This window comes from Artibeus jamaicensis, unplaced genomic scaffold (assembly GCF_021234435.1).
Source record: "Artibeus jamaicensis isolate MK-2021 breed Jamaican fruit bat unplaced genomic scaffold, CSHL_Jam_final contig_851, whole genome shotgun sequence".
Classification (NCBI taxonomy): domain Eukaryota; kingdom Metazoa; phylum Chordata; class Mammalia; order Chiroptera; family Phyllostomidae; genus Artibeus; species Artibeus jamaicensis.
The window spans coordinates 9,809,540-9,949,668 of record NW_026521986.1 but is presented as its reverse complement, the minus strand read 5'-3'; the positions used below and the strand labels follow the sequence as shown (position 1 = coordinate 9,949,668).

Below are 140,129 nucleotides of genomic sequence, written 5' to 3'. Positions count from 1 at the left end.
TGTGAAGGACTTTCAGCATTTTAACTTCTTTAAGTCTGTTTCTTCTTCTGTCTGCTGGGAACAGATGAGGAATAATTCCCACTTCCTGGGGTCACCATGAGCATCAAATAAAAAGTAAGAAGTATGTGGCCAAGTGAAACACACCTGGCATATAAACACTAGCTACGATTGTTTTTATCATCTCTCTGCCCATGTCAATGTCATCTTTGGCCACCCGGTCTACACACAAGTTACAGGTAAACCCTTGAACAGCACAGCATGCGGGGCAGCACGGTCACCAGAGATGATACCATCTGGCTACAGTCTGATCTGAAACACACTTCACCATCCCACCCGCAAATCGTACCCAGGATCTTGCCTTTGATTGTTCTGGTTGTCAGCATTCCCCTAATCTGCCAGCCTAGTAGAGAGGAGGAAGTAAAAGCAGCCTGGCTCCATTCTTGGTGAGCCTCCTTTTCCTTCTGAGGCTCACAGACCATATGATGGCTGGCCTCACCCAGGGCTGATGTCAAGTTCACTTTTGCCCTTGGTTGGGCTGGGCTGGCACCACTGCCCAGCAACAGAACACCTGTGAGTGCCCTCAGTCCCCTGGGTCGTCCTAGGCCCTGGCCTCTGCCAAAGGAGGAAGGACAGTTGCTGCTGGGCTGCTCTGGTAGGGAGAAGCTCATGGATCCTGTGACTGGGGAGAGAAGGACGAGTGCCCCGTGGGCTTGGGGCTGAAGGCTGTGCTCAGAACAGAGTCAGCAGCCATGTGTGATCCCCCCAAACACAGCCAAGAAAGTGCCTGAGAGTCTCAATGTTTAGAATTCATTCCCTACACACAGTTCCTCTGCATGCACCTGTGAGGAGAAGGCAAATGCTCCTTGAAAGGGACTCGTGGCTCAGCTGCCATCTCAGGGCGACTTCCTTGGTGAGAAGGGGACTCTATCTAGCTCCTGCAGTCAGTTGAGAAGAGGGCCAGTGGGGCTGGACTAGGACGTCTGGGAGGTGAGACAGAGAGCTCTGGGTCGGGTCCCCACATGGGGCACCCCACTAGTTGATGGGAAAGAAGATGAGCTGGGGTGGAAGGACAGAAGGGTCCTCTTCTTCCCATGCTCTTGGTCTGCTAGTTCCCATTTGTCCTTTATATCTTGGCTTCAAGGTCACTTCCTCAGGGAAGCCCTCCCATCCCCTATGGTGGGCTAGAGTCCCCCGTTATTCCTACTCATAGCCCACATTTTTCATTCATAGTCCTATCCTTGGTTGCAACATGCACCTGCATCTCCGTCCATCCACGCACAAGTGCCACAGGCCCTGCAAGGCTGTGGCTGAGTCTGCCCACCACGGAGCCCCAGCACCTAGTCCCATCCCTGCACACAGAGGGCACTCGAGAACGTGGAGTGCTGAGTGAATAGAACAAACAAGCGAATGAAAGAAGAGACACAGAGAAGTGGAAGGACACAGCACAGGGCCCCACAGCCCTTCTTGTTTCACCTTGGCCAGTCTGGCCGTGTTATCAGAAGCGGAATCTTGGCCAGTCTGGCCATGTTATCAGAAGCGGAGGGCACACACGGACGTGCCGGGAGGCTGATGCTCCGTTTCCTGTGCCCAGCAGGGAGGGCCAGTGCCTCCCAGAGACCGTGTTGTCATTGTTCCAGCTCCATAATGAATAACAGCCACTCTTCCCCACGGATGAAGTCATTTTCCTGGAACCAACATAAAACCCACAGGAAAGGAAATGAGCATTGTTGCACACCTACTATGGGCCAAGCGACTGGGCATCTTACTGAATTCTCACAACAGCTCTGCAAAGCGAACCATTTTTATTTTTACAGATGATGCAAATGAGGCTCAGAGACATTAAATAATTTGTCATGTTCATTTAATGACAGCTGAAATTTGGACAGGTTTGTGAGTGGTTCCAAAGCCCACACCAAACTTTGGTGGCAAAGGGTGTCATGGCAAGCCACACCCCGTCCTGAGTGCTGCTGGGAGTGCCCACGACTGCTCATCAAGACCGGAGGTATAAATGGAAAGACCTCCCCAAAAAGGAAGAAAGAGGGAGAAGAATGTGGATGGAGAAACAGGACCAAGCGTACTGCTACTCATTCTGCAAACCTTCATTGGGTATCTGTCAGGCACAGGGGGCAAGAGCAAAATGCCATAAAATATAGGTTCCCTCGTCACAGAAGTCACCATCTAGTGGGGGAACAGGCTGAGAAAATCAGAAATTACAGTTCCATGAGACTGACGTTATTGCATCATTTATTCTATATTTTTATGTTTGAAGCTCTCGATATAGGATGTTTAAAAGCATATACTATAGCTCCATCCGAATGAAATGCTCAGGATGCGGTGGAAACACAGAGGAGAGGCACCCGACCCCAACTAAAAGGCCAGTCAGGGAAGGCTGCACTGAGGAGGTCTCCTCTGAGCTCAGTTTTGCTAGATGAGAAGTTAGTGAGACAAAGTCCTATGGAACAAGTATTACCAGCAAACGGCACGTACAGAGAGATACAGAAGCATGAAACAGCATGGCCTGCTGAGAGAAATGTAGGGACACGTGAATTCCCACAGCCAAAATGAGGAAGGTCTTCTTCAGGTCCCCTTGTGAAACTGTGCTTCGGGTGCACTGGGCATTGCCTCAGGGCTTAGGGGACTGGGTTTGCTGTTTTCAGACCTGGTTTTTGTCATTAGAGGCTGATGCGCAGAGGAGGGCGCCACCTGCAGTGAGAATGTGGAGTGAGCACTGAGTTGCCCACTCAAAATTTACCTTCTGTAAAAAAAGTAATCCTGCCTTCTACCCAGTTCTATCAAAGAGCTGAGCACCAGGGAAATCCTTTGAGCTCCAGGAACAAAAGTAAATAGAGGGCAATGTTTCCAAGTGGAGAAGAGGAACTGAAATCCAGGTTACAGGCATGATCTATGGGAATCAACCAAAGCAAGCTTGGATTCACAATTTTATTCAAACGTAGTAATGATAACAATGACCTGCCATTGTTTTGAATGCTTACTCTGCACCATGGGTAAGCTGTGCTATGTGCTGAACATATTTTACTTAATTTAATTCTCAGCAACAACCTTGCAAGGGATATAGGCATTACCATGCCATTTTATAGTGAACAAAGGGCAGTTCAGAGAGGTTCAGTAGCTCTCCCAGGATCACACAGCGTGGACATACACAAGCTGGGATTCGAACCCAGCTCTGTAGACTCAGAAGCTCATGTTCTCAACTACTGGGTTAGATGCCTGATACACTTGGCCATTAAACAAGCCCAAAAAGGAACTCCTCATATTTGCTCAAAGCTTCTTCCTCTTTGCCCTGAGCGGTGTGGTTTGGTTGGCTGGGCACTGACCTGTGACGTGAAGGGTCACCAGTTCAGTTCCTGGTCATGAGACAGGCCGGGTTGCACACACACTGGGCCACTCCCTGGTTGGGGGTGTGTACTCCCTCCTTTCCCCTCTCTCTAAAAATAAATAAAGTCTTTTTTAAAAGCTTGCTCCTCCTCCATTCTCGCACCACCACATCGTTCTTGACGCCACACCTAACCCCTCACCTGTGGTGTCGATTCTCTCTCACAGATATCTTGAACATTTTTCTGTTCCCACTATGCTCACTGCTGTGGCCCTGGTCCAGGCCATGACTGTCTCTTGCCTGATTTGATGCTTCCCAGAAATCCCTCTCCCAGCACTGGTGCGGCTGATTTATAACCATCTCTCCCGTTGCAGACGCCGTGATGATGGGGCTCCGCCAGTGTGGTCCCTGTGCTTGGCACACGGGAGGCAGGCAGCCAGTATTTGACCAAAGATAGGCAGGAATCGTTATTTTCATTTCATCAGTGTTACAGGCTGCACTGTGGCCCCTCAAAAGTCCCATGTTGCGGTCATCACCCCCAGTACTTGGCAGTGATATCGGAGAGGGCCTTTGTTGACGTAACTAAGTTAAAGTAGGGTCGTCAGGGTGGGCCCCAGCCCAGTATGACTAGTGTCCTTGTGAGAACAGGAGGTTGGGGCATAGGAAACACAGACACGGAAATGACCTGAGCACACAGCAAGAAGGCAGCCACTGCCAAACCAGAGATCACGGAAGCCAAACCTGTGGACACTGTGACCTTGGACTTTTGGCCTCCAGAATTCTGAGACAATAAATTTTTGTTGTTTGAGCCACCCAGTCTGTGGTATTTTTTTGATGGCAGCCTGAGCAAGCTAATGCAAAAAGAAAGGAAATCAGACTCAGAGGTCAAAGGACTTACCCAACATTGGCTGGTAATTACTAATTAGCAATAATTAATTAGTAACAAACTAATTAGTGATGATTGATTAGCAATGCATTATTCACATCCACCATGCCATCACTCTTTTGTCTTGTGTATCAAATCTTGTACTGATTAATTCTTTTATCATTTAACTTCTTGAATGTTTGGGCCTCTTTCCTTCCATTGGCATTCAGGGCAAAACCCTGTCTTACCCTTCTCAGTGTTCCCAGAATTCCTAGCTCAGCTTGGTACTCTTTAACAACAAGTCCTCAGTGCGTTTGTTGTTGTTCTTGTGTGACCCCTGGGAACATTTGGAAGGGTAAAAGGAGCCTGGTGGCAGATGGCTGACCCTCCAGAAAAACATGCGAAAAAGAGGCCACCATCTCCAATATTGGGATATGGCATATCTCTGAGTCTCCAAATATAAACATACGGATGACTGGTCTAAGACATTATGGAGGGCAATGGTGTACAATGTTTGAAGTTAGAACTGCCCAGTTTTTTGGCCTGGCTGGTGTAGCTCAGTGGATTGGACGCAGGCTGCGAACCAAAGGGTCGGCAGTTCAATTCCCAGTCAGGGCACATGCCCAGGTTGCAGGCCAGGTCCCCAGTGGGGGCCACGTGAGCAGCCACCACACATTGATGTTTCTCTCCCTCCCTTTCTCCCTCCCTTCCCTGCTCTCTAAAAATAAGTAAATAAAATCTTTTTAAAAAAGAATTGCCCAATTTTTTAAAAAAAGGAGTGTGTGTGTGTGTGTGTGTGTGTGTGTGTGTGTGTGTGTGTGTTGGATAGTGGGGAACAGGAGCTGTAACCTCAGAGTGGCCCTTTGGAAAAGAGAAGGGCCCAATGTGCTGAGCGGGCAGGTGGCTTCGTGCCAGAGGCCATGATGACCCAGTAGGAGAGGCAGAGGAACTAGGAGCAAGTCTGCCTCCTGAGCAGCAGCCCACTGGTTCTAGCAGACCCACAAAGGTCTCACAGACAAATGCCTTTGGGGCAGCACCCCCAGTGCATGTTCATATTCAGGAATGAAGAAGCTTCTGCAGTATTACACACCATGGGATGGGGGCGGCCCTTACAGAAGTGACAGGAAACTCCCATTACATCAATTGTAAGAGTCTCTCTAGATTTCCTTGCTGATGCACCTCCGGTTTTCCTGCAGGTTGGTTTCTCCTGTCCCCCAAGGCAGTGCTCAAATGTAAGCTTCACCTGCATAAAACACCTAACCCTGAAGATTTTTCAAAGTGGCTTAATGGCTCAAAATACTGTGACAAGGCCAGTTTCGGGGTGCATATGGCGGGAAAAGTAGCTCTCCTTGAACCCCATTCCCTCTCGTTGATGCGTCCAGCAGGAGGACCCACGACGCGCCAGGCCCAGCAGTTGTGAGCAGGAACAGACACGGACCTGTCCTCCTGCTTCCACGTCCCTGCCACTTACGCTCCACGCTGGAGGTCTTCGGTGATTTTTCCTTCCTTCTTTTTGCCCTGTATTTTTTAATTTCTTACTGTGATGAACATACACTACTTCAATAATATGTGAAGTAAAACCCTTTATTTTGATCAAATATTACCTTTAGCTGTTGGTTTGTGTCCTAAATTCCTTCTGAAGGCTTTAGTCACAAGAATTAGGAATGGCCACACTTTATACCATGTATTATTCTGGGTCTCATCAGGAGACAGAAACCACATAGTAACTTCAGCACAGGAAGCTTAATATAAAGAGGCATTGAGCTGTGAACCCAGAGTGAATATAAAGATATAAAGAGAACTCACAAGGGTTCCCTCAGGCTGAGGGAGATCAATCAAGGAAGGACAACTTGGAAGGGGAGCCCCTTCAGAAAGGCTGGGGTTCAGACCTCATGGGAGAAGGAAGCTTTGAGTGATTGCAGCCCACAGGGGCAGCACAGAATCGTGTTGGGGCATAGTTGCTCTACAGTTGCCAGACAAGCAGGAAATAATCTTCAAGGGTAGGATGAGGCTGGTGAGAGGCAGTCAGGGCACAAGGCTTAGAGCCCATGGTATCAGCCCCACAAAGGCTCATTCGGGAAGGTGCTCACCAGGCCCGCACCTATGCTGCGAGGTCACCAAGAGACTGCTCTAGGCATACAGGTGGAACAGGAGGCCACAGGATGTGCCCGCACACCTGCACCACTCAGCACACAGCAGTAGCAATAAAAAGCAAAAAGCATGGCACACAGGAACCAGAAACAGAAGCACTTTCTCAGGCAACATCCCTCCAGCTCCCTCTACTGGCCAATCTTAACATCGTGCTCACTGTCAAGGAGAAAATGCATACATACAGTCCATTATCCCAGAGCAGGCAGTGAAGAGTGAATCTAGAGGAGCCAGGCAATAAATTGATAGCTGCCACAAGCTGTTATCATTCATTATAACAGGTATAATGACTAATATTTTTGGTAATATCAGTATTACCAAAATTATCAGTATTACCAGTATTGGGTAATATCAGATATAATGGTAATATTTTTCTGTAAATGGCCTAATAGTAAATATTTTAAGCTTTGAGAGTATGCAATCTTTGTCAAAATGATTTAATTCTTCCACAGTTTCAACGATTCAATTCTGCTTAGTTGTTTACATATTATAAATATATTGGCTGTGTTCCAATAAGGTTTGACTTACAAAACAGACAGTGGGTGTGGCCCACATGTCATAGTTTACCAACAACTCCTGATTTAGAACTTTGGAGTGAATGGTCTCTACTCTGGGAACAGAATTATGCTAAGAAGGGGAATAAACACCAGGGCACAGAACTGAGGGGAATGGTTGAGGCTGATTAGATGGAATTGAAATGATAACAATGTCTACACTGTATACAGGTTTTCGTCCAAAATAACTGTGCCACGGACTGAATGTTTGTGTCCCACCTGCTTTCCTATCCATGTGTTGGAACCCGAAACCCAGTGTAGCAGTATTTGGAGATGAGGCCCTTGGGGGTGATTAGGTCATGAGGACTCATGATGTATTAGTGCCCTTATAAGAAATAACAGGTGAGAGTTTGTTCTCTCTCTCTCTCTCTCTCTCTCTCTCTCTGTCTCTCTGGTTGCCTCCATGTGAGAGAACAACAAGAAAATGGCCACCTGCAAACCAGAAAGTGAGTCCTCACCAGACATTAGATCTGCCAGCTCCTTGGTCTTGGACTTCCCAGTCTCCAGAACTGTGAGAAATGAAGTGCTGTTTAAGCCACTCGGTGCATGACAACTTGTCACAGCAGCTCAAACTGTCAGTGGGGTATTACATTAAAGGGTCTGACAGGATATTTAATGAATTCTTTTCTCTAGGCAGTAATTATTTTCTATAGACAGTATATCTCCACCTATAGTACGCACTCCTCTTCTGAGGAAACTGCAGCTCAGAGGGGCTAAGAAACTTGTCTCAAAACACACAGCCTGACTGAGCTGGCATTTGAATGATTAGTGTGTCTTAAGCCTTTCACTGGGAAAAAGGTTGAACAGGTTTGCTAGGAGCCCCCTTGAAAAGATTGAGGTTTGCACTGGCCAGTGTGGTTCACTTGGTCGGAACCTCACCCCATAAACGGAAAAATCACAGGTTTGATTCTTGGGCACGGCACATGCCTAAGAAGCAGGTTCACCCCTCACATCAGTGGGTCTCTTCCTCTCTCCCCCTTTCCCTCTCTCTAAAATGAATAAGCATGTCCTTGGGTAAGGATAAAAATAAATAAGCAAATAGCCCTGGCTGGTGTGGCTCAGTGGATTGAGCGCCGGCCTGCAAACTGAAGGGTGGCTGGTTCTATTACCAGTCAGGGCACATGCCTGGGTTGCAGGCCAGGTCCCCAGTAGGGGGCGCTTGAGAAGCAATCACACATTGATGTTTTCCTCTCTCCCTTCCTTCCTCTCTCCCTAAAAATAAATAAATATAAATCTTTTGAATAAATAAATACACAAATAAATAAACAAACAAAAATAAAAGATTAGGGTTTACTAAGCTTAAGGTCATTCAGCTGTGACACATACCCACCGCAGGTGCAGATTCTATCTGAGCCCAGCTCTTCATTGCTCCATGGGACTTGGGGAGCGAGGTGAACCAACAAAAACATTAACCTCATACCGCCCTCTGTACCACAGGTAACAAAGTCCTGCATTTCTGACCCAAGAGTCTCATGTCTTCTGTCAGCACCTGTGACCCTATTCACATGGAACTAGTACAAAACCCCAGACCCTTCAGTCTGTAACACAGTCATCCAAATGTCAAGTCAGTAACTCACTTTCTCACCTCCCACCTCTCAGCCTCCTGTGGTTTGGCATCAGCCCCCAGTACAATGTTGCCGAAGTTTTTGCTGATGTCAGCAAAGATTCTCTCACTCCTAGTTTCAGTGGTCATTTAATTCCAGGCAAACTCTGCTGGACCTCTGTGGCCTTAACAATAGGGGACACCCTCCTTCTGAAGTGCTCTACTGTCAGCGTCCATGAGCCCATACTTTCTGCCTATCCTCCTTGATCCCTTTTCTGGGCCCCTTCTCCCTTAGCCACTCCATCAATGCCCTGCCCACCTCCCCATCGCTCCCCCGGACCTCCCTGGGGGATCTCACTCACTGTTAGTTTGGGGAACCTCAACTACTGTAACGATGCCCTAAACTCGAGGTCCAGTCCAGGCCTCCGACACAACCCAATCACCAGCTGAGCACCAACACCTTCTGCTCAAGTGGTCCAAAAGGTACCCATCCTTCCCTGGCCCTCCAAACCAACCACTTAGTCCTCCCTCTTGGACCCATGCTCTCAGTCTGTGGTATACCCAGTCACCTCATTGCTCCTACAAGTCACCCTTGACCCTCAACTGCTCCTCACACCCAGAGCCAAGCTATCTCTGAGTATTGCTTTATTCTACATTTCAGAGATCTGTGCCCCCACCTCACTGCCTGACAATGTCAAGGCTACTAACAACGTGGTTCACCATGCTTTCTAATGTTACGTCCCACCCACTCTCCAACCCCTCCCTCAAGTACTCCTCCCATCTGTCTCCCTGGGCCACCATCACTCAAAGTGGGCGCTGGGCGGGGGCGGAGGGGGGCGGTAGAGAGGAGGTGTCTCAAAATAATACTCAGTAAATGGCACTAGCTGGTTTCAATTTGTATTATCTTGAACCAGGAAGTCCTAAAATGCTGCATTACACACTAGTCGCACATCTTAGGCCTGCCTCAAACCTATCCGAATGTTCTTAGTTTGTCTTTGTAAATAACCTCATAATTTGGATCAGGAGCCGTATTTCTACCCCGTTAATCACTGTCCCCTTGAGAAACAAACCAAACTATTCCTTCTTTCTACCCACTTGAAGTATTGAAATATTATATAATACATATTACACATATATTTTATATTTTATGTATTATATATACTTACTTATTTTAAGTTTCTTTTCTGTCACCCTCTAAGCGGACAAACCAACACCCATGAGTGTCCACCAGGAGGCGCCAGGGGCGTAGAAAGACCAGCCGGACTTGCAAGGTTGGAGAGGCGGCGGTGGATGCAGCAGCGATGGAACCGCTTCCTTTTTTAAGAATCAGTGAGAGGGAAGGGAGCGGAGCTGCGTTATTTTAGGGAAACCTTGTCGCACCCCCCCTCCCGCGTGTAGGTAGCGTGTGCGGGGCCCCATGGAGAGACGCTGGCGGTGGCTGCGGTGGCCGCTGGGGCCACCATCGAGGCTGCATCCAGCGGCAACTCGACCCCGCCGGCGCGGGGACTGAAGAGGTGCAAGGGAGAGCGGCGAGCTGCTAACAAAAGCCCTCGGCGCGGGGCCCAAGCCCGGGACCTGCGGTAAGTGAGCCGGCCCGGAGCCCAGGAGCAGCGAGGCTGGATGAGACCCAGGAATCCACCTCACTGGAATAAGCTGGGGGGGACTCGAAGGGTAACTGTGGGCAGGTGTTGGAGCCTAGACCGGGGTGTATGGTGCCTTCAGCGCATCGGACTTGGAGGGGATCGGTGCGTCTGGGAGGACCTAGGCGCCTTCTCCATCCCCGGCAAACACGGGAGGGGGGTCAGGAAGGAGCCGGGCACAGCTCCTAGCAACCCCTACCCAAATGGCAGGAGCAAGATCGATCGCCTCTCCCGGAGAGGCCTTTTGGGGAGGATGGAGGCATTTCTCTCAGTTCTTCCATCACCCCTGGGCCCCATGCCTGGGTCTCCTTTGGCAGGGGGAAATCAACCATAACTTCTTCCTTAGGCAAATGGGGTCCTCGCAGCAAAGCACTGTGGGGGATGAACAGGCCTCTTCCTTTTTTGTTCTTGCAAAGCTGCATCCCTGGTCGCCCGCCTAAGCTACAAACAAATGGACTAATCCTCCCAGGAATCCTCCAGCGCCTCCCTGGCCGGCTGCTCCCCGCACCTCGATCTTTTCATTTTAATTTACAGCAGGAAGGATGCATGTAACGGGCCAGACGCCCTGGAGAACTTGGCCACGGCCTCTGCCCGAACTCCGGGGCTCAGGGAGATCGGGCTGCTCTCTCTGCACCAGCACCGAACGCCCGCCCCCACTGCCTCGGTTTTCAGTGCATCCGTGTGATGAATTACGTTCCACCCGGCCTCTGAGCCTAAATCCAAAGCGGATTAAGTTGGGACGGGGAGGGGGGGGCATGAATGGGGAGAAGGGAACTGCTCAGAAATGTGTCCTGCGATGTCCCTCCCTTGTCATCCGCAGAGACTCCGCAAAAGGACACCTTTCCGCCATGGTGGACCCGGTACCCGAAGAAGAGAAGGCAGAAGCTGAGCCCGGAGGCTCAGGAGGAAACGGAGCCACTGCGTCCGTGCCCCCTGATGCACAGGGCGCCCAGCAGCCCGCGGCCTCTTCGACCTCGGCCTCGGCCTCCGCGGCGGTGCCCCGCAAGGTTGAAGTCCAGTGCGCAACAGAAGATGGGCGGCGGGAGCAATCCCCTCTGCTGCACCTCGACCTCTTCAATTTCGACTGTCCAGAGGCCGAGGGCAGCCGCTATGTACTGACCAGCCCTCGTTCTCTCGAGGCCTGTGCCCGCTGTGCCGTCAAACCAGTGGAGCTGCTGCCACGGGCTTTGGCCGACCTGGTGCGCGAGGCCCCAGGCCGGTCCATGCGAGTGGCCACCGGCCTGTACGAGGCTTATGAGGCAGAGCGGCGCGCAAAGCTGCAGCAGTGCCGAGCCGAGCGCGAGCGCATTGTGCGCGAGGAAAAGCGGCGCCTCTTCACGCCATTGGGTCACGCAGCCGCCGCAGCCTCGGCCCCCAGCGCAGGCAGCAGCAGCAGCTGCAGCAGCACCAGCCTCCCGGCCTCACCTGCACCGCGTGCTCCCCGCAAGGCATCCTCCAGTCCGTCCCCAGCCCGACCCCAAGCTCCACCCACGAGTTCGCGGGCGGGTAGAAAGAGCCACTCACTAGACTCACTGTCCCGCCGCCGAGAAGGCACCCTCAGTTCTGAGTCCGGCGCGTCGTCATCATCCTACAGCGGGGAGAGCCTTCGGGAGCTGCGCTGGCCGCGGGCTTCAGCCCGGAGCAGCTGCCCCGCGGGGTCACTATCCTCAGCCCCCAACCCTCTGGGCCGCCCGTCTGCCCTGGCCCTAGTGCCACTCACAGCCCGCAGCTTTAGTCTCGGCGATCTGAGCCATTCACCGCAGACAACTCAGCACGTGGAGCGCATCGTGCGCCAAGTGCGCGCGGAGCGGGGACTGCGCGGGGTCCCAGAGCGCGACCGGAAGATCGCGGCGCTGATGCTGGCGCGGCACCAGGAGGAGCGAATGTTGCAGGAGCAGCGCGCCGCCGCGCACGGCCAATGGGAGCAGCAGCGCGTGCGCGCCGAGCAGCGGCGGGAGCGCGAGGAACGCGAGAAGCGGCGCTCCCTGGAGCAGGGTCGTCGAGCCTGGGCCGCGCAGGTGGAGGAGCGGCGCGGCCGCCGGGGCCGCGAGGAGCGCGAGGCGGCGCGGCGGCGGCAGCGCCAGTGGGAGCTTAGCGAGGAGCGGCGGCGGGAACTGGCTGAGCGCCAGAGCCTGCTGCGACGCGAGCGGGCAGAGCGCGCGGCCCGGGAGGACCGACTGCGCAAGCTGCAGCAAGAGCAGAACCTAAAGCAGCGGGAGGAGGGCCTGAAGCAAGGGCGCGAGCGGGCCGAGCAAGTCCTTAAAGAGCGAGCCCAGCGCGCGTCTAGTACCAAACAGCGGCAGGGGGACCAGCTGCAGCGGGAGAAGCGGGAGCTGAGCCGGGCCGAGCAGGCGCGCCACCAGGCGCTTCTTCTAGGTCGGGCCCGCCAGGAGTTCGAGGAGCGCGAGGGCCTGCGGAGCTCCCTAGAAGCCAGCATGGGTCGCGCGCAGGAGAACTACGAGCACTTGGTGGAGCAGCGCACCCGGGAGCTGCGGGAGCGGGCCCGGAAGGAGGAGCTACAGGGCCGGCGGGCCAAGGAGGCCGCCGAGCGCAAAGAGCGCGAGCATCAGGCACACCTTGAAGCGCTGGCTCGGGCAGGGGAACGGCGGCTGCAGCACGCGGCACAAGTGGCTGAGGAGGCGGTGCAGCAAAAGGCGCGGCGCGTGGGCCAAAGTAGGTTGGAGAAGGAGCGAGCCCAGCGTGCCAAAAAGGAGAAGGTGGAGAAGGACGAAGACTGCCGCCGGCGGGAGCTGCTCGAAGCCATCGGGCGCAAGCTGGAGCGCAGCGAACAGCTGTCTCGGGAGCGGCGCAGTGCGCTCGAGAGCGCCCGCTCCACAGCGCGGGCTTCCTTCCACGTGCGCGAGAAGGTGCGCGAGGAAACCAACACTCGCTCCTTCGACCGCATGGTGAGGGAGGCCCAGCTGCACGCCAGCCTGGACCGCAAATGACCGCGGTGCTTCGAGGGCCAGACTGCCACCTTCATCCCTGTGGGCCTCCCTTATACACTTTGACCAGGCCATGGGAGTCCCAAGTTGGGGCGCAGCACAAGCACCTCTCGAGGCCTCTAACCCATGAGGCAATAAGAGGTCCAACACGCCAGAACTTTCAGTACGCAGCCTCTGTTTTAAAAAACTGATATCGTATGGAAATGACAGAGCACAATCTTTGACCATACTCATCCGTGGTTGGCTCCCGCACCGGCTTTTGCCAAGCTTCCTTGTGTGTCTTTTGGGTTGAAATAGAAAAGAGCTGGGAGACAGGGGCTGGGTCGGGAAGGGGCGGGGAGGGTGCCCCTAGGAGAGAGTACAGGGGTGATTGCCCCATTCTGCAGCAGTCACCCTGGGCACCTTCTACGTATTGGGGCCTGAGACCACGGCCCTTACTGCAGCTGAGCGGGCATCTCCCAGGCTCACTTCCACCTTTTAAAACATGGCAAGTTTCTCAAAGCTTGGAGACCCCACAGAAAAGCACAGTGTTTCTAAGGTGTAAGGCCACACCCAAGTGACCTAACAAAAACTATTGATTTTTGTATGCTTGACTTTTAATCGGCCACTTGAGTGAATTCTGGTCTTAGTTCTGATAGTTGTTGGGGTTTTTTTTTCATCAATTCCCCTAGCTTTTCTAGTTAGACAATCATCTGCAAATAATGATCGATTCGTCTTTTTTCTCTCTCCTATTCTCCCAAGTGACACACACACATCAGATGGTTTGGTAATACTGTTTAGCTTTCGTGGAAGCCCCCAGCCCCTGGGGGAGGCAGGTTCCTCAGGCAACAGTGTTCCACTTCACTAAGGTTCTTGCAGGGTAGTTTCAGGGAAGGCGGGGTCTGATGCCCACCTTCCCAAAGTGGAGCTCATGCCTCACAGCAGCCATGCCTTAAGAAGCAGAGCTACCTTATGTGCCTGCCCAGGCCCATCCTGCCTAGACCTCCAGCCCTGGATGCAGCCCCAAGGGTGGGCACCAGGGAGTTCGGACAATAGGATTCCCTCTGTGAAGGAATCAGCACAATGGCTCTGAGGGCAATTAATTGACTGTGATGGCTAAAGAGCTGGAATTGCCTCTCCACTCTTGAGAGTTGTGCTCACTATTGTCAGCAGTGTGTTTCACCCTCCTCTTCCCCGTTAAATCCCCTCTCCCCTGTGACAGAGTGTTTCCTCGGCCTCTGGGCCTCACCTTCCTCATTGGCCAGATGAGGCTGTCAGTACTCCTGGTACCTTAAGGTCTCCTGCATCCAAAGCGCCACCTCAGTATTATTTGTTGGTCTTTTCTGTGCCTTTCTTGACCTGGAGTTGGGAGGCAGGAGGGCTGCTGATGACTTAGTCTGTTCCTGGGAACATGGATTCCTAGCGTTGGAAGGAGCAGGGCGTCACGGACATGCGGTCATGTAGCTTCTAGGGGAAAATACTTGTAAGGCCAGGCCAGTCCCTGGTTTGGAAAGTCCTGCTCAGTTGTCTTCAGGCAACTTTGACCCTAGAATGCTTCCCTTCTGTGAAGCTGAAATCAGCCCCCAGCAGTACCCACCCACTGACTCTGCCTTCATTGGGGAAGGTGGGAAATAAAACTACTTTTTACATTAAATCGGGATCAGGAAATAAAAGTTACCAAAAAGGCATCAGGGTAGAAAACTACTATGTTAGGCATATTTCGTGTATATTGTGCTGGACAGAATGGTCCCTAAAACATCTGGTGTCACACACACACACACACACACACACACACACACACACACACTCTTCATCAGTAATCCCCCCATCATGTGCAGGTGGGCACAGGAGTGTTGTGTAGAAAGAAGTGGTGCTTAGGTGTTATACTTAAAATGTCTTGGAGCCAGGAAAAGAGGAGTTCAAGGTTTATATCTTGAGAGGGTGAATTTTTCCCTCAATTTTTCTTCTTGTCAGTAACCAGGATGTCAGTGAGCTGTAATAATTGGCATTGTTTGTGAGTTAGGGGTATTTAACTAAAGTGTTAATGTGATACTGCTTATTACCTTGTGGCTCCTGATTTGCTAGCAGCCTTTTGAAACGTTAACTGAAAGTTCTACCTAAAACTACTTACTTCCAAAGTAGGTGCATTTATATGACAAGGACACGATCTGGTTTTTGGATAAGGCAGTGAAAGGTACATAGGGGGTCTCACCTAGCCCTTTATTCAGTTTGCTTTCTGACTTACCCAGTGACTGGGTAGATTGCATCTCTGTGGCTTGGTTTCATGGCCAAGGGCATCATGATCTCAGAATGCGGTGCTCTCAGTGCTGTGACTTTGGAACTGCAGGTGCAGTCAGACAGGAAAGAGGGTCATGTGACTGTACTATGCCTGGAGAAATGTATTGTACCGTTGTGACCTAGTGCAGAGAGGAATGGTCTGGAAAAGCATGTGCAGGTCACAGTGGCATGTGGGACGCAACAGCTCAGATCGGAATGTCACCAAATGAGAGATTTGCACTTGGAGAAAAGCATTGCGTCAAGGAAAGAAACTTGGATTCGACAAACACAAACATATAGCTAGGCAGAATTCAAGCAAACACAGAAGTCTGACTTACTAATAGTAAAGAATGGTCCTTCCACATTTCAGAGCATCCCCGGGAACCCAGACCCAGCTCTGTGTCCTAGGAGGAGCAATCTCACTGGGCTTTGAGGAGGAGCAATTTCCAAGATTCTTTGTTGGGCCCTTTATATATGTTCTTCTCTTTGAAATGGTGCCAGAACGGAGAAGTGTTTTTTATTCTAAATACAGCAAGAGGAAATTTGAGGTGTACGTGTGGCTGAGATGATGGTGGAGAATGACTTGCTTCTCCTGATGTGAACATCCTAACAAGTGCCCCGAATTCTCCTGAGAGCACCATGCTGGAAGTTCTTCTCACCTAGGACATTGCAACCTTGAAGTGGCCCAAGACCTTCACATTTGCCCTCTTGGAGCATCCTGTGAAGGGAGGTGAGGGGGAGTGGAAAGTATTGGAAGAAGCTTTAGTTTGGTTCATTGCTAAGAAAACAAGCAGGATCATCTATGGCCATACCACCCCGAACACGCCTGATCACGTCTGATCTCAGAAACTAAGCAGGGAGGGGCCTGGTTAGCACCTGGGTGGGAGAAAACAAGCAGAACATTGTCTCACATAGAATTACCCGTGAAGCTAGCCCGGCCTCCTGCACAGACAGTGACCAATGCTTCCACCACACCTGGACAGGAAGGTGGAAATATCCTTTCAGAAACACACAGACTGTGAGTCCTCAACGGGAGCAGTGAGAGTCTGTGGGTTAAAAGGCATATAGAATGCAGCTTGTGTTCGTGCCATTTTGTGACACCCACCCCTTAATCCCCCTCCTTTAAAAAATCCACTGAAACACAGGGTGACTGGCTCTTTATAAGGGGCTATATCTCATTTACCATTACTTCTCCTGTAGCCCATGGTTTAGGATAAGCACATAAATACTGGATAGAGAGAGACGATGGATGGGTGATGGACAAATGAACGGTGACCAGGGTAAATCTGTATGAAATAGATCAAGGTCTCCAGTCATCAACAGGTTTGTAGCGAGTACCTGCTGTGGGCCAGGCACTAACCACTCTTGTTGCTGAGGAGACAGCTTCTCTGGTCACTGGCCCCGGGAACCTTTCATGCTGCAATGTCATGAGCAGAGCCCTTCACTTCCCCATTGGGCTTACCTGCCTTCCCACCCTGGTATCTGTTCACGGGCAGACCTGATGGGCCTTCAAGCACGAATTTCAAGCATTTTCAGTTTCCTAAGGACACTCTACCTGCCGAACAACCATCATCAAAGCCATCGTTGTTCTCTTTCCCTCAGAGGAACCTTGATTAATCAAGTCAAATTCATAGGTCATGTACTTAATCAGCTTTAAATTACAGTAAAAAAGAGAAAGGTTAATTACCTTCACGGACATTTGATCTGTGTTGCCTTTGGCAGAGGCATCATAAATAATGACCATGGACCTAGAGAACCAGTCCCCGATCACCAAAATGGGACCAGCTCCCGCATCCAGATCCAACTGTTCTTGGTGAGCCAAGAAACTCATTGTTTCAGAGGCATTTCCAGTTTCAAGGTCCCAACAAAAGATTTCTGATCAATACTGAATCGATGAGAAAGTTTAGTGAACCAGAATACCCCACTTCTTAAGACTTCTAGATGATTGAGGTAAAGCCTGGGTTTCTGTGGAAACTTGCTTTTTTTCCCACCATGCAACTACATCTCCGCCCTGGACACATTTGGCAGCGGAACATAAGGAAACTTAGTATTTCTTGACACCAGCTGAAAGGGGCTTTCAGGTACCCAGGAGAAACTTATAGTTCAAGAAGTGTTGTTTGTGCTTTATATGTGAGACGTTTGGCATTGGGTTTCAGGTGTAGCCCTACAGTCTTACACCTGATCCCGTGCTTTGCAGAAGAGCCTCTTGTCTGCTCACGTATGTGCTGTGTCCCGCAGAGCTCTGATGCACTGTCCACGCGCGCCTCGTCCCAGCCCCATGCCCCTCCCACACGCCCCTTCCTGCTGTCCCCAGTGCCGCTTTGGCTTCACACAGGTCAGGGCTGGGACAGAGGGTGTGGTCAGTAGCAGATGTTAGGATATGGAAAGGGAGGGCAGTGTCTTTCCAAGGAACACTGGTAATCTTGTCTGCAGTGTGATTCATCAAGCATTGTCATGTCCCACCTGAGCAAGAAACATGGTCTAAAGTGCTTTTTAAATTAGGTGCCACTTTGAAGTGCTCATGCCTTTCTCCCTCTACATTAGTATGGTATCGATGGCACGCTTTTGTGTCAGGTGCTTGCACAACTCACAGGGCTGCCTGAAAGATGGCCTGCATTGACTGTATTTGAGTGTGCACAGGCATGCGCACACATGCACACACTTCCACCGACCCCAGCACCAGCATTCTTGCGGAGGGAGGGAACCTATAGGCACCTTGTTCTTCCAGGGAAGGGTAAGCTCTGGAAAACACTGAGCTGTCCCTTGGCCACGGTCCATTGATCCCACCTCCCTGCAGCCCCAAGACCAGTCCAGGCTCTGGCCTGCATGCTCTGGCATGACGTCCGTATTTCCGAGTCCCATTGTTGAGCCACGTGGGTGACTAAGGATCTTCATGCTGCCCCTACGTTTCTCCTTCCTCCTACTTAGTGTGAGAGGCTGACTGGGAAGTGGAATTTCTAAACCAAATTGTTGATATTTTGAACACAGTGTGACAGAATGCCGATATCAATAAAATTCTGAAAATCCAGTCCATGGAGTTCCCATACCTTCGAGGCGAAGCATTTGGCAAAGGAGCGAGTGTCTTGACTTACTCAAGCCATTGCCTACTGTTTCACACGCTCTCTTGTCTTCTGTAAAATGAGGACGATAAATTCTACTTGGTAGGGAGACCTTAAATGAGCTAACCTTGGAAAGCAGCACAGTCCCTGGCAGATAGCACTCAATTTGTGGGCAGCACCCTCCTGAACTTGGGGGGGTGGTGAGGGAAGGAATGGGGTAGGTTGGACGCCAGCCAGGAGTTGCTGGCGGACACCAGGCTTGGATGGCAGCCCTTCGTGGTTGTCTGTATCCCTGGCTGTGTATCGGTCCCCCAGCCCTTCTGAAGGAAGGGGCTCTGCAGTGATGGGCCCCCGGTCTGTGGCTGGCGGGGAAAGAAGGGAGTGCCTTGTTTACCAAGTGTTTGGCAATAAAACTGACATTTGATGATAAGGTTTGAAATGTTAAGACTTCCTTAAATGGTGCCTAAAGTGACAGGATGTTTTAGAATTCACACATCTTTCATGGGGGAAAGAAGGTGTGTTTCTGTCCTTGTGAGACCCAAATTCTATGGAAGCATCTTTAACACAATCAAGTAGGAGAGCTATGGGAGAACCACTGTTCTGGGGGCTCTGGTGCGGCAGGATGGAGCCCCTGGCAGGGAATCTGGGATGAGCAGCCACCTCTGCTGTGGCCACATGGGGATGAGGGAGGGGGCCAGGACAAGCCCAGTGTGGGAGAGGGCTAACACGCTCACTGCAGGAGGTGATACTGGAGCAGAAAGAGCTGGTATGCAGTAGCATCACTTCATCCTCAACAAATGACTTCCTCTGAGAAGGCTCAGAAAATGCCCAGCCTCCTTTCCTGCCCCCCTGGCCCTACAGACAGCTGCCTGGAGATTAGCTGCAGGACTTGGTTTATAGAAAGCCGTTCCCCAACCCCGGACATGTGTCAAAGCACAGAGGTGCTGATAGGCTGACAGGTTCATGCTAGCTCTCACTGTGCATCGGAAGTGAGGACACAGCATGGAGCGAGCTTCTGGGAGCTCTCCTGCTTTGTCACCTTTCTGTTGCCCTTGGATGCCCTACAGGGAGGCCCCAGGGAGCCCTAGAGGCCTCCTGAGCCCTCAGCAAAACCATAGAGTAGGCAGACTGCCCCTCGGGAACATGTGCTTGTTTGAAGAGAACCTGCAGGGTGAGCAAAACACACAACCAAAGGGAATAATTTGCTAATGCTGGGATGCAGGGCTAATGATAGCTAATGTGTACTAAGCATTTACACCGTGCAGAGGGCTGACATAAGTGAGGACTGAATCCTCACTAGATCTCTGTGAGGTAGGTACATTATTATTCCTATTTTACAGATGAGAAAATTGAAGCACCAAGTTTAAGTGGCTTCTCCAAGGCCACACACCTAGTGTTGGGCCAAACTGGACTTGGACTCAAGTTAGTCCGGCTGTACAGCAAATGCTTGTAACTAGTACGCTTGGCTTGGCCAAAAGCTCTGGCCTCACATTTCATAGTTCGCCTCCATTGCCATAGGCAGGTTGAGAATTCTGCCTGAGCTCCCACTTTCAGCAGCTGCTGTTGGCGAAAGGGCACCAGATGTTAGACCGCTGTTTGGTAACCTTGGTACTTGAGTTCTGGCTAAGAGTGCAGTCACTTGTCTGGTTTTGCTGCTTTTCTGGGCCTGGAGCTGAAACACAACAAAGGCCTAGATATCATCATTCCAGGTTAATGCTTAAGGAAGTGGTCCTGCAATGTCCCACTTGGGAGTCACACGAGGCCACTGTTTGGCCCTTCGTTCCTCCTCTAAGTGGATCTACCATATGGCTAGTGACATACAGGGGGAGGACGGGTCAGGGGAGAGTCCAAGCTGCATGACCAGCAATATGAAAGGTCAGGGGGTCTAAACCACATGGCCAGTGAGTGATATGCTAGGGGAGGAGAGGTAACCCTGGGAGCAGGTCCTTGTTTTCCCAGTTTTGTCCATTGGTAGGCACCCGGGGCTCTCTGCTGTGGTGACCCTCGGTGCCTGGCCCAGCGTCCTGGCTATGTGGCTGTCTAACTGCCCACCACACAGCCACTAAAAGAAGTGAAAACAAATGACAGGGAGGGAGGGAAGGGAGCTTCCCTGGGAAGAGAAAGGGGCGATTCAGGAGTGGTTATTAAAATAAGTAAAATCATGTTCAATGAAGGAGACAGTGCCTTGAGTGCCTAGAAATAAAGGAGGGGAATAAACAGAGAGGGGCAGAGAGAGATTAGGGAATACTAGGATGAAGCCATAGGCAGAAAACTTCAGGCAGGGTCTGTACCTTGTGAGTACAAACGAGCATGGCTGAAGGGCGCAACACCCCAGCAGAGGAGTTAGAGGCTCCTCTCCTCAGATGCCCAAGGCAGCAGGAGCAAGGTCCGGGGAGGAGAAAAGGGAGCAGGTGCCTCAGAGACTGGCAGTTGCTCTTTAGGTCCTGACGCAAAGTGCGTTCACCATCTGTAGGTGTCAGGTCTACACAGAGAACGGTAGGCAAGCTAACTCCAAGGGGCATTCTAAAAGTCACCAACACTCGTAGCATAAAAGAATGTACAAGTAACAAAAACACAGTTTCTTGTGCTTGTGATTAAACCAGTTACCAAATCCATGGAATCCATTAGAAGGTGGTTTTGAGATACCTCTTCTCTCTGTGGGCACCAAAATTGATCTAGGTCCTACCTCAGGTAGCGGAAGACACACAAAGCTCAAGGGAAAGGCAGTCTGCTTCGTAACCTTAAGGGAGCAATTAGTAGCAGGTACATCACTTGGCAGGTGACTTAAAATATGTATACAGAGTTCTGGACTTTTTAATGATTTAGGTTATATTAATCAGGCAAGAGAAAAATCTATTACTGATTTTTTTAATGTTCTTATTGTCTAATCCTGATGTAAGATGCCAGATTGACCTGCAACTTTCAATTAGGCTGAACGATATGTAATTGTTGATTTTCAACTGTTCTTTGACCTACAAAGCAGCAGGCAACAGGGTGACTGGTGCCCTAAATGGGCTGTCTGAAGCCCTTGCAGGAACTGAAGGGAGGAGACAGAGGCCCAGATGGCCGGAGCGTCCAGGTGTTATGTGGGAAGAAGAGACATCCCTGTAAGGGGTGTCTGCAAGGATCTGGTACAGGCAGGTCAAGGGCAGCCTGCTGGCATGCACAGGCAAAGGGCAGCTTTTCTGCCTGCATGAAGCATAAATTTATGCTAGTGCATCTAAATGGGAGCTCACTTGGTCCTCCCCCACAGACTGGGCTGCATGGCAGTTCATTCCCGTAGAATCTGCAACCTTTTCTGCAGAGGCAGTGGCCTCCTGTCTGACGCGCACTCCCAGGAGTCACTGGAAGCAAGTTGATTGGCAGGCTGCTGCCTGTCTGGAATACCAAACAGCGAACAGCAGCCCCCTACCCAGCAGGCACCAGCTCCGCTCTCTGAGAGCCCTTTCTCTCCCTCCATTGTGGCTTTTCTACAAACCCACTTGTTTCAAGGTGGCAGAAATAAGCCCACAATCCAACAGTATGTTTCTAAAACCGTCTCCATGACAATGCAGGGCCGCAGGCTGCCAGCTCAGAGGCAGCCAGTGAATGGTCCTGGGGGCAGGCAACGTAGAGACAAGCACAGGGTGGCGGGGGATGCCAAAACTGCCACGGCAGGGAGGCAGTCCAGGGGTGAACGTGTCCCCACTTCTGGGGAAGCACCGAGTACGCGTCTACAGATGCTCACCAATGATAATTCATAAACCCTGACTTCAGCACGGAAGCCAGAGCACAGAGCAGCTTGGGCTTCCTTTCTTCTTAGATCTTTTGCATCAGAACAATAAGTGGTGAATCACACATCCCTGGAAAGGAAAAACCCGGTTTTTAATGGGCTGCCAGTGCTTTGTGATGGACAGTTTCTTTACAAATCTCAAGTGCTGTCCAGATGGCAGGTCTCACAGATGTCGCCTCCCCCCACCTGCTCATATCACTCTCAGCCACAGCTGGCGTCACTGTAGCCAGAGCCAGGATCTCTGCTTTCCCTCCCTAATATTGAATGACAACATTACCTCGGGGCAGAATGCCAGGCACAGCAGAAATGGCTGCTCAAGACCCAGCACCCACAGAGAAGCTTCTTGGGAGACAGCTTATTGCTGGGGGTGTGTGAGGGTCACCAAGAAAAACAATAAACTGAGAAAGACAAAGGAGCAAGGTGGACACAAAGGTGAAGACTGGAGCCAAGCCAGACGGCACCAATTTTTCTTCCCAGCTCTGCCCTTTGGTTGGGCCTCTTTGTGACTCAACCAGAAGCAGGACGCACAGACCTGCGGGCAGCCTCTAGTGGGAGCCAGGGGCTCCTTCCCCTGCCTTCCTCAAACAGTCCCGTCCCCAGCCTTCACCCTGCCTGTTTAAACAGAGTCCTCTTCAATGGTTTGGGGGTTCAATTATTTGGTTTCAAAACAGGGGATACTAAAGGCCCTCAACCGCAATGGAATTAGAAAGACATAGTCACGTCAGGGTACCAAGCAAACCCAAACTCAAGGAGCCCCAAGCTACCCATGCCCATTCTCCTGGGATTTTCAAACACCGCCAGGGCTCCCTCATCTCTTTCCCTTTACTCTCCTGACAGCGTCAGTGCTGAGCACTGCTCTGACATCGACGCCAGCTCTCGCTGCAGGGTGGAGCAGTGGATGTCTCCTTTGGGCGGCTTCCCGTGGACACTGACTCTCCACGCAAAGAGGGTGAGTTGACAAGGGGTGCCACAGGCGTGTCAGTTTGGGCTCCAGGGTACCCAGTTCATGGCTGCGGCCGGCCACTCTATGTCACAGAGGGTTACTCTTGTCTGCTAAACGACAGGACCAGTTACAAAACCTGTAGCTCTAGTGCAAAGTGAAAATGCTTGGCATCTCGTCCAAATATTTTTAACAACTTCAAGACAACTACAGTAAACCAAGCACAGGACCCTTCTGAGCCAGGGCCCCTCCTACATTGCCCCCCTGCATGCCCCCCTACAAAGCTGGCTGTGCCAAATCATAGTACTTGGTAGAAGAGGCTGTAGCCAAATATCGGGAGATAAAACTTCTGGAGTTTTGAACTTGGAGAGTAATTGGGACTTTTACAGTGGCAACGCCTGACTCATATTAGACAAAAGAAATTCAGACACCTGTTCTGTTGTTTTATCTCACTCTTGTTCAGATCATGCCCTGCATATGAGCACAAGGGTTGGGGAGGGTTTCTCTACAACCACCAGACATGGGTGGTTTCAAAACAGGGGATCCAAAAGGCTCTCACCCCCAACAGAATTAAGAAGGGCACGCCCACGTCAGAGGCATTGAAATCAGATCATTTGCCATCAGTCGGGGCATCAAGCGAATTTCAGCTCTAGGAGCCTTGAGCCACTCATTCCCGTTCTCCCAGGATTCTCAGAGAGGACCAAAGTGGCTGAAACCAGAGACTCAGACAGGCCTGGCCTTGGGAGCACCTGGGGAAAATTAAATAATCCCTGTGCTTCAGTTTCCTCCTCCGTAAAGTGGGATGATAAGGATACCTACCTCACAGGCCGTTGTGAGGACTAAATAAACCACACAGAGGGAGGGAATAGCCCAGTGCCTGGACCTAACATGTGCTCAATAAACAGCTTTGATTGCTCATCTCATTTTTTTAAAGGTTTGGTTCATGTTTATTATGAAACAATTACCACAATAGGTGCAGCTAACATGTATCTTCTTGCAGAGATACAATAAAAAGAAAAGAAGAAAAAGAGGAAAAAATGTTTTTCTTGTGATGAGAACTCTTAGAATCTCCTCTTCTCACTTTCCCATACGTCGTGCAGCAGTGTTAGCTGGAGCCACCGGGTTGTGCAGAACATCCCCAGGACTCACCCACCTTGTAACCGGAAGTAAGATCCTTGTGACCACATGCCTTTGATTCCTCCTCCCCCTCCCTCCACACGTCTGGTCATGACAAATCTGGTCTGAGTTTTGTTTTGTTTTTTATATTCCTCATCCAGGCGAGACCATATAGTATTTGTCTCAGTCTGTCTGGCTTATTACACCTAGCATAATGCTTGCAAGGTCCACCCATATCGTCGCAAATAGTACAACTTCCTTCCCTTTTATGGCTGACAATACTCCACTGTGAATAGATGTACTGCAACTCCTTCATCGATTCAGCCATCAGTGGTTGCTCAGGTTGCTTCCACGTCTCAGCCACTGAGAATACTGCTGCCGTAAACATGGGGGGGGCAGGCATATTTTCAAGTTGGCGTTTTTGTTTCCTGCAGATAGTCCCAGAAGTGGAATTGCTAGACCATATGGGAGTGGGCAAAGTCGGCCTACAGCTATTCATACGGAAAAAGACACGCAGGCTATGATTATCATCATTGAAGAACAAACTCTGTGTTTCACATACTCACAACTATAAACCTGCGCTTGCCCAGCCCTGTGCGGCAGTTCCGCTTCTGGCCTCCTGAGGAGCCTTCATGCCGTTTTCCATAGTGACAGCACCGATTTTCATTCCCACCACTGGGGCATCTCCACATGCTGGCCAGCACCCATCTCTTTCTTTTTGATGATGGCCTTCTAAAAGGCGTGAGGTGATATCTCATTGTGGTTTAAACTTGCATTTTCATAATGACTAGTGAGTGATGTTCAGCATCTTTTCATGTTGGCCTTTCCTATATCTTCTTTGGAGAAATGTCAATTCAGGTCCATTGCCCATTTTTTAAGGTGGGTTATTTTGTTTTATTTGCTATTGAGTTGTAGGCTTCTTTATACCTTTTGGACATCTTGGCCCTCATCAGATACATGGTTTGCAAATATTTTTCCCCATTGTGAAGGTCTCTCACTTTGTCCATGGCTTCTTTTGCTGTGCATGATGGGGTCTGGGCAGGCAGTGGGCAGATGAGGCCGTGCAGCCAGACTAGGCTCCTAGCCTGTGCGGGAAGTGGCTGAGGCCTGGACACTGAGGCTGGCAAGGTGGCAACCTGGCTTGGTGGCATTTTAGTGGCTCGATTGCTCACTGAGGCGGTACTGGGCACCTGTGCTCCATGGTCCGTGGGGCTTCCCAGCCTGTGGCCCTCACAACATCCCTGTGGAGAGTAGGACCTGAACCCATGTTCAGAGCGTGCGCAGGAGGGTCATGACCCGGAGAAATAATACAACCCCTCAGCACAGCTGGCTGGCAGACACCACGTGCTTATCCGAAGGGTAACACCACCTCTCAGAGCATGCGCAATAGAGCGACATACGCCACAGGTGTCTATTGAGGTCACACCAAACAACATGTGACTATCACAAGTGACCTAAACATGTGCCTATCAAGACTGAGGAAAATAACCTGTGCTTATCCAAATTAAGAAAAATATGTTTATAAGAAATTGTGCAAAATCAACATGACTGCAATCAAAAGAAGCGTAACAGCAGAGGACTTGAGACCATGGATGACGCATGGGAGAGCAGGCCACTTTGACACGTCCCGCACATTCAGTGTCCCGCACATTTGCATCTGGGGAGAAAGAGCTCCGCTGCGGCCCCGCCCCTCTGACTCTGCGCAGCCGGGTTGCCTCCGCAACCGGACCTGAACTGGACTCTTGGGACTCAGGTTCATTATCCCCCAGTTTTCTTGTGTGATGTTATTACTGATTGTTTCCGAGTGATTGTTATTGATATTAGGTTAGCATTATGGTTATTAGGTTAGTGTGGATTTGGACTGAATCTGCATGAATAAAAGCTGAGTGAACAGCATGGTCACCTGTGTTGGCTCATTGTTACTCCTGGGTGCCAGCGTCACCGGTGGGACTGGTGATTGTACAGACGCTCGCGGGTCTTAAGACTTGGGCCCAGCGCCGAGCAGGGCCCAAAGGCTGGCTTATAGGAAAGGCTATGTCACAGAACTTACACTCCCAACAATCATGATACACCCCGGGTGGCCTCTTAATCTCGTTTTCAAGTAGGTGGTTGGGGAAATTGAGCTCTGCTGAAACTAAGGTAACCAACCAAGAGCTGAACTATTTCTCTTAACGGCACTCTCATAGAGAAAGTGCTGGAAGGGATGCAGAGAGCCTGGCTGGAGGTCTCCCTGTTCAACCCAAGTCACAGACTCCGACAGTCCATTAGGGTGGGATCCCTCACCCTTAACAGAGCTTCAGGGGGACCTGAGCCCCCAGTGCTAAATAAAGGCAGTTCTCTTCCTATTTCTCAGACACAATTAAGTCAAAACATAAAGCAGACAATTCTAGATTTTTCTTAAGACCTTGGTGCATGCTTCTGGATAGCTAGCTATACTAGAATATAGTGTAAAATGGCGACCACTTCAAACTAACATATACGGAGTATTTTAAAGTTTAAGATCACAAAGATTCATGACTTCCACATGCTCTGTTACCTGAACAAGTAAGATTAACGTGAACTTTGGAACAGTCATCTTGCATCATTAGCCAATGTGACCCCATGAGGAGTGAGCAGAGGGGATTAGTGGCCCCAGAGGGTGCCCTATTTGATGGCTTATTTGAGGGTAGCTGCCCTTCACACCCTCCTCCCCGTACTCCACTGGGGGAATCAGCGCGGCCCATTAGAAGCCGTGCCCAGGACACCCAGCCCTTTATATCCCTCCACAGATGGGTGGGGTTCTGGCTCAAAGACCAGGGCCAGTTAAACCACCACAATCTACTTGTCACAGAAGAGGATGTGCCTGAGACAAATGTGGGGATTGAATGCCCTGCTCTGAGGTGGTGGCCTCTTTCTTCTCAGAAGCACCAGCCTCGCTCTGCTTAGGCTAAAGGATGTAGCCCCCTTGTGCCGCAGCAAACTCAACCCGTGCACACCTGCTTATACCCCGGGCTGAGGGTCCCTGGGCCCACTGAACCCTCAGGAGAGCAGATGAGGTTTCTGAGCCTCCTGAACTGTGGCATCACAATGAGGCATGTGTGGGGGGTGGTTTTGGGTGTGGATGGTGCTGTACGTTGGGTCCCTGAAGCCAAGGCTGATGAGCGGGAGACAGTCTGCTTTTCTCAACCTTCGGGCCTCAACGGGAGCTGCCGTCTGCACAAAGAACCCTGAAGCAGGGGCTGGCGAGAGAGAAGGAAGCACTAATAAAAAGCAGCAGCCTCTAACTGCTGCCAAGGCCAGTGCTCTTGGGAAGTGTCTTCAAGGAAAGGCTGGCCTGGGGCCAGATCCCTAGTTTTCAGAGTTGGCTGCCAAGGCCTCGGTCCACTGGACGGTGTGAGTTCCCTCTGCACAGTGACCAGAGAAAATCACCAGACTGCCCATCCCAGATTTGTAAACAGACTTCTATAGCTGTATATAAATTTAAAAATTCAAAACAAATTAAAAGGAGCTTGCACACACTTTCTAGTTAAATTTGATGTATGAGTTCTCCCCTATCTCTCCTCCCAACCCACCATTTACCAAGGAATGCTATCTTTGCCCAGGTGTTCAAGGCAAAAATAATCTAGTGGGGTGACTCCTGCTACACCCCGCAGACTTCATCAGAGCACTACCTGGTCTCTCACTGGGTGGAGCCCCCAACAACAGGGGTCTTACGGCTCGGTCTGGCGTGAGGCCGTGCCTTGGCCGCAGCCAATGAGCCCCCTTGGGGAGCACTTCTTGAGGAGCCTGGCCTAGCAGACTGGATGTGGAAGAAAGCCCTGAGTGTGTTTGGAGGAAGGGAAAGAAGAATGGAAATTGTTCTCCAGTTTTTGCTTGGGATTAAGCAGGTGGAAGTGTTTAAGATCCCTTTAGGCAAGAACCAAGGCAGTTTGCAAGCGTGTGGTACTACCACTGACTTCTCCAACATTTACTGCGTGTCTGTGACACTCCATGTCCTAAGACAAGAGGGCAAGTGAGATTGTGGTCCCTGCCTCAAGGCGCCCTCAGTCTGGTGGGGGTTGGAAACCAGCCAGCACGTCTCGATAGGGCCCTGTGATGTGTGCTCCAGGGGTGCAGGCTTGCAGGCAGTGCTGGTCCTGGGAGGGTCCGGGACAGCTTCCTAGGGAAGACGGTGTCTATGTTGAGGGGAGGGAAATGAGCAGAAGGCTGGGAGGAGGCTTATTTTTTCCCCTGCATTATAGTCCACAGGCAGGCGGGAGGTCCAGGCTCAGTGGATGGTCCCACAGCACAAGGCTGTCCAGAGTCCGGCTTCACTCTAGCTTACCCTGCCTTCTTCTAGGGCGTATTCCTTATTTGCATGACCAAAGCTAACCCACCAGCACCATTTCTACATTCCAGGAGAAAAGAGGACAGGAAAGGCCAACAATACATCCCTTTTGCTGCCATCTCATTGGCCAGAATTTAGTCAGATGGCCACTTCTGGTTGCCAGCAAGACTGGAGAATATAGCCTCTGGCCAAGTAGCCATGTGTCAAGCTGAAACTAAGAGGGGAGAATGGACACTGGTGGACAATTAGAAGTCTCTGTCACAGCAAGGAGAGAATGGTCTCAGCAGGAGTGTCCAAACTTTCGATGTCTCTGGGCCACACTGGAAGAAGAAGAGTTGTCTTGGGCCACACATTAATACATTGTGACATGTAATCACAAAAAAACCTCATAATGTTTTAAGTAAGTTTATGATTTTGTGTTGGGCCACATTCATAGCCACCCTGAGCCGCATGCGGCCTTTGGGTTACAGGTTAGACACCCCTGGAGGGCAAAGACCAAAGACAGTACAATGGACTTGGGGAGAGGTATGCTACGCACTGTATGTATTAAGTACCTTATCTACATTATTTCCTTTAAACCTCATACTCCTAGAAATAAGGTGTTACTATTTTCATCTTACAAAAGAGAAAGTGGAGGTCAGAGAGGTTAGGTGATTTTTCTAAGGTCACACAGCTGTGATGGTGAAGCCACGGTATTAACTAAGTCCACTCAGCTCCTCACCTGCTGGTCTCTCCACGAGGCTATACTTCCTCTCTGTAAAGCCACCTAGAAGGTGGGCAAGGCTACAGGAGAGACTCCAGGAGTCACTAGCAGAATGGAGCCAACAGTGGGGCACCACAAGGAGTAAATAAAGATTTGGGGGCAGGGAGGGGATTGATGATATTTGGCAGATGAACCCAAAAAGCAACATCTGATAAAGCCAACCATGTTTGAGTCCAGGAGAATCAAAGTTCAGATTTTGCTTTGAGACCAAATTACTTTTTGTAGTTGAACACTAGACTCTCAAGATGCTCAGACGGGAGGATGATCTTGGTCCCCAACTGATCCACAGGATGGTTTGAAAGGTCATCCACAGACGGCTAGTCCAGGCCCCACCGAAGGAAGGAGCCCCCCCACAGCATGCCTCATGGTTGCTCATCATTGCCACCTTGAACACTTTCGGGGCTGGGGTGCTCACCACGTCCATCTGGTGTCTCTGTCAGAAAACTCTGGGTACCCTGGTCCCCTTCTCAATGGTCCAGCTAAGGAAGAGGTGGGGTCCACACAGATGTAGAGGTCGGGTGAGGCCTGCTCTCTGCTGGTGTGTTTAATTCATCCAACCACTGACTGAAGAATTCAAGGAGACCAGCGTTCCATCCGTGCGAGGCTAAGGTTGTGTGAGCCTCTGCACAGAGAATTTCTCTTCACTGTGCTTGGCCCAGGGCCTTGTCAGATGGAGAGCTTGGGCTGCCTCCGACTTCGGACAGCTTTTCTGACCTCCATGAACGTGACGTACGTTCATCAACCCTTTCATCCCATAGCCTCACAACCACGACCTTGAGGAAAAACCACTCTGAAATTTGCAGTCGATTGGGTCCATGAATAATTCAGCACGGCTCGCAACTCAGGGGAAGTATTCGGTTTCTCATGCTTTTTATCCTACTGATGACAGCAGATAGCTTGTCTCGGGGATGCATGTGCTCAGATTTGAATGGAGAAGAGGAAAGAGGGAGGGAAGGAAAGATAAAAGGAAGGAGGACAGGGAGGGAGGGGGAGGAGGGGGGCAGGAAAGTTAGATATAGAATAATTTCAAGCAGTCTTAGGTACTCCTGGGACTTTTTACTCCCGCTGGGTAACAGGCTCTGGGGGAACAGCTGTGGGCAGGGTGCAGGAGCTGCCTGGGCCCACGGGCCACGCGGACAGTGCAGGAGACTCAACAATGGGGTGGAGTTCAGGAAGGAACCCGGAGTCAGGGCACAGAGCTCCTCAAAGCTCCCCACAGAATGTTCAGAGCTGCAGGACCACTGCCCCCTCCCCTCCCCATCAGGGCTTGACATTGTCCCAGACTAGAGACAGAGACTAGGCAGAGACTAGGCAGAGACTAGGCAGAGACTTGGCTCCAAAGGCTGAATTCCATTCCGTTCCACCTTTTGTGGCGGTGGGACCACGGGCAGGTCACATGTGCGTGGTGTGAGGAGGGTGGGGACAGGGTAACAGTATTTGATCAGAGACCCTGTGTCCTCTAACCCTATCCTATCACAGGAAACAAAACAAAAAAACCCTCTTTATTTCTGAAGCTTATTTGTCCCAGTGGACTGAGCTGCCCTTTGTAAGAAACTCTTTCATGCAGGCTGAGGCCTCATTTAAGGAGCTTGGTTTTCTTCTCTTGAATCCCCAAAACTCCTTAAGGAAAAGTGAGTCCCAGGAGAAACGTGTTAAGCAGAAGTGAGTGAGAATTCCTGTCCAAGATGCAGGCAGAGCAGGCCCAGTCCACAGCATCACGCTCCCTCTGGAGGGCAGTCCTGGTGTGGAGGGGACCGGAGACCGGAGGAGGCCGCCTGCCCCACTGTGGGCCCCCAGCCATCATCGCTCCTGGCCTCGCCCTACCCCTTAGTGCCAGGCGGGGTGGGATTTCAAGCTTCTCTCAAAGCCACCCCTCTCTGACACCTATTTTCTCATCTTTAAAATGGAAACTATAAAAGCACCAGCCTCTGCTTCTCCATGAGGTGACTGGTGGATGGGGAAGGGTAAGCTGAGGCAACGGAGGTGAAAGTGTGCCATCAAAAGCCAGAAGCCTGCCCGCACTGCTGGGGCCGTTGGGTCATTTCAGGAAGCCCTCACTGGACTGCAGATGGACAGTGAGCATAATGTCCTGGCTGCAGCAGGCCCCCTGGAGGGGCGCACAGTGTGTGAAGTACAGCCCCTGCCTACAAGCTGATAAATGCCTGTGGGGAGCAAAGCACACTCCGGCGACACCCTGAACACCACCATGTGGTGGCCGACAATCTGGAACAGGCTTGCGGCTGCAGATCCATGGCTGTGTGTGCCCAGCCTGCTTGTTCCCGAAGAGTCCCGCGGCCTCCTCCAGCCAGGCACCGGCACCCCCCACACCCCGTGGAGGTGCCACAGCACCCAGCCTGGCTCCACGGTTCCAAAAACCTTTTCAGAAACCGAACCGCCCGGGGAGAGGTTCACATCAGTCAGCCCCCAGCGCAGATGCCAGTGCGTGGTTGCGTCACAACAGAAATGCATGCTCACAGCACAAAGCACACACCCTTCCGAGATGGCATAAATCCACTCGAGGGACACTGGGAGGAGCTAGAAAGTTCCCTTGTAAAAAGAATGCAAGCGGAGGGAACTGGTCAGCCTCCCGGGGCATCACCAACTGCCTCCCCTGCCCCTCTCATCTGGGCTCTTGCTCTCCAGGGGTCTCGGGAGCCCTGAGTCCTCGTTTGCATGGGAATGGTCACTCTCCCATGCTGTGCCTCTCCTTTTTCTGTCCTCCATGAACCGTTCTGCCAAGGAAACAGGCAATTTAGATGGCAGTTCACCTGGTGGTGTTCCCACGAGGGTCACTGGTCTCCTTAATAAGATTTACTGTGACCCAAACTCCAAGAACTGCCCCACCCCCATTCCCAGGCTTCCAGCCCCGGGGAGCAGCTCTTCCTGTGAGGGGCCAAGCTGTGGTCACCGTCCCAAGGACCAGCTGCATCCTTCAGGACAGACTTCATCCTCCCAAACCTAGGGACTGACAGCAAATGATCTCTTAGGCCCTGACTGTCAACATTTTAAAACTCATAGCCCACCCGCAAAGATTCCCTGAAGCTTCACCATGATTTATCTGTGGTTTGATGACAAAAATGCTGGATTCTTCTTCTTATTTTCAATTTAAATTATATTAGAATATTGGATGTATTCTCAAACTCCGCTCTACCCGGTCCACCTGCTGACACCCTACCGCCTCCCAGAAATAGGCTCCCTTCCACTCCCGCTTCGCCAGGCTTCGCGTTTGAGAGTCACTGCTGCAGACGGCCCTGCTCACTCGAGCCCTGCACAGTGAGTCCATTCTGCAAGCACTTGGAGGGCCAGGCTTTGTGCGAACATTGCCTGTCTTTTTGTGGATGCAGGGGGGTGGAAAGAGGCACAAAATTTAATAGTGATGGAATTTTTTTTCTTACTTTGTTCTTGAATTCTGAGGGTGGATTGGGGTGAGGGCTGGTGCCTCACTGAATATAGGAAGATCAGTTCAGCTTATAGATGGGAAGATGAGGACCCTCTGCAGGAAGCTCAGGGATTGCTGGGGAAGGGTGTGCGGCGCCCCCTGGCGGGCCACCGAGGGCCTCCAAGGGAGAGGTAAGGAAGGCCAGGACCTGGTGGCTGCTCCTGAGCTCCACCTCTGCAGTCTACACGGAGAGGCCAGACTCCTCCCAGGAAGGACCCTTTGCAAGTTTTCCCTCACAGGACAGATGAGAGCCTGGGATCTCAAACTAATGGTGTGCCTTTTCTGTGGCGTTGGGAGGACTGGTGGAGCATTTCTGGAAGTTTCCTCACTATTATCCTGTGAAGCCCCAAGGTTTTGTCTCTGCTCAACCCGGATGTGATGGCAGAGCTGGTGCCAGCCCTCCCTGCGATCTCAGGGAGGGACACCCAAACTCAGCCCTATGCCTGTCTACGCAGAGTCAGATGGCCCCAAACAGCTGGGCTTTGCTGTTCTTCAGCCCTTAGCAAGAAAGGACTTGTCTCATCTACAAGCAAATATCGTTCAAGTCCTGAGTGGTGTGGCTCAGTGGATTGAGTGCCAGCCTGCGAACCAAAGGGTCAACGTTCAATTCCCAGTCAGGGCACAGGCCTGGGTTGTGGGTCAGACCCCTGGCTGGGGGCATGCAAGAGGCAACCGATCAATGTTTCTCTTGCACATCAATATTTCTCTTCCTTTCTTTCTCCCCCCTTTTCCCCTCCCTAAAAATAAATAAATAAAATCTTTAGAAAATAAACCATGGAAAACATTCTAGCTTCACTCTTTTCCTTAACATCCCATCAGGCTGTTGCCACCACAGCCTTGCTCACCCGGCCGTCAGGAAGCTGCTGGAGACAAGGAAAGATGTTGTTCTGCTGCTGCTGCAGCAAGGAGCTGAGACACTGCTCACCCCATTGCTCCTCCACATTGCTCGTCCCAGTCCCGGTGGATTGCACGCCCATGCTCACGCTCCTCTGCATCCACCCTCTGCACACATTCTTCCCAGTAGTGGAGGATTGCCTGGGCAATTCCAGATCCACATCCTCCCCACCCACAACAGTGACTCAGCCAAGCAGTGGGCATAGGACCTTAGTTGCAGGACCAATTTATTCCCGGAAGGAGTACAGGGAACCTCAAGAAAGGAGCTCTCTCATTCCTCCTGGGCGCCAAGCCGGGGCTGCCCATGGCCATGACCTCTCTAGATGTTTGCAGGGGGAGAGAGCAAGGTCAACACAAAGATAAAGCAGCAAAGACAAGCAGAAAGAGAGCCAAGGTCCCAGTGGCAGTGCCCCCAGGTTCAGGCCCTCGGGTCCTGGTTCCTGTGACTAATGACACTTTTGATTCAGAGTCCTTCCCAGCCTGGTAAGCCTTGTGTTCTGTCACCACAACTACAAATGTCCTGATTGGTCCTCTACCTTTCCATCTGAATTCTTCTCAGCCACTGCCCGCCCCCCTCTTTGGTGGAAGAAACCCCTCCCCCACTCTGCGATGTAATGTGCATAGCCCTAACTTGGGGGGGGGGACGCCTCTGGTTCCCAATCTCTCTTCCCTCTAGTAACTAACTGTGAGAGGAGCAAGAGGAGACAGTATGGCTCAAAAGGCCCGGAGCTCCAGAATATGTCACAGGATTCAGGGACTGACAGAAATGGGCCATGCGAAGAAAGGTGGAGGGACAGAAAGGAGCCAACCCAAAACACTGGCCTGAGGAGGGAGACAAAGCTGCGTGCTGCTGCGCCTGGCACATGGGCTCCTCCTGGCACTGCCAGCCGCTGCTTACTGAGGCTGCATTCCGTTGTCACACAGGGTGGGAGGGCAGCCACAGCCCCCAGCTTCCTGCCCTTCCCTGAGGACTTCCCATAACGACCAGCCTCAGCCCTTGGAGGCTTCATCCTGAACAAGCTGTACTGTGCGTGTGTGTGAATGTGTGTGTCTGTCTGTGGCAGAAGAGGGAAAGGCTTTTAAACAGGTGGCTTAGAAATGACAGATCAGATGCAGTGAGTGTAAGCAAGGCCACCAGGGACTCAGGGAGGGTCCCTGGGGTCCCTCCTAGTGCAGAAGCTGTCACCATGCAGCATTTTCTAAAGGTTTACGATCCTCAACGGGTTTCTCGGGACCCTCTGGACTACCAGTGAGGCAGGATGGGTTGCATTTACTTCTGGGTGCGCATGTACAACTGGGGAATCCTGTGTATTCACCCGAGTCGCACAGCTTGTGACTGGCGAAAACCGAACTCCTTCCCGGGACTTCCGACCACCTCTGCGCCCATGTGCGTGGCTCTGCTCTGCTTCCCGGAGGCTGGGGCCCTGCATTCCCATCCAGCACACACACCCAGAGCAAGCACACTGTTCCACTAGCCCCCAGAGAGGTAGTGTGGCGGAATCGCCTGTGCTAAGTGGTGCCGCCACACAAACACTCCTTAAAAATCTCTTCTGCCCAAAATGTCTCAGGTAGAGATTCATGATTTAGGATAAACACCACAGATTCCATTTACTGCTAAAACCTGGATACCTATGTGGTTAATATTCTGTCATATACATCTTCCCAGTCAGCGATGTGCTTGATATTCAGGACAGCATCCCCAGAAACAGTGACATGAGGGTACGTTGGTGTTTTCCATGTCTTTTCTTTAGGGAGGCTCTGGGCTGCTGGGACTCCCTGCCACCTTCAGACTGATGCAGCTCATCAGCATCAATACCTACCTTTTCTCCTGAGCACTCAGCCAGACTACATTTCCCAGAATCCTCGGGAGTGGAATGTGGCCATGTGACTGAGTTTCAGCCAATTAAATGAGAGCAGAGGTGCTCCAGGCCACTTCCAGGCACAAAGAGGAGAAAGAAATTCTTCTGGGTGGCTCAAGACCATGACCCCAGGGCAACCTTGGAATCATAGGCTGGGACAGAAAACTGGCTGTCACATAGGTCCCTGAATGACATGTACAGGCCTCTCTCCACAGCCAACCTGCACAGACAACCGGGGCTCTGACTCTTCATTCACTCTCACACCCACAGCAACGGAACAGTGCTGGCACCTACCACATAATCCAACTCACGACACCCCTGAGTATAAGGCACACTGTTATTTTATGCAACAGGAGGAAATTAAAAATGCTGCCAATTAAAACTACAACACCATGCTTTCACTCAGCATTTTCATTTTGCAGTCATGGAAGGAGCTTTTATTTACACTTGGTTAGTCACAGATTTTCACCATAAATCACTCACGTGCCTAACAAGATGGGAAACAGAAGCGAAACACCTGGGGAAGAGAGTGGCCAACAGCCTGCAGAACAACGTGCCCGAGTTTCTTCGTGACCCCTGTGACGCCTACCTCACCGGCGACTCTCCGTCTGTGAGGAAGACACAGCGCAGTGGACTGGCCAGCTCTCCAGGGGAGGAGTGCTCTGGAAACTGCCAGTCGCCAAGCAGCCGAGTCTACCCCTTAAAAGCCCACACTAGAAGAGATCTCGGGGCCTGTAACACAGAGGGGCTCAACAGATTTGTGGAAGGGAGAGAAATTATTTAAAACAGTCACAAAATAATTTACATATTAACGTATAATTATGTGCATATGCTAGAAAGAACATTGGCCTTGAACTCAAATACCTGAACCCCCATGTAGAAGCCGTGTGACAGTGAGCAAATCCCTTAACCTCTATGGGTTTCATTTGTCTATACATCAAAGACAGAGCTATTGTGAGAACAAAAAAGATAAACTGAAAGCATTGGTATACAAGACTAAATAAATGATGTCTGAGGTGGCGACTTTTGTTTCATACCTTAAGGGAGAGAACAACGGGGAGATTAACACGGTAATGCAGTGTCACATCGCCATCCCCTTTCTCCAGCCGCTAGATTTTGCTGGCCCAGCTCAGAGCACGCTGCCCTCTGCTGGAGGAAGGCAGAAGGACCACCAAAGCGTCCCTTAACACTTGGCCGTCCTGGGGAACAACCTGCAACAGGGGAACCGTGGGACTCAGCTCCTCCTTGGCTGTGATTTGTATGCTGAGACGGCCCCCGCACCACTAGCTAATAGTTTGTCAGAAAAAAAATTTCAATATGTTTTTCTTTTGAAAAGTGATAGGATATTTTTTAGCCTTAAAAAAAGGAAGGAAATTCCAACACATGCTACAACATGGGTCAACCTCAAGGACACTCTGTTAAGTGAAATAAGCCAAGACAAAAAGACAAATACTGAGAATCTCACTTTGATGAGGTATCCGAAGTAGTCAAATTCGGAGAAACAGAGAGCAGAATGGAGGGGGCCAGGGGTTGGGGGGAGCGGGGAACAGGGAGTAGTTTAATGTATATAGAATTTCAGTTTTGTGAAATAAAGAGTTCAGGAAATTAGTTGTACAATGACATGACTATGCCTTACATTATTAAACTGTGCACCTAAATGGTTAAAATGCTAACTTTTATATCATGTACATTTTACTGTAATGAAAAACATCAGTAAGTGACAAGGATAAGCACACTGTAGGGCTTGACTTCACGACGCAGTCATGATGAACACGTGTTGAAGGAGGACGGAAGGACTGACGCTGGCAGATGCTCCGACACCAGTGAGAATATGCGCAGGGACACCTTTCCCCTCCCAGGAAAGCCTTCCATCCTGGGGACCAGCCTGGAAGCAGTGCCTGGTCACAGTTGCCTTGTGGTGATAAGCCAGTTCTCTTTCCTATTCTCAAAACTAAATTTTTTTCTTTTCATGTCATCTGACCACAGCACAGCGTCACAGCCGGGCTGAGCCAGACGGTTCTCCAGGGAGCCTTGTTTTCGCGCAGCGCCGGCTGTGGCAGCCAGTTTCTGTTGATTCCAGAGCTGCAAGGTCCCAGGTCACAGACCTTCAGGACTGTAAGGGCTCTGAGCGGCCCGGTGAGATTTCAGAGATTTATCTTCCACTTAATAAAATATATAAATATGTAAGACATTTTAAACAATGACTTTGCAGAAGCCACAGAGCCAGGAAGTGGCAAAGCCTTTCACCATCAGAGCCCCCAACCCCCATCCCTCTGCTCCCACTTTCTGCCTCGGCAGCAAGCAGAGTGTGGGGCAAGTTACTCCCCTCAGCGTCTAGTGGACGAGGTCACTGCTCTGCAAGGGCAAAGCTTCCCCTTGTGGTTGGTGACCCTTGAGGTCGATCAGCCATAGGATGAGAGGGCAGCTGAGTCTGTTCACAGCAGGACTCTCAGCCCTGAGGCAGGTGTCAGACTCTCCAGGGGAAGCAAGGCAGAGTGCCAAGACCTCATGAGCCCCAAAGGCAGCGCCAGCTGGCTCTGCAGCTGCCCGGATATCTCCCGGAGGCAGCTCTGAGGTCCAGCGGGGAAAACCCTGTCTCCCTGCAACTTCCTCACCTGATTGTCTTGTTTCACCCAGAGGTAAATCCAGAGGGACACAGAACGCCAGACCATACTAAAACAATTGCAGGTAGAATTCACCACAAGGGGATTTAGTTCACTGACCCACAACCCTGAAGATTTCTGGGCTTGGAGTCCCCTAAAAACCTCTAACTCAGCAGGATGAAGAGGGGGGATCATTTCTGGGTCACAGGAATTGGTTGCCATGAGTGGAAGCCCAAGTTTAGGGAAAGGAAGGGAAAGGAGGGGGAGGAAAGGGGGAAGAAGATGTACAAAGAGCTAGGACCTGAATTGGGAATGTTACATCGCACCCATCCACACCTGCTTGGAAGTTTGAACAACCAGTTTCTCCCAGCTGCTTTGGACCTCTGGGAGTGGATCTGTTTCCGTGTGTCAAGAACAAAATGGCATCTTCTCCCAAAGCCTTGCAAAAGCCATTCCTTTGCCCTCAATCACCAGGGGTGGAGCGAGGTAAGAGAAGTCAGCAGCTCCCCCTATCCACCCCGCTCCTGTGAAAGCTGCAGGGTTTCTCAGTCTGGGGAGCCCTTAGAGAGACCCCGCAGTGGCACAGGACACTCAGCAGCTTCATCCTGGCTCATGACAGAAGCATAGGTTCCCTGGTGGTCTTCCTCTGAGGGCTCCAGATCAGCTCTCTCATCTGGTGGGTTTAAATAACTACCTTCTTAGTTAAACCAAATCTGACACACCGAGACATGAGCGAGTCCCTGTTTCACCGTCACCTTTTGTTAGGGCCTCCACATTTCACGTGGATGGTGCCTGAGCACCCACAGGCTGCCCAGGTCATGTGGAGCTGGCCGGGGTAGGATGGGTGGTGGGTGAGAATTACATCCTCCAGAAACAAGCACAGGGAGTGGATCCTTCTGGGGCAGAACCCAGGGTTTTACAGATCTCAGGCTTCATCCATTAATGTATCATTGGGGAAAAGCAGGTAACCACAGAACTATCATCCAAACTGGGACACTCATGACAGCAAATGAACCGCACAAACCAGGACAGTCCTGGATGAGGACAGATCTGTTTGATCAGAAAATAAACCAAATGGGAGAAGCCAGTTATTATTATGTCTTGCTCTCCCTTATCTGACTATGAAACCAAAGAATACACCTGTCCTCATCAGGGCAGGTAAAACTGTCAGGTTTTGGTGGGGATACCAAAACTAGAAGGCCATAAAATGAGGTTTGAAACTTTGCCTCCCTGAGGCTATTCTCACTGGCAAGGTTTGCTCTGTCCCTTTGTTCAAGCTCAGATCAGAAGAAAACCCAACTGACAGCCCTTGCTAAATGAGAACATCCAGGACCTCAAGGCAAGAACACAGATTTTTCAGTTAATTATTAACAAGCCAGTCCCGAGAGGTGCACCTGTAGGAAGTACTTCTTTAGGGGTAGAGAAACTTTCCTGAATGTTCAAGAACAAGCAAGCAATTCTGTAATTCTACATTTGACCTGCAGGGGGCAACATCTCCTCAGCAATAACCAACAGCCGGCAATATTGCAGGAAACATTTAATTGGCCAAGGAATAAAGGTTTTGTTTAAAACAAACAAACAAACAAACAAAAAAAACCCAGATCAATATATTTCCAGTAAGCAATTTCCACCTTTACATATTCTCACATAGGAATATTGTTCTTTTTCTATTTACAGTAATAGGTACAGAGTGAGTTTTTTAACAAATAAATACTTGTGAATTGACCGGTTTGTTGAAGATAACCCAGATTGGCCTGAGGCATGGTAAGTACGGGGTGAAACAGGAGGAAAGACACTAGGGATTGGTGAACGTGCACGGAAAAACACTTTGCTTTCTGGCTAATAGCTAGCCCAGAAAAAAGAAATGCATTTGAAAATGTCCAAAAGATCTTTCTCCAAAAGCAAACCAGTATTAATCTACTGCTTTAAAAACAAAGATGCAAAGAATAAAACTGTAACCTTGGCTTTATAAACCTTCCCCCACATTTCAAAGTCCATCCTACATACACACTGCATAAGTTATTTCCGGGACGATGCGGGTTTCTACAGGTGTGAAGGTTTGAAATTTAGATTCCAATTTAGAGGCACTGATTCTGAAGCACCTCCACCTCCATCTCCACCTAGACACGGAAGAGATTGGCTGAAGCCATCAAAGTCCACCCACCACGGAGGAGGGGCTGCTGAGATTAGTTTCACCAGGCAGCTCTGAGCACAGAGCAGGGGCTGCTCCTCCTCCCACAGAATGGTCCCACACAAGTCCCCAGGGACCTGTGCCTCTGCAGGGACTGACCCTGCAGACATCTGTCCATCTCAGACTGAGCTCCTCACTCAGTTTTCCAAGCAGCAGATGCAGCACTTTTCATGCCACCAGTGTCCCAGAGCACCCTGATCCCAGATAGAGTCCCTTTCTGGAGAGACCCACAGAAAGGGAGGCTTTGGAGGGCGGGCCTAGAGGGAGAGGGGCTGGGTGAGGGACACACCCCACAGCCTTAGGTGTTTCAGCTTCACCCCTGCTGACACGGGGCCCAGCAATGGCTACTGGCCATTTCGCAGGCCCAGGCCCCCATCTTCCAGGATTCATGGTCACACTGCTTCACCAGGTAGAGCCTCTGCAGGGAGAGGAGGGAGCAGGGCGACCAAAGCAGGGGCAGCTGGGAGGGAGTCATCTGGGACACCATGGACCAACAGGGCCACCGTAGCCAGAGGGAGCAGCCTCCCTGTCCAACCAAGAGAAGATACTGCAGGAGCCAGGGCCACCTCTATCAGATGCCACCTCTATCAGAACCCTCTGGGGGAGCTCTCAGTGTCGCTGCCACCCAGCTCCCAGCCAGGGGCCAGGGCCCTAGGCACCTATGCAGGTGGGATGCAGGGGGTGGGGGGCATTACATCACCCTCATAGGGTGCTGAGGCTGTAGGTGGATGAGCTCGCCTGCAGAGGGGAGCGAGCAGGTGATCCCACAGCCAGGGCCCAACCTCAGGAAAGGCAATACTGTGGCGGTGTGGTATGCCACAAACCCAGATGTGGCCAAAGTAAGGGACCTCAACTAAGGGATGTCTATAGGTCGCTGAAGCAGAGAGCATTGGAAAGGCCCTCAGGGGAGGTGAGTGTCAAGGTGAAGAGGAGAGGCCTGCACACACCATGATGGGCAGGGTGGCAGAGTCACAGAGAGGTAGAGCGAGCGTGACAGAGAGCTGTGGGGCCTGCCCACCACACTCCCCACCCCCCAAAAAAGTCTCTACATGCAACCAGGCCTCTTCCTGGCCTCATTGTGACAACCACAGCCAGGCAGCACCTGGCTGGGCCCTGCATGGGCCTGGTACAGACCCAAGGGTAGAGTCTGGGGTGGGGGTGGTGAGGGAGGCAGCGTCCCTGTCCTTTGAGGGTGAGGCTGTCCCCAGGTGCAGCCGTGGCCCAGAGGAGAGCTGAGAGAAGCCTGGCGGAGTCGGCCCCCCAATGCTGCCCCATCCCAGTCCCCACCCAGGAAAAACCTAGAAGTTGGGGAGGAAAGCCCTTCACTTCCCACCCTTGGGGAGCGCCGAGGGTGGTCCAGGCTGAGTCACCATGATGTGGTAGATGGATTCCCGGAAGCGCTGGTCTCGGCTCAGCCGCTTAGCCACCTCCTTCAGCTCTTCTATGTTGTTGGCTTCCAGCTGGGAGGTCATGAAGGACTGGGAGGGCTTCACTGGGGAGATGATGGCCCCACCAGCTTGTGAACAGCCCTTCCTCCACCAAGGCTTGGCCCTGTCCCCAGCCCCAGCCCACCTTCCTCACTCACTGCCTAACGTGGTAGTGCTGGGAAAACCCAGCCTCTTCCCATGCATGGGCTCCCCTAGTCCTGGGAAAAAACCCAAGGCTGGCAGACCAGGTTCAAGGCCACACTGGCTGGCCTCAGAGCTGGGCCGGCCCTCCCCACTCTGCCGTCTGTACTCTGCCCTCTTCCTGCCTTGTCACTGATGGCCTATGACTATCGCCATCCCATCAGGGCACACAGACGCCCACACTCACTGTCATTCCAGGTGGTGCTGGACCGGCGCCGGTGGAAACGGCAGCTCTTGATGCGGCGAGTGGCTGCCTTGTGGATGTACACGGCGTTCTTCATGATGACTGGCATCTTGGCCTCCAGCTCTGCGTTCCGGATGCACTCCTCGAAGAACCCTGCGTGGAAGTTCCATTGCACCCTCCACTCCCACCCCGTTCCACCCCGCCCCTCCCAGGTTCCCAGGTGCCAGGAGAGTGAGAAACTCACTGACCCCATCCCTTGGGAAGCCAGCGCCACCTGCTGGGCAGAGCAGAACTGCAGGCTTTTCCCTCCCGCCCCTATAGGAGGTCCAACAGCCAAAAAGGAAGCAGCGCCAAGGAAGGAGATGCCTGCAGGCAGGATTCTGGAGAAACTCCATCAATATATAGAACATCCAATGCACAGCAGGCTCTGTGTGGGGCTCTAGGCTCTGTTCCAGGTTCCATGGGACTGGACTTGGCTGCGGCCGAGCTCCAGGGCTGAGGGGCCGGGCACTAGAGGGCAGGGCTTACTTTTCAGATGGCTCACGTCAGCCCGCATCCTCTCCTCCTTCTCCTTGTTCCGCACCTTGGAGTTGAGCCCTTGCTCCAGGCTCCTCAGGGCCGCCTCGGCCTCCCGCAGACGTCTCTCCAGGTCCATACGGACCTTCACCTCGGCCTGAAGGGAGAGGGAAGGAGAGAGATATGGGGTCCTGGGCAGCAGTTGCCACCTGCCCTGGAAGCCTTCCCTGATCACCCCCAGTTAAAGTGGGCTCTCTCGTCTTTGCATGTGGATGGAAGCTACCACCTCCGGCCTTGTGTCTTAAACCCTTGACCAGATGGCCTGGACTCGGCTGTACATGGGGCAATGATGCCCCACAGAAGCAGCAGGCCCGCTGCTTCTCCTCAGGGTGGCCTGCCCCTGGCTGCTCAGGTCAGCAGAGAGCATTCAGGTAGCTGCCAGGTGATGTGCAGGGCTGTGAGGGAAGTCTCCAGGTGAGAGAAGGCACCTTGAGCTCCTGCTCAGCCTGCTGCTTCTGTGCCGTCAGCTCCTGCAGCGAGTTCTGCAGCGCCTGGGACTGGCTGGAATAGAATTCACGCTCCTCCTCCAGGGCCCGTGAGCGCTCCTCGTTCTCCTTCATCCTGCCCGGGGGGAAAAGGCCCTCGGTCAGGCCCTCACCCAGGATTTCCAGGGGCAATTTGCCCCTCATAGGCAGGCCTGGCTAGAGAAGCCCTGAGACCCAGGCTTCAGGAGCCCCTGAACGTTTGGGGTCCTGTCACCCAGCTGAGGAGAGGAGTACAGTCTTAGAGTCAGAAGATCTGAGTCCTGCACTGAGGCCTCGTTGGTTCTGTGACCTTAGGAAAGTGCTATAACCCCTCCATGGCTCAGTTTCCTCCTCGCTAAAAAGGGGCTAAGAGGGCCTTCCCAGCAGGCCACAAAGCAGAGCTAGACGGACCTAGTGACTGTCAGGATGGCACGCACCATCCCAAGAGACAACAATGCAGTCGGTTCTGGGTAGTGAAAGTTCTATTTCCATTTGCCTGGTGGGAAAACTGAGTCCCAGGCAAAAGAAAGCGAGTGACCTATCTGGGCAATGGCAACTAGAACCCAAAAGTCCAGGTGCCCAGTTCAAGGACAAGTACTGCTCACCAAAGTCAATCATGACCTCGAGGGCCCCGGGCTCCTCACCGCTTCTCTGCCAGGAGCTTCTCCTCCAGGAGCTGCTGCATCTTCTCCTCGATCTGCCTCAGGTTGCTATGGAGACCCTCATCGGGAGAGGGCTGCTCACTCTGACTGGCCAGCGTCTGCAGTTGGTTCTCATTCTCCTCCAGCATTTGCAGGGTCTTCTTCTTCTCTATGGAGAGCTCCTGGCATGGAGGGAGGGAGAGAAGAGAAAGAGCCTAATTTAGGTTCTGCACCGTGGCTGCCTCAGCTGCCTCCCAACTCCAGGAGTGAGACTCTCCACTGGGATGCCCTCTGTGAGGCCCACCTGCCATATCTTCATTCTTCCCTTGAGTTCAAAGGCCAACCAAGATCTTGCTCACAACAAGGCAAGGTTACCCCTCCATCAAGGGAATCAAAGAGGAGCCCAGTGAGGCTTCCCAGGGAGGCGGCACCTACTACAGCCAGGGCCCAAGACACAAGGGCACCATGACCTTCTGGGGTTCTTGTCCCTCCAGGGGCAAGTGTGTTGGGGTCACGTGATAAACCCCAACAGGACCAGACTGGAGACAGTTTGTGTTGTCCCCGCTTATCAGACTGGGATCTTGCACTACACAGGAATTCTGGGGCTGAAATATCCATGGAAACCCCTCCCACGATGTGAACTGGAAAAAGATAAACAAGTAAAGGCACCACAAACAAAGCCCCAGTCAGTCAAGCAAGAACAGAATCCCTTGCGCTCTGCCAGGCAGTTCATGAACGCAATAAACACTACGCTCTCCAGGACACGCCAAGCTCACTTTAAGTGCTGAGCTTGGAAAAACCTTAGGACTCAGCCTAGTGAAGTTCACAGTTTGGAAAACACAACCTAGTGGTGTGTTAAGTGCCATAACAGATGTACAAAATGCCAGGGGAGCCCAGAGTGCAGGCCAAATTTCTGCTGTGAAAAGTCAGGGAAGCTTGACCACAGTAACATCTAAGCTAAGCCTTAGAAGGATGACAGAGTTCTCAAGGCAGAAGAGAGGTGAAAGACATTCGGAGTAGAAGGGACAGGCCAAGCAAAGGTGTGGAGGATGAGAGAGCTTGGCTTCCTCAGGGCATGTGAGCTCAGTGGTTTGGAGTAGGGGATGGGGTGTCTTTGTTCAGGGTGTGGAAGGGCAGCAGAGGGCAACAGGAGAAGAGAGGCTGGCGCCAGAGTTTGCCCTTGCGTGCCATGCTGCAGAGTTGGCACTTTGTCCTTGCCACGTGCCTTATCATCCCCTTCCCAGTTTCTGTGGTATCACATGGAGGTGACCCGAGAGTTGATTTCCCTTTGTGCTCAATTTTGCCCTGGAGTAGCTAAGTGAATGAGCCACAAGAAGGAAGTGGTGAGAGGCCCTGCTACCCACCCTAATCGATCCTCCATCTGGTGTAAAAATATAAGCACTGAAGAAGGTGGATTTCCTGAGGCTACGGTCATAGCAAGGGCAAACTTGAATTTGCCCTTCTGAGTCCTGCTATGGGCCTCATAAGTCGGCTGAAATTCCCAGTGGTCCACAGAGAGGAGACCCTTAGATCAGCACCACTTTGTGCCCTGTTTAGCTTTGCAGATGGCTCAGTAACTGGAGAAATACTGTTGGAAAAAAGACAGTACCATGTGGCCCAGCCAAGCAGCCAGCCCCCTGGTCAGCCAGCCCCACCAGTGGGCCCTCACCTCCAGCGTCTGCTGCAAGGACTCTGTGAGGTGCCTCAGCTCCTTCTTCTCTTGCTCCACCCCCTTGAGGCATCTTGCAGTCAGTTCTAGCTCCCTGCAGGGACAGAGGGCATGGATAAGGCAGTGCCCACCCTTCCCAGTTCCCTTCATACCAGGATAGCTTGTTTCGCCTCCCAGTACAGGTCGGTGGGGTCCTTGGAAGGCCAGCCCCTCTGCATGGCTGGTCAGGGACCTCGGGCTAAAGGAGGTCCCAGCTGAGTAAAGCTGAAGTCACGCACTTGTCAGTGGGGAGAAACCTAGGGCCACCCCACAGGCAGAGAAGTGCTGGGGGACCACAGGGGTCCTGGTCTCACCCCATCTTCCCTGGACAGTCCTTGCTAGAACCCACACTCACTCGGACATGGGACACAGCCGAGACCTTTCTCTGCAATGACAAACTCCTTGCTGTTTTGTTTGTTTGTTTGTTTTTCTCTTTTCCTTGCTGCTTTCTCAACAAGCCCGGGCCATCTCACACTTCCACATCTGGTTTCCCCTCCTCCTGCTTGGAGTGCCTTTCCCTGCTCTGGGCCAACTTTCCAAATCCATCTCCAAGGCCCAGCTCAGTCCAATCTCTGAGCCCATGAGGATTGTGCGTCTATTTTAATTCCTATAGCACAGGGAGTTTGCCCCACACCTCCTAGCACTCGGTCACATGTTATCATGTTGAGGTTTCCTGGGTGTGAGTCTGGTCTTCCCAGCCAAATCCTCAGGACAAGGACGAGTCTTCTATTCGGGGTTTGGCATAATCCTGGATGTGAGCGGGTGTTTGGGCTATTTATTTGGTAAGATTTCCTGAGCTTCTCCCTCCCCCAGTTATATATCTAATGACTAACTTTATAAGGCTGTTGCAGAAAAATCTTTCTGGGCTATCAGTGATGATCAATAGTGACGATGATGGTGACAACGATGCTGACCATTGATAACCACACCACCACCACCAACAGCACCCAGAGCGAGAGCCTCCAAATTCCTGGATAAGCTACATCAGCATGATCAAGGGAGCTTTTTAAAAATACAGACTTCTGGGATCTACCTGTAGGAGATTCTAATTCTGTGTAATTATAATGTGCCACTGGTTTGCAAGCCACACACAGGACTAAAGATCCCAAGGGACATCACTAGCCAGAACATGAAGGGACTGCGCAAGAAAGATGGGGTGTTGGGGATCTTGGCTAATGGAGCCTCCAGACCAGCTTGGTCCTGTCTGCCCTGGGGGAGCAGGGTTGGGTGGAGGCAGGAGGGCGTGTTGCTTAGGGCACGCCTGTCTGTCCCTGCCCCGGCCCCAGTGGCCAGAGGTGGCCCATCTGTTTGGGGTCTTAGCTTCTTCTTGGGCACACCCCAAGGCCTGGAGCATTGGGAAGAGAGACCAAACCAAGTCATCAGGTAGTGACGGTCCCCTGGGCGTGGTTTGTAGGTGCCCTCGCCCAGCTGCACCCTCCCCCCGGTCCCCTCCAGGGCACCACCACCACCTCTTGATCTGCTCCTGCTCCACTCTCAGCTCCTGCACCACCTCCTCGAACTGCTGCTTCTCAGCCTCCAGCACCTGGTTAAGGCGCTCGAGCTCCTGAAGAGAACGGAGAGGAGAGTCACGGGCACAAAGGGAACCTCCGCTGTGACCCAGGGGCCCTCCGGGATTCAGCAGGGTCTGGGGCCCACACTGGACCAAACTTGAAACTGAGTCCTGCGGGCACCTGGTCCCCTCAGTGACACACAGTGTCCACCAAACTGACATCTGTGGTGACCTGGGCTCACTTAAAACACACTTAGCAAGCTGAAGGCAGGGCTCAGGAACCATCCCAACATCACTTCCTGCGATCCATTATTCTGGACACCACTCACAGCCTAAAGCACGCTGGCTGACCCTCAAGCCCTGGAGGATAAAGTGGTAAGTGCATTTCCATTAGAGATCCCTGGAGCAACATTTACTGGAAGTGGCAAAAAAAAAAAAAAAGCCATTTTCAACCCCAAAGTCAGAGCATAAGAATTCTTTTTTCTCAAGGCATCTGCAAAGCAATGAGAGGAGGCGCGACAGCTTCCCCTACACTGAGCCCCCAGGCAACGGGGCAGCCAGAAAGTGCAGAGCAAGCTGGCCCAGGGGGCCAGGCCCCCCCCCCCCGGACTGCAGGCAAATGTGTGGGCCCCTTCGCCTGCGCCCTCCAGGGGTCCTGCTGTCCTGGGTTTCAACAGGGCAGGCGGTGGTGGGGGTATACATCCAGGGAAGCTCGGCTAGGAGCATTTTTGTGATGACTGCTTTGCCCCTCCGCATTTCACACTGTGGAAGGATACTACTTCTAGACCCACTTTCTTTCTCTTCTCCTAGTTCCAGATTAGATTCTCACTTTTTACCCGGGGGCTGTGCTCTCAGGGTTCATGGAAACCCCACCAAGAGGTGGGGCTGCCTGGAGGGAGGAGTCACCATTGGCTTGGAGGAGACAAAATACAAAAAAAGGGAAGAGATCCATTCCAAACCCCTCGTCCTCCTTTCCCGAACTTCTTACCCCCCAAAGTTGCTCCTTCTGTTTTGTTCTAAAGTTGCTCTTCCTTTCCCTTCAGGTCATTATTGGCACACTTGGTGTGGCTCACTAGTGGCCGCCACGAGGGCCACTCACTGGCATTCTGATACCCCTGCGGGCACAATGCAGGGGACAGGCTAAGGCCAATGGAACGTGAGCAGAAGTGTGTCACTTCCAGGCAGAGGCCTCCAAGAGGCAGGGCGTGACACCTGTGCTCCCTTGCCCCTGCCATGGCAGGTGCTGCGCGTGACGGGGGCTTCACTGGCCGGAATCCCTGAGAGGTCAGGTGGAGCTGAGCCCCCAGCTGACCCATGTCGCCACGTGAGAAAGGGACGTTTGCTGTTCAGAGCTACTAACATGTTGGAGTTACGCATTACTGCAGTAGACACAGCCATGTATGGACAGAATAGAAACTAAATGCAAATGTTATTCCTGTCTACCCTCCCCCTTTTAACTGACAGAAGAGTTGAGTTTCAAAAAGTTTGAAAACCTGGATTGTAATACATTCTCCAAAGCTGACACTTGGTGTTGCTAGTGATGATAACTTCCCTGTGGACTTCAATGAAAAAAACCGACTTATTTCCTCTCTCTGATGGCCTTTGCCTGCTTGGCAGGGCTGTTCAGGCGGCTGGGGAAGTTACGGGCTACAAGCAACCCTGAGCTTGGACTTGAAAAATCACACGGGCAGCTTGGCTCTCATAGGCACCTGGCTTCTGCTGCTTCAGGACAGATCGCCCCGGACCCAGACGGAGGATGCCACCCACGCCCCAGGGTCTCCTCCCTGAACAGTCCCTTTCTCCAGAACTCCAACTTACAAATGTTTCTCTGTACTTACCACGACACTGGGATGTCTTTTTGTAATTGAAAATAGGAGAAAGTAAATTATTAAAATGCCATGGAAATGTCCATACATTCCTGGTAAGAGTGTAAATTAGGTACAAATTTTCTGAAAAGCAAGTTGACAACAGGCATCAGGAGTCTTGAAGCCTATTGCCCTTTAAGTCAGTAATTCACCTACAGGATTCTCTACAGAAATATTTAGAAAAGTAGACCAGGACTGACATACAAGTCACCTCTTGCACACCCCCAACTGGGGCCCTGGCCCGCAACCCAGGCATGTGCCTTGACGGAATTGAACTGGTGACCTTTCAGTTCGTAGGCCAGCACCCAATCCACTGAGCCACACCAGTCAGGACAGAATAACGCATTTTTAAAAACACTGAAATTAAACACAGAAGTTGACAATAGCTGTCAACTGTCAACTGCAATTAAGGATAAGCTTGTTTTCCAAGTTTTCTACAAAGATCATGATTTCTACCATTAGGAAAAGGTTACATATTAGAGAAGAAAAAGAAAGACAATCTCCTTCCTGGTTGCTCGCTTCTTTTGCACCTTTCACTTCCCCTCTATGGCTCTTAAATGAAGCTGATGTCCAAGTACAGCTGATTAGAGTGAAACCCTCAACCTATAAACATGGAGCAGCCAGAACCTCCTGTTCCTGCAGCTCAGGATAGTCCGAGTGTTTGCGGTGACCTTGCCACAGACTGAGGACAACCAAGACCTCTTCAGCTAAAGCCTTTCTTCCCACACAGCATTGTTCTCCTGACTAGTGGGCTTGACTAAAGTTGCAGGAGCATGAGGTTGGAAAAGAGACACTAGACGGCAATTTTCAGCTCAGTGAAAGGAAGAACTTTCAAATAATGCAGCAATAATGCAAAGGCAACCTCTGGAGGGAGTGAGTTGTACATCACAGAATCAGGATCAACATCCACCAGAAAGGTCAGCAAAGAGCCCTACTTTGAAGTGGGAGGTACTTTCCGACTCCAAGAGTCCGTGTTCCAGCTGGAGCACCTGGGTGGCCAGAACCCTGCCTGACTGGCCCTGGGCATTTCTGATTTCCCATGTGGCTGCCTATGCGCGAGGCTGTGCCCTCACAGTTTGGCCAGAAAAGAAAATAATGGCAGGCTGCCCTCCTCCAGGGAGTGAGGGAAATGAGGCCACAGGGAGCCAGGGACACCAGAGGGACCTGGAATGAAAAAGCACATGGTCTTCTGGCCTCGGGCAGAGGAGCCCAGGATGGCTGCCCCCGCACTCTCTGCCCATGCCCCGGAGTCCTGGCCCTGTCTGCCCGCGGGGGCTGTCACGGCTGCACCATCACACAGCACACGTCTGCATGGAACTTGCCAGTCCACTGAGTGCTCCCCTGCTTTCTATTTCACTAAGCCTCACAGCAGCTGGGAGCTAGGTGGGCACAGCCATTACTCTTATCGGAGCAGCACAGGTGGAGAACCTGAAGGTCCGGGAGGCTTACTCGTCCAAGGCCACACAGGCAGCAGTAGAGTTGACACGCCAACCTGGGGCTCCTGACCGCAGACCCTGAGTCTGCCTTTAGGCCCAGCAGCTTCTGGAGACCAGAGAATCTCCATCTCATCACTGGGCCATTGTCCCAAATGCCCTTTTAAGTTGCACAAGGCACACCCAGACAATCTCCATGACCTGAAGTGGGGAGGGTTAAAGTGCAGGGGACAGGCAGACCCCTTATACGAATGATTAAGTTGAGTAAGGAAAAACCTGGACGGAATGACTCAGTGAGTTCTATTCCTGATCTGGAGCAGCTGGCACGGGCCGAGGGCCTGGGCACAGTCCCCTCCCTCCTGCCAGCCCAGGGCAGCCTTCACCTCGGCAACCAGCTGGGCCCCAGTGAGTCTCACTCACATTTTATACCAACCCCCCCTCAAAGAGGGAGTTCAAGCTGACAGGCACCCCTCCTTCCGAGTGCTACGGCTTTCGGTGAGGCCTGTGTGCGGTGGGTCTCCACTGTCCTCATTTCTGGCTAAAGACCTAGATAGAGTGTCTAAATTTTCCTCCGGCGGACTGCTGCCCCAGATTCAGCCTCTCTGATGGATAAGGCTGTCTGTCTTCCTGCCCGTGGCTGTCTGTCACTCCATCCCACCCCCTGGCTTCCTGAGTTACCTGTCTTTAAGTCACTGATAATGCACTGGAAGTCTCACTTCTCAAAATGTGCAGAACTGTAGAAAAACTGACCGAAACGCTAGAACGAGAACCCGGAGACACAGGGGCTCGAACGCTGCCGACGCCAAGCCCGTCCTCAGACCCACGCGGTCCTAACGCAAAACCGCTCCACAGGCTTGGTTTGGGAGCTCTGTCTGTTTGGGTTTAGACTTTTAAATTGTTAACTGGAAAAATGATTCCGAAGTCCGCCAGGAGAATAAATGAGCAAGAATATCTGATAAAAATTTGGAAGAAGAAAAATGAGGGTAAATTGTCCTACTGAATTAAAGTCAAGATGTAATGCAAAATTATAAGAATCAAAAATGTTCATTCCAAACTTCTGGCCAAGATGGAGGCGAAGGTGGAAACACTGTACCTCCTCGCACAACCAAGTTTAAAGACAACAAAGATTTCGTAATAATAACACAACCAAAACAGACAGAAAATTGAACTGTACCGAAGTCTGACAACAACTAACTGTTCAGACCAGTAAGAGGGGTGGAGTCAGCAGCTGGCGGAGCGGGGTCACTCAGGAAAAAGCACCCTGACCAACCCAGGCACACAGGTGGCAGTTGGCAGATCCCAGGCGTGGGGTGGCAATGGGCAGACCCAGTGAGGGTGCAAGGCTGCTGACTGACCCCGGTCACACATTCACGTGCAGATAAACCAGGCAAAGGAGCGAGCAGTGAGACAGACCACACAACCCAGGGCCCCAGCAAGGAGAATTAAAGCCTAAAAGCACCAATTAGAAAAACTTTTGGGGGTCAAGGTGCTGGGAGAGGATCCCAGGCTCACAGACAGTTCGTTGGAGAGACCCTCAGGGACCTGGAGGGTGCACAAGCCCACACACCCAAGAAACAGCACCAGAAGGGCTTAGTTTGTTTGTGGGAAATGGCAGAGGGGACTGAAATCCAAGAGAGAGCGAAACAAACGCCATTGGCTCTGACCCCGCCCCCACATACAGCGTCACAACCCGGTGAGCTGGGTTGCCCCGCCCTGGTGAACATCTAAGGATCCTCAACTCATACATAACAGGCACAAACAGACCAAAACATTATGCTCAAGAAGAAGAACAGTTCAAAGCCCCAGAGCCAATACTTCTAAGCGACCAAGAGATAGCCAACCTATCAGATGCACAGTTCAAAACACTGGTGATCAGGATGCGCACAGAACTAGTTGATTTTAGTCACAAATTAGATTAAAAAAATGAAGGCTACACTAAGTGAAATGAAGGGAAATGCACAGGAATAGAGATGGGAAGGAAACTGGAACTAAAATCAAGGGAGTGGACCAGAAGGAGGAAAAAAAATGACCAAACAGAAAACGACGAAGAAACAAGAATTCAAAGAAATGAGAAGAGGCTTAGGAACCTCCAGGACATCTTTAAACGTTCCAACATCTGAATTATAGGGGTACCAGAAGGGGAAGAGGAACAGCCACCAGTGGAAAACTTATTTGAACAAATAATAAAGGAGAACTTCCTCAATCTGGCAAAGGTAATAGACTTCCAGGAAGTCTAGGAAGATCAGAGAGTCCCAGTGAAGTTGGACCCAAGAAGGAACACACCAAGGCACGTCATAATTACATTAGCCAAGAGTAAAATGAAGGAGAGAATCCTAGAAGCAGCAATAGATAAGGGGGCAGTCATCTACAAAGGAGTGCCCATAAGACTGTCAGAGGATTTCTCAAAAGAGACCTCGCAGGCAAGAAGGGGCTGGAAAGAAGTATTCCAAGTCATGAAATCCAAAGACCTACATCCAAGATTGCTCTGTCCAGCAAAGCTTTCATTTAGAATGGAAGGGCAGATAAAGTGCTTCTCAGACAAGGTCAAATTCAAGAAGTTCATCATCACCAAGCCCTTACCTATTATATGAAATGTTAAAGGGACTTATCTAAAAAAAGGAAGATAAAAAATATGAATAGTAAAAGGACAGCAAACTCACAGTTATTAACAACCACACCTAAAACAAAAGCAAACTAAGCAGACAGCTAGATCAGGAGCAGAACCATAGAAATGGAGATCACACAGAGGGTTAGCAACAGGGGAGTGGGAGGAGAAGAAGTGGGGAGAAGGTACAGAGAATAAGTAGCACAGACGGTAGGCAGAAAATAGACGGGGGGAGGGCAAGAATAGTAGGGGAAATATAGAATCTAAAGAACTTGTGACACATGGACATAAATAAAGGGGGGGAATTGTGGGGGAGGGGTGTGCAGGATCAAAGGGAATGAAGGGGGGAATGGGGCAACTGTAATGGCATAATCAATAAAATATACTTTAAAAAATAAAATAAAATAAAAACGTTGGCTCAAAAAACAGAAGTGCATTCCACCCTGACTGGTGCAGCTCAGTGGATTGAGTGCTAGTCTGCAAACTGAAAGGTCACTGGTTCAATTCCCAGTTGGGGCACATGCCTGAGTTGTGGGCCAGGTCCCCAGCTGGGGGGTGCAAAAGGTAACCAATCGATGTATCTCTCGCACATTAATGTTTCTCTCCTCTTTCTCCCTCCCTTTCCCTCTTTCTAAAAATAAACAAATAAAATCTCTTTTAAAAATGTCCATTCATTGTTAAAGGGTCTTATCCAAGAAGAAAAAAAGATTAAAAATACCAACAATAAAAATGGGAACAAATACACATCTATCAACAATTACTTCAAATGCAAATGGATGAAATGTCCCAGTGAAAAGACACATGGAGGCCGAATGGATAACAAAGCAATATCCTCATATCCACTGTCTACAAGGGACTCACTTCCGAGCGAAAGACACGCACAGGCTAAAAGTAAAGGGACAGAAACAGATGCGTCCTGCAAATGGAAACAGACAAACAAAAATCGGGGGTAGCAATAATTATACCAGACAAAAATAGACTTTAAAACAAAGAGACGAAGGAGGACCTAGCAATTCCATTTCTGGGTATTTATCCAAAGCAACCCAAGGCACTAAATCAAAAAGACAACCATATGTTCACTGTAGTATTCTTTACAGTAGCCAAGATATGGACGCCACCTAAGTGTCCGCGAATAGATGAACGGATAAAGAAGTGGCGCATGCGCACAACAGACTATGACTCAGCCACGAAAAAGGATGAACTCTTGCCACCTGCAACAGCATGGTGGACCTAGAGGGGCTGTGCTGCGTGAGATGAGTCAGGAAGAGGAAGACAAGGGCCAGATGAATTCACTTATACGTGGAATCTAAAAAATGAAATAAATGAGCAAGCAGAACACAAACAGACTTGTAGATACAGAGAACATTTTAATAACTGCCAGATTTGGCAGGGGAGGGAGTCGGGGAGTGGGTGAAAAAGGTGAAGGGATGAAGGAGTGAAGATTGGTAGTTACAGACAGTCTGGGTACGTAAAGCACAGCACAGGGAATGTACTTAGTACTATAATAAGTATGTACGGTGTCAGATGGGCACAGGATTTATTGGGATGATCACCTAGTAAGTTATATAATGTCTAGTCACCGGGTTGTATACCTGAAACTAATATATTATTGTCCATCAACTACAACTGAAAAATTAAAAGATATTTCAACTGAAAAAAAGTCCATTCATAGAGTCATTCCACAAACATGTACGAAGTGCCAGACCTGGGCCAGGGGCTGTGCCGGGCCCTGCGACCATCTGGGGTGCCACGGGGACATGGCCCGAGGACCTATTTCCTAGCCCAGTAAGTGGTGGCTCGGAAGGGTGAGCAGTGAGCACGCGTCAGGTCGGGAGGCAGGCAGGAGGCAAGGCTGCTGCCCCTGCCCTGGGCCTCACCTGGGAGAGGACAGGGAAGAGCAACCAGGCAAAGGGCAGTGGCCTCCCTCTGTGGGCTTCACTGGGCAAGCCACTCTGCAGCTTTGGGCCTCAGGCGGGTCACGTGCAAGATGGGCCCATAATTAGTTACGACATTGACTGTGATACTAACAAACACAGATATCCACTAAGCGTGTGTTCCATGCCAAGCGTTTTACATTTAACATTAATCCCCACAACACCCCTAGTTAGACGGGTTCAGTTATTATCCCCATTGTTCATGTGACAATGTTGGTGTTCAGAGAGGTCACACGACCACAGTGCAGCTCCCGGGCTGTACTGCAAACCACCACCCTCATCTGCCACCTGGGGGATGCCATGACAGAACAGGCAAGGCCCAGCGCTGCGTGGACAGTCCAAAGAAAGTGGACTTCAGTGACTCCCCACCGCCAATGCTCGGCCCCCCTGCGACTTGTACTATCGACATTTACAGAAGGGACCTGGAAGATAAACCAACTCCCTCACCCTACAGGTGCCAGAAACCCCTCTATAAATCATTCAGGCCATCCCAGCCTCCTGTGAATATCACCAGCGGCAAGCAGCTTATTACCCACCAACACAGTTAACGCTGGGATGGTTCATTCTCTAGAAGGTGGCCACCTACCCTTTATACTTTGCTCCCTGGGGCTGGCCAGAGGAAATACACTTCTTGCCAAGAAGCTACTGCAAATCTCAAGCACTGTCATCTCACTGGCCCTCCTGCTCCACCAGCCTGACTTTCCAGCTGGTTCTCTGGGTGTTCCGCTCCCCCACATCCTTCTCTCGTGCCAGAAACCAAGCCGTACGCCTAGGCTGTCCAGGGCCCCCAGAGTGGGGGTAGGGGGTGGGCATGGGGAAGGGTGGCGATTTTGAGCAGCCTCCGTGGGCACCTACCTCTCTCTGCTCCCTCTGCAGGCAGAGTTCTTCAGTCTCTTCCATCAGCTTGTCTGCCAAAGCGAGCACACACACACTCCATGAAAAACTCACTCTAGATCCGGTCGCAAGGGGTTGGTGCCTCGGTCACCTCTGTCACCCTCAGCTTCTCCTAAGGGGAAGAGGTCAGCACGGCCGCACCAGGCCAGCCAGAGGGTGGGACCAGCGCCTGGTGATGGGAGCTGCTACCCTCCTTTCCAGTCACTGTCCCTGCTTTGTGCATGCACAAGTCAGGGATGGTCTTATCCTCCGGAGTGCAAGTGAGTCTCTGCAGCGCCAGGGGCTGCACGAGTGTCTGGCTGGTGCCGAAGGGCCATCCTGGGCAGAGAGTGGTGCCTCGAGCAGGCAGAGGGGAGCCCTGGGTATCTAAGGGGGTACAGGGAAGAGGGTCCCAGGCAAAGGACCAAACTCCAGACTCAGCTTCTTTCCAAAACAGCATGTTAACCAGCCAGTGAGGGGCACCAGGGCCTGGAACCTTGAGGTCAGGTTTAAAGCGGGCTGTGGTGTGACAGCCAGAGGCAAGCCAGGACCTGGGGGCCCAGGGCAGGCGAACAACAGAACAACATCAACTCCATTTTTGGACCCCTTACTTCATGCTTGATGCAAGGGCTCACAGGCGTTTTCTCACGTAACTCCATCCCCACGCCACCTCCAACAGCTCAGGGCTATTCCTGTCCCCAGTTTAAGGAAACTGAAGCTTAGAGAGGCTGTGCTGCCTAAAGACATACACAGCTGACAGATAAGGGACAAAACTGAGTCCAGAGCCCAGGCTCCTAACCAGCAGGCTCTCCTGCCTCCTGTCACGACGGTCAACAGGATGCTTATTAGAAAGCCCTCCAGGCTCCCAGCTGGTGTCTGGCTCCCCATAGCCTGCTAAGTCCTGCCCAGGACACCAACCTTGGTCCTCCAGCAAGCCTCTGGCCCACCAGGGCTACCACCAGGGAATCTCAGCTCCCAGCCTGCCCCTCCAGCCCACCTAAATACTCCTGCTTCTCCTTGGCCAACTGCAGCCCCTGAGCCTCCAGGCTTTTGATCATGGCTTCTCCCAGCTGGGCATTCTTCCAGGTCCTGGGGAGGGAGGGCAGATGGGACAGGATAGGAAGAAATACAGAATCGTGAAAACAGAAGGGTACGGAAGAAAGAGAATGTGAGTGTTTTGTACGTGCCTGTCCCTTCTCTCCAGAATCCCAGCTCGCATTCACCCTGGCACCCCGGGCTCTGGGCATGCCACCGGCCTTGATCGGTTACGGCCCTGGAGGCTGGCCCAGGCTGCAAAGTGGGCCATGTGGGCTGGGCCGACAGCACTTTTGGAGCAAAGAGGAGATCGCTTCCTGCTTGCTCTCTACAGCACTGAATGCTTCCCATGTGGCACATGGCCTGGCACAAGCGTGCACTCAGGGTTATTTGAACTAAAAGCACGACCCAGCTTGAGTAGGCAGGTGCCAGGACAAGGGTTTATGGGCAAATGAACTGTGTTGGGCTGGAGGTTTCTGTGATGGGCCCTGACTTACAAAGCTCTGCCTACACCAGGATTAATGGTGTGGCCTGGGGAGATGGGATGGGGCCGGGGAGGTAGCCCGGTCCTACCAGTGGGGCTGGATTCACTCTGAGGGCTGGAGACAAATGGTGTCCGTGCCTGCCACCTGTGACTTTAGACAAGCAAAGCTCGCTGTGCCTGATCAAGCTCACTTAGGAGACCTCTCCCAGATGCTCTAAGCCTGGCCTCTATCTCCTCTCGCCCAACCTAACCAACTCCCACAGCCAGGTCCTCAAAGAGGCCCAGACATTCTCGTCCCACCCTGACCTCTCCCTGCACCCTCAGTGCCCCCGGGATCCCACAAAGGGACAGGGAGATCAGGGTCAGCCCAGCCCGCACCCCTCCCCCCACCCCCTCAGGCTGCCCCCACCCCTGCTGGGAGCACTTACACCTTCCCTGACTCCTGCAGCATCTCCAGCCACTGCGTCTGCTCAAACTCAGACTCTGCCGCCAGCAAGATGTTCCCCTGCCAGGAAGAGGGGCCACGGTGCACCTGAGAGAAGGCCGTTCAGAGGACATGGAGGCCGCCCCAGGCCTCCACAGGCCCAGCCCTGCTCTCCCGGCTCACATCCTTATGCAGTGACACCCGTCGCCCCCACCCCCGCCACTGAAAGGGGTTGCCCTAGGGGCCCGGGGGTCCCAGAGAAGTTGCTCTGCCCCTGCCAAACCCAGGCTGAGACAACAGCTTTACTCACATGAAAGTCCTGGTGGGAGATTCTCATGGCGTAGGGCATGCTGGGCTCTTCCCTGGCCTCCACCAGGCAGCCGCCCAGAGGGATGACGCCCTGAGGAAGAACCAGAACAGGAGGCTCTCACCCCGCCCAGACCAGGTCACTCAAGGCCCGTGGGAGCCCTCAGCCAAAGCCCAGCGATGCTGGGGGCCCCAGGCTGAGAGCTGGACCACAGCTCTCCCAGGAGGGAGAGGCGGGGCCCCGGGGCTCCAGGGCTCCAGGGCACAGGAGGCTGGGGGCCCAGCCCAGAGGGGGCAGGGACTTTGTGCGCTAGGAAGGGTTTGTGCTCCAGACTCTTTCAGATCAGAAGACACAGCCTCCTACCCTAACAGAATACCCTCCCCCAACGTGGCCCTGGGGAGGGGCCCCCTCACCTTCGGATGTATATTGAAGTATTTATTGGTTTCAAAGCTCTTTTTTTCACTTTCCGAGTAGTAAAGAAGAAAGCTCTCTTTGATGATGAAAAACCTATAGCAGGAGGTGGACAGAGAGGGACAACAAGGAGAGAAGGGTGAGGTTCCTTGGGGGCCCTGCACTCACATGGGAAGCCCGTGGGGACACCAACTCATCCTCACCAACCCACATTCCACCTCTGAGCAAAGGCCTCAGCTGGCCAGCTGCCCACCGCCCCAGGCAGCCTGACCCTCGCACTGGTGGGCAGCTGAGGTGGGAGGCCCGCAGTAGCCCCCAGGGCTGGCTCCTCCATCCCTCTTGAGTCGCCACCCCTGGCACAGGGGGACATCTGCGCTACATCCTCCTGGATATCCTCGGCCCCTTGGGCCATTGTCTCCAGTGCCTTAGGGTCTTCCCCGGAAGGGGCGGGAAGGAAGGAGACACAAGGTTCCCAGATGAGTCCTCTGACAAGTGATCAGGAAGGCTGTCGGTCAAACGAAACATGGGAACCAGGCCCGTGGGGCCAGGCGTGCAGCCTGCGTGTGGCGTCTGCACCCCCTCTGCCCTCAGCCTGCTCCACAGCCTCCTTCTGAGACTCAGGTCGAACCTAGGACTTCTAGGCCCCTGGTGCTTTCTGACTGTTGGGGAGACAACAGCCTCAATGCCCAGACGTGGAGCACGGGGGACCCCCTGGGGACCACCTCAGGATTCATGGTCGGCATTGACGAGGATAAGATGACCCCCTTGAGCTGGGTGTCCCTTCCTCCTGGGGCCCCTGCTACTGCCACTGCTGAGCGAAGGGCCTGGGAGTGCTGGGAGCTGCAGGGAGCTGGAGCCGGCTCCGATGGGCTCCCAATAGCCACGGGGTGAGTCTCCTCTGCTCTGAGTTGGTGATATTGTGTTGGTAGCTTGCTATCAGTCACAGTGGAGTGTTTACAGCCATGAGCATCATCAGATGCCACAAAACACTGTTCCCCCTCCATGCCACCCTGAGACCCCACTGTTAACCACTGACCAGCACGCCCCTCGTGGCAGGGCTTGAAAAGCTGCTGGTCAGCAGTACTAAGTCAGCGAATCTCTGAGGGTTCCCCCAGCCCCCTGAACTTTTCTGAGGCCACAGCTGCTGCACGGATGGTCCCTGGGACTGCTGACAACTGCCATCTTGCCTCCCCCAGGAAAGCAACGCACACTTTGTCTTTTGGTGTGTGTCTCACGCCCACCCACGTTCTCCATTTACACTGACCCTCTCTGCCCAGCCAGACACCAAATGCCACTATGGACCTCAGAGGTGACATCCTGCTAAAACCAGCTCTCCCCAGGCCTTTCTGCCCACAGCGGGGAAAGAGCACAGGGACACCACCCTCGGCAGGATGGTGAGGACATTCTGGGCCCTCCAGCACCTGACCCCCACCCACCTTCTCAGCTTTCCCCCCACTTCTGCCCTTCAGCCTCTCTGCTCAGGTGAACACTGAGCTCACTGCTTCACCCCTCACTACATCCTACGGGATCCTGCAGAGACCAGGCAACACTCCCTGGAACGTCCTGCTCTCACCCCCAACCTGGCAGAACCCTTCTCAGCCCTGAGGGCCAGACCAGCCCATGATGCTGTCTGAGCTCCTTCTGCACCTGCTGACTGGGCTGGGCACTGGCACTTAGAGCCATGGCCACACCCCGTGTGCCCATCCTGTCCCAAGGATGACATCGGGGTCCTGGAGGACAGCCATGTCCACTCCATCCTGTGAGCTGAGGGAGACATCCCTGCCTATTTCAAAGAACCTCAGAGAGTCATTAGGAACACAGGCTTTGCATCCCAGAGACCTGCCATCTCTTACATGGGGGCCTTGGACAAGTGAGCTCACTCTGAGCTCAGTTCATTCGCCTGCAGAATGGGGGGCGATAACACCCACCTCAGCCGATCGTCCTGAGGATGGGAGGAGCGTGTGCTTTTCGCTCTGCCAGCCCGGCCGGAGCCGTGCATTCCCCACCCGCAGGAAAGCACGAGCCGGGCAGCTCAGGCGGCCCTGGGGCCCTGCTCCTCCCCTCCAGTGGTTTCCGACCTTCCGTTCTGGACTGAACTATGCCCCCGCACACAACTGATACGCGGAGCCCTCACTCCCAACCTGACCGTCTCCAGAGATGGGGTCTGTAAGAGGCACAGTAGGTCCTCCCTCAATGCTGTCAACAGGTTCTGCGACTTCAAACAAATTGACTTATAACAAAATTAATTTTACCATAGGCTAATTTATGTATATGAGTTAAGTACCTGTGGCCTCTCATCAACATTATAACATAGTGACATTGAACAAAACGACTTTATTCCAGGCCCTACCATGATAAGGATAGATGAGGCCCAACAGGGGGGCCGCAACCTAATGGCACTCTGGCCTTCTGCAAAAAGGGGGTGTTCCCTCTCCCTTGGACACAGAGGGACAGTGGGAAGGGGAGGGCCTGAGAGCCAGGAAGCGGATCCTTTCCAGCTGCCGACCATGCTGGCACCCTGACCTGGGACTTCCGGCCTCCAGAACAGTGAGCAAATGAACTTCTGTTGTTTGACTGAACGGTTTAACAGATGGTTACCATCTATGGTATTTTGTTATGGGAGGCTGAGCTGACCAAGACAAATACCTTCTTGCTTTCCTGACACTTCTGGAGCCTTTTCCCCTCCCAGGGCAAAGCACTGTGCCCGGGGCTTGGGGGTGGGGTGTGGCAGGCAGATGCCCACTAGGCAGGTGGGCAGGGAGAAGAGGGGCTGTGGAGTCCAGTGACCTCCATCCCTCCAGCTGCCGCCTCAGGCAAGCTCCCAGACTGGCTGAGCCTTCCCTTCCAAGTTCCTCTATAAAATGGGGGTGCGAGTATCTGTCCCTTGGGGTTGCTGTGGACATTCATTCACTGATTCAGCAAATGACCACCTCCTCCTTTCTGGGCCCTGCAGAGCTGGGCTGGCTACACAAGGGCTGGGTGGTCTCATGGGCAAGCTGGCGTGCTAAGTGCTGTATAAGTAGCAGAATATGTTATCTATGTAACTCTCTTGCAAGGTAGGGCTCTTTGATCCCATTGTACAGATGACAAAACTGAGGCTTAGAGGTGAAGTAGATTGTACAAGGTCACATAGGGCAGATGTGGAGCTGGGATTGCAACCCAGGGACAACAGTCCCAGCTCCTCCTTCCCACATGACACTGCCTAAGGGGCTGCTTCCTCTCTTGTGCTGGAACCTGGGTGGGAAGCAGATGGACCAGAGGCTGTAGGTATCAAGACGGAGGTCACTGAGGGTCAGAGCTCTGCCCCTCACCAGCAACGTGACCAGGGCAAGTCACTTCATCCCTGCAAGCCTCGGGTCCCTCGGTGTAACTTGAGGGTAATAATAGTACCTACATCTCTTAGTGTTGTCCAGATGATTAAATGAGTTTGTTCACACAAAGATTTAGAACACTGTGTGACACATGACAAATAATTCAATAAATACTTGGTTTTAGTAGTACTATTATTATTGGGCTCAGTATCCGCTGCGACCTCCCTTGACCTTTCTCATTTGTGTTTCCATGGCTCCTACCAGTGGGCGCTGCTGGCCGCTGCCCAGCTGGCGGCCTCCCTGTCCCCCAGGCACACGGCACTTTCCCTCCCTCTTGTCTGGAGCCCCTCCTTCCATCCAGGCCCAGTTCCATCCCTGCAAAGCCTGGTCCTCAGCCCAGCCCTCAAGACCCTCCTTGCCCACCCCACTGGGCAAGGCAAAGGCTGGGGAGCACGTGCGAGGTAAGGGGTCGTGTCAGTCTTGGCTGCCTCCCCTCCCCCCTCTCCACTATACACAACAGTGTTTTCACCTCTAGATTAAGGAACACTTATGAGGGGCCAGGACATCCTATCTGCCCACTGTTTTAGTGACATTACCTTATGTACATATCTCACAATAACTCCGAAGGTGGAGATACCTGTTTTTCTATTCTACAGGAGAGGAAACTGAGGCACAGGGATTAAGTGACTAGTAAGTGGCAAACTTGGAACCCAACATTGCTGACAAGGTCCACGTTCTCCACTGCGGTGCTCTGCGATGCCTGGTCCTCCTCGCCCTGTGGCACTGCCCTGTCTACGAGCTACGGGCCGGCTCAGGTCAGAGAGCTTTAAGGAGCCACCTGGTACAGCCAGTTACTATGCTGAGCCCTGGGGCTTAATGATTTCCTGCCCCTCAAGGACCTTATAGTCAAATGAGGGAAAGCAAGTACAAATCAATAATTTAAAAAGTAACTAATGTTTCTGGAGCTCTTCCTTTGTGCCAGGCTCTATTCTAGAAACATCATTATGTGTGCTAACTCATTCATTCCTCACATGAGCTAGGTGAGGTAACCAGTACAGAGAACTTAAGTAATAGGCCCCAGATCACACAGCTGGTAAGTGGGAGCTGGGACAATTAAAATGTTTACTGCAACACTGTGAAGCACCGGGGTACACGGGTACACCATGAAGCACCAGGGTACACGGGGACACCTTGAAGCACCAGGGGACACTGGGACACCTTGAAGCACCAGGGGACACTGTGAAGCACCAGGGTACACAGGGACACCTTGAAGCACCAGGGGACACGGGGACACTGCGAAGCACCAGGGTACACAGGGACACCGTGAAGCACCAGGGTACACGGGGACACCGTGAAGCACCAGGGGACACAGGGACACCTTGAAGCACCAGGGGACACTGTGAAGCACCAGGGTACACGGGGACACTGCGAAGCACCAGGGTACACAGGGACACTGCGAAGCACCAGGGGACACGGGGACACTGCGAAGCACCAGGGTACACAGGGACACCTTGAAGCACCAGGGGACACTGTGAAGCACCAGGGTACACGGGGACACCATGAAGCACCAGGGTACACGGGGACACTGTAAGTTTGTATGAGATACAGGAAGAGTGCAGACCAGGGAGGAATGAATGGTTAAGGTGTCTGGCCAGGGGAGATCTCTGAGAGGAGGGTTTTGAAGAGTGAATAGGAAGGAGTATCTTAGGAATCTGTGAGGAAGCAGAAAGGGGAGACAGATGTATTCCAGGAACAGAATGGGTGTGTGGGGGTTGGGGCTACCGGCTCCACGGGTCCCCGGGGCACTTAGTGGATTCTGTGAATCAGCTCCCTGAGGCAGGGACTCACTGGCCCCTTACACCAGGGGGGAAGGAGGCACAAGAGGGAGTGTAGCTCCCCTGCTGCAGGAGGGACTTGGCTGGGCCCTCCCCATCGGGGCTCCAGCCTTGAAGTTGTGCAGAAGAGCTTAGAGAGAGGAACCAGAATTCTGGAGACAGTATTCTGATCCCAGGGAAGAGTTCAGCCGTGTGCCAGCCCAGCCCCCCCACAGGGTTGACACTGGCCGGGGCTGAGACGCCCCACCCCCTTCCCGCCTCCATTCTGAGGGGCCCAGGTTTTTGCCAACAGCACCTGTGCCTCCACTGCTTACAGACTAAGGGGAGAAAAGCCATCGACCTTACTCTCCAAACACCTCTCCCTGGTTCTCTTATCTCTGCGAAGTGATGTTTTTTATCCCTTTCTCCTTTTGTTCCCCATGGGGGAAAGGAAAAAAAAAAAAGCTGAGCCTTTAGTTCAAGGGCACCTTCCCAGACCAGGAAGGGACAGGCTGCTTGGGCGGTAGGGGTTGGAGGCCCTGAGATGGACCCCAAGCGGAAGAGGCTTTATGAAAGCCAGCTGGTCACAGCTGGCTCCATCCTGCCCATTCCTTATTTATGCAGCACAGGAGCCTTTCCAGGACCCCTCCCCGCGGCTGCCCAGTAAGGGCATCGATCGCCCTAATGGCATGGCTCTGTGGGTGGGGCCTGAGCTGCCCACTCCCCAAGCCTTCCTGTGGCTGCTAATGAGCTGAGGTCCAGAGACTCCACTCCACAAATGGGGAACTGGTGCCCAGGGGCTCTGCTGGGAAGTGAGAGAGGCCTCCGCTCAGCATCACGCTTCTCCCACCCCCAGACGCTGGCTGGCTCTGTTGCTGACCCAAGGCTAATACACCGAGAGTGTGTGTGTGTATGTGTGTGTGTGTGTGTGTGTGTGTGTGTGTGTGTGTGGAGGTGTATTTCTACAACCGTGAACACGGACACAGGCCCGAGTGGGCAGATAGGATGTCAGTTTGTTCCCGAGGCCCAGAGGAGGCGGAGCCTTTGCACAGTGGCGGCTCTAGAATTCTGAGACTGGGTGTTTTTTTGAGTGGCTGTGGGGCTACGGAAGTAAATTCTTGGGGTGTGGGCGGTGCTACAATTCTCCACGCCCTCCCTGGCTCCATTATCGTGTCTTTAGCTGGGAGCCTTTGTCCCTGACACCTCCCAGCTCTGGGTGCAGGAGCCAGGTCCCCACAACTGTGGATGAAGAGGAGTCAGAGACATACTCTGGGGGGAGGGGTGCTGGTCACAGGTTCTTAGCATTTACAAGGGATGCAATCAGGTGAAAATGCCTGGCAGCAGAAGTCTTGGATGACCAGGCCCAGAAGCAATACCAAGTACAAGCGGCCAGGTCCAGTGGAGGGGCGTTGGCTGCCTAGAGCAACAGAGGCAGCAGAGAGAAAGGCGGGGCACACTGCTAGTGGTATGGGAACACACAAGCACTGGAGGGCCCCATAGAGACAAGGCTGTTCCCCGGCCCTCGGGGGCCACAGCTCAGTCAGCAGCACATCGCTGGACGCCCCTCACAAGATGTGCCCCATGCTGCCCCAGGCCTCCATTTAGGGGATCAAAGATAAGCTTAACTTTGGAGGAACTCCAGGAGCCAATATCCCATTAAGTCCCAGAGAGAAACCTGGCAAGACTAATAAAAGTGTGTAAGTGAAACCAGCCACATAATGTGTGAAACACCATTCACAGTTCCGTTTGTTCCGTGATTTTGTAGAAATACTAACTTATTCATGAAAACAGAACATTAGAACCAACCACTATGAACTACATCCCTGTGATCTGTGGTCCTGGAGACATCTGAGGCCCCCTAATGAGAGGCAGACTCGCCGTGTGGGATGGGAAGGGGCGTCTGGACACACTCCCAGTTTCCTGGCAGGGTCGCACCTCCAGGAAGCTGGGTCAGGGTCGGGTTCTATAAGCCATTCCAGTGTCGAATCTCAGAACTGAGATTGGCTTGAAGGTGGAAACCGTGCAGAAGATAGTCCATTGCTCCTGAAACCAGGGTTGGGGCTCCCCTTCCTCCAATACCTTTCAGACCCATTGGTAAGTGGAAAGCAGCTACTGATGTCTAGGGCGTTGCCTCTGGGTTGGGGACCAGGAAGCTATGGCTGCTCTGACCCTCCCCACCCCCCACACCTTCGGAGGGATCAGTTCTTTTGGCAGGGCCAATCCACCCCCAGCCCCACTCCCCTCAGTTTCTGCTCCATTTCCACCTCAGCTTAGTCCCTCCGCTCTGTCCCAGTTTCTTTGCCTGAAGCACTGGAATCTTTCTCTCTGCCCAGGGTGTTTTGTTGTTGGTGGTGGTGGTTTTTGTTTGTTTGTTTTTAATTACTGCAAGGGCTGGTTGGAAGGGTTGCCAACATCAGCTCTTCCAGGGCTGGGCACAGACCCTTTCTGGCCCTTCCTCCCTCCCCTGGACCGAGTCTTTTAGGAAATCCCAGAGTGTGCATCCGTGGGGGCAGGACACCCCTGGCACACCTATCCGCCCACCCTGTGGCCTGGCGGAGGGGTGTCATGAACCTAACGGAATTGGCAGTGGGGGGTCCCAGGAGGCTATCTTGGCTGCAGATGGAGCTCCCCCTTATGAAGCAGAGTCTCGCCCAACCTGACCCAGCTGGGCTCCTACCACGGCCACGATCTCTTCAGCCAACATCTATTCTCCCCACCCCCGCTTAGATCCATTCCACAGAGAACTGACCCCCGCCCCAGGCCTATAGTCCCATCCCTGCTCCACCAGCTCTCTGGCAGAGACGAACCCAGCCCAGACTGGGATCCACACTTCGCAGGGGAGGCCAAGGTCACAAAGGGAGGCAGAGGCAGGATGGTAGTGAAGGGGATACGAAGGGGTCCACAGGCCTTGGTCTCCCTCCCCAGGTAGTCCTCAGGGGGCGCGGGAAGCGCACTCACCGCCGGGACCACTTGGCGGACGGCCGCCCGAAGGGCCGCTTCCACAGCACGCCGTAGAGCTGCACTTTGGTGCTGATGTCCAGCGCGTCCGAGTCGGCCTGCTCCAAGGACGGCGAGGGCGACACCGAGTTGGACTTGGACATGAACATCCTGCCTTAGTGGGGCTGTCCGGCCCGGCCCGGCCCACCCACTCCCGGGGACTACAGGGACGCTAGGTTCCGGGCGGGAGAAGGTGTCTGCAGGCCGCTCCGGGCGCCGTCGGGGCGCGTCCCAGCCAGAGGCGACGCGGAGCGGCGGACTCCGGAGCTGCTGCATTAAGCGCGCGAGAGAGCGCGGCGCCCAGGGGGCCCGGGGCGCGCGTAGCCTACGGCTGGGGCTCGGGATTGGGGCCGGCCCGGCAGGAACTCGGCGAGGAGGGCGGCTCAGCCTCCTCCAGCAGCATCCCCCGCGCCACGCCGCCTTCCCGCGTCGGCCCCAATTCTGGTGGCCGGGATTGGCTGGGCGGGGCAGGTGAGCCAGCTGGGGGCCGGCTGCGAGCGCCAATCAGTGCTGGCGGCGACTGGAAGGCCGCTCCGCGAGTCCGGAAGGTCCCGGCGGGTCGCTGGGCCCGGGCTGCGGCCTCTGCGCTTCCCCACGTCCACCGCTCTCTGTGATCTCTTCCCCGGGCTCCTTAAGCGCAGCGCTTACATCGAAACTGGGAACCACGTCTGCTTTGTAATGAACAGGCTTGGAGTCACCCCTGCAGATCCCTGCTCGCCTCTGGGCGGGGAAGGGTAAGGAGCTAGGGTTTGGGGTCAGACATCCGGGCTTGGAATCCCAACTCAGCCCTTGCGTAGCACCACGAAGCTAAGGTGAGCCTTGGTTTTCTCACCTGAAGAGCATAGGTCCCTGTACCTCTCTCCAGGCAGGGCGGCGGCCAAGTAAGATCAAAGTTAAGTGTCCGCAGCGCCTGTCCCAGAGGGGGCTCCATCCCGGCCGGAGGCCGCTGCCTGCCCTCCCCGCCTCCTCAGGTGGGTTTCACTTTGCACCGCCTCCGCCTCTCGGGAATCAGATTTCCTTTCCCGGAGCTTGTCTGTCTGCTTCGGCATTTGGCTCTCAGCGCCAAGCCCGAACTGCCTGCGCAGTGGGCGGCTGTGATTTATCTGCGCGCCTGGCCGTGCTCCCAAGGCCGGCGCTCCATCCAGTTCCGCTGCTCCCAGCAGTTCTAGGTGACCGTCCCACTTTCGGCCGTGGCAGAGCGGTCTGTCTTGGCCCCCGGGGCCCCGCCCACGGGAAGGCTGTGTTCGCACCGCTGTCTGCCCGCACCGCTCCAACGGTAAAGTGAGTTGGCGCAGGATGAGGCTGCCAGCCAGACCGCGCGACTGTCTTCCCAGGCAGAGCAGCCGCAGGCCGCCTCGGGGCGGTCAGGACTCACGGGCGCCCCTGGGAAAACCGCTTCCCCTCTCAGGCTGTATGATTCCTCATGTGTCAAACAGTTTGCAAATGCGTAATCTGAGAGCCCAGTCAGTTTATACACAGACTTTAACTTGCCCAAGTGAAAAATTGAGGTACAATTATGACATGATAAAATGCTTAGATCTTAAGTATTTATTTGATAAAGTGTATCTGATAAATGTACACTAACCACCACCCAAAGCAAGATGCAAAACATTTCCCTTACCCCAGAAGTCCTCCCATGCTGCTCCTATCAACTCCACTGCCCCTCACTCCCTCCCAGGCAACCACTTTCTGATTAACATTTGCACGCCTTTTTTTATATTTAAAATTTTAATGACTAAAATAGCATTCTCTCGAAGAGCCACCACCCTTTGCTCAGCCCGCCTCCCTTATTTATTGCCTGGCTCCTTGCAGGAACCTGGGTTTGCATCCTCACTAGATGTATCCCAGGCCTTCCCCAGGGTAACCGGTAACGTGTCTAGTTAGGAAGGGGCCTCCCACAGGGCCCTGGTGCCCCTTCCCTAACCAACTCCTGGGCTCCCAAGCCCATGCAGCACCCCCTTGTTGCTCACTGTCCAAAGGGGTCCATCTGAACTCTTGTGTCCCTATAGAAAATCACAGGCCAAGCCTTAACTCAGGGTCCAGGGTCTGGGTTCATCAATAGGAGACAGGACTAGGAAGATGAGGAAAGCCCATTTCACATGGTTTTGGCTATTTTTTGACATGTCCTAATGCTTGGAAAATCTCCACTCTGGGAGTCCTACTTTCCCGAGATGGAAACCAGAAAACTTGTGTTGGAAGCCTATGGGGTGGAGTTTACGGGCCATGGGCACCAGGACAGGACTCTGCACTCAAAAGTTGCAGGTGACAAATGTGAGGAAAAACCATGCCCAGGTATTGGTTTTCTCAGGGGAAGGTGGTACTATGGGCATGGCTTGCTTTGGGGGTCAGCTGTGGCTGCAAGGTTGTGTTCCCAGGGCACCAAGCAGCATTGGCACTGTAGGTGGGCTCCTGGCCACACGCAAATGGCAGCAGCTTCCTCATTGAGTTGCTTTTGCAGCTCGGTCTTGGGTGGCATTCCTGGAAGGTGCACCTCTGGTTAGGTGTGGTTCTCTAGCCCTGCCAATATCCTTTTAATAAAATAATTCCTTTTCTGCTTCTTCAGGTCAGTACCAGCTAGGACTCGGGATGAGCTCTGGAGCCATAGGTAGGAGAAAGGCAGAATACTTGGAAAAATCATTCTTAAGGAAGTCCTTCCCAAACAGAAGGGCTGGGTGGAGCCCAGGTGGCTCCTGGGAAAGATTCAGTGTCTTCACGGAAGCAAGCACCGATTTCTTCGTGGTGAAGAGAAACCAACCTTGCTCATCCCCTCTGCCTGTGTCTGGAGACCTCTGACCAGACCTTAACCAAGGTAAGGCAGGTGGAGACACTCCTGAGGGAAAGTTCAGGGGACACTAGATGCTTACGTGGTTTCTGCTTTGCTCAGCTAACCAGCCCAGATCATGCCGAGGCAGCCTTGGGAGAAGCTGGTTCTGCTTCCTTTTTTTTTTTTAAGTTTATTTATTTACTTTTAGAGGGGAAGGGAAGGAGAGGAGGAGAGAAATATCAATGTATGGTTGCCTCTCATGAGTCCCCTGCTGGGAACTGACCTGCCACCCAGGCATGTGCCCTGACTGGGAATCCAACCGCGATCGTGTGGTTCGCAGGCCCGCGCTCAATCCACTGAGCTACACCAGCCAGGGCTGTTTCTGCTTCCTTTTGTGCTGTCCCTGCTGGTGGGAGTGCCACGTGCCGGGCAGATACTTCTAGGAAAAGACCAAACAAGTTGGGTGCCGATCCAGTGCCCCAGCCCTGTGGGCCAGGGCTGCGCAGTGTTACCAGAAACAGTGAACGGTCAAGGCTGGAAGCTCAGGGTCCTGAAAGCCCTTCGTGCTCAGATGCAGAGCTGATGTTCGAACATACTTTTTATATCTTACCCGTTTAATTTAATCTCTGAAACAGCCCCAGTGAGGTATGCATTACTTTTTGTTTTCCAGATGAGAAAAAATGAAGTTCAAAAGCGTTGTCTACCTGAAGTCACTCAGCCAGTCAGTCATCTCCTGGAACACGACGGGTGCTCAGATACGTGTGGCCTGAGTGAAGTGACAGGATGCGGTTACTTGGTTTGGGCTGGCTCCGAAGCCCAGGCCCATCCCACTGCTGCACAGCGCCATGTGAAGGGCCGTCTGGGAAAATTCGAGACCCCTCTTTCAGTCTTTCTCTTTTTCTCTAGTACTTTTGCTCAACTTCCAACTCATCGAAGGCTTCAAGTTCCTGCAGAACTGCAGATGCAGTTCTGTTTGCACCATGAACATCTCTCAGCCACATTTAGGGATAGACTCCTAATAACGAGCACATATTTTCTTTTCCTATCATTTTCCCTCAGCTTTATTCAGATATGATGGAAATAAAAATTGTGTATATCTAGGTTGTACAACATAATTTTAAGGTGTAAAATGTGATGATTCAACACATGTGTACACTGGGAAATGCTTACCACGATCAAGTTTGTTAACACATCCATCACCTCATATACTTACTGCTTTAGATCTACTCTTAGCAAATTTCAAGCATATGATACATTATTAACTGTACATTAGATCTTCAGAACTTATTCAGCTGAAAGTTTGTACTCTTCAACATCTTCCCATTTTCCCCGCCCCTGCCCCCATTCTACTCTCTGGGTCTGTGAGTTTGACTTTTAGGTTCCACATGTGAGATCATATGGAATTTGTCTTTCTGTGTCTGGCTTGTTTCACTTAGCTACGTGGGTAGGTCCCAGACTGAGCCCCTTGAGGACAGAGTCCAGGCATGTGCACGTAGGAGGTGCTCAATAAACACTCACTGAGTAGTTTTCACGTGGCCCCCGTTCGGGTGCTGTGTGTTCTTGTTGCCGTCTGCCTACCGGATGAACACTGCCCTCTCAGGCCCTCTACTCTCCCTCATCTACAAAATAGAATCTGCGAGGTGGCTGAGAATTCGTGTGAAAGCAATCTTTAATGGCCGACTTGCCACCTGCTTTTCATGCTAAGATGGGTCTACATCAGACTCTGCCATTAACTGTGTGAACTGAGGACAATCCCTGGACTCTGAGCCTTCCAACTTCCCTCATGTGGCCCTCTTCCCCTTTTCAAATGCCTCCACCGTCTATCCACAGCAGGGTCCCCCAAGGAATCCTCACTCCCCACCATCACTCCTGTGATCTCTGCAAGGCCCAGAGAGGATCACTGTTTAAAACCTGCAGCTGGGACTCCATTCCTTGGACCGCAGCTCCCAACTCCTGACATTTGATGGTCACACCCTCCAGTCTGGTCCTGAGCTACTGCCCCTGCTCCAGCCACACTGGATTTAATGCTCTGAGAAGCCACCATGTTCCAATGACTCTTGTTCTGTAAAGCCTTTTCTGCTGCCACTTTCTCCTCCCCTTTCTGAAGATTAAAACATCTTTTCACTGACTTCTGTTCCACTTTGGCTGCATTTCCTAAGGCCAGGCATAGGTCTTAGGCTCCACTATCTGTCACAGAGCTTGGCTGCCTGAGAAGAGGGGGTGGGGTAGATGAACCTGGCAGGGAGAGGGGGCAGGGTAAAGGGTGTCACAAGCAGGTTGGAAGCCAGTAGGCCAAAGGACTCAGAGGGTGGGCATCAAAGGAGAGCCCATCCCCTTTAATAAAGGAGACCAGAGGGTACGGGAGTGTCGGGGACTGAGAACCAGGTGACAGAAGGAAGTGGGCGCCCCTCCCTGGCCAAGTCTGGTCCTCTGTGCACAACTGTAATAAACAGATGTTCGCAAGGGGAATGATGGGAGCCCGTGGGCCCCAACCAGGAAGAGGGGGAGACAAGCAGGGATGAGGGAGGAGAAAAGTCGCCAAGCTCCCCTCGAGGTGCCAGAGCCACTGGAGTGCACAGATCTGGAAACAACTGCCACGTCCATGAGTCATCCATGTGGTGACAGGAACTGAGAGGCCAGCCAAGACCACCTGGCAAGGGGATCCACCTGGAGCTGAGGCAGGAATTACAAAGACCCTTGCTAGGCCTGACTGCCTGTATAATTTTACGTCTGGAAACCTAGACATCACCCAGGGAACTGATGTCTTGCACACCACCTCTTGCCGCCCCCCACCCCCTTCAGCCAGTGGCTCTTCATGCAGAGTCCACGTTCTGTGCGCAAGTGCTTCCAGGGCTTAGCCCATATAGGTCCTCCTGCTCAGAGAACCTTTCCTACCTCCTTCACTAGAGCATTCTGCCCAGCCTTTGAGTTCAGCTCTGGTCTCCCCTCCCTCTGGGTGTCTTCCCAGAAGTCCCCCACTCTGGGTTCCTCGCCCCCTGTTCTCTGAGCAGCCTGCACTTCCTTATTTCCCTATGTGTTACCTACTGGCCGCTGCATTTTCTTATTTGAATCCCTCAAGGAACTACAAGGTCTTTAAGGACTGGCCCTGAGTCTCACTCCCTTTGTACACTCAGCACCCAGGAGTGCCTGGTCCACAGGAAGGGCTCAGTGAACTGAATGAAGAGGTGGGTAACAACAAGCAGAGGAGAGGTGGGGCTCCGCTTACTTCCCCAGTCTGCCCCTGGAGAACACAGGATCTGTGCTCTCCTGTGCCTCACAGCCTCTGAGCATCTGGTGACGGCTGTCAAATTCTGCCCCCGAGGGCCTTCCGGACACCGGCCAGTCCCTTCCAGGCCTCCTTCGGTGTTGGGCTTTCCATCCCTTCTGCACCGGGCTACCTCCTCTGGTGACTCTCGAATCGTGTCAGGATCCCTCGATAAATGAGGTAACCAGAGTGGGACACATGCTTTCACATGCTTTCACATTCCTAGCCAATATTTTTAAAACTGAGCAGTGGCTAACACTGCAACAGACATCAGCAGTGGAGCCAGAAATGGAATCCAGATTTTCTACATCAGTCACGCAGTACCTTACTAAGGTTAGTAAGTACGGGGGACTAGTAACCTGAACCCTGTTAACTTCCCACCTGCACACCCAGGTCTTTTCTGATTACCAACCTCCCTGCTAATACTCAAGCAGCACTCACCCCTGTGTAAGACAAAGGTGGAGCTACCCTACCCTGAGGCCAGCAGCTGGTTCTGGTTCTGCCAGGGGTCTGGGAAGCAGCTGGTGGGGGTGGGGCATGGACGGGAAGAAAGTGCCCCCTCAGGGCAGACCAATTCATTTAACAACATATATTTATTAAGAACTAGCTTACCAAAGCTCATTTTATCGAGGAAGAGGGACAAAGTAAAGATATATTATAAAGCAGATTAAAAAGCCATCAGTGCCATACAAAATTAAAATAGAACAGGGCGAGGAGCACTGGGGTGGGGGTGGGGCAGATTACAATTTAAATAGGGCAGTGGGGGTGAGGGTGCCCAGTGGAAGAGGACTCTGGATCTAGACCTAAAATAAAGGAGGGGAGGAGCTGGGGGACTGGCGTTCTGAACAAAGGGACAAGATGACACAACGTCGCTTATTTACCACATTAAAAACCACACTGTCAGACACAGAGCTAGCTTAGAAGACTTGGAACAAAACTGAACAACACAGGGATTGCTGGCTATTGGGCTAAATGTATATACCATCTGCACATTTTGATCTCAAGGAAGCAGGAGGACAGGGCTGTTACTGAACAGTGCTGGCTCCCTGAGATTTCAAAGACCACTGCTGGAGGCAAAGGAGGGATGTCAGCAGTCCATGCAAAGGCCTCTGTCAGAGACAGCAGGAATCAGAAGAATGTGTCCTTTTTGCCTGTTCACAAGAAGTTTCCGGAAAACATATAACTCTGGTCACAATCTTTGTAACTTACTGTAGCACATGACATACATAAAGAAAGCCAGCACAAAGTGGACCAGTAACAACAGAATCTAATGACTAAGTATACAAATTGTATATTTAAGTGATACATCGCTGTACATGGTTCTTAACTGCATGAGTTAAAAAGTGAGCTCCAGTGCTAAAGTCCTCAGAGGAAGAAAACATTTATCAAATTTTCAAGTTGCACTTTTATATGAATCTGTTTCCAGAGCCAATTGTCCACAGCCTCTGTGTACTCATATAGCAACTTTGCCCTCTGAAATGAACCCCCTGTGATGAGGATCTGTGGCCTGCCTCTCCTTTCTGGGGGTGGATAGCTACCTTCATAAAGAGTATTTGCTAAAGAACAAAAGAAAGAAAGAAAAGGAAAGAAAGAAAAAAAGAAAGACCTGCAATGAACAGGTATCTTCTGGGGTAGACAGTGAATGGAATACTTAATACCCGCCTCCTTTTTCAAAGAACATGCACACAGTGGGTACATCTTTCCTTTGCCCTTCAAGGCTATTAATTACCTTTCCTGCTGTTCAAATGTGGGTCAAGTCTGGTCATCAAACAGAAAAAGCAAACTGCCAAGAAGAAAATTAATGAGCTAGTCACATAATGTATGCACTAATAAAAATTTAATATCATAAATCAGAAAACAGCAAAAAAATTTTTTTAACCATTCACAATTAAAGTGGAAAGAGACAAAATTATAAGGCAGACATCCATGGAATGATTCGTGTTTACAAAAGATCCAGAAAATGGGACATTTAAAATCACTGTTCGGGCTACTGAACCAAGGGAACTGCAGCATTATCTCATGAGACTTCCAACTTGCTACAAGATGCTATCAGGAAAAAGATCAAAGCCAATCTCTTTGTGTTAGGCTGAGCATATCTAGAGAATTCCCAATGGTTGTCTTGTCCTTTCCTACAGGTCACAGATTTCCCTCAGGTCTCCTGAGGCAAATCTAGATGTCCCAGGTTCAAAAGGGCCGTGTCATTGGTTTTAACTCTATAGCATCTCCAACAATGTTCCTTGGGTTATACAAACCGTTCTGTATTGAGCAGAAATTTTCTAATGCAAGGAAGGCTCCCCTGTAGGGCACCCACAGAGGGTTCTCGCCTGGCATTGTAGCAGTTTGGATGAATCTGGTCATTCTTGGTCTCCCAGGGGGCCCCAGACCCCATGGGCAAGAACATTCTTTGGGGGCTTGTGCAGTTGACATACAGTTCCCGGGTTCAGTAACTAGCTACCATGTGCTTAAGGGGCTGAATACACTCGATGCTGGTGTGTCCTCCTAGTTTTAATTCTTGAAAAGGAGAAAAACCAGGCAGGGACACTTAGTAGTAGGCTGGTAGAAAACACAATTACATTTTCTCCTTTCTACAAAGAACTGACCACTCAAAATGGTCAACTCTTTCTTTTTGTCTAAAGGTGATTCAAAATAGAGGAACAGGACTGACTCAGCTGATTTAATTAGGGAAATGAAAAGGTGATTTAGGGTCGGGTAGGAAGAGAGAACACGTAGCCTCTGCAGATGGTACCATTTCTAACTCTACACTCCAGTGCAGAACCTTTGCCTTAAAAAAAGAAATCTGGCAATAGCGTGCACAGGAAAGCCACCAGACCTGGGACATCGCTGCACTGGGGAAACAGGGACTGATTAGTAATTCGCTGGAGAACAAGTGAGGAGAATGACTCAGTAGTGTTTTTCAACTTAATTTGCCATTAAAGAGGGTATGGGGAATCAGAAGAATGTGTATCCCCACCAAGGAAAGGGAGTCAAATTGCAATTAAAATTAACTTTGGTCACGAGGAGGAAGGACTATGCTTCTCATCATCAACTGCATCTTTGGTAGCCAATAATTCCATCTGTAATCATGGCAGCCACTTAAGTACCGCAAATGTTTTCAAATGTATGAGAGCATTAAGGCATCCACATCTAAGGAGGCAGTTTTAAACAAGACAAAAATGGAACTGAAACGTGCCAATAAGTGACCATCGTGTGGCCTCTCCTGGGACACTGCCGACCACCAGCAAGTTCTTTCCCCAGGGAAGGGAGGCCTCGGCTGCGCAGCTCGGTCCCTGCTGCCTGAAGATGCATTTGAGCCCTATTAGGTTAGTATGGCTATTTCTGTCTGCTGACCAGGAGAGAAAAGAGTAGCTCCTGAGGCAACAGCTCTAAAATCTGGGAAAGCCCACAGCTTTGGAGAGCTGATAAGCCTTGAAAGGTCTGCCTGTTAATGTGAGGTCGAGAGAGGAAGGCAAATTTAGAAGTTAGATGGTTCAATCCTTGCCAGAGTTCAAGGCCCTAACCAGCAAGATATTCTAGCCAAACTTTTAAGCATGATGGCAAGGCACTGCTGAAAGAGGCTTTGGCCAGCAGAACAAATTTCTCATCATTGCACACAACAATATGATAGAAAGTGCTACTATCCAAATCAGACACTAAAATATGCTATTCATTTAACAAAGTAAAACAGCCAGGGAGAATCAAGGCAACCATGTCATTTTGAAGGACCAGGTGAAACCCCATAACTCTCAGAAGTCAGTGTTGTTATCAGGAAAGTCCCTCGGACTTGCCATACATATTGCGTCTTTCATTGGTTTTAATATTGTATGCAGTGGTTGTCAGCCACTACACAAAACCTACACCCACTCATGCTTTGGTCTACTGCCAGTAGAGGGCTCCCAAGTTCTATTTCCACAGCTGCTGACCAGTGATAACTAAGGAGGAATAAAGAAATCACAAGCATGCTGGCATATGCATCATATAAAACATTTTACAAACTCCTAAATCCACTGCCTTGAAGAAAATAGTCTTGGTTCCCTCTTTATGCCATATGTTTTGAAATGGTACCACAAATCGAAATAAATAATACAACATTATACACTTATCTGATAACATAAGGTTTACAGGGGTATTGGTAAATATGGAAAAATCATCCTAGTTTGTTAATTTAAACACTTTAACTGTCTCAACTGTTTAAGTTACCGGAATATTAGTGATTGTGTCACCTCACCTATGCGGAAGGGCTCTTTTAAGGGCTTACCAAAGCTGCATCTGACACAAAGGTAACTCCCTTGAAGGGACTAAGAACAGACACAATCTTATCTTCGTCACCACAGCTCCAGAAGTGGTTGTCCTGACGGGAACCCGACTCACATAAATATGAACATCGCCCCCAGCAGTAAGCAGCAAATTGGAGGGAGGAGGGAGCGGAGGGAGATGCGAGGAGAAAGGCAAGGAACAGATGCTGAGACAAAGACATGCTTTCAGTGAGCTTTCAATGAACAGGCAGACACTTGCCAGGTGGGACGCATCTTGACTTTCTTCACTGCCGCAGGTGCTTAGGTAACACTGACCTGGCATCTCCCAAGGGACACCATGTACTTTTGCCAGAGACACTGCTGGTCAGCTAAGATAAATACTTAAAAAGAAAAAAAGGACAACATAGGTTTTGGTAACCTTACTTTTACAAAGGCTTTTAAAAAGATGTCAGTAAGTGTCCAAATTCACTTAAAATTAAACACCACTTAATCTCCAAAGACACTTTGGGATCTGACTGTTCTCGAGGGAAAGCCTCGGCCTGAACCCACCAGCGCTTGGCTGCTCATGAGAATGTGCTGGAGGCAGGACTTGAACAGACACGCTCCTAAACACCAGTCACCTCTTCAGCAGCCAGTCCACCTCTGCTGCTCCACTTGGCGGGACGGCAGGCTGTCTTCAAGGAGGCATGAGCAGAAGGTTCAAGTCCTCCAGACATCCCTTTTCAGTCGATACCTCTCCAGTATAAAGTCAGCTTTCAGGGTGTCTTGCCATCATTTTCTTGACTCTCGCCCCAAATTAACTGCAGTTATCTTTAGCGTCTAAGACGGCAGGCATTATGACCTTCTATCAAGGCGTGTGGCACACACAGATGCTAAAGCACCGTCTTACACAGTGAGGACCATGTTAAAAATCAATGGATAAAGTGGCAGAGCCTCTAGACTAAGATTTAGCTTAATTACAGAACACTGTACTGTCTTACTATTTCATTATGAGTATGAAAAGTCCTCCACTTTTCCTTAAAACTGAATTCCATCTTCCCTGAGAATAGGGTTAAGAGAAACATCAAACTCAGAATGCCCAGGGCCCTTTAGAAGACAACACAATGGAATGTCTGTACCCACTCGCAATGTGTTGTTTCTACTCTAAAAGCTTTCCATTAACTCCAGATTGGAATCTCGCCTCCCTCCGGACGCTAGGAATACAGGTGGAGATGGGCGAGGTGACACAAGAGACTGAGAAAGTGAGAGGCTGTCATGTGCTGGCTGTCCTCGCTGGATGGCAAACGGCCACAACTGCGGCTGGAACCTGGACGTTTAATGCTGGTGCCCCACTGACAGGATGAGTGGGATGAGGCAACCCAGAACCAGGGCTGCCACCTCCAGGCGGCTGAGGCCTCTGCCTCCAGCGGGGTCGGGTCTGTGACCGTGCCCCATTCCGCCCACCTCAGGGAGGACGTGTACTGTGGCAACATAAAGAAATGTCCCGGCAGAGAAAAGCATGGCCACTCCAGTGGCATTCACCTCTGAAAGGGCTTCTTTACTGCTCTGTGAATTCAGAAAGAGAAAAAGAAGAAAAATTAAGTCAAGTATAATCCAGGGTCAGGAAGAAGTCCAAACCAAAAACACTCAGTATTCACAACTAGTGCTATCCAGGACACTGGGGACATCTTGAGATCGAAGCAATTGTATGTTATTTATGGGAAGCTTCCAAATAAGCATTTAAGACTACTGGTGATGCCCACACTGCTTCTTCAGACACTCCTCAAGCCTGGTTGACAGGTTTGGTCTGTATAATTCATAAGGTGGAACCAACAGCATTATTCATGCAGATACTGAATTTCACACATTCATGCATTTAGGCTACTGACATTTAACAAATACTGCCTATGCACCAGGCTGTCGACCAGGTGCTGGAGATATGAAGGTAATCAACATGCATACCTGCCCTCACAAAGCTTAGACGTATCTCAGTAAGCTAACTTCAGCTTTTCTACTTAAAAAGTGGACCTAGGAACTAAAATAATTAATTAAAATTTTAATAAAAGATCATGCCATAAATTAACTCCATGCTTCCAGAATTATCCTACATTCCTGTTGAAAGTTCTAAAAACTTACACCGATGAATGAAGTGATAAATAGGGTACTGTTTTTAAAGGAACGATATATTGTTCATTGACTGAAAAAAGATAAGGTGAACGGAAAGGGGTTTCATAGCACCTCATTTGTTAGCAATCCCAATAAACAAACCCTTGGTTAACAGGAACTTACCCATCCTTCAACCATCTCATTTCTCAGATGTTCCCTTTAATACAAGTTTTACTATATCAAATATGAACCAAACAACACTCAGAGGAATCAATGACCTTCAGAAACAGTATGGGGAGAAGTGGTTCTCATGCACAAGCCCTGAGTCAGTTTGGCTCTAAAATTTTCCTCCTACTGCCTGTCAGTTGACATGTAAGTAAAATTGGGAGGGTTGCCGCTAAGAACGACAGCCCTCGTGGACAGATTATAAGGCATGGGAAGGTCCACCGGGGTCTGAGCTGACGAATGACTCATGTCACTTCAGGCACGAAGCTACATTCAGTCCAGTGATAAGAACTGAATATTTATTTATTTATTTATTATTTTAGTATAGTTGGTGTACAAATTATATTAGTTTCAGAGGTAGAATATAGTGATTCAATATTTATATACCTTACAATGTGCTCACCTCACCATGCAAACTTATCACACCAGTCAGTACTGACTTTACAGTGCCCCCACTTTTTTACCCATCCCCCTCCCTCCTTCCCCTCTGACAACCATCAGCCTGAGCTCTGTTTCTGAGTCTGAATATTTAATATTCAGAGATATGAGAGGTGGGAGTAGAAGAACTTGAGTCTTGGCTGAATGCAGACATCTCTGCTCATCCCCCACTCTTCTCAAAGCTGCTGCATGCTTACCACTCAGGCTCCATGTGCCTACTTCAACATTAAATGTGTGTTGTGAGGTATGTATCTAGTGAGTAAAGTTAGCATGTCTGGTTAGGTTTAAGTTATATTACTTTAAAGATAATATTCTGTGCAAATATTTTTGGAACTGATGGGAAAAAAGTTTTTGAATTAAATAAATTAAGGAAATGCTCTAAATTTATAAAGAGGATCAACTTGGAGCCCTGGCTGGCATAGCTCAGTGGATTGAGTGTGGGCCTGCGAACCAGAGTATCGAAGTTCGATTCCCAGTCAGGGTACATGCCTGGGTTGCAGGCCAGTTCCCAGCAGGGGACGCATGAGAGGCAACCATACATTGATGTTTCTCTCCCACTCTTTCTCCTTCCCTTCCCCTCTCTTGAAAAATAAAATATTAAAAAAAAAAAAAGAGGATCAACTTGGAATTAAGACATTTACCTTGTAAAGGTTTTTAACTCTTGTTTGAGGAGGTAATTAAAAACTCAACACAAGAGACCGTACGTAGGTTCTGGCAGATCACAAAAGAACCAGGCCTTTGTCTAGATCAAGTAGGAATGAGCCAGGCTTACCTTACTTAGTCCTAAAAACGTCACCATGGACATAACTGGTGCTGCCAGAGCAAAGACCAGTAAGTGCTTTCTGATTCGATTCCGCTCTAGGCCGGCATGCATTAAGAACGAAACCAGCCCAAAAGCAGCTGGTGCCTGTAAAAGAAAAATTATCCCTTATTACTCCAGAAGTGTGAATTGCTTCTACATTAAGAAGTACCTGCCATTTAACTGAATTTTCATACCAAAAATAACAAGCATAATACCAAGACTGACTCTGCCTTTTAGGAATTAATGTTCCATGATAAGAAAATATCATATTTGTGGGTGTGTTTGTGTGCATATGTGTGTTTCCTGGATAGTAGAAAAAAAGAAATAGTCAAAAAAAAAGTATAAGAAAAAATTTTATAAACAAAAAGTACTAAAAAGTATAGAAATCTATAGAGAATTTAATAGTTTGTGCATGAACATAAAAAATAGAATCCTTTCACTCTGGCCAGCTGGCTCAGTTGGTTGAAGCGTTTTCCCATCCACTGAAAGGTTATGGATGGGTTCAATTCCTGGTCAGAGCACACTCCTAGGATGTTGGTTTGGTCCCCAGTCGGAGCATATATGGGAGGCAACCAACTGATGTTTCTGTCTCTCTCTCAAATCAATAAACAAGACTGGTCAAGGTGGCGGCATAGGCAGACATGGCTCACCTTTTCACACAACCGCATCAAAATTACAACTAAAATATAGAACAACCATCACTCAGAACTATCAGAAATCGAGGTGAAGTCTGAAAACCATGAAATTAAAGAAACCACATCTGTCCAGACTGTTAGGAGGGGTGCAGATGTGGAATGGGCTAGTCCTCACCTACATGTGGTGGACAAAAATTCAGGAGGGATCAGTAAAGAGTGAGATGTCCCAGACCCACACCAGGCCCCCCAGCCCAGTGTTCCAGTGCCAGGAAGATAAGTCCCCACAACTTCTGGCTACAAAAACCAGTGTGGATTGAGTAGGTGGGAGAAACTGCTGGAGCACCAAGCAGTTCCTCTTAAAGAACCCACACATGGACTCACCTACTCAGACTCCTTCCCTCTGAGCTCCAGCACTAGGGTAGCAGCTTGAAAGGCACCAGTGAATATAGGGAAACACTTGAAGTGTCTGGCATCAAGGCAAGCCGAGTCCATTGTCCCTTGTCTAAACCCTCCCTCCACAGAGCCTGCAGGCTAGTGCCAAATCTGAGACTCCATCAACCTGGCTAACACTGACCCACCTCGGAGATCCCTAGAGACTGTCCCACCCTACTATGGGCCCACTAAAGCTGCTTTTCCATATGAATGACTATCTTGGCTCCTGCTTCACAACTTCCTAAATCCTATCCAATAGGCAACAGCTGGCCCCAGTGAACCCCAGGCCTGGCACTAGCAGCAGCCAGCCTAGATTCCCAGCTGGGCTTCACCTGGGAATCTCCAAGCCCAGCAGAGTAGCAGCCATCTCAGATTGCCTTACAACTCAGGCAGGGTGCCCCTGGCAAAACACAGGTGGGGGCTGACCTTGGCCTGCACCACCCAGGAAACCCCAGGGCCAACACACCCAGAGAACAGCTATAGACCACGTCCAAGCACCACCACCCTGCCCCTGAACAGCTGATCCTCCATGGAAGGCAGAGACGGTGGTTACAGCCATCCTTACAGCTGATTGGCTTGGGTAAATCCCTCCCATTGATCTGCCAACTGTAACCAAGGCTTAACTACAAGAAAAGGGTGTACTCAACCCACGTGAAGGGCGCACCTTGAGTACCAGCTTGGGTAATAGGGGGGGCTGTGCCACTGGACCCTACGAGATACCTGCTGCATTATGCCACACTACCAAGACATGGAGTCAAAGATGCTCTATACAGGGATGCTGCCAAATTGAGGAGACAAAGAAACATGACCCAAATGAAAGAACAGATCAAAACTCCAAAAAAAGAGCTAAATGAAATGGAGATAAGCAATCTATCAGATGCACAGTTCAAAACACTGGTTATGAGGATGCTCAAGAAACTTAGTGAGGACCTCAGCAGCATAAAAAAGACCCAGTCAGAAACAAAGGATACACTAATTGATATAAAGAACAATTTACAGGGAAACAGCAGTAGAGTAGATAAAGCTGAGAATCAAATCAATGATCTGGAACATAAGGAAGCAAAAAACAACCACACAGAACAATAAGAAGAACAATGAATCCCCCAAAATTAGGACAGGGTAAGCAGCCTCTGGGACAACTTCAAGAGGTCCAACAGCAACATCACAGGGGTGCCAGAAGGAGAAAAGAAAGAGAAATAAATTGGAAATTTATCTGAAAAAATAATGAAAGAAAACTTCACTCATTTGGTGAAGGAAATAGACATACAAGTCCAAGAAGCACAGAGTCCCAAACATGATGGATGCAAAGAGGCCCACTCCAAGAAACATCATTATTAAAATACCAAAGGTGAAAGATAAAGAGACTCTTAAAAGCAGCAAGAGAAATGCAGATAATTACTTACAAAGGAGTTCCATAAAACTGTCAGCTGATTTCTCAAAAGAAACTTTGCAGGCTAGAAAGGATTGGCAAGAAATATTCAAAGACATGAAAAGCAGGGACCTACAGCCAAGATCGCTCTACCCAGCAAAGCTATCATTTAGAATTGAAGGGCAGATAAAGAGCTTCCCAGACAAGAAAAAACTAAAGGAGTTCATCATCACTAAACCATTATTATATGAAATATTAAAGGAACTTATTTAAGAAGAAGATCAAAAGTATAAATTTAAAAATGGCAAAAAATACAAATCTATCAACAAGCAAATCTAAGAAACAAACTAAGCAAACGAAAAGAACAGAGACAGAATCCTGGATACTGAGAGCATTTTGATGGCTGCCAGATGGGAGGGGATTGTGGTGAATGGGTGAAAAAGTGAGGGGATTAAAAAGTACAAATAGGTTGTTACAGAATAGCCATGTGGATGTAAAGTACAGTATAGGAAATGGAGTAGCCAAAGAACTTATCTGCATGACCCACTGACATGAATAATGATGGGGGGATTGCCTGCGGGAGTGGGTAGTGCTGGGTGAAGAGGGAGCAAAGGAGGAAAAGTCTGGACAACTGTAATAACATAATCAATAAAATATAATCAAATAAAATCAATAAACAAATCTTTGGAGGAAGATGAAAAAAATAACAACCCTTTCAAGTAAAAGTTTAAGAAAATGATAACAAAAAAGCAGCCATGACAGACTTATTCAATTCTCTTAAATGAACAGCAATCATGAAAATAACTAAAAAAAATTCCCATTCCAGAAAAACATTAATGATAGAAGATAAATTTTAATTATGAATATATTCAATATTAAATCTTACACCAAAATTTTGCTTACCTTATGTAGCATTATTGCCACAAACACAATTAACTGAACACTAGTCTGTGAAGTAGAAGCTGCTGCTCCCAATGCAACACCATCAGCTAAATTTGAGAAAAGCAAAACATAAAGTATTATAAATAAAAACAATTATAACAGTGTACTGTTTGACTGTGTGAACTATAGAGACAAGTAGAGCTGGGTCTGACTCTGGGAAGGCTACTTAGCCTTTGTGAACTTTTTTCAGCCTTCTCATCTCTAAAATGGATTCAATGAAGTATGTATTGTTGGGGTTTTCATGAGGGTTAACTGAGATAACATGCAAAGTGCTTAGCACCTGACCCAGAATATTTATTATGTCAGCCATTACTGTTGATGTTATTGGAAAAAGTATGATGCTCAAACAATCAAGTGATAAGCCCTGGCCGGGCAGCTCAGTCGGTTAGAGTGTCATTCCAACACACCTAGGTTGTGGGTTCAGTCCCAAGTCGGGGCACATAGAAGAATCTACCAATGAATACATAAATGAGTGGAAAAACAAATTGATGTTTTTCTCTTTGTCTCTCCCTCCCTTTTTCTAAAATCAATTCCTAAAAAGTCCACTAATAATAAAACTGTAATAACAGGAATATCAAAGAATTTCAAAGGAAGTAGCTCCACATCTTACAATACAAAAACAAAATAAACACACAGGACTCTGCATGGTTGACATATCAGTAAATGTTGTATAAATGGATGAATTTTTGGTTAGAAAAGCATGTGATACTAGAAAGGTCCAGATAATAGTGTGCCACCTTTCAGTCTTTATTTGTCACTGACAGAATCCGACTATGGGACAGGTTTTGGGTTATGATTCTAAGGCATGCCCAGTCAGCAATGCTCAGACTTCTATATTCTACAGGCCCCTTTGCCTAAACCGACACTTGGGGTACGTAGTGGGCAACTGTTCAGTACAGAAGTGCTGAGGCTTTTTTCAAGATGAAATTCTTGGATAAAGATCAGCAAACTTTTAGTAAAGGGCCAGATAGTAAATTTTTGTTTTATTTTATATTTTATTTTATTAAATCCTCACCTGATAATGCATTTATTGATTTTTCCAAGAGAGAGAGAGAGAGGGAGAGGAAGAGAGAGAGAAACATCGATATGAGAGAAACATAGACCAGCTGCCTCCCTTACACACCCTGACAGGGGACTGAATCTGCAGCCTAGGTATGTGCTCTGACTGGGGTCCAACCCACAGAGTTTTGGTGTAAGGGACGGTGTTTCAACTAAATGAGCCACCTGGCCATGGCCAGATGGGAAATATCTTAGGCTTTGTGGGCCATTTGGTCTTTTGCAACTACTCAACTCTGCAATTACTGTACGAAAGCAGCCACAGATAATATGTAAACAAGTAGGCATGGCTTCATTCCAATAAAACTGGTTTTTAAAGTATTTAATTTATTTATTCTTGGAAAGTGGGGAAGGGAAGGAAAAAGAGAGGGAGAGAAACATTGATCGGTTGCCTCTGGCACACACCCTGACTAGGGATCGAACCACAGACCTTTCACTTTGCAGGGTGATATCCAACCAACTGAGCTATAATGGTCATGGCTGTTCCAATACAACTTTATGTATAGCCCCTGAAATTTGAATTTTACGTAATTTTCATTTGCCATGAAATAACTCTTTTTTTCAACCAGTAAAAAATATAAAAACCATTCAGTACCCCAGGGCTCGTGCTTGCACTGGAGGACTTTATTAAGCACCCCTTTCCCTGAAGGCCAGCCCGAAAGTGGTTCCTGCAGATGATCCCGGTGATGGAAACACCAAGTCTCTCGCTGTGCAACAGAAAGGAGAAGGGCTCCCTACCTGCAGCATGGACGACCAGACCCAGTGTGGTGGTGATTTTGGAGTTGCTAGACCTTGCTGCTTCTGGATCTGAAGTAAAAATAAGCAAGGCAGCCATTAAGCAATGAGAAACAGAACTGTTAAGACTACGGACCCAGAGGTAGAAGCATCCTTTGAAAACTCTTAAAGTAGTTATTTTTCTCACTATTATCTTTTTCTTCTGCTTCAAATCCTTAAAAGTTTCCCCCTGACCTGAAGAGGTAGATGGGAGAAAACTCTTCATTCCATGCAGCAACCTCCCACGTGCTGACTGCTACAAGCAGTAAAAACAGGAACTCTTACACACTCACAAAAATGACTCCCTTCTGGAATTTCCCTGCTTTAGATCATTCTCCTGTGTCTTTAGGTAGTTGTTTTTAAAATTTTGTCCAGAATTTAGAGTTATCTGTAGGGAGGTTAATCTGATAGCAACTTACTTGCCCACACTGAAAGCAGAATGAACGCTAAGGCCATTAATTTGGATCATCTAGTCAAGGTACTGTCTGATTTCTTCATTTAGTTACTTCTTTTTCTAACTAATAAGCAAATCAAAATTTACCTCCTAGATTTAATAGTCATTGATGCTTTTTGCCTAAGCCAATTTTTACTATGAAGCTTGCAAAAATGATGATTTTCCAACCCCAGCATTCTCTCTACATTTACCAGTTGGTATTCAATTCTACTGTGAGCAAGTACACTCCCTTTTCCTTCTACTTGCTTTCTCCCTCCCTCCCTGCCACCTCCTACCTTACCTACTCCCACTCCTCAGATGGGCTCGCTGATTCCCATTTTGTCAATGCTTTACACTTATTACTATTCTTAATTATTTTGGTGCTCTAACTTTCTTATTATCTGGCCAGTGGGAGCCCCTTCAAGCTGGTTCATATATCCTGTGAAAAATTTCCAGATTCTTCTTTCTTGCTTTTTTGTTGCTGGGTTTTTGGGGGGGTTTTTTTGGAGCATTAGCGGTTCCAAGTTTATTCTATACCCACTTTGCCCCTGTCCAGAATTAGCCATTTCTCTGACTATGTTCATTGCTAGAGGGGTGTCTTTCCTTCTAGGCCCTCCCTACAGACAGAATTAGGAGATGCAGACATAAACACACACACATATGCCTTTACACATGTAAGTTTCAGAAATCATGAGTCCAATCGCTCCAATTCTGATCTAATCCATCCCTACAGGGGTTCTTTCTTGCCTTCCCCAATTCCGTATGTGTATGTCCCTTCTTCCTCAGGGAGAACACCGTTTCCACCAATAGCAACACATTTACTCATTTGCTTAATCCTATAATATACCTACAACAATTTTATAATGTTTTGCTCACACCATTACAAAAAGCAAACTGTGCAAAAAAAGAGTTCATTGCTTACTTATGCTTTGTCCCTAATTCCACCTGAGCTCTGATTTGCAATATTCTTATTTTAAGTGAAAGTGAACAACTTTTCATATGCTTAAAGATCATTATTATATCTTTTTATGAACTATCTGTTCATGTCTTTTGCCTGCTTTTCTCCAGTTCTCTTTAGGCCAAGGACTGTGAACCTGAGATCCACAGAGGAGAGCACATGTAGAATGCAGGGGTGACTGTGGCCTTAGCCTTGGAAAAAAATACATTTTTATTTTTACTAACCTCTTTTAAATGCTAAAAATTAGCATCTCCTTTCATTACAAATGTAGACAATAAACCGCAAATAATATCTGCACTACCTATACTTTTTTGCCCGAACCCAGATAATTTCATATTATTTTACAATTGTTGTAGATATCTTGACATTATTACTTTCATTCATCACTACTTTAACTTAACGGCTTATAGAACTGCTGCTGCATTGCCTGATTCGCCTTCCTGTCTGCAGATTCTCATGTGACAGAGCCAGGCAACTATCAGGCACCTCTGCACCTAACAGTCATTTAGCTGTCAAACCCTATGTTTTCCAATACATTGTATCTCTAGAACCCTATGTCTATTATAACTCTTTCAAATTGATTTCTATTTTGATGGCTTCAAAGTTGTATCACAGATCAAAATCCTTTTTTATTTAAGACAAACCATATCAAAGATGTTGACCTCACCAAAGATGAATTCAGTGATCTTAAGACAAAAAGTTACTATAACTGGAGTTAAATTTAAAAAGTCTTGGAGAATTCTAGTTGTCCTTGTCCTTAGATAAGTTACTTGAAAAAAGCTTAACTTTCCTTGATAAGCAAGCTACAAATGTGCTTACATATATTTATGTGAAAATATCTTTGTGAATCAGGGTTTTCTACACTAATGATCATGAAAACAAACACCAGAATGACATGGATGCTCAACCTGACACTGAGGTTGACTTGTTAGAGCCTATCTCACATTTTGAAGTTCTTAGTCAAGCTAAGCAACAGTGGCAGCTATCATACAAATACCTTGAAAAATAAAACTTAACTTTGCTTATACTTTAAATGTATTATCTCATTATTTAATGCATTGATAATGAACACATATATTACTAGATCACAAATTTGTATGAGTGCTTTGGTAACTATATTTCAATATAATTGGTTTTCTCTGTTTCCTATGCACTATGTTTTACATGTTTAAAAACATTACTCAAAAAAATGTCCATAGGCTTTATACTACCTAAGAGTCCCATGGCACAAAGAGTCAAGACTTCTGCCCCAGACTCTTAAGTAAACTTGACAGTTTTAAGATAACCAGGGTAGTATTCAATAAACACTCTGTGTCACATGTCACAACTTACTAGCTCCCACAACTGAATAAAATGTTCACAGGAACTTGAAGACAACAGTTTTAACCCTAAATCAGGCCTGTGCCACACATTAAAATATTCAATCCTTCGTGATTTTCTAAACTGCAAATTGACTGCACGCCCAGAAAGCTTTGGAATCACTTACCATCAGTAGAATGCACATGGGAGCTGCCAATCTGGTCCACCAGCAACATGAAAACAAAGCCCAGTACGAGGGAAACACCAATGTAGGCATGCAGCTGTGTGTGGTCATGGCTGTGCTCGTGTTCATGGGCAACTGGTACTTCTGCTGCTTTGTCTGATGCAATCACATTCTGTGTTTCACTCCCTTGGTGGTGTTTCCCTAGAGCAGAATGAACCATAAAGAGAAAAAATGTTTTCCTCTTCAAACATTTTCATGTAGAAGCTTCCATTCTTTGGTGTTTCAAGTTCTACTTACTTCACTGCAAAATCATCCATTTCCTATATTGTAATTCAACTATGCATAAACTCCTTCAAGTGAAAGTTTATGATGAAAAAATTCCCACATGTCTTCCGCTTTTGGCATGCAGACCTTTTAATTGCCTATTCTCTCAAAACCTAGGAAATGGAAGCAAATCACCAAGCAAGCAAGCAAGCAAGCAAACAATTGTAATCCCAAGGAATATTATCCCCAAATCCTCACTTTTGGCTAAGAAATTCATGCCCATCTCATCAGAGACCACAGTAAATTTTGCTCTGATGAAAACAAGTGAATGAAGAGAAGTAACAAGAGTAATCACAATCGAATTCATCTAGTTTTATACCTAGATTGATATTAAAACTGCAGGTAAAGAGCAAATTGAATATATAACACTTTTAGCTTTAAAAAATATCAGGGGAAAATCACTAACTAAAAACCAAAAGGGGAGAGCAGGTTAAGAGAGGTACAGCCTGCAGTCTAAATTCAGTTCTAGAATTATCATGACTATTGGGGGATTCTGAATTATAGTAAATAACACCTTGCCAAGAAATACTACTAGTTTATATTCACACATGTGACACTCAAAACATAAATGCTTCAAGGCCAGAATCCTCATAAAATGTTTTTAAAAGTTTAAATGTGAAGCAAAATGACAGAGAAAAGGCATAAGCTGGTAAGTATATGTCTCTTGCAGAAACAAGTGGGAAATCAATACTGAATCATTCCACATAACAGTAGTCTCAATGATTATCTACAAATACATCACATTTATATTTAGGTCTTTGACACAAAAGCCTGCTTTCCTAAACATGTCCTGAGGAATTATGGGGGTTTCAACTTTTAGCTCCACAGTTAACAAGTACTGCAGTACTCAATAAACTGTTTTTAAAATCTGTTTCTATAGAAAGACAGTTTTCTCACATGAATGCTGATAACTAATTCCAGTGGTTTTAGAGCTATAATTACAAAACATGTGAGAGATGCCCTTTTACATTAATTAGTATTTAATAGTGCTTATTAAAGTATCAGAGCACTTAGTTAACATGGTATACTGAGCTCTGAAAAAGATATCTGTTAATTATCATAATTACAAGGTCTATGGAAGAACTAAGCCATAGGCTGTTGTAACAAGTAAACAAACTCCTTTATTTAAATTTAGAGAAAAGTTGGTTTGATCTACAAAGAAAGAAAGAGAGGGAAAAGGTGAGGGGAGAAAAAGATAAAGTAGTAGAAACTATAACAACTGTAATTAAACTCATCAGTATGAAGAGAGGTGTGGAAAATCTGGAGACAGCTTAGTTTAAATAAGCTAGTATCACGGTTAAGCTACCTAAAAATATTTACTTTTTATAAAGAATGATGGGGACTTCCAGTGCTGGTCAAATGGACTAAATCCACTATAGTCTCAATCAAAGACCAAAACTCTGTTAAAAAAACATCTACAATAACTATCTGAAGACTATAAAAAACTGAACATCAAGAAGAGAGGGCAGCAAAAGCTTCAAAAGGACCAAAGGACCAGGAAAAGGGGCTGCTGAGAAGTACCGGTGTGCAAGGAAGTTCCCACTCCCCTTTTTCCTTTCCCCCTTTCTTCTTCCCCAGCCGAACTTGAACGCAGCACCAGTGGCAGAATGCATGGCGGTAATGCAGGCATTAAAACCCCAAGAAAAATCCCATCTTTCTGGCCACAGTAACTAGGAAGATGCTCTCAATCATCTGAAAAGTATGGAGGAAAACTGAGTCATTCTGTTCACTTCACTCCAAAAGCAGCCCAGGCTACACACAACTATGCAATGACAACACAGGCAGCTAAAACTCCTAGAGAAACTTCTTCCGGGTCCCCTGGGAGCCAGAGAGCACGAGAGAAATACTGGAAAGAGCTGGGGGTGGTGTCCCCCTAACCCTGTATATAAATGACACAAGTTCAAGACTCATCCCTGAAATCTGCAGGGACATGACATACCCAAAGCAGCACTGCAAAGGCTTTGAAAATTGAACTAAAATTGGAAATATCACCCAAAAAGGCAACGCTGAACTGGCAGTCTGAACCCAACCAGGGTAACTGCCTGCTGAAATGAAAGAAATAAACATTCTTTAGAGGATTTTGAAAAGACCCAGAATCTCAAATTCTTATATTTAAAATGTCCAGAATACAATCCAAAATTACTTGACATACAAAGAAAAAGGAAAATATAACCAATTACCAAGGGAAAAGATAACCAACTCAACCCCAATACAACTCAGACACTAGAATACGCACAAGACTTAAAACTATGCTCTCTGACCTAAGCACACTTCAAATGAATGGGTGTTGTCAGCAGAGAAACAAAGTATAAAGAGGAACCAAGTAGAAATTTTAGGATTTATCTGAAACAGTAAATTCACTGAATGGCCCAGCAGCAGAAAGAAGAAAACAGGAGAAGATCAGTCAGCTTAGCCACCAGGGTGGAGTTGAACAGGACTAACAGGGATCACATGGCTCCCAAAGTCCAAAATATTTACCATCTGACTCTTCACTGAGACAGCCTGTCAACCCCTAGACTAAACACGTCAATAAGAAGACAGAGATTGTCAAATAAATCATAAATCATAAAAAACATGATCCAACTGTATGCTATTTACAAGAAATTCACTTGAAATATAATGAATGACATAGATTAACAGTGAAAGGATGAAAGAAGATATACTATGTAAACACTGATCAAAAGAAAGCTGGAGTGACTATATTAATATCATATAAAGTAGACTTGAGAACAATGTCAATTCATCAATAAGACATAGCAATCCTAAATGTCTAGGCACCTAGCCAAAGAGGTTCAATATGCCTAAAGCAAAAACTAATAGAAATGAAAGAAGAAACAGACAAATCCACAATCGACCCTGGAGACTTCAATACTCTTATCTAGGAGTAATTAATAGAACAATTAATTAATAGAATTAGAAAATCAGCAAGGATATAGAAAACCAATATTACCAAACAACTTGACCTAATTGAAATTTATAGAACACTCTACCAAATAACAGCAGAATACATGCTCTTTCCAGTGTTCATGTAACATTCAACACAACAAACCATATTCTGGACCATTAAAAAAAGCATTTACAAATTTGTAACTATTCAAATCATACTAAATATGTTCTCTGACCATAAATAATTAAAAAATTGTTTAAGATTTTATTTATTTATTTTTAGACAGAGGGAAAGGGAGGGAAAATAGAGGGACAGAAACATCAATGTGTGGTTGCCTTCCATGCACCCCACACTGGGGACCTGACCTGCAGCCCAGGAGTGTCTCCTGACTGGGAATCAAACTGGTGACCCTTTGGTTCACAGGCCAGCATTCAATCCACTGAGCCACATCAGCCAGGGCCATAAATAATAAAATTAAACTAGAAATCAGTACTGAAAGAATCTGGGAAAAGGACCGAAAATTAAATAACACTTCCAAATAAGATATAAGCCAAAGAAGAATTTGGAAGGGAAACTGAAAACATGTTGAACTGAATAAAGATAATACTGTAACATATCAAAATTCCTGGGATGCAACTAAAGCAGTGGTTGGAGGAAAATTTATAGCATTAACTGTACTAGAAAAGAAGAGCAAGATCTCAAGTCAATATGCTTCTACCTAAATATATTTGAAAAAGAAGAGAAATAAAGCCTAAGGCAAGCAAAAAAGAATTATAAAAAGCAGAAATCAATAAAATAGAAAGCAGAAAAATCAACAAAAAAACAATGAAATCAAATGTAGTTCTTAAAAAAAAAAGACTGAAAACCCTTTAGCCAGAACAACCAAATTAAAATGAGAGAAGATAAATTATCAGCATCAGGAATAAAAGAAAAGAAATTACTATAAACATCAAAATGATAATAAGAGATTACTATGAACAACTTTATGCCCATAAATTCTTTACCTCAGAAGAAATGAATCAACTCCTTGAAAGACATAGCTTCCAAAGCACACTCGAGAAGAAACAGAGAACATGAATAGTCTTATATCTATTAAAGAAATGGAACTCAAAGCCAAAAACCTTCCACCATAGAAAGGCCCAGATGATTTCACTGGTAAACTACAGCAAACATTTAAGGAAGAAATACATTTTATTTAATTATTTTAATTGTTCAAGTACAGTTTTCTGCCTTTCACCTCATCCCAGCCCACGCCCTAATGCTCCCCACCTCCCTCCCATTTCCACCCCCCCTTGTTAGTGTCCATGTGTCCTTTATACTTGTTCCTGCAGAAGAAATATTTTTTATTATTTCATTTATTTATTTTTAGAGAGAGGGGAAGGGAAGGAGAAAGAGTGGGAGAGAAACATCAATGTGTGGTTGCCTCTCACGTGTCCCCCACTGGGAACTGGCCTGCAACCCAGGCATGTGCCCTGACTGGGAATCGAACCGTGATCTCATGATTCACAGGCCCGCGCTCAATCCACTGAGCCACACCAGCCAGGGCAGAAGAAATATATTTTTTTAATATTTTGTTTATTTATCTTTAGAGGGGAAGGGAAGGAGAGAGGGAGAGAAAATAATTATTTGCTTTGGGTATGAGCACACCAGCCAGGGCAGAAGAAATATTTTTGATTTTATATAATCTCTTCCAGAATATAGAAGAGGAGAGAACACTTCTTAATCCTAAGAAACCAGTATTATTCTGATAACAAAAACCATATAAAAACCTGGTAAGAAAGAAAAACCATAGGCCAATATTCCTCATGAACATAGACACAAAAATCCTCAACAAAATATTAGCAAACTGAATCCAGCAATACATAAAAAGGATAATACATAACAGCCAAGGGTGAGGTGAGGAGTTAGTGAGTTAGTTTGGCATTTGAAAATCACTCCATTTCACCACATTAACAGACTTTAAAAAAGCATTTGACAACATCCATTTAAGATTAAAAAAAAAAAAAAAACTGTTAGCAAAGTAAAAATAGAAAAAAGTTTCCTTAACCTGAAAAGGGATCTATAAAAAACTTACACCTGCCCTGGCTGGTGTGGCTCAGTGGACTGAGCACTGGCTTCGAACCAAAGGGTTGCCAGTTCAATCCCCAGTCAGATCACATGTCTGGGTTGCAGTCCAGGTCCCCAGTAGGGGGTGCGCTAGAGGCAACCACACACTGATGTTTCACTCTTCCTCTTTCTCCCTCCCTACCCCCCTCTTTCTCCCTTACCCTCTCTCTAAAAATAAATAAATAAAATATTTCTAAAAAAAAGAAAGGTCAGTCATATTCTGAAATACTTAAATTAATACATTATTGCAAATAAATCTTAAGTGGTACTCATAAATCTGGATATTGAATGTCCAAGATTTGAAAAGATATATTTTAAGAACTCTTCTCAGGGAAGACTCCATGGCAAACTTGAACTGAGTTCAGAAAAAAAAATTCCATGAAGCTCCTTTCAACCCTCCATGTCAATGACCCGTCTCAAGGAAGGCCTCTCTCACCCTCAAGGATATCCTCATAAAGTGCGTGTACTCCTTCAGGCACGATGACTGCCAGTGCAGTTCCGCAGAGGAGGCCAGCACCCAAAACAGTCACCAGCTTTAGTCGCTCCTGGAAAGAAAATACAAGAAACCATTGAAAAGACTGGAAACCGTCCAATGAATGGAACAAAGTTCTGAAGTATATATAATCATGACCGTGAGCTGCTCAGTTGTGAGACCAAAACCTACAATGGCCAGTGAAAATGAAAAAAAGAGTCAGCTTTCTGAATAACTAATGCCAGTTAAAACATGAAGATCACATTTAAAACTTGATTCATTTACTTATTTATTTTTAGAGAGAGGGGAAGGCAGGGAGAAAGAAAGGGAGAGAAACATCCGTGTGTGGTTGCCTCTCATGCACCCCCTCCTGGGGACCTGGCCTGCAATCCAATCATGTGTCTGAACTGGGAATCGAACGGGCAACCTTTCGGTTTGTGCACAGGCCAGCACACAATCCACTGAGCCACACCAGCCAGGACTGAAGATGACATTTTAAAATTAGCAAGCTGTAGGCAGTGATGTAGGAAAACTTGTGTACTACCCATAATAGGGAAAAATAAGCACACTTGCCTAACACTGGAAGGAATATGAATTGCTGTAATCTATTTGGACCACAATTTGGCAATCAGATTTAACATCTCAAAAATGTGAATTCTTTGATTCAGCGATTTCACTTCTAGAAATTCACCCTAAAGAAAAAGAACTATACAAAGATGACCACTGCTCTTGTTAAAAGTGCAAACCCAAAAATAACCTAAATGTCCAAGGAGATTGGCTAAATAAACTATAATACTTCATTATAGTACCATAACACCCAGCCATTAAAAATTATGATATAGGTCTACTTATGGCTATAAAAATGCATAATGTACTGCTATGAGGAGAAAGCTGGTGGCAGACAACATGGTTTTTGTTTTTTGATAATCTTGTATTTTTAACAAAAAGTAGACATGTAAGTATACTTTTTTACACTTAATTTATACACAAGTATAAATTAAGTGTTGACAAATTTCTTACTTTATAATTTATAAACACAATATACAATATATAATTTATAACACATTTTATAAAACATATATAATTTATCTAAAATAAACATGTATTGCGCTGGCTGGTGTAGCTCAGTTGATTGAGTGCGCACCTGAGAACCAAAGGATCGTGATTCAATTCCCAGTCAGGGCACATGCCTGGGTTGCAGGCCAGTTCCCAGCAGGGGATGCACGAGAGGCAACCATACATTGATATTTCTCTCCCTCTCTCCTTCCCGTCCCCTCTAAAAATAAATAAATAAAATTTAAAAAAACAATAAAATAAACATGTATTACTCATACAACAATAAATTGTGTTTACTTCAATATTAAAGTGTTCTATGGGTTTTTTAGACCACTTACTCAGGTATGATAGACATACCAAAAGCTGTAGATATTTAATGAATACAACTTGATGTGCTTGCCATAAACAGTTTTAAGCCAACTTAATCCCAATTTTTTTTTAACCCGGATTTCTTTGAGAGCTGCCTCCTGATCTATAAAATAAAAAATATTACGTTTCAAAACTTCCTGAAGCAGTGGAATACCCTCTATGGCTTCCTGCAGTATTAGTAGTGTAAAACATGATCTTAAAAACTGTACGGGGCAATTATGTATGTTCCTCATGAAAAAGTTTCAATAACTTAATAGTATATCATGTACTTCACTTTTCTACTTACTTTCCTTTATGAGGTTAGCAAAGTACAAGTGGCTGTATTAGCTCTGATGTACTAATACAGAACTTGTGTCTATGAGGATGGGGAAATAAATATATGTGTATCTCTAGAGGAAAATGAGTTCTTAGCTGAAAGACTGGTTGAAATGTTACCTCCTCCTTGTTCGGGAAAGAGGAAGTAATCTATAGCTCACCGTGTCTCCCACTTGGGAAGAAAAAAGGGATCTATAGCTCATGTGTCTCTATTGAAAATAAGGGAACCACAGTTGCAGCACCAACTAACACCTGCCATATGGCAAGAGGAGAATTCCCACAACTTGAGCACACAGGCCAGGTCAGCCCTTCAAACACTTAGGATGGTCACTATTAACAACGTATAAATTAAGAGGATTCTAAATGTGTCCAGCGGCTGGGGCACTGACTTGGGAGATACAATTGATTCCATGTTCAATGTAGTTAACAATTCAGTACCTCAACTTTTCTTCTGTAAAATAAGAATATTTCTGCATGTCTTGTGGAGATTTAGGAGGAAATAGAATAAAGTGATTAAAGCATTTCAAAAAAATGACACCAAACAACTGGTGTTACTATTTTAATATTTAATACTGAACTATTCTGAGAGTCTTTGTCTTCTCCATGTTACTAAACTCACCAATGTTGCTAATCACAGCATTCATTTGAGACAAACTGTTAGAGCATGAACAATATGGAAACCCAGCTCCATTAGGTGCAGATTGATAGGGTAATTAATATAATAATTTTTTTCATCATTCTCTCTAATCAATAAAACTATGAATAGAATACTTTTGCAATCTTGGGTTTGCAAAATTGCTTAGTGAGAACACAAAAACACAAAATTCAACATCAGAATTTAAAACGTTTGCTATCCATTAAAATATGAACACACAAGCTACATACTGGAAGAAAATGTCAGCAGCAATACATACGACCCGCGGTGGATGCTGTGGTAACAGTGTCCCCATCAGCCCCCTTCAGGTCAGAGACACTGCTCCCCCAGCTGCTGGGAGTGTTGCCTACCACTGGCTCACAGATGAATCCCTTTGAGGAACTAACCTTGGGCCAAAGGGAAGTACTTCCCCCTCCCAGGGTAGTCCATGTCTACTGACTAGTCCACTGGATTATCTGGAGGGAGGACAAAGTCTGCTCCCTTTGCCTTCATTCAGGATATCTCTGAAGGGCCATCCATCTCCAGAGCCTTGCTGTGGGGTGAGCTGAGGCTGCTACAGCAATTTAATTACAGTCTAATTTCTCCATCTGCTTAATCCAGCTCATTCTTTCACACTCCAAGAACACTCCCCAGTTAACTTCCTGCAAGCAAATCTCCTTGTCAGAGTCTGTCTTCCTGGGAACCCAACCTAAGATACAGAGGTAGGGCTTGTATTTGAAATATAAAGAATTTAGTCTACGGCCATACCATCCTGAACGTGCCTGATCTCGTCTGAAATATAAAGAATTTCTACACTAAGAGATAATAAATAAATAAATAAATAAATAAATAAATCAGAACAGCTACTTCACAAAAAATATATGAATAGCCTATAAGCCCAGGAAAAGGTGCTCAACATCATTTAGTCATCAGGAAAATGCAAAATTTAACTACAATGAAATACCTCTTCATACCTACAAGAATGTCTAAAATTATAAGACTGACAACAGTAAATGATGGCAAGGATACAGAGCATCTGGCTTTCTCATCCAATGCTGGTGGGAGCATTAAAATAGCACAACCACTTTGGAAAACTGGTAATCTTTTATAAGTTAAACCAGCAACTCCACTTTTGGGTATTTACCAAGAGAAATGAGGATGTATGTACACAATGTTTATAAAAGCTTTACCTGGAACAAATGTCCATCAACAGAAGAATGGATAAATAAATTGTGGTTAACTTATACAAAGTAAGTCTACTCAGGAACCAAAAGGAACAAACTACTGATCCATGGACATGGACAACACTGTGGTGACTGTAGTGGGGAGGGGAGTATAATGGGATAAATGGTAATGGAAAAAATACAATAAAAACAAATACAATGGATCTCTAAAAAAGATAAACATACTTTTTGAGATAATTTTTTATTATAAATGGTTGTAAGAAATAGTAGAAGGACACCAGTTTCCTTCTCTAGTAATTTTTATTAAATTAAATTTGGTTATAGTTTCACTTTAATTTTTAAAAAAATCAAATGTCCTTTCTTTTAAAATATAATGATGACAACAATTTCTATTGTTAGCATTCTTATTTGGCAAACTTAAAAACAGGCAACCCTCTATCAATTCTCCCTAATTTCAAAAATATTCTTGGCCTGTGAAACCTAAAAGCCTGGAAAACTGTGATCTGCAGTATAAGCATGAGTTCTGTTATAACACCGTAACAAACTTCAGGAACAATAAGTATAAGAATTTGTAGGAAGTGATCATGAAGATAAACCTGAGCGAACCATCTAGCTTTGTAATATTTCTTTGGAGGAAAGGCAATATGAGCTAAAATTACTGTACTGTATTATGTTTTCAACTCATTCTGAAATTAAGTAAAGCACATTTATTTACCAGATGAAATTAAACATCCACTGAACACTATGTTTGTATGTCCCTGTACTGCTTTCTCCAAATTTTAAGTTACATGAATTTTTGTTTTTAATTATTGCTGAACCTGTTTACAGAACACTATCGGGCACACAACAGAGTCTCCCTAAATATTTATCGAAAGAATAAATTCAGTGTTGAGTACCATGAAAGACACTAGGCTCCACTTCACTGGTCCTAATATCAACAAACATACGAATACAATGGAACTTCTTTAGAATATCTGTGCTGGGAAACAGGTTTAAACACGTTCCTTGCCAGTGTAACCTCATCAGGAATTTTCAGTGATTAACTGATTTGGACCTTATGCTTTGGCTCAAAGGGTATTCAAGTACTTATAATAAAGAACTATAGGATTCCATCATAGTGAATGTGAGGCAGTGTTGTCATTTGTCTCACTCATACAAATATCTTACATAACATCTATTTTTTGTCAAGAAGTGTTCAGTCACTGTTTCAATCTTCAGTAAAGTGATATAAAACTTCTATCCTACATAACTTTTTAATTTTTAATTGTATTTTATTGATTTTGATATTCCAGTTGTCCTGATTCCCGCCCCCCTTTGTCCCGCTCCATGCAGCACCCCCAACTCCCCCAGGCAATCCCCCCACCACTGTTCATGTCCATAGGTCACGTGCATAAGCTCTTTGGCTACTCCATTTCCTACATTATATTTTACATCCCCACGGCTATTCTGTAACTACCTATCTGTAGTTTTTAATCTCCTCACTTCATCCATTCTCCCCCTCTCCCCTCCCATCTGGCAACCTTCTGGTCATTAACTTCTTTTCTCTTGCTTTTAAGAGTCTCTCTATGTTTAACCTTTTGGTCTTTTAATAATGATGTGTCTTGGAGTGGACCTCTTTGCATCCATTTTGTTTGGGACTCTGTGCTTCTTGGACTTGTATGTCTATTTCCTTCACCAAATGAGTGAAGTTTTCTTTCCTTTTTTCAGATAAATTTCCAATTTCTTGCTCTTTCTCTTCTCCTTCTGGCGCCCCTATGAGGCAAAGGTTGGACCTCTTGAAGTTGTCCCAGAGGCTGTTTATACTGTCCTTTTTTAAATTTTTTTCTTGTTGTTCTGTGTGGTTTTTTGCTTCCTTATGTTTCAAATCACTGATTTGATTCTTGGCTTCATTCACTCTACTGTTGTTTTGCTGTAAATTGTTCTTTATTTCAATTAGTGTATCCTTCACTTTTGACTGGATCTTTTATACGGTACTGAGGTTCTCACTAAGTTCCTTGAGCATTCTCATAACCAGTGTTTTGAACTCTGCATCTTATGGATGCTCCATAAGCATCTACCAGATAGATGCTTATCTCCATTTCATTTAGCTCTTTCTTGAATTTTGATTTGTTCTTTCATTTAAGCCATGTTTGTCTACTTGTTTTGACAGCTTCCCCGTGTTTGTTTCTATGTATTAGGTAGAGCTGCTTTGCCTATGTATCTTGGTAGTGTGGCCTAATGTAGTAGGTGTCTTGTAGGGTCCTGTGGCACAGCCTCACCTATCTGGGTACTCAAGGTGCACCCTTTGCGTGGACTGAGTAAATCCTCCTCTTATAGCTGAGTATTGGTTGCTATTGGCAAAATCAGTGGAGAATTTTACCCAGGCTAGTCAGCTGCAAGGACTGGCTGTGACCACTTACTACCACCTCTGCCCTCCATGGAGGACTAGGTGTTCAGGGGCAGGGTGGTGGTGCTCCGCCATGGTCTGCAGCTGTCTACTGGGTGTGCTGGCCCTAGGGTTTCCCAGGTGGTGCAGGCCACGGTGAGCCCCCACCAGTGTTTTGCCCAGGGTACACTGTCTGAGATGGCTGCTACTGGAGCTGGGCTTGGAGATTCCCAGGCAAAGCCGAGCCATGACTCTAACCTGACTGCTGCTAGGGCTCACTGAAGCCAGCTGTTTCTTGTTTGATAGGATTTAGGAGCCAAGACAGCCATTCATATGGAAAAGCAGTTTGGGTGGGCCTGTAAATTGGGTGGGATAGAGCCTCTGTGGATCTCCAAGGTGGGTCACACAGTGTTAGCCAGATTAATGGAGTCTCAGATATGGCACAAGCCTACAGGCTTTGTGTGGGGAGGGCTCAGCAAAGGGACAGTGACCTCTGCTCATCCCAATGCCAGATATTCAGTCTTTGCCTGTACACCAATGTTGCCCTTCAAGCTGCCACACCATGCTGGAGCTCAGAGGGAGCTAGTCTGAGTAGGTGAGTCCATGTGTGGGTTCCCCAGAGTAACTGCTTGGTGCTCCAGCAGCCTCCTCCACCCACTCAATCCCCACTGGCTTTCACAGCCTTAAGTTGTGGGGACTTACCTTTCTGACATTAGAACCCTGGGCCGGAGGGCCTGGTATGGGTCTGGACTCTTTACTCCCAAGATATCCCTCCCTAATTTTTATCCACATGGGTGTGGAGTCAGCTTGTTCCACATCCGTGCCCCTCCTACCAGTCTGGAAGGATGTGGTTGCTTCAATTCTGCAGTTGTCAGACTTCCATTTAACTTGATTTTATAGCTGTCGCACTTCCACTCAACTTGATTTCTGACCTTCCTGAGTGATGGCTGTTTTATATTTTAGTTGTAATTTTGAAGTGGCTGTGTGAAGAGGCAAACCATGTCTGCCTACGTTGCCATCTTCACCAGAAGCTCAATTCCACATAACTTTTATTAGCTTAGTAAATGTCTACTAACCTCAGTGATCAGTACTATAGAAACAACATTCTTCATGAAAAGAACAACCAGTATTTCAGGAAATAAGCATCACTGCCATGACATGTCATTTGTTTTTATTTTTTAAATTTCTTAGCTACCTAAATTGTTTACGATGCAATCATACTTATTTTAAGCACTACAGATGTGGCTCCATGTTATTTGTATAGCTGTATTCTTTCACACAACTTCACAATCTGGGAATCAATCTCAAAATTATGTGCATGTCACAGTTAAAATGCTGAGAGTTTCTCTCCTTTGCTTATGGTAAATCACTAAAATGTGCACCATTGAAGGAAGAACTACAGATTCCAAGTATAGTTCAAGATGAAAAGTGAGTTCCCAAAGCGATCATTTCTGTCAGCAAAATAAAATATTTGCTCAAGAGAGACATGAACCGTGCAATGCATTGGTTTTACGCCATCTCATTTTACCATTTCACAGCAGTAGTTTGACTGAGCCAAAGGACTGACCAGACGTATTATTTTATTTATTTTTTTAAGTATTTAAATACTTCTTTTTTAAAAAGATTTTATTTATCTTTAGAGGAGAAGGGAAGGAGAAAGGGAGAGAAATATCAATGTATGGTTGCCTCTTGTGTACTCCCCACTGGGAACTGGCTTGCAACCAAAGCATGTGCCCTGACTGGGAATCAAACCACGATACACTGGTTTGCAGGCCCACACTCAATCCACTGAGCCACACCAGCCAGGGCCAGATGTATTATTTTAAACAACAGCAAGTACTCAATGACATTAACTATCAGTGCAAAGCTTTGAAGTCTAATTTTCTTGGCAGACACCAAGATAGGTAAATGATTTTTCTTTTCTTGCTCATAAGAAGAGTCAATAAATTGTTTGGTTACCCTACATATAAGCCAATAATTTTTAAAGGTTTTAATATTGAAAATAGTTTATTTCAACATTCCTTGTACTGTGCTCATTTTTGTACTGAAACCAACTGTAATTTCCTAAAAAATTAGAGGTGCACCTCTTCCAAGCTCTAGACACTGAAGAGATGAAATATATAGTTACTCTGTAGCCTAAAATATACAGGGTACAGAGTAACTCTTTTTAAAAAATTTTTATTTGATTTTATTGATTATATCATTACAGTTGTTCTATTCCCCTCCTTCATTCCCCTACACCCTGAGCCCCCCACCCCCACCATTCCCCCCCTTTAGTTTATGACCACGTGTCTCAAGTTTTTTAGATTCTATATTTCCCCTACTATTCTTGCCCTCCCCCTATCTATTTTCTACCTACCATCTATGCTACTTATCTTCTGTACCTTCTCCCCCCTTCTCATCCTCCCACTCCCCTGTTGCTAACCCTCCATGAGATCTTCATTCCTATGTTTCCACCACTGATCTAGCTGTCCTCTTAGTTTGCTTTTTAGGTGTGGCTGTTAATAACTGTAAGTTTGCTGTCCTTTCACTGTTCATCTTTTTTATCTTCTTTTTCTAAGTCCCTTTAACATTTCATATAATAAGGACTTGGTGATGATGAACTCCTTGAATTTGATCTTATCTGAAAAGCACTTTATCTGTCCTTCCATTCTAAATGAAAGCTTTGCTGGATAGAGCAACCTTGGTTGTAGGTCTTTGGATTTCATGACTTGGAATACCTCTTTCCAGCCCCTTCTTGCCTGTAATGTCTCTTTTGAGAAATCAGCTGACAGTCTGATGGGAACTCCTTTGTAGGTGACTGTCCCCTTATCTCTTGCTGCTTCTAGGGTTCTCTCCTTCATTTTAATCATGGCTAATGTAATGATGATGTGCCTTGGTGTGTTCCTTCTTGGGTCCAACTTCTTTGGGACTCTCTGAGCTTCCTGGATTTCCTGGAAGTCTATTACCTCTGCCAGATTGGGGAAGTTCTCCTTTATTATTTGTTCAAATAAGTTTTCCACTCGTGGCTGTTCCTCTTCCCCTTCTGGTACCCCTATAATTCGGATGTTGGAGCGTTTAAAGATGTCCTGGAGGTTCCTAAGCCTCTCCTCATTTTTTTGAATTCTTGTTTCTTCATATTTTTCTGTTTGGTCATTTGTTTCTTCCTTCTGGTCCACTCCTTTGAGTCCCAGTGTCCTTTCCATCACTATTGGTTTCCTGTGCATTTTCCTTCATTTCAATTAGTTTAGCCTTCATATGTTCCTCTAATTTGTGACTAAAATCAACCAGTTCTGTGAGCATCCTGATCACCAGTGTTTTGAACTGTGCATCTGATAGGTTGGCAATTTCTTGTTCACTTAGAGTTATGGGTTCTGGGGCTTTCAGATCTTCTTGAGCCATTTTTGGTCTGTTCATGCCCGTTAAGTATGAGGAGCAGAGCCTCAAGTGTTCAACAGGGCGGGGCAACCCAGGTCACTGGGTTGTGATGCTGTATGTGGGGGCAGGGTCAGATTCAGGCAATAGCAGCCACCTCTGCTGCTTCCTGCCACTGGGGCCTGCTCGGTCCATCTCACTGCTCACTCCTTCACAGGTCTATCTGCGCGCAAATGTGTGACCCCATCCAGCCTGCCGCCCTGCGCCCTCACTGGGTACACCGGTCGCTCACTGGGTCCGCCCGTTGCAACCCCACTCCTGGGATCCGTGCGCCTGAGTCCAACTGACCGAGTTTTCCTGTGCAACCCCGCTCCGCCAGCTGCTGGCTTTGCCCCTCTTACCAGTCTGGCTGAAGAATTTGTTGTTATTAGACTTCTGAAAAGTTCAATTTTCTATGTTTTCTGTTGCTAAAATTTTGTTGTCTCTAAACTTGGTTGTGTGAGAAGGCACAGTGTCTCCACCTATGCCTCCATCTTGGCGGAAGTCCGGGTACAGTAACTCTTGTTCAAGCAACAAAGGCTTTCTCCATATTCTTAAAAACAAGCCTGTTCAAGGAGATACCTTCTAATTTAACTACTACATTATCTGTTAAATGTCAGTAACAGGTACCGAAGAAAACTCAAATATGAACTTTGTTATTCAAGCCCTTACATCTGAGACAAGATGCCAAAAAGCTTCCTGCCTCTAGGTAGCAGCTGTGTGACCCTGAGCAAGTTCAGTGTCCTCCTCTATAAGAAGGGGCTGAGATAATGACTACTATTATCATGCAGGAGTAGCACAGAGTAACTGTCATTATTGCTTATCTTTAACAGCATCCATTGTATGCAGGGGAAGCTCCTGAGCCCCTCCTCCAATAGAACAACAAAATAAAACCCAGATCCTTAAGTTCAAGTGAACAATACTACATGATACTTGCCCTTTTGCCAGCATCATATAGGCTCCTTTTCCTAATTCATTTGACATAGAAGAAATAACAAGGAATACTTTATTATTGCCACTTCCTCCAACCTTGGAAAACAAGACTAATTTCTTTTTCTATCAGTCATTTTTAAATATAAAAGAACTAAACAAAAATTTAAATCCCATAAGACTGTTCAATGTGACCATAAAAAAAAAAAAAACATTAGGAAAGCACATGGGAAAACATTGGTAATAAATACTGTTATTAATTTATAAGATGTTTAATTTAGCCCTAGCTGGTGTAGCTCAGTGGATTGAGCACATGTATGGGAACCAAAGGGTTGCTGGTTTGATTCCCATTCAGGGCACATGCCTGGGTTAGGGTTGTCAGGCCAGGTCCCCAGCAGGGGGCACACAAGACGCAACCACACATTGATGTTTCTCTCCCTCTCTTTCTCCTTCCATTCCCCTCTCAAAAAAATAAATAAAAATAAATAAAAAAGTAAAAAATAAAATAAAATAAAATCTTTAAGAAAGATATTTAATTGAACTGAGAAAGATTAAAATAATGAACAATACTTTTTTCTCTATCAGATTAGCAAGCAAAGTTTTAAAAATTAACAATGATAGCACTCAATGTTTGTGAGACTACAGTGTCATTTGCATTTGGGGGGAATAAATGTTTTTTATAAAAGCTGGTAATACAAATTGAGAATCTTCTTAACAACATTTACACTCACTGATTTTGTCATTCTACCCCTGCAGAAATAATCTGAAATATGTTCCTAACCTCAGACACGAAAATACTCTTTCAACACTATTATGAGCCCTGGCTGGTGTGGCTCAATGGATTGAGGGTCAGACTATGAAGCCAAGGGTCGCTGGTTTGATTCCCAGTCAGGTCACATGCCTGGGTTGCAGGCCAGGTCCGCAGTGGGGGGCGTGTGCAAGGCAACCACACATTGATGTCTCTCTCCCTCTCTTTCTTCCTCCCTTCCACTCTCTAAAATAAATAAATAAATAAAATATTTTTAAAAAGACACTATTATGAAAACAAATTAAATGCATAATAGGAGTTTCTGTACATAAAATAACAGAATGTAATGAAGGCATTAAAAATGCCTAGAACACATTTATAATAATAACAGAAATACTTATGTTATACTACCAAGTAAATGAAGGGAAATGGAAAATTACACATCTACCATATAACCAACCAGGTTAAAAATGCAAACAGATAGAAAAAAAAGAATGGAAAGAAAACAAAAATGTTACTAGTAATTCTCATTGGACAGTGGGATAGAATTTTTTTTTTAATCCTCACTTGAGGACATTTTTTTCCCATTATTCTGAGAGAGAGAGAGAGAGAAACACTGATTGGTTGCCTTCTCATACACACTCAACCCAGGATTGAACCCACAATCTGGGTATGTGCCCTGACCAGAATCGAACCTGCAACCTTTTGGTCTACAGGACAACACTCCAACCAACTGAGCCACACAGGCCAGGGCTAGAAGATGATTTTATTTTCCTTTTACACATTATCACATTTTCTAAATTTTCTGCAAAGAGCCTCTACTATATAATCAGGCTTTTTTCTTTAATTAGAGGTTATGTTATTAATGGCTTTGAACTTAGTAAACTTTGAGGTTCAATTTCATCTATAAGAGAAAAACTCTTCCCTTCCAAGGTTACTGTTAAGAACTACACAGAACTTAACACTTCAGTTAACACAGTAGCTACTGTTTTTATTATTATTATTATTATTATTATTATTATTATTATTAATCATTGTAGTATTGTTGGACTAAAGAGCACAAGTTCTTAATGTACAGAGATGTTTTCCCCTTTATTAAGTGGTTCTAAGCAACTGCACTTTGAGGTTTTTGTCCTAATTTGAAATGTTTTTGAGTCTCCCCCTTTCTGTCATGCTGTGACACATGTCCTCTGTTTGCTCCCCTACCTATTCTAGTTTACTGTTTCTAAAACAAGTTTTCAAAGAGCTTAGAAATCACACAGGCTAGTACAGAGGTTCTACCCTGGAGGTCACAAACATGGGTTGTCTGGCCCACACAGTGAGTTAATAAAATTTGAATTAGTAGCCAAATGTCAAATTCAGAAGATTTCATGTAAAAATTTATATTTATAACTTCTGGAAAGTAGGAAGACTAGGCAACACCAGGGATGATGTCACCAACTGCCACATGCTCTTCAGCTGACCACAGTTCTCACTACTCCCAAATGCTCCCAGGCACTGACACTGATGGTCAGCTACCCCGTATCTTGATTAAACTTTAACTACTTTATCTTACTCGAGGCCTGATTCACTGTTCAGCCTCATGAACTTGAACTGTTTTATCTTGCTCCAGGCCTGACTCACTGTTCAGCCTCAGTAGTGATTTTATAACCCCATTACCTAGTAGGGTCCAATCAAGAAAGAGAAATCAAAAAGTAATTGAACAGGGAAGTTTAATATAAGAAATAACCACAACAGGGGAGTGAATGAGAAATCAGCTAATAAGAGAGAATTCTAAGGCATATAAGAGTAGCAAATAAAAGGACCAGCAACCACTGTAGGGCCCAGAGAGAATACTCAAAGAAGAGGTCCCACCAGGGCTGATACAAACCCTGCTGGAGAGGGCATGGCTGGGCTCAGTGAACTGGGAGTAAGGTTCTGGGACCAACTCTTGACGTGTTTGTATGAGGGAAATACTTCCCCACACCAAGCAATGCTGGGACGCCAACTGGCTGTCCTACAATTCAACTGAACTCTAACACTAACACTATCTTACCCTGTAAGACAGCATCAAATCCCACAGGGTAAGAGCTCAGTCTTACAAGGCTGCCCAAGTCCACCTACTTTAGAAGTCAGCCAGAAGTCCTTGTTACCTGGGCTTCTGACTGACTGGCTATATACTCGAAGTTCCAACAACCCCCTCTCCTTAGGTTCAATTAATCTACTAAGAACTGGGAGAAACATTTTACTTGCTAAATTACCAGTTCATCATTAAAAGATATAATTCAGGGACACACACATGATAGCGCTGATCAAGGAATGGGGAAAGGGTACAGAACTTCCATGCACCCCCCAAGAGTGAAACTCCCCAAGACCTTCATTTATGTGTTCACCAACCTGAAAGCCCTCTAAACTCCATTTAAAAAAAATTATTTATTTTTAGAAAGAGGGAAAGGGAGTGAGGAATAGAGGGAGAGAAACATCAATGTGTGGTTGCCTCTCACATGCCCCCTCCCCACCAGGGACCTGGCCTGCCACCCAGGCATATGCCCTGACTGGGAATTGAACCAGCGATCCTTTGCTTCACAGGCAGGTGCTCAACCCACTGAAACACACCAGCCAAGGTGTGAACCCCACTTTTAAATCAAGGCTTCATTACATAGGCAAGACTGATTAAATCATCAGACATTGGTGACTGAGTCAACCTCCAGCCCCTCTTGCCTCCCCAGTGGGACTGAAGTTTCAATCCTCCAATCAGCCCCCATCCTTAGGTTATCTAGTAATAACCTAAGATAAGTCACCTCATTCATATAACAAAAGTCACTCTAACTATAAAAAAATATATGTTTGGTCTCCATCCCTGATTATGGCCTGGAACTTATCTAAGACCACTGGAATTTCCTAAGTGATGAGAGATGCTACCAATATCCTTCCTTCATCTCTATTATAGTAACTCATATTTATGAAGTACTTACTGTGTCAAGCATGTTTTATTATAATCTATTAACTCAACCCTATGAGGCAGGTACTTCTACTATCCCCACTTTACAACAGAGGCACAGTAAGCTCAGAAAATTTGCTCACGTGGCTGGCGCATGGCAGAGCCAAGTAGTCCAGCTCCTCCGTGACAGACGACCCAGGTAGTCCAGCTTCAGGGTCTTTACTCTGAGGCACTACGCTAAACTACTTCTCTATAAAACCCATTTCACTGTTTCACTTTCTGCTTTTAGCACCTGTCTTCTTTCCTCAATTTGCCTTTGGCAGATACTAAAGAAGTAATGAAAAGAACATATGAGGTACAGAAGCTATAGTAAAATTTTTTGCTTAATAGAAAATTGACCTCCAGGTAAATACAGAAATTTAATAAGTAGTTTGATGTAATTATCTAGTAGTTAACCCCCAAACCCTATCACTTAAAAATCCATGTAACTGGGGTAGAAGAATTTCAATTTCCAGACCAACTGACACCTATTTCTATTTTATTTCAATAAAGTTGACATTGAATATTAGTATTCAAGGAGGATTGAGATTTTTTAAGTTCCATTATAGATTTTAAAAAATACCTATATACTTATAATTAGCATTATTACTTGTTACCTAGAATTCAAAATGAGCTATAGAGGATCTTAAACCTTATCATTCAACAAAGTCTCAACTAAATTCTCCAGTTAGAGGAAAAGTTAAGACTGTCACATACAGAAGCATTCTGAATCCATTTCAGGTCTTCTTCCTTCAAAAAAAAGTATGTTAATTCTTAAATAGCACAATTGAGAAATGGCTAACCTATGAAAATATAAAGTGTGAAATTAATCTTGGATAGTTCAAAGCAGGAACTGCTTCAGATTCCAATTTGGTAGGTGTTCATTTATAGGACATCTAAGACGTAGTTCCTTCTCATAGGTTTTAAAGGTATTTGAAGACTGTCTGCCTCTGTAATAGTAGTGCTGTTACATTGACTAGGCACGAGAGGTACTGTGAAAGGTAAAATGTGAGTGAGTCCGTAAGGTGAGATGCCACGTGGCTCAGGCTTAGCCACAGAGCTGAGTCCCTCTGCAAAAGAGCTCTGTGGCCTAGCTCCCAGGTTCCCCAACACCCATAATCGTGTGCGGAGGCCTGTGAGGGGTCGTCATTAAGATCTCCACCTGTCTACAAGCAAAAGCATGGCAGACACCCCTCCAGAGGCTCGCTGGTGCCACCCACAACTACTACCAGCACTGCCGCCTGGGCTCCACTTCCAGGAACAGCTCCTGTGGAAGTGCGGAGTACTTTGGGAACGCCATTGCCCACCACCCTAGTCGCCGTAAGGCTGACCTGGGTCACTGGTGGGCACACTTCTTTTTCAGGAAGTCTACCCTCCCTCCAGTGCATGGCCACAGTACTGGAGTCCCCAGGGCACTTGGAATCTCCCTAGGCCTCTGGCAGCACGATCACCTATGACCTGGCTCCGGAAGCCACAAGGAAAGAGCCTGGCAGCCAGACCGGCAAAGTCAACACCAGGCCCCCCATCCCGATGACCACTACCAGCCGCCAGACTTCCAGAGGCACTAGACTCTTTTGAACCCCCTTCAAATCCCTCCTCGACCTCCTTCCCCTCCTGACCCCACTCCACAGACTAGGCAGGCTGCAGCAAGCAGAAGTTGGATTCTTTTATACCAGAATAGCAAAACACCAAAAAAAATAAGTGGAGGGAGCCCCCTCTCTACTACCCATGAGCCTTGCTGTTACTCAGTAACTGTGTTCCTTGTACCAAGTGGAAATTACATGACAAGCAGCCAGAAAAAAAAAATTCCTAAATTGAGGAGTTTAAGGGGTACATTATTAGTGGTGGTAAGAAGTTCCTAATGCGAGGAGCTGATGGTGCCTATTTAGATCCACTTCATTCCTTTTTACACAGTTTTCATTGGGAAAAAATAAATCATCTAGTGGTCAAGTGCTTTGGACTGGTAATCAAACGGACTTACTTTCAAATCCATCCCTACCACTGTTTGTGACCTCTCCAAGCCTAAGCATGCTGATTTGTACAGTGAGGTTTAACAGCATCTATCTCAGTCGCAACCTGAAGCTTAAATATAATGATGCAAATCAGTGCCTGGTACACAGAAGGAGCTCAATAAGCAATGTGCACATAAGTTTCAATGATGCTTATCCATATAACATCCTAGAGAAAAGCTTTTCAGGAAAATAATATTGAATCAGATTGCACTGAGATTTTACGTGACCCAAATTTAGTTTTATCAAGCAAAGATACTTAGGAGGCAATAACCCTATAAGAAAATAACCTGAAAAACTACAAAGTTAAGGAGAGCTTTCCAGATACTGGTAAATTACAGAGAATGCAAACTTTAAAATATTAGAATTTAGAAAGTCCTAACAGATGTTAAAAAAAAAAAGTAAAATCTATCGTATGACCCTAAAAGAATAAAAGGTGAATATATCAGGCAATGCAAAAGTCTTTAAAAGTGCAACTTTGCCAAATCTATTTCAAAAAGAACCAACTGCCAGGAAAAAAAAGCATACTGAACAAATTTGTTCTTTACACACACACACAAAAACCCTTTCATTTGGTGGCAACTCAAAACCCTAACAATATTTATTATAAATGAGTCGGTTATAATTAGATAGCAAACAAAACTTCTACACATGAACAACAAAATGCAGCTTCAAATAAGTTTCAAATAAGAGAGAAATCTTAACTTCACTCATCAATCAGATCACCTGCTAAGTTGGGTTTTTACTAGGTAATGTTAAGTTGTAGGTTCTCAACCTACACATGTATTTCCATTTAGAGCCAAAGAAAACTGCTTATTAACAATTGAATAAAAAATATAAGACAGTGTTAAGCTAGTGTGTCCAACTCCCTTACCAGACAGGACCTCATCTGCATAGAGCATGTTTTGGCCTCCTTTACAAGTTTAGTTTTTCTCCTTCCCATATGCTCAGGAAGAGAGCATCTTGTTCACTAGTTATAAATGCATGAGAGTCAGAGATTTTTTCCTTCGTTTTAGAACTCATTTGGGCATGAAGGTACAGTCACCAGGCCAAAAGGCAAGGAAAAGAAGTTACAAAAAGCATCAAGAATGTTGGTTTGGGGGCAAGGAATATTGGAGAAAATGACAAAGAAATCAATGTCATGTAAATTTCTCGATGGTCAGATATGACAGGTAGACACCACTGGTGTCGTAGTTTCAGACTACCTGATTTTAACTCATTTCTAAATATCAATCCTGCCATAATTAGTGATTTTATTGATCTTTTATTTCTGCTGAGACATTCTGAAGAAAAAAGTATTGAGTGACAAAGTGGCAGCTAGATTAAGAACATAAATAAAAAGCATATTGTTTCATGTAAAGTGAACTGTATAACAAATTAGGTTTATTGGTCTTCCTATTTACAATAACTCTAGTCCTTAAGAAAAGCTAGAAGTGTGGGGAGCTATTTTCTAAGGGTAGAAGTTGTGTTTCCCAGCCCCCATGATGAAGTTTATTTTTACAAATTTATCATCTCACTATTTTCATAATACTTTGGTTGATAATAATAGTACAATTTACCTAAAAAAAATGCTCAATTCCTACAGATAAAAACACCAGTTAAATTCTAAAATGCCTTTTATTTATAATGTTCGTTTTATTCTAACAGTTCAAAATGCACTGTCCCTGCTTTAATAATAAACAGATATGACAAATGCCAGTTTATAGCATTTTAAGGTCCACAGTTGGAAAAGACCACATGACTATCAATTTAGAATGAGAGAACATACAGATTACTTTTATTAGTGGCCTACTTAATTATATCACTTGTGTACACATTTCCTTTCAGTGAAAAAAAATAGCATGTATCTGCTTATTGCAAAAATCACCCAAGATATAGAAAATACTGAAATTGGAAAAGTCCTAAGCATTCTATAGAATAACTTTTATTGATTTATTTGAATTATAATTCTTGATGTCACCTCAATAAATTTTTAAATATACGAACTAACTTAAGCTCATAAATATCAGCCCCATTAATGTCAATTCAATTCTAATGCAGTTATAAGAAAATATGGTTTATGTGAGAGGAAAAACAGCAGGCTCACAAAGCACTGGGCAGGCAGGTGACTAAACACGAGTTTGTGGGCTTCACAGCCAAGGATAAAGGGACAATCTACTGCTGCTCAGCTCTAGCTAACTATTGCCTTGAGGAAATACAAAAGAAAAACAATAATAAAATTAAACACTCCACTAACATAACAACTAAGTCTGCAGCTAAATTTGGTACATAGGCTACCAGTTGCTACCTCTGCCACAATGGACAATGGCTACAAACTGCTCTGAATCTAAAAAACTTAAGACTTAAAAAACACAGCTCTGGAAGGACACTTGCTTTGTGGTGATAAAGACAAAAATACAATGTACAGATAATGTATTATAGGACTGTACACCTGAAACCTATATAATTTTATTAACCAATGTCACCTCAATAAATTCAATTTAAAAAGTAAACAAAAAAAAACACCCAGCTCTAATTCTAACATACTTTATAATTTTATCCAAGTTCCATAACCTGAGTCTTGGATTCCTTATGTACCTCATTAGGTTTTTTAAATGAACTTAGATAGCATACGTGCTCAAAAAAATGTAGCTCAATGTTAGCATGAGATGCTGAAGATTACAGATGCAAAAAGGAAATGGGAAAGGAGCAGCATCAAATCAACCCTCCCTTCTATCTGGCTGCGGGCTTAACTGTTTTAAACTCACAGGACCTGGTCTCACTTTCTTTCTCATCCACAGGCTATCTTCGAAGCCTACCTGTCTTTACCTTTCCTTTCTATTTCAGGCACTCTTTCCTAGGAAAGCCCTTTCAGGACAGGCAGTAAAATTAGGGCCAGGCCAGACTCATGAAATCCTGTCCTCCGCAGTGTGGCTGTTTTCCTCCCTAAAGGTTTGGGAGGAAACCTTGAGCACTCTTTATGACAACCTGCAGAACCTATCTCCCTTTCCACTGAGCAATGCTTTCACCTGTCTTTCTTTCCCCTGTCAGTTAACGTCTGTATAAGTAATGACAATTAACCAAAATGTCAAAACATATTAGCAAAAGTTTCATTTCTAAGCAAACAGATTTGAAGACAGCACCAAATATCCATTCCAATGCTTTTCTTCTTTAAAAAGAAAAGTGAGTTATGAACAATCTAAGTTTTTTTATTTTGAACAAACTGTTTTTTAAAAATATTTTTTCCTCCGTTCTAATACAGGTATCAAAAAAAAACTACCTTTCAACAAAAAACTATGCTTGAGGCTCGATTCTTTCAAAAAGGTAAGTTATATGAATCTTAACTCATGAGAGAATAACATTCACTATTCATAGTTCTTGACAGCAATCACAAATCTTCATTCCTTGAAACTTCTGAAAATCAAAAGACTGTTATGGTGCCTTTCTCCTGGAAAATGCACAGAATTCCAAATTTTGTATGCAATTTCAGAGAGTTAGGAGTACTCCAGAATCTTAGTGGATCCACACCCCCAGGTTAAAAACTCTAATGCTGAATACGAGTTTGCTTCTATTGTTAAATGTTATGCATCTTTTTTAAAAACATAAGTCTACCTTAATAAGACCTTCAGCTCTTAGATTAATTCAGGGAAGCAGCCACCCTTTACAACTGTCACTACTTTCTAGCAACCATCCTGACAGCTGACAAAAAATTGCAAATTTCTTACCTCGGAGAAATTAACAGCCAAGGGAATGATTCCAGCCACGTAACATCCCACCAACATAGACAAAGACAGCAGACTAATGGAGATGAAATCATCCATTCTGCCCTCCTTTATTCACCCACCACCACCAGACTACAAAGTTTCAGTGGCTTCAAAAGGTTCTTAAATGCGTGTGGTGATTCCAGGGGAACAAGAGGGACTTTTCCAGTTCTTTGGTCCTCCCAACCAGCAGATGTATTCACCAGGCACCTTTCTATTGAACGTACCTGGAAACAGCCCCTTATGCTGATATTAGCACCAGAGAGAATTCTCAGCAATCTTAGGTCCCCAGCCCCTGGGTTTTCAGATGCCAGTCACTGGATTACGGTGGCTTAACAAAGATGGGAAAGTCAATGGGGAAAATACGCGATTTCTTCAATGGTCGGAACGAGGGTGGCACAACGGGTCCACTCTTTCACAGACAACGTTGCAAGTGGCAGCAGAAAGGAGGAAGAAAACCCAAGCGAACTTGTTCGTCCTCCCGGCAACCCTAGTAGCTCTTTGGGCCACCTAGCCAAAGGTCCCCTCAGGCTGGGACCAGCCCACCAGTCCCGGAAAACTCTCGTCCGAGTCTAGAAGGAGGAAAGTAGTCCAGTAAGTCTCTTAACGGTGGGTCTTAGGGGTTCAGCAGCGAATCCAATACAAAGCTGTCTCTGCCCTATACCCGGTGCTGTCCATATTACTCCACTCCACTGGGTTTTGACCCGGAGCTACCGATACTACAGCAGCCATGGCCGCCAAGTGGCACCCCTTCATTACATGCACTTCCGGATTGCCTCACCGCCCCTCCTCTAAAGGGTACTTCCGGGTAACAACCGACCTATGGCGGGATTCTTATACTGCCGCCATTTTTGAGTAGGGCAGATGAAACATGACTTATGTCACTGACTACATCGATGATCATTTTAACCGTATGCCTAACAACAAGAGAAGAAAGACGGAGTTTTAAAAGAAATTATTTTTTTAAAACCTTCCGAAAGTCTCCCTGAGTATTTCATCGTCCTTACTCAAGATGGCTGAAACAGAGTCGGAATCTACTCTCGCTGCCGGAAATACGTAAGCCTCTACAGTCCAAACGGCTTTTTCGCGGTGCGTTTCTGACGACTTCCGGCGGCTCCTCTCGCGGGGGTTGGCTGTTGGCGGCGTTGTGGGTAAGCTCGTGTGAAGCGGTGGTGTCGGTGGCGGCTGCAGCGAAAGAATTTGGCGCGATGGTGAGACTCGCCTCAGTGGCTTCCCGAACCCCTAGCCTTCCGGGTGACCCCATCCCGGTACCTCTTTTACTCGGCCCATCTACCGGGAGCGTGCTGCTCCCCACCCCTCCGTCTTGTGGGTCTACCATTCCCCTTCCCGCCGTGGAGATGCTGGGCCTGGCACTAGGCCCCGAAGCCCGGGTACACCCTGTGGTTGCGCGCTTTCTTGGGATGGCTGCTTGGTAGAGGCTCACGTAGGGATGCTTCTTTTCCCCTCCAAACGCCTTGGCTGACTATAGGAACAATGGCCGAGGGAATGTCAGAAAACCTGTTCCCGAAGCTAACGGTTTGAATATGTTGCACCTAGGACATGGGCCAAAAAAGGTCGTCTTGGTTTTGTAGTGTGTGTTCGCAACTATCCCCTCTTTTTTTTTTTTTCCTGTGCTCTACTTTTTGAAAAATAGAGCCTTTCCCTTTTCCAAGACCCCTAGAAGCCTAGTTTGGCATTGCTCTGAGCCCTCTCAAGCCTGATCTTAACCGGATTTACATTCTCTCGGATGTGGAGGCTGAAAAGATAGGTTTAGCTGAGGGTCCAAGTTCCTTAGAATCTGACCCGGGTAGTCGGATGCAGTGGGTGGGTAGGTTTTGGGGGGTTGGGGTTTTTTTAACCCTCAAAAAGTAGATCACTCAGAGATTAAGAGGTTACTTCAACTTTGGTCTTGTGGTTGCTGTAGTTTCTGTTAACAAGTTATGCAGCTGTTAAGAAGAGGGCACTTTTTTGGTACTTTTCTGAATTAAGCTATTTCAATATTTGATCCCTCGTAGTCTCCCAAAGAGGATTAGTAATTAGAAGATTGGGTTTCCAGTTCCCGTTTTGTCATAATCAGCTGTGTGACTTTGGGCAAGTCATTTTACAGTATCTCTACTTTCTCTACTTTCTCTGTCACTGATGCTGTGTTAAAATGCTTAGATTAAGATCTGAAAAGGTGATGGCAGTTCACGTCAACTCATTTCTCGGACAATTATCAGTAATAATTCCTTATAGAATTAAAAGTTAGAATTCATATTTGATTATTGGTTCAAAAGTCTTTTTGCTTTACTGGAGATACAGGTTTCAGTTTCTCTCAAAGCTAATGAGTAAATTGTATGTATTGTAGTATTTCTCAGAATCATTGAGAATTTAGGGTTCATGTTTGTGAGGCTTGAAAAAAGGTAACAGATTAACATTCATTGGAGTGAATCATAGCTGCTTGGTAATCAGAGAATAGAGATTTTATTAAGAATTTTGTGAAGTGTTTTCTGATTACATTTCATGATGTTTTTTATTGCGGCAAATTTTAAATATATATTTATATTTGCCTGACTGTACTTATATTTTGTGTATAGAGTGGAACCTTGGTTCTTTAATTCATTCCAGAAGGCTCTTTGAGAAGCAGTGTTCAAAAATCAAATTTTTTTCCCATTAGAAACTATGTAAATTGAATTAATCCATTCCAAACCCCCAAATGATTCCTTTTTAACCTTTCTTATATATAGTATATGTCTACTGTACTGTTTAATCTGTAAACACTTTAAAAACAAAAAGGACCTGAAATGTATTGGATAAATGAAAATTTAACAGAAAGGAAAATAAATGTACAGTTAAAAAAAGAAATCTATGTACACACTAGAACTTGCCTTTAATGTTAAGAGCTCTTGATGACTGACTATGGAGAGGAGGGGTAGAGGGATGTTACTGTTTGGAAGGGGAGTCCCCTTCCACAGAAAAGTGAGGTAGCTGGTCCTTCTTTTGTCTCTCTGCTTCATTAGAACTTGCTTCAGGCTCACTGGGCTTCTCACTAAAAACCTATCCAGGTTTTTGCCTGCCTTTTAACACTTGCCTGAAGTGAAACACTACTTGAACAAGTTTATCACATAATTTGCTACTTCTTTATCAAGGTGATTGATATTTCTCAAAAGATCTTTTGTGTTACTCTCCATTTACCAAGCATTTTCTTGATTAGCGAAGGAGGAATGTCCTCCCTTCCCTCTTCTACATCTTCAATTGCAAATTGAATGAATTAAGTTCGAGAACCCAAGTTACATTGTATCAGCATGAAAGTTTTTCCTGGAACAACCTAGACAATTTTTTCCTGTGAACAACTTGTAGAGAACTGAGGTTTGACTGTATGTATTTATATATATATATATATATATTTTTTTTTAAGTATGTATTTTCTCCCGAGAAAGAGGACCATAAGGAAATAAGGACTAAATCTGTCCCAAAAAAGGAAAAAAACTGTAAGACAAATATATTTGGATTTTTAATAAAACCAAAAGGTTCTGAAAATAGCTCCAATAAAAAATGACCTAAACTGGTTTAGAAGGTACAGGAAAGCACTGCCACTTAAAAATAATCATTGTGATTATAGTTTTGTAAATTTGGTCATTTGTTTGTTTAGTAATTTTACTTTTTGTCCTTGAGCTGTAGGAATTAAAAATAGTGGGGTTTCATGAAGAATTTTATAGCATAATTGAATTTCTCAAATATGAGTTAGAACCTTATACTGAAATCACATTTTTCCTTTGCAGTCTCACACCATTTTACTGGTACAGCCTACCAAGAGGCCAGAAGGCAGAACTTATGCTGACTATGAATCAGTGAATGAATGTATGGAAGGTGAGTTTAAACACTAATCAAGGGGTAGACATCTTTTCCCCCCTTACATTCACTATTCAAACATATGTCATTTAAGAACTGGGTTTGTTTTTTCCTCCAGATTTCTTGGATTGTTCATTTGAGCAAGGGGAGTAGATATTTAGAAAAGTTGTTAACAAATGAAAATTAGTTGACAGAATAAAGGCAAATGAAACCAAATCAGTATAATTTCTTGTTTATTTGATAAGCTGACACCACCCTGAAGGGAACTATTAGCCTTTAATGTTTCTTTACTTAGTGTACCATTAGATGAGAGCACATAAATTAGATTCTCACAAATTGCATTACTCCTTACATTGAACTGTTACATCATGTAAACCATTTGTACCTACCCTGTACCCTTTGTAGCAAATTGTCCATTCTTTTTCTATGAATATTTTTAAAGATTTTATTTATTTATCTTTAGATGGAAAGGGAAGGAGAGAGGGAGAGAAATATCAATGTAAGGTTGCTTCTCGTGCTTCCCCTGCTGGGAACTGGCCTGCAACCCAGGCATGTGCCCTAACTGGGGATCAAACCACGATCCTTTGGTTCACAGGCCCTCACTCAATCCACTGAGATACACCAGCCAGAGCTGAATATTTTTTTAATCCTCACTCAAGGATTATTGATTTGAGTGAGACAGAGACAGGCAGACACAGACATTAATCGATTGGTTACCTCCCGTATGGTTACCTCCCGTATGCACCCCAGCCAGGGATCGAACCTGCAAGCTTTTGGTGCTGAGATGAGCTACCAGGCCAGAACTCCTATAAAGGTTTTTATATTCACTGTTTTTACAGCCTGGCATGTCCCTGAATTTTTTGCTGTCCAAAGCTAACTGTATTCTCCTTAAAATCTGTTCATTTAATGCAAGCCAACAATGGGTTGACCTGTGAAAAAAAGCTACTTGTAATACTTACAGACAGCTTCTAGGTCACTGGTACCATGTCTTCCTGGTTGCCATCAAATTCTGCTCTGATTTTTTGAAGAAAAGCAAGGCTCTTTTCAGGTCCCTTTCTCTGCTGTCATTCTTGCTTGCCATCTAGGTAGATTTTTTTTGCATGCTGCCTCAGCAGATTGTTGCCTTTGCCTATATTATGTTTGGCCGTTGATTCTATAATACTCTACTAACCTTCACTGATTTTAGTGAAGCCTAATGTTTTTTTAATTAGTACACTTTATTTCTTGAGCAGTTTTAGGTTTACAGAAAAATTAAACAGGAGGTACAGAGAGTTCCCATATATTTCCTCTCCCCACACCCTACCCTACCCTACTACCACCAGTTTCCCCCTATTAATAACACCTTGCATTGGTATAGTACATTGTTTACAGTTGATGAATAAGTATTAATACAATATCATTATTAACTGAGGTCCATATTTTACATTAGGATTCATTCTTTGTGTTGTATCGTTCTGTGGGTTTTCTATTTTCATTGATTTTTGTTTGATACACTGATTTGTTACTCCACTTATTTATGCATTTATTGGTTGATTCTTGTATGTGCCCTGACCAGAGATTGAACCTGCAGCCTTGGTATATCAGGATGACATTCTGACCAGCTGAATTACCCAGCAATGGCCAGTTCTGTGGGTTTTAACAAATGTGTAATGTCATGTGTGCACCATTACAGTATCAACGGAATAATTTCACTCCCCTGGAAATCCCCTGTGATTCACCTATTCCTCTCTCTTCCCACCTCCAAAACTTCTGGCAACCACTGATCTTTTTAATGTCTTCATAGTTTTGCATTTTCCAAAATAGGGTTGGGATTATACAGTAAATGGCTTTTTATCACTGAAGTATTCTGTTGTACGGATGTACCACAGTTTGATCACATGAACTCCAACTTATGTATTTTTCTTCTGTTCCTTGTGGCTTTGGTGTCATATCTGAGAAGCCATTGCCTTATACAAAGTCACAGGGATGCTTTACAAGGGTTTTGTAGTTTTGGCTCTTATATTTAGGTCTCCTGGCCATTTTGAGTGAATATTTATGTGTGCTGTGAGGTAAGAGTCCAGCTTCACTCTCTTGTACATGAATATACAGTTTTCCAGCTCCTTTTTTTGCAAAGACATTCCTTCTCTGTTGAATTGTCTTGGTATCCTTATCAAAAAGCAATTGACCATAAGTGTAAGGGTTTGTTGGGAACTCTTATTTCTGTTCCATTGATCTGTATGTACACTGTCTTTATGCATAAACATTACCACACTGTCATGACTGCTGTAGTTTTATAACAAGTTTTAGAATTGGAAGCTTGAGTCTTCCAACTTTGTTCTTTTTCAAGATTGTTTGGCTATCCTAAGTCCCTTGTACTTCCTGTTACATTTAGGGTCAGCTTGTCAATTTCTGCAAAAATTCTGATTTTGATAGGGATTGCATTGAAGCTCTAGATCATCTTGGGGAGTATTACCATCTTGACATTAAGCCTCCCAATCCATGAACAAAAGATATTATTCCATTAAGTCTTTACTTTCAGTGACATTTTGTAGTTTTCACTGTATTTTTTTAATCCTCACCTGATGACACTTTTTTTTTTTTTATCGCTTTGAGAGACAGAAACATTGATCTGTTGCCTCCTATAATGTGTCCTGACTGGGGATCAAAACCAAAACCAGACATGTGCCCTGAGGATTGAACCTGCAACCCCTTGGTTCATGGGATGATGCTCCAGCCAGCTGAGCCACACTAGCCAGAGCTTATGCTTCTTTTATTAAATGTATGAGTGTGTGTGTGTGTGTGTGTGTGTCTGTGTGTGTCTGTGTGTGTCTGTGTGTGTCTGTCTGTCTGTCTGTAGGTGTGTTTTCATTTGGGGCAGGAGTTTGCTGTTATACACAGAACTATTTCCTTTTCAGATTGTTTATTGTTGGGGTATATAAATACAATTGATATTGACCTTACATCCTGCAGCTTGCAGCACTTGTTTAGTAGTTCTAATAGAGGAGTATGTGGTTTCCTTAAGATGTTCTATATACAAGGTCATGTTATCTGTGAATAGAGATAGTTGCACTTCTTCCTTTCCAATCTGAATGCCTGTTATTTCTTTTTCTTCCCAAACCACCCTGGCCAGCACCTCCAGTACAATGTTGTACACAAGTGGCAAGAACAGATACTGTGTTCTTCCTAATCAGTGGGAAAGCATTGAGTACTTTTCCCACTACTATCATACTCCACTATTGAGTACAATAGTAACTGTGGGTCAGTGTAAGAATAAACATACCTTGGTACTTGACAGCTTCAGAACTCATCACACCCTGTACTTGTCGCATTTTGACAAGAAAAAAACTTCAGGCTCTGGGCACTGGCTCAGGGCTTGTCGCATTTGCTAGATCTTGTATGGGTTGTGGCACTGCCCCACAAGAGAAAATGCTTCATCATTTGGTACTTGTTGGTTTCGGCACTCATCATGAGTTCCAGAACAAATTAATGAGTGTATACTTGAAGTGGGGTGGACTGAAGTGGGTTATGCTTGCTTTTGTTAGAAACAGGAGAGGCATGTGTCACTGGATTAAAAAATAATGTGCTCTGTAGATAATTAAGTTAATGTAGGCTTGCTATCAGTGACTTGGATGATTTCATTGTCTTTATTATATTTGAGTACTTATTATATGTGCTAGTGCTCTTTGTGCATTATTTCACATAAGTTTCATAACAGTTCTGAAGACACTATTATTTATCTCCATTTAACAGGGTTCAAGAGACAGAGTCAAGTCTCTGAATCCAGAGTCAATAATCTTAGATATTCTGTTAGGCTAATCTTTTTCTTGTGGCCTGTTTTGCTTTGTTTTTGTTATCAGGTTTGGTTTTTCTCTTGTATGTATGGTGGTGGTTTTTTGTATTGTATTGTATCAGAATTTGAAAGCAAAATAGGAAAGCATCCATTTGTCATCCCTCACTCCCAAGTGTGATGTTTTACTTTACTCTGAGGCATGGGAATATTCATTTATTGAAAAGCCATAAGACTCGCAATGTCCTCGCTTGTCTGAACCATCATATGACAAATTTTTAAAGTCCTTTTAGATCTAATGGTTGAAGTAATCATTAAGGCACAAAATAAGAACATTTTGGTGGGTTTATAAATTTATTTTAAAGTCCTAGTGGTAACAGTTCAAACAAATGTGACCAACTCAGTTTCTTTTCCCTGCCTGTTTATGAAAATTAGTATTGTGATATCAACATACAACATTAACATCCAGAGTATACAATGATAAAATATTGGTTTTCCCTCCTCCCCCCATTCTTTTAGGCGTTTGTAAAATGTATGAGGAACATCTGAAGAGAATGAATCCCAACAGCCCCTCTATCACATATGATATCAGCCAGTTGTTTGATTTTATTGATGATCTGGCAGATCTCAGCTGTCTCGTGTAAGTATTTACCACCAGGTGTCTTACGTTGTATTTTTCTATTGTTTGTTCATCTATTTGAGGTGATTTATGGTATTAGGAGCTTACTTTGTGCCTGACACTGATCTTATTTTAACTACTAGGTAATAATTAATATTCACTTACATATGGCTCATAAATTAAGTTGGCAACATAAGATAAAGGCATGGGAAAACCTAAAAAACTTTGCTAATTAATACAGTTAGTATGCAGAGAGGATACTAATTAAGAAGTTCAGAGTCCTGCTTCTTTGTTCCTTTACATCCATCTTTTCTCTTAGTTTTTTCTTCTCTTGTAGTCTTTGTCTCTAAAACAATTAGCTGTGGATTAAAACTTAGGTTTTTTGTCCTCGTGACACTGTTTTTTTTAAGGTAAATATATGCAGAACTGAAATGGAATTTAATTTTAATCCTACCCAGTGTTAACTATATATATTTTGGTATGTTAGAATAAGATTTTTAGACCCATATGTTTTCTATTCTCAGAAATTTTGTCAAGTTAAAATTTTTTCTGTGCCAAACACTGTGCTAGAAGTAAATATGTTTTTCAGTGGTGAAAAATATGTAGGTCCTAATTTTAATATAAAAAGCTCGGAAAACAATAAGAGGCCAACAAAGCTGCAGTTGTTGGGCTCATGAGAAAAGAGGAACTGCAGGTAGCCCGCAGGGAGGAGAGCAGAGAAGTGGGGTTAAAGCTGGAGGGAGATACCAGGGGGGAGGGATAGTTGTGAGTGTAAAGGCTGATGATACGGCATCTAGGAGAGAGGGAGGCGGTTTTAGATGGAATCTTGGATGGTTTGTTAATAGTAAAGTAGGAAGTGCAGACAGATGTGGAAGTTTGGGGAAATTGTTTTGATTGTTTTAGCTATCAGGGAAATAGGAACCATGGATACCCTTGAGAGGTAAGGGTAAGGGGCAAAGCGTTGAAGGTTTGTGAAAACAAAAAAGGAAAGAAATAATCTAGGAGGGTGAACGAATTAGTGAAATGTGTGATTTATGGGGTATCTGATAATGAATTTAAAATGAAGTAAGTCTTTGTGCTAATGGGTTTTCTCTAGTCATTCTTAACCTGATAGTTACAGGTAGGAGTTGGCAAATATAAAAAGTTAGGGGTATATGAGGTGGTCCACAAAGTATCCAGCCACATATAACAAAAGAGACATTTATTAAAGGTACAAGAAACATTGTACACAGGACAGTGACACCATACCTCAGTCTCCTTCAAAGTAGGTACCTTGAGACCTCACACAGTTCTCCCAGTCATCATCAGCTGCCCCATCGTATTTTCCTGAATCTCATCGATGGTATGAAATCTCTTCCCTTTCAAAGGCGATTTTAGTTTTCAGAAAAGGCCAAAGTCGCAGGGAGCCAAATCTGGGCTGTAGGGGCACTGAGTCACCTGGGTGATTTGATGTTTTGCCAGAAATCTCTGCATGAGACGTGATGCATGAGTGGGCTTGTAGCTACCAGTTGTCCGTAGTTATGGCCTTCTGAATCGTCCAGGTAGTTTCCACAGAGTTCAAGCTTAATGCAGATTCATTGCTCTGCTCGCTCAGGCATTTTGAATGTGATGGCCACACAGTACACATGCTGACTCAGTGATGTCTACCACCCCCACTGACTAGTATAGTGAAGTCATCGTCATTCACACGTGTGCATTCCAGTCCTCTCTTCTTGGCTGCCAGGTTACATTGATGTTGTGCAGTTATATTAACAATGGTTGGACTTTTTCCAGATAGACCTCATGTGCAAGGGAGTATTGTGCAACGGACTGAATGACCATGAAATGTAATTAGGGGTTGGGGTGGAGTCGAGACAGAGGTAGAACCAATTAATTATAGGTCCTGGGGTGGGGGAGTCAAAGGGTTGTTGAAGTTGGACTATTGGGAAGTAATAGTGATCAAAGAATGAGATGCTTGAAATTGGGACATTGAAGTTGCTGCTAATGACAAGGTAAAGGGGTCTGGCTGAGGCAGGGAAAGAGACAAGGTCACTGAAGGAGAAAAGTTCAAGGAACTGAGAGGCCCAGATGTTGGCAGAATTATCTACTGGATATGAAATCACTGATGACATACTTACTTTCTAGACTTCAGTCTGAGAACAGCAGCTTTGTTTTTATTCACTGCTGTATCTCAGTACCTAGAATCACCGCTATATTCTAGGTACTGAGAGGACCTAGAATAGTATCTGGCAGATAGTTGATACTGAGTAAATACTGGTTGTATAAATGCATGTCACCCATATAGTTGAGGCATAGCTTTTTTTTTAATTCTTGGAAGTTTCCTTTTTCCTTTGTTTACAGCTGTATTCTGAATTGGTAGCGTGGTTAAATAAAAGTGAAGAATCTGACTTATGTCGTGCTAAATTTTGCAGTGTTCGTATGCATACCCTCACTTTACTTTTTAAATGAATTACTTATTTGACTTTTTAAATTAATAGTTATTATTTTAATTTTATGAAAATCACTTATTGGGACATCTGGTATCCTGAGGCTTAGGGACATGCCACTCATTCCCAACAGGTGGGGAGTTACTTAAAGCTAAGGATCATGTTTTAGTCACCTTTTGAGAGGCTGTAGATAGAGTTAGCTGGAGTTTCAGACTTAGCCATAGCTGAGTTTGAGTGCTGACTCTGTCATTTTCTGGCTCCCTTGGTCAAGAGTGCTTAATATTGCTAATCCTAAGTTTGCTTGTTTGGAAAATTAAGATAAATTTACTTCACAGGATAGCTGAGAGGATCCAGTGCTTGTTTAGCACAGTGGATTGTCTAGATAGCAGGAACTCCATTTTTAAACACATTGGCAAAGTCAGGCCAGGCCTTTGTTTTGTTGTTTAAGATTTTATTTTTAGAGAGGGTAAAGGAAGGAGTGAAAAAAAGGGAAACAGCAATGTGTGGTTGCCTCTTGAGCGCCTCCTACTGGGGACCTGGCTGGCAACCCAGGCATGTGCCCTGACTGGGAATCAAACTGGTGACCCTCTGGTTCGCAGGCTGGTGCTCAGTCCACTAAACCACACACCTAGGGCTTCTTTTTAATTACTGTGAGTTGATTGGCTATTTAAAATTTGCCTTGACTCAAATGATAAGTTTCAAATACCACAAGTAACTTAAATTGTGCTGTTAACTAATAAAGAAGTGTTATGCTGGGTTTTTTGACATGAAAATTGCACAAAATAAAAATGGTTTTAAGAGACACTCTATATGAGTATGTCATTAACAGTGGAACATAACATTACTTTGTCACTGAACATAAACTAGAAACTACATCCGGCATGCTAAAATGATTCCTAGTATTTGCATTATTAGTCTACCTGAAAAATTATAAATTGTAGCTTATGTTTCTGTTTATAATGTTGAAACTTTTTTGGCCTCTGAAAACTTTTCAGAAGAATCCAATTTAGGATTTAGAGCCATCTTGCCCATATGACTTTGTTCTCTTTTCTTACTTGAGTATTCAGGAGAAATACAGTATTGTTTCTACAAAGTTCACCCGGTGTCATGGCACTTCTTATCATAGTTAGCAGGCACATCCTGCTCCTCTCTTTATTTAGGGATTGTGACCTGGGCTGTTTGCTCCTCAGACCAGGAATTGAATACAGATTGGTTTGTAAATGAACTGTGTACTTGTTTCTGTTAAGTGTGCTTGACAGTGACATGGGACTTTTTATAAGATGCAAATAACAGCCTTTGAATACGTAAGCTGTTTTTGTTTGTTTAGAGACAAAAGGGACAATTTTACCCCTAGTTACTATGATGAGGAGGAACTCCTAATCAGGAAGACACCACCTGCAATAAAGATGCAGGCTGGTTTCACCACTCCTACAGCTTGTTCTTTTATGAACCTGTGTTTGTTGAGCAAATATTAAGCTAAAAGATTCATCTGTGCCAAAAGCTTGGGGTTTTATAAATATACTTAACATTTAATTGTCTCATTTCCAAGCATCAGTTAATAACCATCAACATAACAGCTTTCCATAAAGAAAGCATTGTTACTTATTCTGGAGTTGGAAAATAGCCTGTAAGTTGATGGCTTTCTAAATGTTCACTGCCAAACTGGCGGGGGGGGGGGGGGAGGGGTGTCTAAATAAGACTCTCACCTAGATATAATAGTTCTGAAAAGTTCTGTTCCTTTTTTAGTTTTTTTCCTGGGTTAATATAAATATACTCTATTCTGCCATACCTTGAAGTAGACTAGATTAGTACTTAGGAAGCATGAAAAAGGGATATTCAGAGAAAATTTGTTTTACTTTTTAGAATTTTTTTATTTGGTTAAGCATTTTGTAAAAGTAGAAAGCTTGTGCATTCTTAATAAACCATTCAGGGGAATAATATGACAAAGCCTTTGCATTTTATTTCTCATGCCAAAAATTGGATATCCGCAAGGAGGACTCTGCTCAGGGGTGTTCAAGCTTCTGCTACTGAACCAAAGCACTTAGCTGATAAGCCCAAGTACTTCTTTAAGCCTTGACTTCCTTCTTTGTAAAAGGATAATTGCATCTGCTCTCACAGAATTGTTGAAAGGATTGATTTAGATAAACACTTAAAGCTGTACCCAGCAGTTGGCAACTTTTTAATAGGTACAGTATCTATGTAACTTTTTGCTAAGAATGTGAAAAATGAAACTTTGGATAAAATGAAACAATAATTGACAAATTAGATACTTTGTTTTCCTAGGGCAGCAGTTACCAACTTTTTTCATCTGGTGGCACACGTAAAATAATTACTAACATTCTGTGGCTCACCAAAAAAAAAAAAAACAACTGTATTTTTTGGCCAGTCTGACAAAAAAAAATAGGTATAATTTTGATTCATTCACTTCAGACAGCTATTGTTGTGTTGGCTGCTGCTGTTTTGTATTTGACAATTTGAAGGAAAAGAAGTCAGTGTCCCTGATTAAAATGGATATGGCATGTTTTTAAAGTTCTTGCCACGCACCGGTTGAAAAGCGCTGTCCTGGGATATCCCTGAGGTGCTGCTTTCTAGGCAGACTGCGTTTTCGCCTCTAGGGCGCCATGCAGTGTTTCCACCACATGGTGCACGTGGCTGTGAAACTGGGATCTGCTTTGTGTTTGTGCAGTCTTTTCAGGCTCTTTTACCCCAAAAATGAATTTATTGCCTGCTCAGCTGAGATTTCAGTTGTAGGTCAGATGAATGTATCTGTTTTTTTGAGTCCTCTAAAGACGCCTTGAGTGATTGGCTAGTAAGCGACACTTTGGACTCCTAAAACCCTAGAGTCCCATGGGAATTTCATTGCCGCTGTTCATCGTGACCCTTCTCTTATAAGAGCCATTTTGATCTTTTCTAATAATTATCCACTGGCCTCTAGCATTATTTATTTTGAAAAAAACCAATCCTAAAATATAGGTGAAAAGATTGCTTCTTGTTAATGCATTTTGGGAAAGAAGTCTTTGTGGCAGTAATATGTTTTTAAAGGTTTTTTAGTTAATTCAAAATAAATTTAGCAAATCTGAAATTTTGGTACCAGTGAGTGTTGGGTTTTGTTTTTTAATTACTAGAGGTACAATAAAAATAGTGACTGTGCAGGAAAACACACAGTTTCCAGAGTCATCCTCTTGTAAGAAGTAGGTGGATAAACACAATGATCATTTAACTTAAGATCTCCAGGCCTCGGTTTCTTTTCTGCTATAGGATAGTAGTACTAGGTGATCAAAAGTTCACATCGCTTAAAAATTCAAGAATTATGTAATTGGCTCTTTTACATTTTTTTAAAGTTCATGTATGAACATGTGTGTATCTATCACACCATTGGGTGGTTATAATTTGGGGTTTAGAAAAATGACAATAATTGACCATTGTAACTTTGCCTATTACTTTTTTGTTCCTCAGTTACCGAGCTGATACCCAGACATACCAGCCCTATAACAAAGACTGGATTAAAGAGAAGATCTACGTGCTCCTTCGTCGGCAGGCCCAACAGGCTGGGAAATAGTTGTGCTGGGAGAATTAGGGTTTGGGGGTGGGCTTGGAACACAGGTGTGTACAGCAATCTGTAGTGGAAGTTTTGTACTATAGTAATCCTGTTTCCATTTTGGTACACTCTAGTCAGGATTGAATGTGTTAGATGAAATGTGAGGGTCTTGTTCAATCTGAAACTCCCATCACCTCCTATTTTTTCTTTTTTTACTTAAACATTGTTATGATTTTGAAGGGTTTTTCTTTGTCGGTTAATATTCAGATCTGCTTTGTAACATTCACTGTACTAACCCTTCTTCAAGTTGGGGTGGAGGGTGGTGACACAGTTTAGTTATGTCCTAAGATGAAGTCTTAGTGCAAAATGAATAAATGTTCTTTAGTTATATTTTCCCCCCACGTGTTTTTTTTTGTCTCTGAACATTGACTGTTTTTGTGAAGCATTATGAGTTTCAAAATTGATAGAGTGCTACAGAATTTCAGTTATGCTGTGATTTGCTTGATGTGAACCTAACAAGCTTTCCCCTACTTTCCTAGCCTTCTATAAGTAGATCTCATTTGTAGAAGCAAGGTTTGTGCCTAATGTGGACACAGATGTTATGAAAGACTTTGCATTGACAGGACTCGTCTGCAGCAGCAGCCAGGTTAGTTCCTTACCATCAGTCATGTGCTCCTGTGGGAAGGTCTTGTGCCCTTTCCATAGCCTTCAGCAGCTGAGTGCGGATTACCACTCTTGGGTGGCAGTGTAAAGAGTGAAGGAAAGACCACAGCAAAGTTCAAGATCCTCTTACTTTCAATGTAGAGAGTGGTCATCAAGGATGCAGGCATTTCCTGAATCCGCTATTGCGACTGACAGCCAATAATATCTTTCTGCACTGTAAGTTTTGCAGGTTTTCTGGAGGCTTCATGAGTGTCCCTATATTCCCCTTATCCCGGACCCTACTTCTGCATTCTTTTGTTTTATGCAGAACCAAATTCTAAGTACTTGTATGTGCTCACTTTTTCTACAGAATAATTATTCTGTTAATGTCATCACTGCATCAAACTGTTATTAAAATCAGCGTGCCTGCCCTGGTTGGTGTGGCTCACTTGCTTGGAGAGTTGTCCCATAAACCAAAACCTTGTGGGTTTGATTTCTGGTCAGGGCACATGGTGGGGGCTGCAGGTTGTCCTGGTCAGGGCACAGGTGAAAGGAAACAAACCAGTGTTTCTGTTCCTCTCTTCCCCTTTAAAAGTAAGTTAAGTCTGTCTTTCTTTCTCTCTTTCTTTCTCTCTCTCTCTCTCTTTCTTAGCAGAAAGTCCTACTTTTCACTAGTCCTGTTCTATTAATACAGTTTTATTTGTGTAACAGATAAGATCTTTGCTTTTTTTTTTTTTTTTTTTAAATACTCTAGAGCAGGGGTGTTGAATGCATTTTCACCAGGGGCCACATCAGCCTCCTAGTTATATTCAATGGCCCTTTACAGTCAAAAGGCCGAATGTAATTTCAGCTCCTTAACAGTTAAGGAGCAGTTACATTTATACAATAATCCTAAAATTATTTTGGCCTTTTGAAGGTAACCATGAGACTCATGTGGCCCCCAGCAAAAAGAGTTTGACACCCCTGCTCTAGAGCAAATCTGGAGGGGATGGGATCCCTTGATTCTCAGGTACAGTAGAGTTTCTGGCACTGGGCTCACAGGAAAACAGAATTTTCTTTGGAATGTGAAAAGACATCTGGGTGCTAGATGTTGGGTGATGAGAACAAAAAGGAGGAGAACAGTATTTTAAATCTTAACTGCATAAGGCTTAAGTAAAAATATGACTGGGCTAAATATGGAGAAATACACATTTAACTGTCTGGTATTACACAGAGGAGGAGTAGCCTTTTCATTGTTAAGGTGAAGTTTGATGAAACTCAGTGGTTTGGCAGCGCTCCAGCCCCTGTTCCCATGTCAGTCAGGGTATTGATTGCATGCTTTCCCCACCCACGGGTAAAGCAGGTTTGTTTTCTGTTTATAAAGTAACATTTTATGCTGCTCTGTAAAGATCAAACCTACCAGACAAATTACAAAATTCCTGAATCTCTGATTCACTTGGTTTTATGTACCTGGAAATTTCTAAAATGTGTCCCAACAGTGCTGTGCTGCTGCTTGCGTTGTGCATTCCACCTAAGAGGTCCTGGGAGTGTAAAAGGGAGATTTTAACTCTCTCACTTCACTTGCAGTTCTCTGGCTTAAATCTGTTAGCAACTCACCAAATGTTTCGGCATTGTTTGGACAAGTTCTATATCTTACTCCTGTTGTTTGGGTGCAAATGGTGGTGAACTGTTTTACTTCCAGGGAGGGATGAGCAGACAGACTACTTTGTACTGCCCTAAAAGCAGGCCACGCTTTGGGCTGGAGGAAAGGGCAGGGCAGTTACTATAATGTCAGCTTCATGTCAGCATGGCCCATTCTCTGTCACATTGTTTTTGAGGTTTGGAATGAAAGGATATTAATATATGAGCTGTTTAATAAATACCATTTTTGTAAAGATAACTTTAGAAGAGGGAATATTAATTTATAAGCATAATTATACTGGCATTACCACTTAGACACAGCATTTAACTGCTTAAACATTTTTACATAATCACAGCAACTCTTTGAGTTAGGAAATAATTATTCCTTTATTAATGGTGAAGGAGATAAGTTCAGATTCAAGTGACCCACCCAGACCCCACAACAGTGCTGCAAAATTGCTAAATGACCTTGAGGGGTGTTGGGAGCCCCACAGAATGACTAGTGGTGAGGTAGGTTATAAATCTCTTGACGCCTGTCAGAGGAAACTTCAGATTCACAAGGTTTAGATTCACGATACCTGAATAGGTGATGTTGGTCACCAGTTGACGCAAAGCATGTAGACAGAGAGGATAGCCCACCAACCAGCATCAAGTGGTTCTCTCCCACGGGAGTGAGCAGTCCTCGTGGCAGTTTACACAGCCACCCGAGATGATGTTCTGCATGCACTAGAAATGATAGCTCCGGTGCAAGAGGTGAGGCAGGTAAGTTCAAGAAGAGGAAATATTTGAGCTGGACCTTGAAGAATGGCTAAAATTTGGAGACAGGAAAAGGACAGGAGTGATGTGGGGGGTGGTAAATAGCTGGGGGTACTTGGGGAACAGCGAGTAAGCCATCATGGATGGAGTACAGGCAGTATTTGGGAGAGGTGGTGCCTTGAACACAAAGCTACAGAGTTTAATTTCAAAAGGATGAAACTCACTGTTCTGTGTATATTAGGTCGGAAACAATATAATGTCCCAGAAGCCAAGTGTGAGAGGTAAGATGAGGAACTATAAAAAGGCAATTTGTAGGTAAAGAGCCAGGGAAATGGAATAAGTATAAGCAAGGAAGGTCAAGTTCACTGGAAACCCAGAAAGAAAAAGATTGATAATGGAATGGTAGGTTGGACAGATTTTTTTAAAATAAATACAGTGTATTTTTACGTAAGCAGAGGAAGGGTCTAAGATTTTAAAATGGAATTGGGTAATTAATGAAAAATTGCAGTGCCAGTTGAAGAGGGAAAATGTTTAGTGTACTGATGGAATAATGAAACTCAAGAGAAATGGGAAGTTGAGAGTGTTTGTGTTAGATGATCCCAATCCATTAAATGGGTAAAACGGGTCACCATCTTTGAGAAAGAAAGGAGGGAGTAGCTTTATCAGGGGCCTTGATGACAGCAGGAAACACTTGCAACAAATGTGGGATGGTTAACATTTTTAGTGGAATTAATCAGCGCATCTTGTAACTTTTCCCCAGACACCCTTAATCAATGAGTGCTTCTTATTTAGTAAAAATAATAAAATAACCACTTGATGGTGACCTGTGCTGTACCATACAGAGGTACTTTACCTGCATGCCTTATGTTTTGCATTAATTCCTGCACATCCGTTGTTATGACTGTAGAAATAGTGAGCTCAGAGCACTTACCCAGGCCTCTGGCTCCAGAGATCATTCCTACCACCACAGTAACAGATTCCAAATATTGTTCTGCCAGCTACTAGCCCGTGGTCACTTTGGAAGCTTTTAAAAATCAGATCCCCGGACCCTTCCTCTGGATCAGGGGTCAGCAAACATTTTCTGTAAAGGGTCAATAGTAAGTATTTTAGACAACAAGCCACACATGGTCTCTGTCAAAATTCTTATTTGTGCCCTGGTTGGTGTAGCTCAGTGGATTGAGCGCGGGCCTGCGAACCAGACAATCGCGGTTTGATCCCAGTCAGGGCACATACTGGGGTTGCAGACAGGTTCCCTGCAGGCCAGTTCCCAGCAGGGGACGCATGAAAGGCAACTATACACTGATGTTTCTCTCCCTCTCTCCTTCCCTTCCCCTCTAAAGATAAATAAATAAAATCTTTAAAAAAAATTCTTATTTGTGTTTTTTATAACCCTTCAAAGATTTAAAAATCATTCTTAGCCTGCCACACATACAAAAATAGACTACAGGCTGGATTGGTACTGTGGGTTGTAGTTTGCCGACTCCTGCTCTAGAGGATCTGATTTTAGTCCATCTGGATTAGGACCTGGAAACAAGAATTTTTATAAGCTCCCCAGGACCTCATCTCTATCCATAATAGAGTAGGGAGCAGACTTGGCAACTGGAAAACAACAAACTAAGCAAAGGGACTTTCTGATGTTGGACATCAGGTGGCAAAGAGATACAGAGAGAGGGGCTGAGAGACTGAAGTCATGAGGACGTGTGGGAGATGGGGGAGGTTGGAGGAAGCCAGATGGTGGTCTAAGGGGAATTTCAGCAACAGAAACCTTGGAGGGGCGTAATTTCTTAGTGATTCACTCTCTGCCTCCTTCATTACACTGTTTGACTTGCAGGCCTGATCTAAGACATTTTAACTTCAAAGGCAGTAGGGATCATCTCTTCAGCTACATTTAGTGATCCTGTGTCAACTCATCTAGCACACTCTTTTCTATTTGGTAATTATGTGTTTCAACTGAATGTTCAATTTGAGACATACTGCGAAGAGCTTGGTTTAAAAGCCTCTGCTGTGCCAAAGGTAATTTTCTTTACGCTTTTCAAGAGAGTAGGGAGAAGGCTAATGAGGACAGATTATATCACTTAACTGAGACAGGCTCTGTATCCTTGTCAACAGATGTTTGAATTTAAGTCCTGCAGACTGTAATTTAAGAGAAATAGAATCGATTATGGTGTCTTCCTTGAAAGCCTGAGGTTGGAGGGGTTGCCACGGTAGTGCTAGCTCCTGCCTTCACCCACAGCATTTGTTGGGGAGTACCTGCTCTGTTCCAGGACCCCTCGGGCTTGGCCAGCTACATTGCTCCTCTAGTCTTCGGGGAAAAAAAGGATGGTTGAGTCTGTCAGTACCTGCCCCAGGATAAACCCAGCAATGCTGGGCCACCTCTTCCCAGCGGCCCTGGCCCTTCCAGAGGTAGCTTTGTCCATGACACTGTGGGGCCAGATGCGTGTTAGAGGCCAGGTCACCCCACTTTCTTCCACCAACGAAGCAATTCCAGGAAGGATTATTGTAATGCTTTTCCCATTTATTAAATCCCAGCAAGAGGTGGCAGTTGGGAGTGAGAGGGGATTGCTTCACACCCCCTTCAGACAAGTGTCAGGAAAGGACTTGAAGGCACAGGTACTGAAAGGCTGTTGGAGGGTGAATGCGCGCTAGCAAGAGGTCCTGCTGCAGCCCTCGGGATTTAGAGTGGAAGGCCTCGACACCCCATTGATGGCTTCTCTGAGCCAGGCTCTCAAGGATTTAGTCAGTGCTTGGATTGAGAATGCCTCACTCCTTCTGTATAAAAGGCTGATGAACCCTCTTTGGTGTGGCTCAGCGGATTAAGTGCCATCCTGCAAACCAAAGGTCACTGGTTTGATTCCCAGTTAGGGCACATGCCTGGGTTGCCGGCCAGGTCCCTAATAGGGGACACATGAGAGGCAACCTCCCATGGATGTTTCTCTCCCTCTCTCCTTCCCTTCCCCTCTCTCTAAAAATAAATCTTTTTTTAAAGGCTAATGACCATTCATCTAAACAAGAGTATTTGAGGCCTATGTGACCTGTATGTGAACAGTGACCATCTCTAATACTGACCAGCTGTTTCTGCCACTGACCAGCTTACATTCTGGGATTATATGGTTTTTGTAAAAGATGCTGTATCACCACTTCAACACACCACCCAACAGTGAGTCAGTGTTGGTGCTCAGCACGGAGTGTGCTGTCCTGAGAGTCCGTGGATCACTGGGGGCCCCCACATGGGCAGCTTCCCCACCCCTCCTGGGCTCTGCAATCCTGCACCTGGCTACCCTCTGCATAGACACGTCCCCTACCTACTCCTATGACTCCCGCTCCAGGCCGCTCCACATGGGGATGCCCTCCCATCCCGCTCACCTGAGATGATTTCACATGAAACCGTTCATGTGACTGGCTGCCCTAACATTAGTTGTTCCATTTACATCTCACTTTCAGTGTTTACCTTAATTCTCGGGGCAAACATAGAGCTCAGTCAGCAATCATTATTATAAAATAAGTGTGCTTTAGAGTTTTGTGCACTTTCCTATAAATATATACTTTAATAAAACATTTCCCAGAAATATCTAATACCATTGTTAAAACAACCCTACCAGAAAGAAGTATAACAATTCCCATTTCCAGGAAATTGCCCCTGTACCTTGGTGGAGGCCTAGGACCCCGTGGCAGCCTGGCCACCCACCGATCAGAGGAGGAACCTGTTCGCTTCCCCCGACTTCGTTCTCTAATGGGTCATCCTTGCAGCACTGGGAAACGCCAGATGGTTAAAAACGGAGGGTTGCTGGGTGTTTTTTTAAAAGATTTTATTTACTTATTTTTAGAGAGAGGAGAAGGGAGGGAGAGAAACATCAATGTGTGGTCGCCTCTCACGCACTTCCTACTTAGGACCTGGCCTGCAACCCAGGCATGTGCCCTGACTGGCAATTGACCCCACGACCTCTCAGTTTTCAGGCCAGTGCTCAATCCACTGAGCCACACAAGCCAGGGCTGTTTTTTGTTTCTTGTTTTTTTTTTAACTTCTCTCTATTAGGCTACTTCAAGAAATGTTTCAGACGTATGCATATCAGTGCATCTGAGTGTGGGCATAACCTTGCCTTGGTCCTTTGCCTTTTTCAAGGCTTTTGTTTGACACATTGTTCCTGTTAGGGGTCAAGGGTAAGGTAGTGCAGGAGCCTCCTCTGCTCTCCAGTATACAATTCTGTCAGTATTAGGTGTTTTAGGTTTGACAATGGTATTGTTATTTTTAAAGAGGATGTGCTAAAATATTTACAGATAAAATGACACAATAACTGTGATTTGTTTCAAATGAAACAAGATAAGCCATAAATTGATAGTTGTTTAAACTGGGTGGTGGATATTAATCTCTATTTTTTATATGCTTGAAATTTTCCATAATGAAAAGTTTTTTTAAAACAGGGATTGCTAATGCAGTTATGCTTGTCTCTACTGCTGCATAGCTAGAGCGCTGAAGCCAATTCGATCGTTTCGGAGGCTGGTGAGGAGCACCAGTCCTTTGCCCCTTTCAGTTCTTTGCCATTCATCTGCCGCATCTCACATTCACTACTCCATTCGCCCTGGATACTCTGCTCAGCTCCCTCCCCACAGCCTGAGCTCAGAGGAGGGAAGGAGGCATTCTCAAAGCAGGACATATTGGGGTCACAAAAGAAGACTTCACTCGGGCAGGAGGAACTTGGAAGAACTTAGAGAAGCGGACCTTGCGGTGAGTTCTGCAAGTGGTGGAGCAGCAGGGGCCACGTGGAGCCGCTGAAGCTGCCTTCCTGACACATGCTAATGAGCTTCACACAGGGATGTAAACACTGCACTTCAAACTAAATTCCGGTGAAGTTTAACAACCTTTGCTTAACCATCTCCCTGGACTGCTTCTGACTGGACACAGATGCCAAAATAAAAGGGGCCTTGCCCACCTCTGACAGCTTTATAATGCCAGTTCTTTAATGCTCTGCGTCTGAGCTACCCAGGCCCCAAGGAGATTATAATGCCAGTTTTTTTAAAGCTGCCGTTTATGCCCAGTCTCCATGCAGGCATCCCCAAAGGAGAAAAGCAAGTGTGTTTTCTGAATACCCAATTTCAAGCTTCTCAGCTCATCTCTGTAATCTTCCCCAGTCTGGTTGGGAAGTGAGCTGTCATCCAGGGGACCCTGGAGAACGGTGCTGGGAGGCAGGAGGACTCATTAGGCTGACACTCGACAGCTGGCTTTGTCACGGTAACTTTAGACTGCTCCTAATCAAGGACCACCGGTCCCTGAGGCAGTTATGATCATTGCCTATTTGTGAAATTAGGTCTTTCTCTGGAGTAAAAAGGCTTTGAGCACACACACCGGAGTCACTCAGTTGGTTACGTGGCTGGAGTTAAGGAGGCCGAGGACAGGGATGGTCCCTGTGTGATGGGTTAACTCCTCTGTTTCCTAAGACCAGCCACTCATCTTGAAAATGCACGCCAGCAGTTCAGAACTGAACTCATTACCCAAGGTGCGGGACTCTCACCCAATGACCCCATCCAAAGCAGCTCCTCCCATCTTGAACAGGGCTGCCAGCCCCTGTAAGGTTGCATTTCTCCCTCTTGCTCATCTTCCATTTCCTGTTGGTCAGCAAGTCTTTTAAGATTTTATTTATCTTTAGAGAGGGGGGAAGTGAAAGAGAAAGAAAGGGAGAGAAACATTGATCTGTTGCCTCTCATACGCGTCCCCACTGGGGACCGAACACTGAACCTAGGCGTGTGTCCCGACCAGGAATCAAAATACTGACCCTTTGCTCTGTAATACAATGCCCAACCAACTGAGCCACACTGGGCAGGGCTGGTCAGCAAGTCTGGCTTTTACTTTTCCTGCCTTCATTCATTGAATCATTCCTTTCCATGAATATTTCCTGAGCACTTTTCTAGGTGCCAGACACAGTGTTGCCTCTGGGGATACACCAGGGTATAGGATCGTCCTACAGGATCCCTGCCTTCAGTTCGCACGTGGTCGCCTGCTTGGGCCTCCCTGAGGCCCTCACCAGTCGGTTCTCTCAAGTACAGCAGTGGTTTCCTCACTGACTTCCTGCCTCAGGGATCAGTTAACAGGTTGTCATTCCCTTGTTAAAATGACAAACCCTCCTTGAATTAGCTCAGGCGACAGTTGAGGTGGTGTAGCTTGTTGACTCGTACAACCAAACTACAGCACTGGCCAGAGCACAGGCGAGTCTCGGGTCACATGGAACTGGGAGTGCGGGCAGTCGGGAAGGCCCACTGAGGCAGGTCTCCGCTTTTCTCGGGGCGTCAGCTTCATTCTTCCCACGGGCCAGTGTCTCCCACTCAGGGCGGAGCGTGGCTGTCCACGGGCTCTCCGAGCTTTACCTCTTTTCTAGCTGGGTTCACAAATCCTGAAGAAATGTTCTGGTTGGGAATGTTTCCTTGGGTTGCCTGACCTAAGAAAGAGGTGGGGCCTGTATGGTAGTGTTACAGGACAGGGGCCTGTCCCTGAGCAGGTCTGCCATGGGCCAGCTGTAGCGTGTGGGTTCTTGACTTCCTGTAGGAAAGATGTCACAGCACGAGTCCGGGAGACCGTGAGGATACATCTATTAAAGCTGCAGACAGTGAAACAAGGACAGGCCTAGCACAGAAGAAGCAACAGGAGAGCCTGGGCTGGGCTGCCTTAGCTCACTGGGAAGTGGGAGAAAAAGGGGTTTGGGGGACACAGTCAGGGGATCAGCCTGGGACAAGCTGCTGCTTCTCACTGCCTTTGAGTTTAGGAGACGCGCCTATGAAGAAAGAAGTGGGAGAAGAAGAAGGGAGTGGCGCGGGCTGCCGCCCAGAGGGGAGGGCACTCTGGGGCTTTCGTCTGGAGATTTTTGCCCTCTCTCCTGCAGAAGGAAGCCTTAGGGGAGGGCTCGGGGGAGGGTTTCCGCAGACTATACCTCAGTAATCCAGAAACACCCTTTTTGGGTCATGGTCTCCTCTGATGGGTCATTGACAGGGCAGGGTCTTTAGTCCTGGCAATGGGTTCTGTTGTCTCCCACCTGGTTTTGTTGCTTTTCTGGGCCTGGAGCTGAAACACACCTGAGGCCCAGATGTTCCCTCCATAGAGGAAATGTTACTCTCAGGGTGAGGTCCTTGTTTTCCCAGTGTGCCCCCTGTCAGGGACCGTGGTCTTCTGCTGTGGTGACCAAATGAACCTGGCTGTAAATTGCTCAGCCATTGTGCTCAGCTGTCTCAGCTTCCCTGTTCCAGTTGCAAAGGAATTTTCCTAGCTTCTCACTGTCCTGTCTTGGTAGGAAGCCTGTAACCCCCAACCCCCATTAATTCCTACCACCTGGTAGTGTGCCTGGTGGTAGTGGCCTTGGTGTTTTGCTTTTTAATGATTTTTTTAAGAGAGAGAGAGAGGAAGAGAGAAACATTGATTTGTTGTTCCACTTATTTATACATTCATTGGTTGGTTCTTGTATAATATGTGCCCTGACTGGGCATTGAACCCACAACCTTGATGTATCAGGATGACTCTAACCAGCTGAGCCACCCGACCAGGGCCAGTGCCCTTGTATTTTTCCATCCCCTCAGAATCTATGCTCCATGGGGTCAGGGACCCTGTGTATATTGCTTACTGCTGTATGCCCTGTGCCTAGAACACTACCTGGTAGGCAGCACTAGATGAATACATGTATTTATTGTATTGGTTCATTCAGTTAGCCAACAACTATCATGTGCCAGACCCAGGCCAGGTACCCAGAAAGAATGGACATGTTTCCTCTGAGAATCCCAACTCAGGCAGCTTCATGGGCCTGCAGTCTGTGTAGCTGCACAGCGCCCTGTGCTCCCAAGGGCCCTACGTTTATGCTGCTGTCACCATTGTTGAAATTCTAAATAGTGTATGAATTAAATGACCCATAATTTTATTTTGCAGTAAACCCCACAAAGTAGGTATCCAACCCTATCCTGAGAGTAACTCCAGAATCCTTAGCACATTCGGATTTGAAAACAGTGCAGGGACGAGCCAGTAGCCCCTGCACACTACTGTTAATAAGTTAACAAGCTGCCTTATATATTTAAAGCTATGTACAGAGTCAGTGATAGCAGAGCACAGAGAGCAGAGCTCAAACACAGAATTCTGGATGATGCCCCGTGGAGGCCCCCAGGTCTGCCTCTTGCTTCAACAGTGTTTAGACAGAACAGACCCAGGGACGCCCTTTCCTCCAGCTCCAAGCACCCTCCAACCTCTAGTCACCATCTGCAGAACCACCTCAGCTGTTCTCAGCCTCCGAGAGCAGCCAGCACCATTTTTTGACCTTACCTCCTTATTGCCGAGCAAACCACGAGTTCCCAAATTCCTCAAAATTATTCCACCGAGGCGGAGGCCACCAGGTCGACCTGCCTCTGCTGGCCTCCTGCACTGACCTTTCTCTGGGCTTCTATCTCGACTGCAACGATGTGGCTCTGGGAGGCTTGGGCCACTTCTGTGAGGGTGTGGAGCGTCACTTAAAGATGCGAAACCAGCGCAGTGGCCACGTTCTCTTCCCAAATGAGTGGGTGGAACTCAGGGCACCAGGGAAGCCGCCATGGTCAAGGAGAAGAACCTGGACCAGGCCCTTTTGCATCTCCGTGCCTGAGTCCTACCTGCACAGACCCTCATCTCTGTGACTTCCTGGAAACCACTTCCTGGACGAGCAGGTGAAACTCATCAAGAGGATGGGAGACCAGCTGACTAAGTTCCACAAGCTGGTCACCCCCAGGCTGGGCGGGGCGAGTAGCTCCTGGAAAGGCTCACCCTCACTTGAGCCTTTGGAGCCCAGAGGCCTTTGAGGGGCCCCTCTGCCTTCCCCTGATGCCTGGCTTCTGCCAGCGCCTCTCCCTGCAACTGCTAGTCAGCCTTTCAACCACCCTGGAGCCCTCTCCCATGCCGCGGATCAAGTGGAAACAATAAAGCTTTTTGCAGCGTGAAAAATACATATATATAAAAATATATACACATACTTTATAATTATATAAATATAATGTAATCATAATTATATAATAATATTAAAATTATAAGATTTTAATGTTAATAATTAATATTTAAATTTTATTTATTGTATTATAAAAGATATAAGTATGATGCTTAT

At 46.7% G+C, this 140,129-nt stretch overlaps 4 protein-coding genes and 1 long non-coding RNA gene across 9 annotated transcripts; 3 read left to right on the top strand and 2 right to left on the bottom strand.

The window, feature by feature from the left end:
* The first annotated feature begins 9,871 nt into the window (after positions 1-9,871).
* On the top strand, positions 9,872-16,225 carry CCDC177 (coiled-coil domain containing 177). Its single transcript, XM_037127141.2, has 2 exons — positions 9,872-10,024; positions 10,905-16,225. Exon 2 carries the CDS (start codon positions 10,933-10,935, stop codon positions 13,030-13,032), a length of 2,100 nt encoding a protein of 699 aa, XP_036983036.2. The 5' UTR covers positions 9,872-10,024; positions 10,905-10,932; the 3' UTR covers positions 13,033-16,225.
* Positions 16,226-35,855: 19,630 nt separating this feature from the next.
* On the bottom strand, positions 35,856-66,894 carry PLEKHD1 (pleckstrin homology and coiled-coil domain containing D1). Of its 3 annotated transcripts, XR_005079853.2 has the most exons (14): positions 66,393-66,894; positions 58,312-58,405; positions 57,902-57,991; positions 57,596-57,699; positions 56,646-56,737; positions 55,631-55,683; positions 46,898-46,992; positions 45,390-45,483; positions 43,724-43,902; positions 43,044-43,176; positions 42,568-42,712; positions 42,043-42,192; positions 40,336-41,719; positions 35,856-40,304 (listed from the first exon to the last, which is right to left on the bottom strand). XR_005079853.2 is itself a non-coding variant. In XM_037127117.2 (13 exons), the coding sequence occupies exons 1-13, from the start codon at positions 66,539-66,541 to the stop codon at positions 41,550-41,552; spliced, it is 1,548 nt and encodes a 515-aa protein (XP_036983012.1). In that variant the 5' UTR covers positions 66,542-66,894; the 3' UTR covers positions 35,856-41,549. The 3 variants fall into 3 exon arrangements, 2 of the variants coding, with proteins under 2 accessions (XP_036983012.1, XP_036983021.1); XM_037127117.2 differs by having other exon boundaries at positions 35,856-41,719; XM_037127126.2 differs by having other exon boundaries at positions 35,856-41,719; positions 57,596-57,672.
* A 182-nt stretch (positions 66,895-67,076) lies between these two features.
* On the top strand, positions 67,077-70,310 carry LOC119035702 (uncharacterized). Its single transcript, XR_005079854.2, has 3 exons — positions 67,077-67,165; positions 68,995-69,240; positions 69,866-70,310. It is a non-coding gene; the product is annotated as an uncharacterized LOC119035702 (long non-coding RNA).
* A 3,970-nt stretch (positions 70,311-74,280) lies between these two features.
* On the bottom strand, positions 74,281-114,198 carry SLC39A9 (solute carrier family 39 member 9). 3 transcript variants are annotated; one of them, XM_037127097.2, is made up of 7 exons: positions 113,801-114,198; positions 94,099-94,207; positions 88,349-88,546; positions 85,436-85,504; positions 83,603-83,688; positions 80,234-80,368; positions 74,281-78,258 (listed from the first exon to the last, which is right to left on the bottom strand). In XM_037127097.2, exons 1-7 carry the CDS (start codon positions 113,894-113,896, stop codon positions 78,028-78,030), a joined length of 924 nt encoding a protein of 307 aa, XP_036982992.1. In that variant the 5' UTR covers positions 113,897-114,198; the 3' UTR covers positions 74,281-78,027. The 3 variants fall into 3 exon arrangements, with proteins under 3 accessions (XP_036982992.1, XP_036983001.1, XP_053529245.1); XM_037127106.2 differs by having other exon boundaries at positions 114,064-114,146; XM_053673270.1 differs by lacking the exons at positions 94,099-94,207; positions 113,801-114,198 and adding an exon at positions 88,643-88,781.
* Positions 114,199-114,939: 741 nt separating this feature from the next.
* Positions 114,940-128,406, top strand: ERH (ERH mRNA splicing and mitosis factor). Its single transcript, XM_037127085.2, has 4 exons — positions 114,940-115,047; positions 117,598-117,685; positions 121,953-122,073; positions 127,935-128,406. Exons 1-4 carry the CDS (start codon positions 115,045-115,047, stop codon positions 128,035-128,037), a joined length of 315 nt encoding a protein of 104 aa, XP_036982980.1. The 5' UTR covers positions 114,940-115,044; the 3' UTR covers positions 128,038-128,406.
* The last annotated feature ends 11,723 nt before the right edge of the window (positions 128,407-140,129 follow it).

Bases quoted from the DNA above. Each gene is read 5' to 3' on its own strand.
- CCDC177 (XM_037127141.2), top strand. From the start codon at position 10,933: ATGGTGGACCCGGTACCCGAAGAAGAGAAGGCAGAAGCTGAGCCCGGA.
- PLEKHD1 (XM_037127117.2), bottom strand. From the start codon at position 66,541: ATGTTCATGTCCAAGTCCAACTCGGTGTCGCCCTCGCCGTCCTTGGAG. The intron at 42,193-42,567 runs GTAAGCCCTGCC...ACTTCCACGCAG, and splicing joins TGACGTGAGCCATCTGAAAA to GGTTCTTCGAGGAGTGCATC. The intron at 41,720-42,042 runs GTGAGTGTGGGC...TCATCTCCCCAG, and splicing joins CAGCACCACCTGGAATGACA to TGAAGCCCTCCCAGTCCTTC.
- SLC39A9 (XM_037127097.2), bottom strand. From the start codon at position 113,896: ATGGATGATTTCATCTCCATTAGTCTGCTGTCTTTGTCTATGTTGGTG. The intron at 85,505-88,348 runs GTAAGTGATTCC...TTTTTACTTCAG, and splicing joins CCATGTGCATTCTACTGATG to ATCCAGAAGCAGCAAGGTCT. The intron at 78,259-80,233 runs GTAAGCCTGGCT...CTGAATTCACAG, and splicing joins CGTTTTTAGGACTAAGTAAG to AGCAGTAAAGAAGCCCTTTC.
- ERH (XM_037127085.2), top strand. The intron at 117,686-121,952 runs GTGAGTTTAAAC...CCATTCTTTTAG, and splicing joins AGTGAATGAATGTATGGAAG to GCGTTTGTAAAATGTATGAG. The intron at 122,074-127,934 runs GTAAGTATTTAC...TTTGTTCCTCAG, and splicing joins GCAGATCTCAGCTGTCTCGT to TTACCGAGCTGATACCCAGA.